This window comes from Callithrix jacchus, chromosome 17 (genome assembly GCF_049354715.1).
Source record: "Callithrix jacchus isolate 240 chromosome 17, calJac240_pri, whole genome shotgun sequence".
In the NCBI taxonomy this organism is placed as follows: domain Eukaryota; kingdom Metazoa; phylum Chordata; class Mammalia; order Primates; family Cebidae; genus Callithrix; species Callithrix jacchus.
Window position 1 is genome coordinate 62,150,955 of NC_133518.1, and position 142,991 is coordinate 62,293,945.

At 41.9% G+C, this 142,991-nt stretch overlaps 3 protein-coding genes and 1 pseudogene across 12 annotated transcripts; 2 read left to right on the forward strand and 2 right to left on the reverse strand.

Annotated features, from left to right (window-relative positions):
* Positions 1–3,051: 3,051 nt before the first annotated feature.
* On the forward strand, positions 3,052–88,156 carry UBE2E1 (ubiquitin conjugating enzyme E2 E1). The gene is made up of 6 exons (XM_035277884.3): positions 3,052–3,158; positions 4,317–4,501; positions 8,427–8,477; positions 84,439–84,571; positions 86,023–86,170; positions 87,370–88,156. The coding sequence occupies exons 2-6, from the start codon at positions 4,350–4,352 to the stop codon at positions 87,465–87,467; spliced, it is 582 nt and encodes a 193-aa protein (XP_035133775.1). The 5' UTR covers positions 3,052–3,158; positions 4,317–4,349; the 3' UTR covers positions 87,468–88,156.
* Positions 77,194–77,918, reverse strand: LOC103788891 (ADP-ribosylation factor-like protein 4A; annotated as a pseudogene).
* Positions 84,627–116,744, reverse strand: NKIRAS1 (NFKB inhibitor interacting Ras like 1). 5 transcript variants are annotated; one of them, XM_035277886.3, is made up of 5 exons: positions 116,499–116,744; positions 108,372–108,482; positions 95,725–95,966; positions 89,603–89,714; positions 84,627–88,814 (listed from the first exon to the last, which is right to left on the reverse strand). In XM_035277886.3, the coding sequence occupies exons 2-4, from the start codon at positions 108,463–108,465 to the stop codon at positions 89,610–89,612; spliced, it is 441 nt and encodes a 146-aa protein (XP_035133777.2). In that variant the 5' UTR covers positions 108,466–108,482; positions 116,499–116,744; the 3' UTR covers positions 84,627–88,814; positions 89,603–89,609. The 5 variants fall into 5 exon arrangements, with proteins under 5 accessions (XP_035133777.2, XP_078210529.1, XP_054102861.1 ...); XM_078354403.1 differs by lacking the exon at positions 89,603–89,714 and adding an exon at positions 99,213–99,328; XM_054246886.2 differs by lacking the exon at positions 89,603–89,714 and adding an exon at positions 99,668–99,781.
* A 103-nt stretch (positions 116,745–116,847) lies between these two features.
* RPL15 (ribosomal protein L15) lies at positions 116,848–120,755 on the forward strand. 6 transcript variants are annotated; one of them, XM_035277883.3, is made up of 4 exons: positions 116,848–117,377; positions 117,564–117,745; positions 118,121–118,257; positions 119,075–120,755. In XM_035277883.3, exons 2-4 carry the CDS (start codon positions 117,574–117,576, stop codon positions 119,378–119,380), a joined length of 615 nt encoding a protein of 204 aa, XP_035133774.1. In that variant the 5' UTR covers positions 116,848–117,377; positions 117,564–117,573; the 3' UTR covers positions 119,381–120,755. The 6 variants fall into 6 exon arrangements, with proteins under 6 accessions (XP_035133774.1, XP_078210528.1, XP_035133772.1 ...); XM_078354402.1 differs by having other exon boundaries at positions 116,848–117,156; XM_035277881.3 differs by having other exon boundaries at positions 116,848–117,008.
* Positions 120,756–142,991: the final 22,236 nt, after the last annotated feature.

Below are 142,991 nucleotides of genomic sequence, written 5' to 3' on the forward strand. Positions count from 1 at the left end.
GGCTTTCTTTTTTTCTTTTTTCTTTTTTTTTTTGAGACAGTCTCGCTCTGTCTCCAGGCTGGAGTGCAGTGGCGTGCTCTAGGCTCACTGCAACCTCTGACTCCCTGGTTCAAATGCTTCTTCTGCCTCATCCTCCCATGTAGCTGGGATTACAGCCATGTGCCACCATGCTCAGCTAATTTTTGTATTTTTAGTAGAGACAGGGTTTCACCATGTTAACCAGGGTGCTGTTGATCTCCTGACATTGTGATCTGCCCACTTCAGCCTCCCAAAGTGCTGGGATTACAGGCAAGAGGCACTGAGCCCAACCGACTTACCGGCTTTCAATTGCCTTCATTTCTTTATCTGCAACATGAAAAGTGTGAACTAAAAGATATCTTAAGCTCCTTCTAGGCATAAAATCCTATGATTCCTTGACTGTATGTTTCTCTTGGAAGGTTTCTTATATTTTCATCAATTCTAAATCATAAAAACCCCATATCCTCTTTTCTGCCCTGGTGACAAAAAAACAAAAAGTAAAAGCATCAAAAAGTCCCCAAACCCATGCATGTCCTAAGAAAATTCCTAAGAAATAAGACCAGAGTGGAATTATTAATAACTTACTTTGCGTAACAGTTGATAAATCACCTTAATTACATATACTCATTTGACCTCGCCAGTCAGTAGAGCACAGGTATTCCTGCTCTTTATAGATGAGGAAACTGACGCTCGGGGAGGTTAATTTAGCTCTTTAGGCCTTATAGTTAATAAAAAGGAGAGCTAGAAAGTTGTATATGAATTCTTTTTCCTAAGATGCTATATACAGGCTTTAAAAATAATTTGGCATAAAGATTAGTCTTGAGAGTACTGGATTCTTTTCTAAACATTTTGAAGTTTTTATTCCCTCTAATTAGGTCATGCCAAAACCATAACACATTACCCCAAGCTAGTGGATATTAGAGATTAGAGGGAAAGGTACACAAAAGAGGGCAAGAAGCCTTCTAGACAGGTGGTTGGGAAATTACTTTTCCTTATAGCAGGACCTGTTAGATTTCATGATTTCTTTCGTCAGTAACACAACACAAAATATCAAGTTCTATTTTAAAAGAATTATTATTATAGCTAGTGTTCAATTTATGCAAACCAATATTAAAGAAAAAATTCGTCTACTGTCCTGATCACTCCAGCAAATCAAACCTTTTATTTTCCTGTGATCTCTGCTAGTTCTCATCTTTATACACATGATTTTTTTTTTACTGATTGTATTTATAATGTAGACATATATTTTTAAGTATCAGAAATCCATAATTTTCATAAGAGGACACTTCAATTTTAATAACTATTTTTAGACTATTTTCCTCATTCTGATTTTATTTCATCTGCTTATTGTTTTCTCCTGAATTCACATCTTTTCATCAGAACAAAAAGAATACAACCTGGTTTTCAGAAGTTTAAAAAAAATTTTCAAATATACGTCAGAGAATGTCATCATTTTTATATACTCTACCAGGGACTCCTGAAACCAAACACTTAAGAAAGGTTATGTCTGGAGAATTTTTCAAAATCTATATGCATTTCAATGGTGGAGAAATAGTTGTCTGGAATCAGGAGGCTGAAATTATGACCCAGAAGATTTCTTCCAACTTTTGAACTTCTATGACAACTCCTGGTAGAGACAGGTTTCCTGGTAGGGATTGAGCAAGAAGCATGCACAATTACATTATGAGTCTTGATAAAGCTGGAGTTTCAGGTTGATGGTTAGGAGTTCGGCTGGGTCGTGGGATGCTTGTTTTCCTGGTTACTGGATATGCCATGGGCTTTATATCTTGGGTTGTCCTGTGGTAACTGAAGCCACTGTTGCGGTGGAAAATGATGGCAGTTTGAATGAGATAATTTAGAGTGACCTGTGGAAATCTGAGGCTGTGTCCTTAACGTACAAGACCTTGTATATGTGGCACTGTTGTATGGCACATATCTCTTTAGTTCCCTTCAACTGAAATGACAAATAGGTGAGAAACTAAATCGTAATTTGATGGCCTAATATTAAAAAAAATTAATTGGACAAAAATGCTACATAAGGAACAATTCAGAAGAATTGCTGATTATTTCAAAACTATTATCTGAATAGTATTTATATGTAGCTAAAGAAAGCACTGCGATCCCAGAACTTTCCATCCAATTTCCAAAAACCAAACCTTATATATAATGTAAAATGACACCCAAAATTCTAAATCCAGTCTAATTCAGTAGTATATAGCTTATTCCCAGTGATTTCTCACATTTGCAAGCCCGTTGCACGTTGGTTTCATGTGTCACCAAAACCTTTGTATTACTCTTATAAAACCACATCACTTTGTATAAAAAGTGACTGGAAGAATTTAATATTGTAAAACTGCACGTGCCTCGCGTGACCTGAGCAGAAAACTCCTGGTTTGGGATTTTCTCACAGGCGTGCCTAAACTGACCTCTACTCCTAGCAGGTAAATTGCTAGAAGAAGCAAGTGTCAGCCCAAAGAAAACCCCTGTTGTGTGCTTTTTTTTTTCTCTTTAAACTGATCGCTTTTTAGGTGGAGTTCCCGCTGCATTCTCTAGACCAAAGTCCTTGCTTGCCACCAGATTACCATCTTTTTCACCAATTTGCCACCTCCCTACCCTTCTCCTTTCCAAAAGCCCTCACTGGAAAGAACTTTCTCTCTTGACCCCCCTATTCCATCTAGTTCCAAACGCTCCCAGAGCCTCCCACCTCCGTCGGCTTCCCCTCTCCCGCCTAGAATCCAGGTTCCCAAACCACTTAAGAGGAAATTCACACCCCTCGCCCCCTTCCCGGGCGTCCGGAGGAGACGCAGGGGTGGGGGTGCGGGGGGAGCAGGGTTTTCTGGGGTCTCCTGAGTCTTTCTCGCGCACCCTCAGGAGGTGTTGCAGGGGGAGAGGAGCGCGGGTGGGTGGGACCGGGCCGGGTGGGGGAGGGGTGAGGGCGAGGAGGAGGAGGAGGCGGCGGCGGCGGAGGAGTGGTGTGTGTGCGAGCGTGTGTGGCTGGGGGAAGCCATTGCCTGTTTAATAGTTGCTGTTGCTGCACTTCCGCTTCTCTCCCAGCGAGAGAGAGACACGAGTGGCCAGGCCCAGCCGCAGCCGCAGCAGCAGCCGCCGCGGCGGCACGGAGGAGCCAGACACAAAGAGAGGTACGGGGATCCCCCCAGCGGCCCGCCGCCCCCCGGCCGCGCCGCCGGCCTCGGGGACACCCCTCGCCGCCGTCCCCGACCCGCACCGCCCCGGCCGCCGGGGCGCCGGACACGGGGCCGGGGGAGGGGTGGTGGCGGAGAGGGGCTGGGGAGCCCCAGGGGTCCCGGGCCCGCCCGCGGGGGATGGGCAGGGACCCCGGGCCGCGTGGGTTGCGGGGCCGCCCGCGTCGGGGCTGGGGGTCATTGTGGCTCGAACTGTCAGCGCTGCCCCAGGAGCCCCCCCACTGGCCGCCGAGGGGGCCGGGAGCGGGGGTGGGGGGGAGTTGGGGGAGCCCTGTTTTCCCCAGGGGCGCGGGCTCCTGGGGATTTACCCCTCCGGGGCGGAAGGGCTCATTGTTATTTCTTCGCTGCGGAGGCCGAGCCCCCCCCACCCCACGCCGCAGCCCCTATCCCCCTCCACGAGTGGCGAACGGGCGTGTGCTCCGGACCCCCGCCCGGCTGCGCAGCCCTGAGCCGGGCGGCCCAGAGGCAGGCCGCCCGGGAGGGGCGTCGGGGCGCGGCGCGGGGGGGGGGGGGCTCGGGCCTCGTCGCCCCTGCCCCCCGCCGGCCTCTCCCTTCCCCCACCCGGGCACCCGTTCCCCGCCTCCGTCCCCCTGTTTCGGCTTCCTCTCTTACTCCTTCCCGCCCCTCCTCTCTTCCCGACCTCGCCAAACTCCGTTCGTGGCCCCACAGTCTCACCCGGGCCACCGGTCCCCCACGACCCCCGGAAAGCGTACAAAAACAGCCCCGAGGCCGGCCGGCCGCCGGGACCTTCCCTCCCTGCCCCGCTGCGGCGCCCCGCGCCCCCACCCTGCCCTTCTTCGCCTCCTGGTTACTCCCTCCCTGCCCTGCGGAGAGCCCCGGGGGGTGAGGGAGGGGCTGCTCTCCGAGCTCCAGACCGTTTTCCCACCGCGTTCCCTACTTGGGGCCAAAAATAAACAAACAAGCCGCGTCCGATTTGCAAAAGCCTTAATGGGCCTGCAGACTTTGAAAAGCGAGTGGAGGGCGGTGGGCGGCCGCGTGCGCCCCTGGTCAATGCCCTCCTGACAGCACCCGAGTTCCTTATTTACACTGGCTGCATGGTTTGTGTGTTTCTGTTTTGTTTCCCTCCCCCTGCAGGGGCTGTTTGCGGGGTGGGGTGGGGGGTTCGATATGTCGGATGACGATTCGAGGGCCAGCACCAGCTCCTCCTCATCTTCATCTTCCAACCAGCAAACCGAGAAAGAAACAAACACCCCCAAGAAGAAGGAGAGTAAAGTCAGCATGAGCAAAAACTCCAAACTCCTCTCCACCAGCGCCAAGAGGTACCGTACTCTTTTTTCCACAGGCTTCCTATTTTCCGAACTGCCTCTTGCTGCATTTGGTCTGCCTCCCAACGAGGATAGCTTAAACGCTCCTCACGGTTTGTGTGTTCTTAAAAATGAAAGAAGGGCCTTGGAAACCCTAATTATTTTCTCTATTGCTGCTTCTGTTTTTTAAAATCATTGCCCACATGCAGCTGTTGCGGCTTGGCTCTCGCTTTTCTCGCCGAAGTTTGTAACAATCCTCATCTACTTTTATTAGCGAGCCCCAAATCTGATTTCAGATTCCTTGTCCCACTTAATGGTTAATCTGTGACCTTCCCCAAGGCCATCATCCTGTTTCTTAATTACTAATAACCTGCTCAGACAACTGCATCGAAATGGATTCTATGACCATTTTACCTTCTTTTCACCTGTTGCATGGATGATCTTTTTGGAATAGAGCTTTCTCCACAAATTGTAAAAGGAATAAGAAACTCATATGAGCAGGTACAAAATTTCGTAGGTGAAGACAGATATTCTCTGATGGAATTTAAAGAGATTTTTCTGAGAGTTGAGACGAATGAATCAGTAAGTGATGTAAAATGGTTATTGTAGGTTATTTTTGTGATTCTCTTTGAGAACTTCAGTTTACCAAATTTCAGGGAGACTTTTTTTTCATGCTATTTGCTGTCCTCATGCTGTAAAAATGCTACTTTGCCTTATTTTTTTCCAATTTAAGCTGTGTCTCTTTTTCTTTATTCTTTTCCTCTTACAGCTCTTGGAGGTAGCTACTTTTTACACCTGCCATTCTTCAGTAATATCCTCTGATCCCCATGACACTTAAAATAATCTTTAGTAGATTCCTAGGAACTCCGAGACACCTTTTTAGAAATCCTTCTGCTCTCAGAGTTAGACAGTTAAAAAGGTGGCAAAACGGGAACATAGTAGGGAGTCCGAATGGTGGGTTAGGTAGAGAAACCCTTAAAAATTTTTAATGTAAAGTGGAACATGAGACTTTAGATCTGTCCACTGAGTAGTGAGCCAGGAAGTCAGGGTTTGAGGGTTTGTTCTGTCATTCTGCCTGACTTGTAATTTGAAAATTTGGCAGTGTTTTGGTGACCTAACCATGGGCTGATGGAGTGACTTTTAAAAAATAGTGTGGAGGTCTTAGGTGCCTCTGCAAGATTGTTCTCATTTTTATAGGTTTGGTTTGATCGTAAATCTTCCCAGGAGGCCTAACTGACCCTCACTGATTAGCCCTGTTTGGTTCTCCTGGAACCTGGCATCCACCCTGCCCACTTGGGATGGGCCTTTTCGCAGCACTGCCCTCCACCTCAAGCCTCTAGGCTCCCTGATCCTCATTTAGCTTTTGGCCTCATGTGCTCACGCCAGGATACTTGCTTTGGGCAATTTGCATCTTTATATTTTGCTAGATATCCCTGGTGTACATGAATATATATTTGGGGGTAAAGACACAGGTATCAAATAGAAAATATTCTGCTTTTGTTATGAGTGAATTGTTTTTTTCACTAGACATACTTTGTCCATTTATTTTAAACAAGTTAAAAATTTGTTTGAAAGTGCTGGGAAAGAGATGGTAGATTTTAAAAAATGAAAGGTGGGAGGCTACAAATAGTAATTTTACATGTAAATGAACATCAAGGCTTTCGTTTTGTTTTGTTTTTGCAGCGAATTTAGCTCCCTGATACCTTGCTGAAGAGTAGTAGCCATCAGTGTTAAAGCAGACCTAAGGTTGATAGCAAAAGGTAAAAAAAACCTGAGAGGGACAGTGTATCCAGGAAAGAGAAAGGGGAAAATTGATGTTAGTGGGATCCTATAGAACCTGTTCCGTGAAATATATTGATTTGGAAGGTAGGTGTTGCCCATAAAATTGGAAGGGGCACATTTACCAGGAGAAGGAGTGAAAAAGAAGCCTGAATTGGCAGACTCACAGCCTAACTGCATGCTGGAAAGTGGTTTCTAAACCGTGGGTAGGGGAAAGCCCCCATTGAAAGTGGCCTGAACAAGAATGACTGACTCTCTGGATGTAGGTATGAGTTCCTCCTGCAGATCTCTTGCCAGGTTTTGGAAATGCACATGCTGACTGTCAAGATGAAGTTGATAAAGCTTTTTGGTATGAACACTTCTTAGGTATTAACTGCCTCTTTAGTGGATATTTTATAGTGGGAGTTGGGTGGGCAAGGAGGTCTGAAGTCAGTATGTATTTTTATATGCATTGTGCTCCGGTGAGGAAGTTTTTGCCTGTGTGTGTAGGTCTTAAAATAGTTATTCGAAAAGACGCAGGTAAAGAATCCGGAAACCAATGTTCCAAACTTTTAGTGTAATGTAGTCATGAGTCAAACAGCAGGAGTATGAATGTCTCAGAAATGAAACGATTTTTGGTAGCAGTAAATAAATACGTGTCAATTGAGACTGTGAACAAACCCCTTTCTAAAGTTGACAGATTTGTAGGGACAGGAAATGTCCTCCAGTAGGAAGGTTTGTAGAACCTCCCCCAGCCGTCGCCCTGAAAACCTATTCCTCACCGCATATAGTTAGCCTGTCCTACGCAGAAAACCTTTGGAAAGGGAAACGCATCCTTTATTAGATTGCTGTGTGTGTGTGTTTAAAATTTTTTAACTACGGTGCTGCCTTGGTGAGATTTTTAAGTTGTAACAGCCCCATTGGGCTTTATATCATGGGAGGAGGAAAGGTTATAAAATTAGGCACCGTTTAGAAGGTGGAAGAAACTTAGAGGCCCCAAACTTTGTCGTATTAATTGATGCTCTAAGTGCCTAGGTGAGCGAAAGACAAAGGCCAGGGCTTGGTGTGAACTGCCTGGTGGCTTCGGCCTAGGAGTGGGGGATGGGGCCCTTTGTGAAGTCCAGGGTTGGTGCGGAGGGAGAACACTGCAGGTCCCGGGTCTGTGCCCAGTGTGTGCTGAAGAGCGGACCACGAAGGAAGGGGCAGACCCTGGGAAGTTAAAGGTCGCCCTGGAAAAAGCAGGTCCGGGGAGGTGGGCCTAGAGTCCCGGCGAGCGTGCGAGGCGGAGGCAGGGTCCGGTGCACCTGTGCGGTCGCCGGCCGGCCACTGGGGTCCGCAGTGCCCGAGGGGCGGGCGGGGGCGTTCGCGCTCCGCGTTCGCGCGTGGCTTTGGGCCGAAGTTCTGGGCGCCGGGAGTGGCGAGCTGGGGCGGCGCGGAGCAGCCCCCGTGCGGGCACCCTGTTCTCCCCCCCCCCCCCCCCCGCAAGTTCACCGGCGCGACGGGAGCCGTCAGGGGCGCGCACGGGGTGGGGGCGGGGTGGCCCGGCGGCGGCGGCCCACCGCGAGGAAGCGACCCGCGGCCTGGACCGCACGGGCACCCCGCGACGGCTGGCAGGTCACTCGGGCCCGAGGGGCCTCGTGGGGAGCGGCCATGTTGGCTTCGTCACCGAGGACTCCGGGCGGGTCGGGTGTCGGGGGAGGCCTCGGACTTTCGGCCTGTGGGGGGCGCCCTGCCGGGGTGGGCATGGGGGCATCTGGGGGTGAAAGGGCCCCGAGGGGCAGGGGAGGCCGGAGACTGGCGTCCTTCCCACCAGCTGATGGCTGTGATCTCTCCGTCCTGAGAGGACCTGGAGGGGAGGGACCGAGGAAACCGGTCCGCAAGTGAGAAACTTTAAAATTAGGTCCTAAATGGAAAACACCGAGGAATACAACTGCCCTGGTGTGCGAGGCAAGGTTGGAAGCCAAACTTTGTAGATGAGAATAGGAGATCCCAGGCCGCCTCACTACCTTTGTGAAAAGTTTTTTCCTAAACTAGGGACCTGAAGCTCTTGATGTGTAATTTCCTCTTTGCCAGTAGAATCCCGTGATCGCGCTTAGGTTTATCTGCAGACCTGCCCGTTGCAGGGTGTGAGGTTTCCACGCCGTAATGTTTCTTGTATTTGTCTCTCTTTCCCCCACTCCAGAATTCAAAAGGAACTGGCGGACATCACTTTAGACCCTCCACCCAACTGCAGGTGAGTTGCCTTTCAGATTTTTTTTCATTTTTAAAATTCTTCTGACCTTTATCTTGGGTTTTTCTTTTTATTATATACTTTTTGATTTTATTCTTTGCTTGCTACGGCGCTAACATCCCGTAACAGCTGAAATTCATTAACCTGAGTGTAATGTTTTGATGGGCCTCTGACAAGACAAGTTCAGTACTGTTGAGGAGAAGTAATGGATTTATTTGGAGTGCATTTTTACGTGTATGAAACAAAACTAAAGTAAATTTAAAGGTGTATCCGTGCCTAATTATGGCACGGATAATAGGCCGTTAAGGATGATGTAAAACCTTTAATATGCAAAGGACATTTTGGTTTGGAAAACTGCTTTGCTATAGTAATCTCTTATTCAGTCTCTGCTAAGTCAAGAGAGCATAAACACTGGATCTTCAGCCTTGCTCCATAACATATGGATTTGTTATTGGACTTTTGGTAGAGCAATTCAGGAGACAATTTCTGGGTTTGATAAAGCGTTTCTTTAAAATTGTAGATTTAAACTCTTTCATGGGGGTGTTTTTTTCACTTGCTTTATTCAGACTGTATACATATGTGTATTTCAGTTTCAAAACAAATTGAAACCAGCTTTCTAAGGGTTTGTTGATTACAATTTTATTTAGAGTAGCCATTTTGCTACTGTTGAGTCAAGGTGGAAGACCTGATGACTTTACTAGATCAACAGTGAAGTGAGGGGTAACTTACAACTGTGTATTAGAATAGAGTCATTTATTTAAGGGAGGTCCTGTAACTCCCGCACTTTAAAAGTTAAGTATAACATTTAACCTAGTTCTCAGGATCAGCCTTGGAAAGGGATGTGAGATTTCAGAAATATTTTAAACTTATTGGTAGGAGTAGAAGTTATGTCAACAAAGTATTCAGTGGCCATAACACAGAGTTTTTAAGATGGTTGTGTGGGAATATTCAGGTTGAAAAGCTAAATGAAATATTTTGTTTATTAACAGTGGACTTTGTAAACTATGATTAGTGGACACAACTCTTGCGTTTTGGTTACATTCATTCTTAATGCTGATTAGGTGTGGGGTGCGCTTCGGTGGAAGTTTGTCCTGTTTTGTAAGAAAAGTCATTTTGAGTTTGAAATATTCTAAAATTATAGTTTATCATTGAAGCACTTAATTATTCTAGAGGATTTCTTTCATGGCTAATAAAAATCTCTTCAGATGGTTGAGAAGTGGAGAAATAAGAAGACTTAAGCCTATGATGTTTAACTCGTTATTTTAATGATGGTGGTTCAGATGGAATCCTGTAGCTTGCTTTGGTTGTTTGTGTGGAATCCATGTCCATTCCTCAAGGTCAATCTGTGCTGTCTAGCTGTGGCTCCTGTTTGGTATTGTGTCTCTCCTATGTGTGTGTTATTAATAACATTGATTAAAACATATAATGGCTTTCTTACGAATAAGCACGATCAAATCTAAAATTGTAAGCCATTTGAAGATTTTCATAGGATTGATCATTTTAAAAAACAGCATAAGTACACTTCAGTTTCACATCATTTGAACTGAGTTTCTGTGTGAGACATTTACGCTGCTGAGGCATGTGGAACTTTTTTGATTTTGGAAAACCCTCCTAATTACCCCTTTAAAGTGAAACCTTTGGCCATTACGACGCTCCAAACTGGGTGGCCATTGGGTGGTTGGTGTTGGGGAGACAAAGCCCAAAATACTAAATTTTGAGAAAAATCTCTGATTTTGGAGAAAATAGGAGGCATCTTCATTTTGCAAGAGAATGTGTATGACATCTTTTAATAATAAAGATGACTTTATTTGAGTAATGTGAATTAAAATTTTTACTTTTGGTTGGCTTACTAGTGGTGCTGTTTTAATATTACATAGTTTCAATATTCAGCTCTCTTAAATGAGTTTGGTTTTATGTTTTGTGCTGTTATCTTATGGGATTTATTTAATATTTTAATGTACTTTATTGGAGATAAAGATGGATAATTTAGTTTGAGGATACTTTTTTTTTTTTCTTTTTGAGGTGGAGTCTCGCTCTGTAACCCAGGCTGGAAAGCAGTGGCACAATCTTGGCTCACTGCAACCTCCATCTCCTGGGGCCCAGTTCTAGCTGTTCTCCTGCCTCAGCCTCCCAAGTAGCTGGGATTACAGGCGTAGCACCATGCCCAGCTAATTTTTGAATTTTTAGTAGAGAGGGAGTTTCACTGTGTCGGCCAGGCTGATCTTGAATCTTGAACCTGATCTCATGATCCACCTGCCTTGGCCTCCCAAAATGCTGGAACTATAGGTGTGAGCCACCGAACCTGGCCTTGGGGATACTTTTTGAAGTCAGCATCCAAGGAAAATCTATGAATTAAATGATATATTAAGTGCATACATGTTTAAAATTGCCCTCAGCATGAGAGGATGAGATTTGAATGAGTTAAATAATTGGTTTTCAATTAGTGTATCTTGTATTTTTACTCTTTGCTGTACTTCCTTTCTTCAGTCAGTATTCAATGTTTAGTTTTAAACATGTTATTAAAATACGGCACTTGGCACATAGTAACTTCTCAATAAACAGTTGATTATTGCAAATCAATGGAATTGCTTCTCTTAAAGGAAGGTACACTGCTTGTGCTCACTGATTCTCACACTTGGCAAAAATATTTGAAGTTATTGTATGTCAAAACCTATGTGAAATGCAGTTGCTCAGTATGTTATGTATAAAAACAGAAAATGAAATTCTTAATGTTGTATATTGTGCTGAGTAGATATTTTTTGGAACACAGTGCAGATTATGTTCACTGACCTGGTCCAAAGTAATTTTGAGTATTTTCAAACTGCTTTATGTTCACATAGAAAGGAAATTCTTAATTTTCGTATCTCTGAACTGTTTTTTTTTGTTGTTATTGTTTGGTTTTTTTGTGTGTGTGTGTGTGTGTGTGTGTGTGTGTGTGTGTGTGTAGGTACACACACAGGTTTCCCATCTCACTCTTCATTTTGGTTAGGCTTTTATTCCCCTATCATTTGGCTCTGTTCTTTTAGGGGGAAAAAATGTGTTAACTTTGTAATGATTCCTTAAAGTGTGCCAGATCTTGGATTGTAAAATTATGCCTTTTAGATAGCTGATGAACTCTGGACCACTAGAGTCAGTTTTGCAGCTGTTATTTATAGCCCAAGGCTCAAGCTTAGCTAAATTGACTAGTTATAACTAGCCTGTAGATATGAATGTCTGTAGACAGTATGTATGAACATACTAAATGGCATATTTTGCCTAAGTCCTTTAAACTTCAGATTTTATTTAATGGATACATTTGTATTATGAGTAAATGTTTCACATAATGACTTGAAACCTAAAAATTCAGATGGGGGTGCTATTTTAGACTAAAACGTATGTAAAGTGATTAAACACTTCAAGCATGGTGGAGAAAAATAATTCCTTCCTTCCTTCCTTCCTTCCTTCCTTCCTTCCTTCCTTCCTTCCTTCTGTCTGTCCGTCCTTCCGTCCGTCTTTCCTTCTGACAGGGTCTCACTTTGTCACCCAGGTTGGAGTGCAGTCGTGCTCACTGCAGCCTTGACCTCCTAGACTCAAGCTGTCCTGCCTCAGCCCCCAAGTAGCAGGGACTACAGGCGCTTACCACTACACCTGATTAATTTTTTGTAGAGACTGGGTTTCTCCATGTTGGCCAGGCTGATCTTGAACTCCTGGTCTCAAGCAGTCCACCCACTTTGGCCTCCCAAAGTGCTAGGATTACAGGTGTGAGCTAGGGTGCCTGGCCCTGATATTAGGTTTTTTTGTTTTTTTTGTATGTGACAGAATTTCCATTTAGCCTTCTTTTGATAGCTTTTTTTTTTTCTAACACTGCCTATATTTTAAATAGTTTTAAGCCATTCTGTCATTATACAAGAATGCATGTTTTTGAAAAATTCAAATACAAAAGTTTGTGGAGTAAAAAGGAAAAGATAGTCCTCATGACCTCTTCTGATCCTGCTTCTTGCACAGAGATGCCCCAAGTTAGCGCTTTGTATACTTCCAGGTGGTTTCTGTGAATTTACATGGTTGTATTTTTCTGGCATTACAATACCTCCTCAAATCGGTGGTAATGGTAATGAGATGTCAGTTCAGAAGTCCCAGGCTGCTCATCATGCTTCAGAATGAAGAGAGATCCTTTTTTTGCAACAGTGGAGTGCTACCTACCTCGTCCAGGTTCAGCATGTTTTAAATGGTTGTTTGGGTGTAAGAAATAGGTTCGGCAGAAGTCATCCTTTACAAAACTCTGTATCTATGTGCTGAAAAGATTTCTTCCTTTTAATCTCTTTCCTTCATCTGATGTTACTAAACTAAATGCATTAAGGATAGAAGTGTGACTTAAACATCTGAATGATATTTAGTTTTATCACCGTTGCAGTGTGTATACCTTTACACATGTAAAGGCAGTGTTGAAAAATTGTGACAACCAAGAGAATGAGGTTTCAGCACAGTCCATACTAGGGTCAGGCTGTTGGGAATTAGATCATCACCTGGGACCTTTCCTATTAGAGAGGAAAGAAACCTATCTGGAAATGAATTGCCTTTCAGATGAGTAGGGACTCTTGTGGCGATTGTGTTTACCAAAAGACTGTATCTGGATTGTAAAACTGTACTATTATTATTCCTCCAGAAGCTAAACAGAATTACTGTAGGACCCAATAATTTTACTCCTAGCTATGAACACTGAATAATTAAAAACAGAGGCCCAAACAGGTACTTGTGTGTCAGTATTCATAGTAGGTGAAAAGTGGAAAAAACTGAAGTGTCTGTCAGCAGATGAGTGGATGAACAAAATTTGGTCAATACATAAGATGGAATATTCAGCTATAAAGGAATGAAGTTCTGATGCGTGGTTACAACATGGATGAATCTTAAAAATGTTATACTAAGTGAAATAAACTAGACCCCAAAAGAACAAATAGTGTCTGATTTCACTTATATGGAATGCCTAGAATAGGCAAACTCCTAAGACAGACACAGACAATAGACCCAGCACGATGGCTCATGCCTGTAATCCCAGCACTTTGGGTGGCCAAGACGGGCGGACCACGAGGTTGAGAGATCGAGACCATCTTGCCGACATGGTGAAACTCTGTTTCTACTAAAAATACAAAAATTAGCTGGGCGTGGGGGTGCACACCTGTAGTGCCAGCTACTTGGGAGGCGAAGGCAAGAGAATCGCTTGAACCCGGGAGGCGGAGGTTGCAGGGAGCCGAAATCACACCACTATACTCCAGCTGGGCGACACAGCGAGATTGCATCTAAGAAAAAAAAAAAAAGGACAGATTAGAGGTTTTCAGGGACTGAGGGGAGGGGAGAATGGGGAGTTACTTCTTAATGAATACAGAGTTAATATTTGAGGCCGAAAAAATTGTGGAAATAATAGTGTTGGTTGCACAATATTGTGAGCGTAATTATGGCCACTGAATTATACAGTTAAAATGGCAAATTTCATATTATAGATGTTTTATCACAGAAACAGCTATACCACTCTTAAAATATTAATCAGTACTTTGAGAAAGATGCTTATAGCTTAGAAGGCAACACTCACAGTTTTTAGGGATTCTTATTACGAACACTGATACTAAATTCCTATCACAAATTTTGAGGGCCTGTTATAAATGAAAAGGTACTACCTTCATGGAGTTCATAATCTAGTAAGGGTGGTAAGACGTGCACACAGATTTTGAATGGTACTAAGAAATATAAATATTAGGTTCTCAGAAAAAAACCATATAAATATTATTTGGAAAATAATAAAATGCAGATCATGTTATAAAGTTTCAGAGGAGTGAGAGATTGATTTGAGTTTGGAGGATTGTAAGCACTTAGTAATCTGGGAGAGTTTCATGGAGGTGAGAAGTGGGGTGGGGAAGAATAAGGGATACCCCCGATGTTGGAAACAGTGTAAGCCAGGACAGCAGAGGGAAGACAGAAAAAGGGCACTATTGGGCAGAAGTGAGCAAAAGCTGTGACTAGAGGGTGAGAAACATTAGTGGGAGAAGAAATAGTAAGAGATAAAGCTTGTGTTCTTCAGTGTCACGCTAAGGCTTTACATTTTATTTTGTAGATGCTGGAGAATCATTGAAACCCTTTTTTGATTAGGCACTGGCAGTCAAATAGAGCTGGCTCTCTGGATAGAGACAGAGGAAGGATTGAGTAGAGCTTGGTGGGAACAGGAGCCTTGGAGACTGCTGCAGTAGTCCAGGTGGACAGTTACGAGGGCTGGGGTGTAAGCGGTGATCATCAAAGGGGAGAGGAAAGAGAGAAGACGGTAGAATCCATGGGACTATGGAGGAGGACTTGATAAGGAGTCAGGTTCTTCAGGGTGTTGGGGAAGTTGGTGGTGCATCAGCAGAAATAAATAAGGCAGGATGGTGAACGGGCTTGAGGGAGGCAGAGATGGATAGATCCTGTCCCCAGGGCTAAAAAAAAGGTTTTGTTATTTGCCTTGTTCATCACATACAGTGCTTAGCATGTTGCTGCCACTTAGTAGGTCCTCAGCAAATATTTGCAGTTTGATTATATATTTGAGTTTATGATTAAATCAGTCGTTGAACTCCCAGATCTACATGGCCTACTTTTAGATTAGATTAGACAAATTGAATAGATTGTCGACTTCCTAAAGGCAAGGACAGTGATTTCTGTCTTTGATTCTGACCCTACATGTTTTTCCCAGCTGCTTTAGTTTGAAGATTTTCACAGCTACATCAGCTGTTGAAAGAATGAGACAGCAAGTGCCCACCCTTCAGCAAAATTTCACAGTGTTTGCTTTGTCTCTGTCTTATCTCTGTATGTTAATTTTGTGGAACCGTTTGCAAGTGAGCTGTAGGCATGATGATGCTTGTGTGTTTAGCTTTGCACTAAACACACGGAATTGAATCTGAGGCGGCCTGGCAGTGGAGCTGGGGCTGGGACTGGTTTTGGTAGTCCACGTTAGATTGGAAAGTGTAGGTGATGGTAGAGCGCACCAGATTGCCGAGATTGGAAGAGGAAAGAATTGTGCTTTGAGGGGTGTCTACAGATAGAGGATGGGAAATGCAGAGGACTTGGAGAAAGGAGGAGAAGGAAATCCACAAGGTTGTGAAAGTCCCTAGAGGGACATCAAGGAAATTTCCTCTCGGGGCGCTGAAGTGTAAGAACTTAGGTGTGTGTTTTGTAGGCTGAGAGGAAGAAGCAGATGTAGAGAGGAAAAGAGTAAAAATGCTGGAGAGGCAAATGTCACATTTTATAACATAGTTGGAGAGAAGGTGATGGCCCTAGAGAACTTAGGCCGCAAGTGGGAGAGTATATGTTTAGAAAGGCTGGTAGCCTGGAACTTTGATACACAATTTTCTAGAGGATTAGAAGCACTTTTTGTGCTTGGGTAGCACTCTAGGTGCTTGTATAGAACTGAAAGGCAGCAGCAGCTCTCTGTTGTTACTTGGCTTCTGTGCTCTCCAGTAGACTTTAAGTTCCTTGAGAGCAGGGATTATTGTGTTTTTGTAACCCTGCAGTGTCCAAGAAAGGGTAGGTAAACAATATGTATTTGTTAAAACACAGAAACCTAATTTGGTCTGATGGTTTAATAGGACATCTTCATTATTCTCTTCAGAAAATCATGGAAATTGCCGGGGAAATTGCTGCCACGTTTCACAGCTGTCACAGCTGTCCATTGCGGACAGTCTTTCTGAGCTGGCACCCAAGCAGTTTTGGCAATTCTGACCTTCCTGCAATCACAGAGAAGCTCTGGATGTCAGTGTGATAAAAAGACGTGATCTCTGCTGCAGGCTCGATTGAGAAAAGGTGTATTAGAGAAAATATAACACCTTTGAATTGCTTGTTTTGATTTTATGTAGGGTTCTCAGAGTCCCTGTAATGTGGCGTGGACTCAGTCTACAGAGGTACAAATGGTAACCTGACTATAAAGTTACCATCTGTCAACAAGTGAGCAAGGGTCTAGGGGTGCTAAATAAACTGGGTTCCTAGAGATGGTCCCCCAAATCCTAAAGCTGTTCCAGATAGTCGGTTATGTTAGAGTTGCTGGCACCCGCCTGAGACATCTGACACATTCCCTGTCACCAGTGAAGTGAAACTGGGTTTCATAATAAGCCCATTCTTATTCAGCCTCTTTTATGCCGCCATGCTCTAAAGTAAAACAAAAGACCTAGTAGCTGGTGTTAGAATATGCTTCTAATCCTCTGGGAAACCTCCTCCTGTATAGGCTAAAAGCTCATCAAAGCCCCTGCTTGAGAACCGTAATCCAGGAACTCTGCTGTATGCTAATGGCTCTTTTCTTGAAACATATACCCAGTGATTATGGATTGCTTTGTGGAGTATGGCACATTACATAGATGATCAACCCTTGGACGGCCAAGTTGATGTCCCACCCCACTCAGGAAATCTTACAAAGCCAAAGGTTTTCGTGCATAGAACATATGAAAGTCATCACTGGGTTTTGCTATAGTGACAGCAAACCATTGGGGCAGTGTATTGTTCAGTAATACTTTTAACAGAGTAGTTTAAAATGGAATTATTTCTGCTTTCCAAAGTACATGCTGACCCAAATATGACAAAGTAAATGCAAACCCCAAGTAAAGAAACTTAGCTAGCTTTACATAGCATTCTAAAGCAGATTTGCAGCAGGTGTCAGTCTGACTTGTTTGTAGTGATCTGAGTCATTACTAAATTTTAAATAGTAATACTCAACGGAGAAGTCTCAATAGGATCTACTAGCATTGAAATGATGATCATTATACGTACTGCTAGGACATTAGGCATTTGTGTTTATTTAAATCGATCGATGGAAAATTGATGTGGATAGACCTCTAGTAAATTCTACAGAAAAAGGCACTGAGGCACAGTTTCAAACAGATGAGAGTAAATAGAGCAGCTTGGGATGATCTTACTTGGAGAAAAATTTTAAAAGCGATGCAGCTCATAAGTCTTCATTATTATCAGGAAGCAGTGTTATACATGTGACAGTGACATGCGTAAATCAGATCATAATTATTTAAAACATTAGAGTGTCTGCTGTGTGCTAGGTATTGTTCTGTAGGTGACTAAAACAGACCGAGCCTCTGGCTTGTGAAACCTGAATTTTAGTAGACAGTACAAACAGCAACTAAGCAAAAGGATTAGTACAAGTTGTAATGACTGGTAGGAAAGAAACTGACAGAGTGCAGTGGAGGAGAATAATTGGGGAGGGGTATGAGGGTTACCCAGAGAAGGCTTACAAAGACATGTAGTCAAAGACCTAAAAGATAGGAAAGGAAATGGCCTTGTGAAAAGTACCAGAAGACATGTGGTGGGACAGAGGGACGGTAAAAACAGGCCCTGATGGGGGAGGAGTCAGGTGATGCTGATTATGTAAACCGTGGTAAGCGAAGAGTGTGGATTTTTCTCAGTAATGCTTCAGAAGGCTTTTCCCACCATCCCGGCTGCATGGAAAAGAGCTGGGAGGGAGACAGTAGTGGAAGGCAGGGAGACCAGGAAGGAGTATATTGCTTGCTCTGTGTCAAGCTAGCTGGTGCAGTTGGCTAGGATTAAGGTGGTGGCGATGGAGATACAGTAGAACACAGGGATGGATTGCATGTGAGAGATGAGGGACAGGAACAAGAATGACTCCAGGTTTCTGCGTTACTTTTTTGCAGTTGGCTAGATGGTGGTGATGTTTTACTGATAGGTAGACTCCCAGGCCTAGAATAGGGCCACAGGGTACATGTGTGGTGGATAGGGGGAGATGAAGGAAATGACTCCTTTTTTGGACTTGTTAGATTTGAAATCTGTTCTCATGAGGCATCCAAATGAAGATGTCAAAAATAAGTTAGACATAGGTAATTGGAGCTGAGGAATATTGTGAGCTTGAGATACATGCACATTTGGGAGACCTTACCAAAAAGAGGCTCTTGAGTGTCTTGGGAATGCCCTTATGTCTCCTGAAAAGGAAAGGCGTCGTGAGAAGAGTGGCCAGGATGGAGACTCAGGCATCTAGCATTTAAAGTGTGCACTAGGAAAAGCCAGCAACGGAGACAGAAGGAACATCCAGAGTGTGGGATGAGAAAGCAGTGAGCGGAAAGTTCGAGGTGATGAAGTCTGAGTGACGCTGTGAGGTGGAAAGGATGACGGCCAGCAGGTAACCATTAGATTTTAGCTCAGGTTTGTTGGTGACCTTCACATGTCTAAGATGGTTTAGAGGAGAGACAATGGAAAAGGAGGAATGATTTTCAAGAAGGAAAATGTGTTTGTAGTACTCTTCCTAGTTAGAATATTTCATTGTATTTGTCTAAAAAAGTGATCTGGTATTATCTAATTTCTACATTTTAGGGTGGAATTTCTTAACGGCATATATAATTTTGTGGGGAGGATGGGGAAAGGGCCTACCATTTTCATGGATTCTCAAAGGATTTTTTTTTTTTTTTTTTTTCTGATTTCCTCCCCTCTTTCCTCACCAAAACAAGTTAACTTCTACTTTATGAGATTCAAGTCCTTTGCGATCTTTAGGTTAACATTGTTCCCTGGATGTTACAAGTAAATAGTGTCAGGTTCATGTATTACATCTTGATGAATCTCTTTTACAAGACTTGGTTTGAAACTACTGGAGAAATTGGAAAGTCAGTAAATTGCTGCTGCCATCCTTAAGAATGTTTTGCATGCTTTGATTTGCATCGACCTTTTGTAGTCTGTTCAAGCTGGAAAATGGATTAGAATGAGTTGGGTATATGTATTTACTTTTAACACAGCGTAAGTTATCATATTTAATTCTTTTCATTCCCCCTCCCCCAACAGAGCCTTGCTCTGTGGCCTAGGCTGGAGTGCAGTAGTGGGATCTCTACTCACTGCAACCTCAGCCTCCAGGATTCAAGTGATTCTCCTGTCACAGCCTCTTGAGTAACTGGGGTTACGGGTGCATGTCACCACGGCCGGCTAATTTTTGTATTTTTAGTAGAGATGAGGTTTCACCATGTAGGCCATGCTGGTCTCGAACTCCTGGCCTTGTGATCTGCCTGCCTCAGCCTCTCAAAGTGCAGGATTACAGGTGTCAGCCTTGGTGCCTGGCCTGTTTTTCATCCTTTTAATATTGACTGTTACATTAATGCTTTACATTGGATATACTTAGAACTCTTAAAGTGCCATCTAAGCATTATCTTTCTAATTGTCCACTGATCATGTCTTAATAATTGGTTTCAGATTATGCCAGATACTCTTGGTCCTGCTTAACTTCATAATTGAGGGTAGAATTTAAAAAGTTTCAGGATTAGGAGTCATTCTTCTAAATCAGAGAGTAATTAGTTGGAATCACAAAAGCATTAAGTACTGTACTGCCAGAGGAAAGCAAAAAATAACATGTGGAACCGCAAATGTTTTGGCTACGTGGGAATTTTGCTCCACAAGTAATTTAAATTGTTGTTCCCACCACTTAACAGCCTTTCCCCCTCAATGGGAGTACATCTCAGTTTTTAAGGTAATTTATTAGAATTGCTGTTATAAAAATTTATTTCTTAGCAGACTTTGCTGAAACACATTTATCCTAAATAAAAGGAGATAGTTGACTTAGCAGAGAAAAAGACCCTAAAAGAAAACATTTGTTTTATTACAAGCACCCAGGAGGATTTTTTATAAACATGAAAGATAACTTTCCTCTAACCTAAGTAAATATTTCAGAACAAATGTACGTTAAGTGATTATAGAAATGTGTGTGCAGAGACTGGCAGTAAGTTAGCAGCAGCATGTACTACTTGCTAGTATGCCACACTGCTTTGGCCTTTTTCTGAGGAACCCTCTCTCTGTAAGTCCTTGGAATGCGAAACTTCATCTGTCAGGGAGAGCGTTAGCCCTCAAAAGACATTTATCTTCTTAGCTTAGTATTCTGAGATGTTCTCACATCCAGAGTAAACACTGTCAAGTGATACGGACCAGTCCTAGAGTAATGATACATTAAGGGCACAGTTCTTCTTCGAACTGAGATTTGAAGTTGTTGCCATTCTTTGCGTCAACACTACTGGATTCTATGCATCCACACTACTGGATTCTATGCATCCACACTACTGGATTCTATGCGTCCACACTACTGGATTCTATGCAGATGTGGGGATTTCTGCTTCTACATTTTACTGTAATGATTTACATTTGCCTGTGTTGGGAGGAAATTCTATATTGTAGCAAGTTAAAACACATGATTTTGGCAAAAAAGTAAAGACTGTTAAGATCTCGGAGCCCAAATTTCTTTGTTGTGGAAATTTGGAGCTAGGAAGGGTGGGATGCTCCCTTCTCCGTCTCCGCGTTCTGTTTATTGTGAGGTGTACATTGATAATGCATTTGTAAAGAAAGGCATTCTTTAATGACTTAGCAGAGAAAAAAGTGATAATAATTTTAGCCATCTGTCTCCAGGTGACTGGTACTATGTTTTACTTTCTACTCTTTTCATTTATCCAGAGCCACTCGTAAAATCTTTCTGCAGTTAATGGTTCATTATAGTCCAATTTTCATTGCTTTCTAAGATTTGAACTTTGAATCTGAATGTCAGCCCCCATCTAAAAGCAGTCATCTTTCAGATCTGAAGCTCCTCTGATATCCTTCAGACCCCTCAAGGAGCACTAGGTTTGAGGATGATAGCATTTGCTCATTGTCATTTGACCTGAAGGTGCCTAGAAAGAAATGCTGTGTTGGATCTCAGTATACTAATAACAGTCCTGCAGGCTGCATTTGCAGTTTCCTTTCTGCTCGAAATCTTGTTAGTGTCCTCCTGCATTTCTGGCTCTCTCCCATTCTGGTGTGCCTCCTCCCCTTCCTGCTTTAAGAAAACAAAAATGGTTAGCCGGTTCGGTGAAGTTTTCTCAGAAATTTCTTGTGGACAGTGCTAACTTAAGCAAGAAAACAGTTTGTGACACTTGACCTTTCAAGGAGGACATAAGGTTTTGTGTATCCAGCCTGTATATATCAATTATTATGGGGCTAAACTTTGAAAGTATGATTAATTCCCCAGCTAGTATTTACCAAACCTCATAGGATTTTAATCCTATTTCTTGAATTACTTTGAAAAAGTGTCACATACTACATACACATCGTTTGCATCATGAGGATTGCCCATACTAATAAGAGATTTTTGTTTGTTCCAGTTAAATCTTACTCCTGGTTTTGCAAGTGTTTTCAGGCCTGGCATGGTTGTCAGTGACTCAGCTGGGGTGGGCAGGGCAGTCTCCTGCCTGCCCCACCTGTGTTTCGCTGCCTGTTTCCCTGTGACCTAGGCTGAGCAATACAAATCATTGACAACACTGACAGTGCTTTTTTGATCTGTGCCTGCCCTGACTGATTCCATTTTGTGGCCCTTTGATTTAAGATGCAGTTAGAACCAGTGGCTCCTCACTGTATTCAGTCATTCATTCTAATATTTATCGAGCATTTACTGTTGTGCCAGGTGCTGAAGATAGAGCAGTAAAAAAGGCCCTGTCTCTGCGCTCATGGAGCTTTTACTCATAGAGAAACAAATGTACGAAAGTAATTTCAGAAAACGGTACCAAGAAATTAAAATACAGTAAAATGGCTTAGTGAAGTGACTGGGCAGGTTGGGACATTGATTGGCGCCACATTGAGGAAATGACCCTGAATGATGACAAGGACCTAACCATGAGAAGGGCATTTTGGGCTGAAGGACGTCAAATACAAAGGTGCTGAGCGGGGCGGGCCAGTGTGACTGGACATACCGAATGAGGATCAGAGTGCTCATGAGGTAGGCGGTGGTCAGAGTTTATTTTAATTTCAGTAGAAAGCCTCCAGAGAGCCTTAAATGGAGGAGTGATATACCACCACGGTTGGCCTGTATTTGGAGAATGTCTCACATAAAATTTCCTACTCATGAATAGAGAAGGCGGGTGCAGCGGGGCATGTCTGTAGTCCCAGCTGTTTAGGAGACTGAGGCTGGAGGATCACTCGAGGCTGGGAGTGTGAAGCTGTGGTGTGTACTGTGATTGCACCTGTGAGCAGCCACTGCACTCCAGCCTGAGCAACATAGTGACATCCTCATTTTAAAAAAATTAGGATTCTGTTCAGTGTTTTGAAAAAATTATATTAAAAAATGGAGGTTATTCGGATATTCTGTAAAACTTTTTTGGCATTATAAGCAGTTTTACTGACCTTTATGTAGCAGTTCTATTAAATCTAGATATCTGTGTATCAAACACATCAAGAAATTTTGCAAAACCCGAAGACATGTTATCCTAAATTGGTGTCTCAGCCAGTGAAAGGAAGTATAGCCTACTCACCTGGTCTTGACATAACGTTGGATAAGTGTGGATGTTTGTAATGCATAGGCAGCATTTAAAGCAGACAGAAACAGCTTCTTAATTGTCCTTGTAGTGTGCTTGCCTTGGTTCCTGGCTGTCCACCTGAAGTGAAGACAGCCTGAGTCTGGCCATGGGGAAGCATCAGGGGTTTGGCTTCTCCTTCTTCAGAGCAGCAACAGCAAATGACACAGCGGGGAAGCTAGGAGAGAGTTGGGCAGCTTGGAAACTGGGAACCTCAGCAGTCTGGGAGGCAGCTTGCCAGAACTCCTCCCAGGCCTCACTTGGTTATCTCTGATATCTAAAAGACATACCTCTACAGTGTGAAGCCCCAAATCTGTCATATGACTGTGGAGGGAGAATGCTTTCTAGTTGTCTTGATTTGGTAGACGCTTTTGTGGAGTTGTAATTTTTTCATAGTTTTTTGTTATGACAGCTGGAATATTTGTCATAAAGGGGAGGTGTAAACAGGTAATAAGGCTAATGAAGAGAATGGAGTAGCAGTGTAATCATTCTTAGAAATGATTTGAAACTTTAGGTACTAAATCCCTTTTTGATATATATGCTATTAAAATGACTTATAAAATGAAATGTAATTCTAGCATATCTTAAACTGTTGCCAGGAGGCTTTTGGTTACACTGATAAGAAATTACATTATTTCTTGCAAAAGGGTCATTTGTCTTGGAAAGGACCAGTTTCTCATGACTCCCTGCCCCGCTTCCCCCAGCTGATAAACAGCTAAGAAAAGCGGCCTTAGGAATTTTTTTTCACCTACCCATTATAAAAACTTATAATTCTTAAAGGGACAAAATTTCAGTGCAGACATAACATGGCTATTTGCTCAAAGGGAAACACCATCAAATAATAATAATGATACCATAAAAATCCTGTATTTTATATTTGGCTTTGGGGTGAGTTTTGGTAATTCTAAAATGCTATGAATGAATGAATATATCCAGTATTCTGGGTGTTCATTCACTTTACACAGAATAATGGAGGAACAGTAGAAAGCCTGATTTGTGATATTCTGGACAGCTCTTTAGATTGACCATACAAATTTTAGCTTGGTTTCTTTTTGCGTCATACGGTATGCTATGGTGATTTTAAAAATAGGACAAAGCTTTAATAGTAACAGCTAACTTTATTAAGTATGTCAATATGATTGTTATTCTCATTTTACAAATGAGGAAAGAGAAGCTTAAAATGCCTAAGTAGCTTGCCCGAGGTCACTAGGCTCTTAACTGGAGAAGCTGGTATTTAGGCCCTAGCCTTCAAAGCCTAACCATTGCGCTCTACTGCCTCTCGTAGTTGCTTTATGAAGTATAGACCTTCCTTTGAGTTGTTGCATGTTGAATTTTCTCATACTCATACGCTGAGCTGTATTTAAATTTAAAAAGAGGCATATTTTGTAACTTAGCCACTGATATTTTTCACTGGAATTGCCATCTACCTCTATTTGTTCTCCAGTGTAGATTTAATTATTATATTATTTTGTTTTATTAAAAACCTAAGGTCCCAACTGCCCTTAGAATTACATGCCCAAAATCTTTATGTAATATTCAGCTCCCTTATAGCCTGATTCCAGCTTATATTCCCATTTTATTTCCTCTCTTTGTACCTCACTGTTTCATTGTACCCCCTAGAATGTTCTCTCTCCCAAATTCTTTCCTTTTATTTTTCAAAGCTCAGATAAAAATGACTCACTCCACATCAGCTCTCATCTGTGCCCCAGGGTACTCTAAATACATACCTCTTTAAAACATTTGTCACCTCCAGTTATGGTCATTCGTGTTTGTCACTCTGTCAGACTGAGTTTTTTAAAAATGTTTTTATTTCTTGTACCAAACATCTGAAGATGCCTAAAAAGTATGAATGATTACTGAAACAAACTAAAATACAGCATTTAGTAGGAGTTGTATAAATGTTACCACTTACTTCATTTAGATGTTACCGTCAGTCATAGAAATAGATAGGTCGAAGCAATGAAATCATGAATACAGTGTGTTTTAATCTTTTATTGTGTAATAAGAAGAATTTCTATATTGTATGTAAAGGTAATATCCATCCATAAAATTTAAAATACAGCTTTAATTTTGGAGAAGATACACGGTATACTTAGTGATTTAAAAGTTGGATATTTAAATCTATGAGAAAATGGGATCATTATTTGGATATTTACCAGTGCGAGTTGAAGCAGTGTCTGGTAAAGGCATTGGCGTTGATGCAATAGATAGAAGTTACTTTGCAATAAAACTTTAGAGTCACCATCAGAATAGAAGACTTGAACAATTTTATTTGACTCAGGTTACAAGCTGAGCATTTTTGTTTGTCTGTGTGTACACAGCACTGAATTAGATGATCAGGTGATAGAAAAGAATGATAGATGCTCTCAACATAAATAAACATTACATAGCTATTGAACAAGACATTATGTAAAGTTTCATTAATGACTGACCTAAGATGTAAATTTGTTTATAATTTTTATCATAATTCCATTTTATCTAAACCTTAGGTGATGGCAGTGTTTTCCTTAGATTTGTCTCACACCCTTGTCTGATGATTTCCAGGCCTGTCCCTATCCCAGCACACCTCAGGAAGAGGAAGAACAGCCATCAATAAGTAGCAGGGGTTTACTTTCAGTGGACAGGGTGGATGGAAGGACGGAGAGATCAGCAAATTTGGGGTGGAAAATAAAAGCTCTCCAGTGGTTCTGACGAGCTGAAGCTTGATGGTGGCAGTTGCAGGAGGGGCAGTTCCTTCCTGTTTTTTATTTTTTTATTTGATTCTTGAAAATAAGTTATTATTTTTGATAAGACGGAGGAACTTTTCTTTTCCTTAAAGAGACAGGGTCTTGCTTTGTTGCCTAGGCTGAAATGCAATGGCATGATCATAGCTCACTGCACCCTTGAACTCCTGGGGTCAAGTGATCCTCCCACCTCAGCCTCCTGAGTAGCTGGGACAACAGGCACACTCCACCATGTCTAGCTTTTTTTTTTCTTTTAATAGAGATGGGGGTCTCACTGTGTTGCCCAGGCTGGTCTGGAACTCCTAAGCTCAAATGATCCTCCTGCCTCAGCCACCCAAAGTGCCGTGAATACAGGTGTGAATCACCACACCCAGCCCCAGCTGTTTTCTAAATTTTTTTGAGAGGTGGAGTCTTGCCATGCTGCCTGGGTTGGTTTCAAACTCCTGGTCTCAAGCATTCCTTCTGCCTCGGCCTCCCAAAGCACTAGGTTTACCAGTAGCCTGAGTCCCCATACCTGCTCAGGACTTTTCCAGCAGCACTCTCCTGGAAAAGTGCTGAAGTGGGAGAGTTTGCAGGAGAAAGAGGAACTGAGAAAGGAAAGGGGTCTAGAAGAGAGATTAGAAATGGGGACTTCGGTTTTCCCGTCAGGCTTCGTTTGCTACTTCTATGAATAAGGGATTTCTGAAAGAGAAGCCAATAAAAGAAAAGGAGAAAGCCTTCAGCTAATTTGTAAGCTGACAGACATGGATCACTTGGCTCTGTTTTGCCTGGGTTCTTGAGGAGTTTGCTGCTGTTCGAGAATTTCCATAGAGAAGCCCTGGCGTTGTCAGGATACGGGTGCGCCACGTTTCCCTTCCTCCCCCTTCCCTCCCTTCCCTCCACTCCTTATTACCTAGGTAGCTACACCTGGAATTTTGGCTCTAGAATAATTTAAAAGATACTTTTGCCTAGAAAATATCTTTGGAAAAATCATGCATATATTATTTTTCCTTTATCATTATTATTTTAACTACTTCCTGGTTCTTCAGGATCCTCTAATTCTTACATGCACGTGCTTGACCTCTGGGCCATGCTTGCTTCTAGTTAAGCAGCCTTTCAAGATGGTGTTTAATTTATTCTGAGCCCTTTATATGAAGTCTTCCAATGTTCCCTGACAACACTGTTGGGTGGATAGAGGGAGTCTCTGTCATTATGTATTACAAATAGATTTGGGTTCTCAAAGGTCAACAGCCTGCAGCTCCTGCCCTACCCTCATCACACACACAAATAAAAATCACAAATAAAGGATTTTAAGAGTTATACCGGGGGAGTGATTTTTTTTGGCGGGAGTGAGGGGGCAAGCTGAAGTCATCTGTTGGATCTAAAGATGTGTAGAAATCCTGAGGCTTATAAAACCAACAGCATCAAAGGAAGAGCAGTGAGACTCAGTATCAGAGTAGGGGCAGGTTTGGGGTTTTGGTTGTGTAGATGCTCCTTATGAGAGAAGAGTGTGATGCTTGGAGCTGTGGAGAATCCAGCACTGCTTTTTGTCTCTCTCTCTCACCTTATTACTCTTGATTCACCTAGAAGTGGAATCTGTACCTGCTTAAGAGCGGTCTTGTCAATGCTCTCTATGTATCACGTGCAGTGGGGAATGGGTCAGGTCAGATGAGTGGTCTCACTGAAATATCAACAAATCGGTGTATCGTAGAATTTAGATCCCCCTCGGAGGTGGTGGTGATAGCTAACTTCTGTTGTGCTCTTAACTCTGGGTCAAGCTTTGTTCTAAGGACTTTGAACGTTGGAAACTTAAACCATTCCTACTGATGGTCACTTATTCCTGTTTTACAGATTATGAAATCAAGGTGTAAGGTTATATGCAGCTTAGTAAGTGGAGGAGCCAGAAGAACCCACGCAGTCTGGCTTTAGGGCCCAAACTCAACCACTGTACATTGGGGAGAATGTCATTCTGATACCACTTTTGTTATTAGCTAAGACTCTTTATGTTGTAGGTAACAGCAGTCTAATTAACTCATTTAAATAAAAAGATAATATTATAGGGATGTTTGAATATGCATCTGATAACTCAAGAACTGAAATGTTCTGGGTATCAGAAACAGCTGAAGTCAGGAATTCTTTCCAGCTCTCATCTCTGCTTCTCTCTGCAAGTGTGCTTTATTTTTTCTCACACTGCAGATTGCTGCTAGCTGCCCACAGCCAGCCTGAAGGAACATGACCACAGGCACCCAGAGAGAAACTTACTTTTGGCCAGTTGTAAAAGACTTGGGTGAGGGACCAGTTAGTCTGGCTTGATTAAATTCTGGATCAGTCAGTTATTTCCGGTGATTAAAGTGAAAGGGTCCAAATGACACTAATATTGGTAGGTAAAATGAATCCTTTTCTTCCCCCATTCTACAGATTGTGAAATCAAGCTATAAGGTTATATGCAGCTATACAGCTTAGTAAGTGTAGGAGCTAATTTAACAAAATGAAGACTTTTTTTTCCTTTTTTTTTTTCTTCGAGACAGGGTCTCACTGTCACCCAGGCTCGAGTGCAGTGGTGTGATCACGGCTCACTGCAGCCTTGACATCCCACATCAGCCTCCTGAGTAGCTAGGACTACAGGCATGTGCTGCCACACCCAGCTAAGTTTTGTATTTCTTCTTATTATTGAGATGGAGTCTCACTCTGTTGCCTGGGCTGGAATCTCAGCTCACTGCAACCTCTGCCTTCTAGGTTCAAGTGATTCTCTGGCCTCAGCCTCCCGAATAGCTGGAATTACAGGTGCCTGCCACTATGCCTGGATAGTTTTTGTATTTTTTGTAGAGACAGGGTTTTGCCATGTTGGCCAGACTGGTCTCAAACATCTGAGCTCAGGTGATTCACCCGTCTTGGCCCCACAAAAGTGCTGAGATTACAGGCGTGAGCCACCATGCCCAGCCAAATACCTTTTTCTAAAGGAAGAAAACTTAGTTATTTATTTAGCTTTAATAATTGGTTTTTTGAGTTTGTCCAGTATTCTAAGCTCTGTGCTCACAGGGATCATGTCCGCCACCTAGCACAGGGCTTACAAAACAGTAAGTGCTCAAATGTTTGCTGTGAATGAATGAAGGAGCAAATGAATAATTTTCCTGAATGAGAAATGAAAATAGAATTCAGTTCCTGATCATTGTCCAGGGAATGGCTTGGATACAAATAGTTGATCTACTGGAAGAGAACATACTGGCTTGGATACAAATAGTTGATCTATTGGAAGAGAACATAGATTTTTAATAAAGGAGAAGGGACTGTGTTTTTCCTGGAGGGTAGAGACCTGTAAAGAAAAATACAGAGGTGTGGGGGACCAGGCAGGGTGGCTCATGCTTGTAATCCCAGCACTTTGGGAGGCCAAGGCAGGCAGATCACCCGAGCTCAGGAGTTTGAGACCAGCCTGGCCACCATGGCAAAACCCTCTCTACTATAAGTACAAAAATTAGCCAAGTGTGGTGGGCGCGTGTAATCCCAGCTACTCAGGAGGCTGAGGCAGGAGAATCGTCTAAACCCAGGAGGTGGAGGTTGCAGTAAGTCGAGAGAGAATAGCTTGAGCCCCGGAGGCAAAGGTTGCGGTGAGCCAAGATCCTGCCACTGCGCTCGAGCCTGGACAACAGAGCCAGACTTTGTCTCAAAAAAAAAAAAAAGAAAAGAAAAATATAGGAATGTGGTGGCTCACCTGCAATCTCAGCACTTGGTGAGGCTGAGGCGGGTGGATTGCTTGAGCTCAGGAGTTCAAGACCAGCCTGAGGAACATGGTGAAACCCCATCTCTACAAAACAAGTTTTAAAAAATGTGCCAGGTATGGTGGTGTACCTACAGTTCCAGGTACTTGGGAGGCTGAGGCAGGAAGATTGCTTGAGCCCACGACATTGAGGCTGCAGTGAGCTGTGTTTGTGCCATTGTATTCCAGCCTGGAGGATAAAGTGAAAATCTCTCTCAACAAGAGGCAGAAAAAGAAACATATAAAGTATTCAGGTTAATTTTAACTCTACAACACCACACCTTTTAGTCAATTTTTCAGTTTTTGTCCCTTTCCTCCCATATTCCCTCAGTCTTCATATATTTGTCTCTTAGCACGTCCTTTTATTTTCCATAACTGTAGTATAAAATGGAGATTTTTTTTTAAATTTTGTATTTGTTTTTATTTCTGAGAGTGTCACTCTGTCACCCAGGCTGGAGTGCAGTGGCGGGATCTTGGCTCACTGCAGGATCTGCTTCCTTCAAGTGATCCTCCTGCCTCAGCCTCCTGAGTGGTAGCTGTGATTACAGGCGTGCACTACCACACCTGGCTAGTTTTTGTATTTTTAGTAGAGATGGGGTTTTAACCATGTTGGCCAGGCTGGTCTTGAACTGGCTGGTCTTGAACTCCTGGTCTGCCCGCCTTGGCCTCCCAAAGTGCTGGGATTACAGGTGTGAGCCATCATGCCCAGCCTATTTTGTATTTTTAAAATACGAGTTTTGTTTTGCTTGTCCCTAACCTTAAAAAAATGAGTGGTATATGGTGCGTGCCTCCTGACAGTGAACTATTTGATAGTCACATATTTAAAAGTAAGAATTTAATAGCCTCTCCCACTAAGGAAGCATTTGTTTCCTAGGCACCTTTGGAAGCTGCTACATTAATGAATTTAATTTGTTTCATTATTTTAGATAAATTGTTTTTTTCCATTTTTAGAATATTAATGCAGAGTCAGGTTAGAAGATATAAGTAAACACTGATTCAGAAAGCTACATGAGGGTCTGAAAGCCGTGTCGTGGCAGTAGTTAAACAGTATTCAATGCAGATGAACAGGATGTGGGAAAGCAATGGCAATGTTAGCAAAGCCAGAGAGAAGATAATTTCTTGTATTTTACAGTAAATTTTGTTGTCTATGTCAAGCAAATTACAGGCATGACTGTGAAGAAATGAGGTTTATTTGAGATGGCAAAAGTGGCTGGGCCTGGTGGCTTATGCCTGTAATCCCAGCGCTTTGGGAGGCCAAGGCAGGAGGATTTCTTGAGGCTCCTCCTGGAGTAGTAGTTCAAGACAAACCTAGGCAATACAGCAAAACCGTATCTCTACAGGAAATTTATGAAATTAGCTGGGCATGGTGGCGTGTGCCTGTAGTCCTAGCTGCTTGAGAGGCTGGGGTGGGAGGATCACTTGAGCCCACAAGTTGAGGCTGCAGTGAGCCGTGTTTGTACCACTGCATTCCAGCCCTGTCTCAAAAAAAAAAAAAAAATACAAAAGATAGTGAAAGTTTTGTGTCAGAAAATGTCAGCAATGCAAAAAAGCCTTATTGTCAAAGATAAATAAAACTTCACCAGGTTACCTCATGGTCCATTATTTAAAACATTTTTTGAAGTGTCTTTGGACAAGGCCTTTTCCAGCTCCTTTGTAATGGTCATACAGCTTTCTTCGCTGTAATGTAAGGTTGGTTTTGAGTCTCAAATCTTAACTCTGTCTCTTCATGGCATTACCATCTTGGGCAGATCACTTAACCTCTAGCAGCTTTATTTTCTCATCCATAAATCAGAGCTAATAACCCCTATCAAATTCTCCTTCGGAGGACAAATATTTGTCACCATTTAGGAGGATTTTTCCAAAACATGTCTAATTGTTCTACTTGCCCACTTAAAATCCCCCCATCTTTTCCACATACCTCTGTAGCAGGTCTCATTACTCTGTAGCTTTTCTGTGTTTGCCTCTAACCTGCCCTCCTCCTGTGCTTTTTTCCAAGTTCTATTCCCTGAACAGCACTGCTAACTGCTCCTGGCAGCTTTGTATTTAAAAAATGAAAAAAAGGCCAGGTGCCATGGTTCAAGCCTGCAATCTTAGCGCTTTGGGGAGCTGAGATGGGAGGGTTGCTTGACCCCAGGAGTTTGAGGCTGCATTGAAGTGCATCACGGCACTTCATCCTGGATCACAGAGCAAGACCCCGTCTCTAAAAATACAGAAGGGGGGAAAAAAAAAACTTCTGCTCTCTAGTACTAGGAAAGCTCTTTGAGATTGGGAATTGGCTAAGTTTTTTCTTACAGTTTTGTTTTATAAATGTTTTAACTTAAAATATTAGTGTAATGAGAGAAATCACTTTGGAGGAAATTTAAAACTCAAATGAATTCATACTGAATTTTGTCTTAAGACTTGTGGTATTCCCTGCAATGCGTAAAAAGCAATGTGAGGAACCATTGCTCCAATTGATAATGTTTAAAATAGAGAATAAGAGTGTAGAAAAAAATACAGGACTAGTAGTATAATATTTTAACGTTTTTAGGTTTTATATATTGAGTTAACCTGATCACCTACCTGAAGCAATCTAGCATTAACTGTTAAATGTTGAATGAAGTAGTTCTCAACCTTGGCTGCTATCTCAGTTACATGTAGTGTTTAAAAAAGATGTAGGCCAGGTTGGGTAACTCATGCTTGTAATCCCAGCACTTTGGGAGGTTGAGGCAGAGGATTGCTTGAGCCCAGAAGTTTGAGAGCAGCCTGGGCAATATAGCAAGAAATGGACAGTCTCTACAAAAAATTTTAAAATTAGCTGGATATGCCGGTGTGCACCTGTGGTCCTATTTACTCAGGAAGCTGAGGTGGGAAGATCACTTGAGCCCAGGAGTTCTAGGCTAAGTGAGCTAGAATTGCGCCAGTACACTCCAGCCTGAGCCACAGAACAAGACCTGCCTCAAAACAAAAACCAAACCAAAACAAAAAACAGTCACACCAGGGCCCCATCTTGTTGGAATCAACTCTAGGGGAAGTTCTAACATCTGCATTAAAACAAAACTTAGGCCAGGGGTTAGAACCAAGGAAGTAATGTATATTTTACATACGGTGTGAAATAATTTCTAGGTTTTTATGACATATAATCAGTAATTATTCCAAGTAAAAAGTGAATCAATTTTAGAAACTCCCTCCTCCCTCTTTTTTTAGACATTAGAAGGTAAACTTCAGGGTTTACGTGTATCAATTTGTACTTTATTGTTTGAAAAACTCTGGTGAATTGAGATTACATTAAATTTCTCTGGATAATCTACATAAATAACCGTCAAAATAAAAGGTTCATTTCAACATGTAATACAGCTTTATATTTAAAGGCATTAGGAAAGGGGGGAGGCAGGGAGGGAAGGTTAGCATCTGTTTCCTGTGAATTTTAAGCTATTTCTAATAACTTCTTTTCAACTGCTGCTTTTATGATCTAGTTTATGGCACAGATAAGATATATATTTCAGAAAATGTTTTTTGAGCTTTTGCTGTTGATGTTAAGATTACTATTTTTCTCCTAAATAGGACATTTGGAACAAGAACTGTTTAGGATATAGATGAAATACATTGAAACAGCAAGAAGTTAAAGCATTTTAAAAAGCCTTGTGAATAAATCTTTAGAACAGTTTTTATAACTAAAGTAAATAGGAATATCTAAAATGAACATGCAGCTAGTAAAATTAGCCATCCATTCATGAATTTGGGAAATAACTGATTTAGAGTGCTATATGAAAGAAGAGTTTCTCTTTTCACTTAGTACTCACAAGTTTTCACCTATAATGCATTTATTCATTACACATCAGATGTCTTCCGCATGCCATGTGCTGTAGTGGGGAAGACATATAAACAGGAGAGTCTACGTCCAGGCTCTGTTGGAGCTTTTAGTCTAGGGGAGTAAAGGATTTCAAGTAAGCAATAGAAGAGCTGTGCATGTTCCTCTGAAAACTGCAAGGTATTTCAGTGAGGCATCTCTCTTGTTCTTTTTCCAAAAGAGTGACATTGATTTTCTTGGAAATTTTTGCGCTGAAAGGGAACTTAGATCTAGTTCAGTTCCTCATTTTACAAATGAACACAGTCAGATCTAGGGAAGTGAGATGACTTTCCTAAAATGGCTCAGCTGAGGACTGACTGGTTTGGTTGGGATAGAACATCGGTCTGGTTCTTAGCCGTGTACACTCTCTACCGTGTCCCTAGGAGCATGTGAAAGTAAATGACATATGACAGGCAGAATCATGCCCAGGAATCTATTCATTCAGCAGACTTTGATCTGTTGTATGCTCTGTTTGCTAGATGGTGGGATCACTCATGATGAAAAAGATAAAGCTCTTGTTAAATAGTTTACGGTCTATCATGAAAAGATGAGCAATTTGGGAAATCCATGGAATTGTTGCTAGTTACTTGTTTGGCATATTGATAAAGATGGCAGGTTGATAAAGATGGAACCAGACTGAGTTAAAATCCAAGCTCTCACCTAATACCTATGTAATTTGAGAGGAACACAAATCTCTGCTGTTTCCTTATCTGTAAGGTAGGAATAATAATGCCTACCTCATAGAGTTTTTAGGATTTAAAAATATATGTAAAGCACTTGGAACAGTGCCCGGCTCACAGTAAGCACTGATACTAACAAAAAAGTTATAGGATCCCCTCAGTTATACAGGTGAGGAAGTTGAAACATAAAGAAGTTAAGTAATTTGCCTGTGATCATACAGCTAGAAAGTTTGGGAGCCAAAATTAAAGCACAGGAGTCTGAGTGCTCTGTTTAGATTTAGGAGCTGAGCCAGGGAGTGTGTTCCAAACCCACCACTAATACTTGAGAAGCTCTCAAAATTGTAAGTATCCCCAGGATACTGGTATCTCAAAAAGATAGTAATGTGTTAACTGTGAGCTATTTAGTGATACATTTGCTTTCTTCTGCAGGGAGGAGGGACAGAATTTTGGGACTGTTGCCTGCACCATCCCAGTCCAACTTGCTGTGTGTTTTTATTTTTAGCCATTGGCTGATTCCAATTTGAAGTTCGGAGGATTTGTGATATATTATGTGATATGTTTTAAAAATTACTAGCTTCTGGTTGCATTTCAGAAAGCATTGGAGATAGGTTTCTTTGGTTGCTTGCTTCCTTTTGGTGCTTTGTTTTTTAGAGGACTGGACTATATCTGGTTTGAATAAGAAAGGTTTGTTTGAGAAGCAGCATTTTTGCCACCTTCAATCTTTTGAATAACTTTTGGCATGTGGGAAATTAAATACTACAAACTTTGAATAGAAGATAGACAGGTAATAGGGAGAATTGAGAATTAGAAATCTTTATCATGCTATTGGGAATTTCCCTTTCTACTTGTCCACTAATCTGTGTTGCTTATTAAAACAAGTTGATACTTTTAAGGCTCTGCAAAGCAGTTCTTTTCATTGGTTAGTATCTAATAAGTGAAAGCTGGGATAGTACTTAAAAATATGTATAATAGGATTTCTTTTCTTTATTTTTATTATTTAATTTTATTTTATTTTTTGAGTCAAGGTCTTGCTCTGTTGCCCAGGCTGGAGTGCAGTGGCACAATTAAAGCTCACTGCAGCCTCAACCTCCTGGACTCAAGTAATCCTCCTACCTCAGTCTCCTAAGCAGCTGGGGCTATAGATGCGAGCCACCACACCTGGTTAAATTTTGAACTTTTGTAGAGAGTGTTTCGCCATGTGCCCCAGGCTAGTCTGGAACTCCTGGGCTCAAGTGGTCCTCCTTCCTTAGCCTTCCAAAGTGCTGGGGTTACAGGCATAAACCACCAGGCCTGGCAAGTAGCAGTTTCTTTTAAGCAGCATATAATTGGGACTTGCTTGTTTTTCACTGTGATAATCTTTGCTTTTAAATTGGAGTGGTTAGACCATTTATGTTTAATGTTATTGTTGATATTATGGATTTATTTATTTTTATATTTTGAGATGGAGTGTCACCCTGTTACCCAGGCTGGGGTGCATTGGCGTTATCTGCAGTCACTGCAGCCTCTGTACCCTGGGTTCAGGAGATTCTCCTGCCTCAGCCTCCTGAGCAGCTGGAATTACAAGCACACTCCAGCACTCCAGGCTAAATTTTGTATTTTCAGTAGAAACGAAGCTTTGCTACGTTGGCCAGGCTGGTCTCAAACTCCTGAGCTCGAGCAGTCTGCCCCCCTCAGCCTCCTGAAGTGCTGGGATTACAGGTGTGAGCCACTGCACCTGGCCTGGTATGATTGGATTTAAATAAATTTTCAGTTTGTTCTACCTGTTCTTTGTGTCATTTCCTTTTTTCATGCTTGCTTTTGGTTTTTTTCAAATGCTCCTATGTTAATTTCTCTATGGGATTACTAGCTATAACTTTTTTTTTTTTTGCTATAACTTTTTTTTTAGTGGTTGCTTTAGAATGCATCTTCATAGAATACATCTTTAGCTTATCACAGACTACCTTCAAGTGATAATTACACCCCTTCACCTATAGTGATAACTCAGCAGTCCCTTTCATTTCCTCCTCCCAGCATTAGTACTGTTATCATATATTTTATTCTGCATTTTATAAACCCCAAAATATATTGTTACTATTTTTCTTTAAACATTATCTTTTAAAGAGATTTAAAAAATAATTTAAAATCTTATATTTCCCACAAATTTATTACCATTTCTGGTGTTTTTCTTTTTTCTTTGTATAGTTTCAGATATTCACTCACTGTTATCTCTTTTTGCCTGAGAGAATTCCTTTAACATTTCTTGCAGTCCAGTCTGCTGGTGACAAATTCTTTGTTTCGTATGTCTGAAAAAAACTTTCTTTTCTTTTTTTTTTGGAAATGTTCTTGTTGGATATAGGATTTTAGGCTGACAGTTTTGTTTTGTTTTTTACTTAAAGATGCTATGGAACTGTCTTCTGACTGCATTGCTTCCAGTGAAACTTTGTAATCATCCTTAGTTTGCTTCTCCATATAATGTATTATCTTTTTGTCTGGCTACTTTTAAGAATAACTCCTTTGGGAGGCCAAGGCAGGTGGATCATGAGGTCCAGAGATTGAGACCATCCTGGTCAACATGGTAAAACCCCGTATCTACTAAAAATACAAAAAATTAGCTGGGCATGGTGGTGCCTGAGGCAGGAGAATTGCTTGAACCCAGGAGGCGGAGGTTGCGGTGAGCTGAGATCGTGCCATTGCACTCCAGCCTGGGTAACAAGAGCGAAACTCCATCTCAAAAAAAAGAATTACTCTTTATCACTGGTTTTACACAGTTGGATTATAATACACCTTTTGATGTAGTTTTTTATTTTTCCTATTTCTTGTGCTTGGTGTTCAGCTTCTTGGATCAGGTATTTATCATTTTTAACTTGTGGATATGATTACAACAACTGTTTACTGTCTTTTTGTCCACTAATTTCATTATCTGGGTCATTTCTGGATCAATTTCTACTGATTGGTTTTTTACCTTATATTTTCAAGCTCCTATACATGCCTGATAATTTTTTGTTGGATACCAGACATTGTGAATTTTGCCTTTTTGAGTTCTGGATATTTTTGTATTCTTTAAAATATTCTTGAGTTTTGTCCTAAGGTACAGTTAAGTTGGAACTTAGTCTTGGTGGTAGTCTGATCCTTTTGAGATCTGCATTTAAGGGCTCCTTTTGAAGCCTGCTTTTGAGAGTGACCAACAGCTATTAAGGCTAACTTTTACCATCCACTGAGGCATTACCGTTCTGAGTATTCTGCTGAATGCCCCATAAGTTACCAGGGTGTTTTCTTTCTACCTAGTGGCAATGCAACCCATTTTCAGCCCTGTGTGAGTTCTGAGAAATGTTCTATTCCTCTGGGTGTTTCTTTCCCTGGCATTGCATAGTATCCTCTCAGGCATGTGCTAATTCGTACTTAGGTAAATAGCTGATGGGGACCCTCTATAGGTCTCCAGAGTTCCCTCTCTGTGCAGCTCTGGTACTTGCGAACTCTAACCACTTAGGTTATCCCTTCCTGCACCACAGGCAATTGTAGGTCTCACTGTGTTTACTTTTCCTTTCTCAGACATCACTGCCTTGCACTACCTGATGTCCAGTGTATGGAAACTGTTGTTTTATATATTCTGTCAGTTTTTTTTGTTAAGTGGTAGGGCAGATTTAATGCCTGTTATTCTATCTTGGTTAGAAGCCAAAGTGACTTTACGGCCCATGATATATATCTATATCTATCTATCTATATATTATATATATAAAGTATAATATATATATATATATTTTTTTTTGGAAAGGACATCATGAAATAAGCCAGACACACACAAAAACATACTGCATGATCTTATATGTGGAATCTTAAAAAAAAAATTGTAAATATACAAAGATAGAGAACAGGGACAAGTGAGGAGGGGAAGGGAGAGAAAATGGGGAGATGCAGTTCAAAGGATACAAAGCAGCAGACATGAAGGAGAAGCACACCCAGAGATCAAAAGTACAACGTGAGGACCAGAGTTAATCAAATGGTACTGTATTGGGGACTTTTGTTACATAAGATTTTTAGCTGCTCTTATCATACACAAAAAAGTAACTATGTGAGATAATGGATATGTTAAATTTGCTTTACTGTATTATCCATCTTACTATATGCTTGTTTTTGTTGTTTCATCTGTTTTGTTTTTTGTTGTTTGTTTTTTTGTTTTTTAGAGAAAAAAAGGAAAAAAGAGAGAGAAAGAAAAAAAATTAAAAAAAAGAATGAAAGGAAGAAAGAGGAAGAGAAAGAGTGAGAGAGAACCAGGAGTGTTGCTTTATTGCCCAGGCTAGAATGCAGTCTAAAAATGGGTAATGGGCCGGGCGCGGTGGCTCAAGTCTGTAATCCCAGCACTTTGGGAGGCCGAGGTGGGTGGATCACGAGGTCCAGAGATCGAGACCATCCTGGTCAACATGGTGAAACCCCGTCTCTACTAAAAATACAAAAAATTAGCTGGGCATGGTGGCACGTGCCTGTAATCCCAGCTACTCAGGAGGCTGAGGCAGGAGAATTGCCTGAACCCAGGAGGCAGAGGTTGCAGTGAGCCGAGATTGCACCATTGCACTCCAGCCTGGGTAACGAGCGAAACTCCATCTCAGAAAAAAAAAAAAAATGGGTATTGAAAACCTCTTTTATTGCCAATAATTGTGCTTAACAATGGAGACAGGAAGGAATAAGGGAGGAAAATAAACAAGCAGCCAACCAATATTTCATTTAAACCTGTGAAATGCTGTGCAATTACTGAGGAGTGATTTACTTCCAATTATGTAGTCACTTTTAGAGTAGGTGTGATGTGGTATTGATAAGAATGTATGTTTTGTGTATTTGGGGTGGAGAGTTCTATAAATGTTTATTAAGTTTACTTGATCTGGGTCTGAGTTCAAGTCTTGGATATCCTTGTTAATTTTCTGTCTCGTTGATGTGTCTAATACTGACAATGCGATGTTAAAGTCTCCCATTATTATTGTGTGGGAGTCCAAGTCTCTTTATAAGTTACTAAGAACTTGTCTTATGTATCTGGATACTCCTGTATTGGGTGCGTATATATTTAGGATCATTAGCTCTTCTTGTTGCATTGATCCTTTTACTATTATGTAATGTCCTTCTTTGCCTCTTTTGATCTTTGTTGCTTTAAAGTCTATTTTATCAGAGGCGAGAATTGCAACTCCTGCTTTTTATTTATTTATTTTTGCTCTCCATTTGGTTGGTAAATCTTCGTCCATCCCTTTGTTTTGAGTCTTTGTGTATCCTTGCATGTGAGATGGTCTGGATGCAGCATATGGATAGGTTTTGGCTTTTTATCCAATTTGCCTGTCTGTGTCTTGATTGGGGGATTTAGTCGATTTAAATCTAGGATTAATAATTATATATGTGAGTTTAATTCTGCCATTGGATGCTAGCTGGCTGTTTTGCCCATTAGTTGCTGTAAATTTTTCATTATGTTGATGCTCTTTACTTTTTGGTATATTTTTGGAAAGGCTGATACTGGTTGTTCCTTTCTATGTGTAGTGCTTCTTTCAGAAGCTCTTGTAAAGCAGGCCTGGTGGTGATGAAATCTCTAAGTACTTGCTTGTTCACAAAAGATTTTATTTTTCCTTTGCTTGTGAAGCTTAGTTTGACTGGATATGAAATTCTGGGTTGAAAGTTCTTTTCTTCAAGGATGTTGAATATTGGCCCCCACTCTCTTCTGGCTTGTAGGGTTTCTGCTGAGAGATCCACTGTGAGTCTGATAGGCTTCCCTTTGTGGGTAACCTGACCTTTCTCTCTGGCTGCCCTTAGCATTTTTTCCTTCATTTCAACCCTGGTGAATCTGACAATTGTGTGCCTTGGGGTTGCTCTTCTTGAGGAATATCTTTGTGGTGTTCTCTGTATTACCTGGAGTTGACTATTGTCCTGCCTTGCTAGGTTGGGAAAGTTTTCCTGGATAATATCCTGAAGAGTATTTTCCAGCTTGGATTCATTCTCTTCGTCACATTCAGGTACACCTATCAAACACAGATTAGGTCTTTTCACATAACCCCATATTTCTTGGAGACTTTGCTCATTCCTTTTTATCCTTTTTTCTCTAATCTTGTCTTCTCGTTTTTATTTCATTGAGTTGGTCTTCAGCCTCTGATATCCATTCTTCTCTGCTTGATCAATTCAACTGTTAAAACTTGTGCATACTTCACAAAGTTCTTGTGTTTTTCAGCTCCATTAATTCACTTATATTACTCTCTAAATTGTTTATTCTCCTTAGCATTTTGTCCAACCTTTTTTCAAAGTTCTTAGTTTCTTTGCATTGTGTTAGAACATGTTCTTTTAACTCACAGAAGTTTCTTATTATCCACCTTCTGAAGCCTGATTCTGACAATTCATCACACTCATTCTCCATCAGGCCTTGTTCCCTTGCTGATGGGGAGCTGATCCCCTGAAGGAGGAGAGGTATTCTGATTTTGGATGTTTTCAGCCTTTTTGTGCTGGTTTCTTCCCATCTTTGTGTATATATCCATGTGTCTTCTTTGTAATTGCTGACTTTCAGATTGGGTCTCTGAGTGGACATCCAGTTTGTTGGTGATGAAGTTATTTCTGTTTCTTTGTTTTTCGGACACCCCTCCCCCACAGAGCTGTACCTTCCTGGGTTCAGCTGTGCTTGCTGTGAAACTTTCAACAGTCAGCATTTCCAATTGCTGTTTTTTTTGTGGGGGTGGGACCAGCCGAGCCCGATCTCCTGGCTCCCCGCCTTGGAGTCCCCTTTTTTTCTTTTCCTAATTGAACAGTCGATTCTCTCCCAGGTGCCCCAGTTGCCTGGTGAAAGAGGTGCTGGGATATATGCCATTTCCCGTGTGGCGACTGCGCTGGCTGAAACAGCGTCGCTGAGATTCGTGGCGCTTTTCTGCTTGGGAATCTCCCGGTCTGGCTCCCGGCTTCAGTCCCCCTCCCAATCAGCTGAATGGGTGACTCTGCCTTCTCGGAGCTCCAAACGCCAACTAAAAGGGCTCCCAGTCCCGCATACTACGTGCTGAGAACTGCCATGCCAGGACACCAGCAAAACAGCCATGCCGGCCAAAAGAGTCGCGCTGGTGACCCGTGGGGCTCCTCTGCTGGGAATCTCCTGGTCTGTAAGCAACAAAAATTAGTCTGGAGGCCAGGCGCAGTGTCTCAAGCCTGTAATCCCAGCACTTTGGGAGGCTGAGGAGGGTGGATCACGAGGTCAAGAGATCAAGACCATCCTGGTCAACATGATGAAACCCTGTCTCTAATAAAAATACAAAAAATTGAGATGAACCATCCAAGATGGCCGATCGATAACAGCTCGGGATTGCAGCTCTCTGTCAAAGCCCAGAGAACTAGAGGACACCACACTCTCAGACAAATTCTGGTCGCTCACGGAGCAGAAGATCCCCAGTGGAGGAACCACACGGGTCGCCAGCGCGACTCTTGTGGCCGGCACCTCGGCGCCGCAGCTCTCGGAGCAGAGTCAACAGGGCTGGCTCCCCTTCTGACTGAGGCTTGGAGGACCCACACGGGCCACCAGCGCTACTCTTGTGGCTGGCGCAGTGGCTTCGCCAGCACCTCGGCGCGGCAGATCTCGGAGCAGAGTAAACAGGGCCGGCTCCCCTTCTGACTGAGGTTTGGAGGACCCACACGGGTCCCCAGCACGACTTCTGAGACTGGCGCAGCGGCTGTGACTGCACCTTGGCGCGGCAGCTCTTGGCGCAGAGTAAACGAGACTGGTTCCCCTTCTGACCGAGGTTTGGAGCCTGGGGAAGGCAGAGTCGCCCATTACGGACACAAGAAGGAAGCCAGACAGGAGAATCCTGGGCAGAAAAGCACCATCAGTCTTAACGCCACTGTTCTGGCCCTGGGAACTAACAACTTGGACGTCCAATCAAGAGACCTAATCTGAAAGTTGGTAATTTCAAAGACGACAGGAGGATAAATTTACAATGATGGGAAGAAACCAGCGTAAAAAGGCTGAGAATACTCAAAATCAGAAGGCCTCTCTCTCTCTAAAGATGATCACAGTTCCACATCAACAGTGGAACAAGGCTTGATGTAGAAGGAGCGTATCCCAGTGACAGAATCACTCTTCAAGGAATGGATAATAAGAAACTTCTGTGAGTTAAAAGAACATGTTGTAGCCCAATGTAAAGAAACTAAGAACTTTGAAAAAAGGTTTGACGAAATCCTATTGAGAATAGGCAACTTAGAGAGGAATATAAGTGAATTAATGGAACTGAAGAATACAATACAGGAACTCCGAGAAGCATGCACAGGTTTAAACACTCGAATTGTTCAAGCAGAAGAAAGGATATCAGAGGTCAAAGTCCAACTTAATGAAATAAAACAAGAAGACAAGATTAGAGATAAAAGGATAAAAAGGAATGAGCAAAGTCTCCAAGAAATGTGGGACTATGTGAAAAGACCAAATTTACGTTTGATAGGTGTACCTGAATGCGACGGAGAGAATGAATCCAAGCTGGAAAATACCCTTCAGGATATTATTCAGGAAAATTTTCCTGAACTAGCAAAGCAGGTCAATATTCAACCCCAGGTAATACAGAGAACACCACAAAGATATTCCTCAAGAAGAGCAACCCCAAGGCACATAATCGTTAGATTCACCAGGTTTGAAACGAAGGAGAAAATACTAAGGGCAGCCAGAGAGAAAGGTCAGGTTACCCACAAAGGCAAGTCTCTCAGCAGAAACTCTACAAGCCAGAAGAGAGTGGGGGCCAATATTCAACATCCTCAAAGAACAGAACCTTCAGCCCAGAATTTCATGTCCAGCCAAACTAAGCTTCACAACTGAAGGAAAAATAAAATCTTTTATGAACAAGCAAGTACTCAGATTTTATTACCACCAGGCCTGCTTTACAAGAGCTTCTGAAAGAAGCATTACACACAGAAAGAAACAACCAGTATTAGCCTTTCTAAAAATATACCGAAAAGTAAAGAGCACCAACATAAAGAAGAATTTTCGTCAATGAATGGATCAAACAGCCAGTTAACATCAAATGGCAGTAACCCTAAATTTAAATTGACTAAATCCCCCAATTAAAAGACACAGCCAAAACCCAACAGCATGTTACATCCAGACCTGTTTCACATGCAAGGATACACAAAGACTCAAAACAAAGGAATGGAGAAAGATTTACCAACCAAATGGAGAGCAAAAATAAATAAATAAAAAGCAGGAGTTGCAATTCTCGTAGCAGATAAAATGATTTTAAAGCAACAAAGATATAGTGGTAAAAGGATCAATACAACAAGAGCTAACGATCCTAACACCCAGATACATAGAGACTTAGATTCAATGAGACAGAAAATTAATAAGGATATCAAGGACTCGAACTCAGATCCCGAACAAGTAAACTTAATAAATATTTATAGAGCTCTCCACTTCAAATACACAAAATATACATTCTTGTCAATACCACATCACACCTACTCATAGGTTTAAATGAAACATTGATTGGCCATTATTAATACCCATTTTTTTTTCAGAATAAAGCAATATTTCCGTTTACCCTCCCTCTCTCTCTTCCTCTTTCTTTCTCTCCTTTACTCATTTTTTTTTTTTCTTTCCTTCTCTCAAAAAAAAAGAAATCAACTTGTAAACCTCTAGATCCAGGTCGGCAAAGTCTCTCTCATTGCTTGAATTTCTTCCTTCCCTTCCCTCCCCCACTTCCTCCCTCCCTCCCCCCTTCCTCCCTTCCTCCTTTCCTTCCTTCATCCCTTCCTTCCTCCCTCCCTTCCTCCTTCCCTCCCTTCCTGCCTTCCTCCCTTCCTCCTTCCCTCCCTAAAAAAAAAAAAAAAAAATTAGCTGGGCATGGTGGCACGTGCCTATAATCCCAGCTACTCAGGAGGCTGAGGCAGGAGAATTGCCTGAACCCAGGAGGCGGAGGTTGCGGTGAGCCGAGATCGCGCCATTGCACTTCAGCCTGGGTAACAAGAGCGAAACTCCATCTCAAAAAAAAAAATTTGTCTGGAAGTCTGGTGTCCACTCTCTCCCTGCGCCTTCACTGGTAGCTGCAACCCTGAGCTGCTGCTAGACAGCCATCTTGGATCTCTCTCCAATATTTTTTATAAATAAAGATTAGTCTTTAGAAAACAGTACTTTCACGCTGTTTCAGCTTTTATACATTTATAATGATACTATTTACTTTTAGAGATGTGGGTGAACTATTTGAAAAGATATGAAGAGTTACTGGTTTCTTTCCCTAATAAGTGAGGAAAAAAATTAAACTCGTCTTAAATGGTGGCTTACATTTCAATTTTATCTACTATAAATGGGTAAGAATTAGATTTTATTTAAAATTCATCTTGGCATTTAGAGACTGATACTGTTTCTGGCTGTATCAGCTGAACTGTGTTATTAGAATTTTTAATTGTTTTAGGTTTGTTTTTTTTAAGAATAGATGATTTTTTTTCTCTCATTCACGTGGGATTAGATGTGCTTTTAGCGCATATTAATTCTAATATGATTACAGGTCAAGCCACACCACAAGAATATTTATATTATATGTGTTGAGTAGGGTTAGATTTATAATGGCCACATTGTTAGAGATTGCATTTCTACTTTCCATGAATTCTGTTGGATTTGTAGATAAAATGTTTTCAGTCTAATAGGGAGAAAATATAAATGTCAGACATTCATCTCTCATACTTTTTCATGTATCAGTGCCGTTCACAGTTCTAGGATTCTGGAGCCACGTTTGTAGCCACCATTAACCAAAACAAAAACAATCCCATGTGACTGTTACCTTTGAATTCAGCATTGTATCGTATTGTTCTGACACAGAGCTTTGAAATCCTGCGGGTTGGTGACTGAAAGAGTTGCATGCAGCTGAGAGTCACAGTTTTTATATGACTGTTTTCCATCTTTTTGTTTTGTGGACATATGTTTGAGGTGGTTTACAGTTCTATTAGGAGAGAGATGGAGGTACTCTAGGTGGGTGTTGAGTGGCTAACTGCTGTTAGAGGGCAAAATAGGATAACCTTTTACAAAAAACCTGAGGTACCTGATTTAGTACTTCGATTATTCTAGTGATTGTTACACTGGATCAGAAAATGGTTTACCTTAAAACATTTATTGTAACAAGGTGAAAGTAAATGTGCTGTAACTTTTGGGTTGACTCTAATGGGTAGAGGAATTGCAGATGTTAGGATCAGGTAAGAAGGAAGATTGAACTATTTCATGGTCCACTAAGTGAGGGGCTTTTTGGGGGGTGTTTTTTCCCCTCCCCTCTCCTCCCCTCCCCGAAGACAGGGTCTCAATTTGTCACCTAGGCTGGGATGCAGTGGTGCAGTCACAACTCACTGCAGCCTCAACCTCGTGGGCTCTGTCAGTCTCGCACCTCTCCTCCTAAGTAGCTGGGACAACGGACGCGTCACCATGCCCAGCTAATTTTTGTATTTTTTGTGGTTGGAGATGGAGTCACGCCATGTGGCCCAGCCTGTTGTTACTCCTTTTTTTTTTTGTATTTTGAGACGAAGTCTCGCTTTGTCATCCAGGCTGAAGTACCGTGGCACGATCTTGGCTCAGTGCAACCTCTGCCTCCCCGCTTCAAGCAATTCTCCTGCCTCAGCCTCCAGAGTAGCTGGGATTACAGGCGTGCGCCACCATGCCCAGCTAATTTTTTGTATTTTTAGTAGAGACAGTCTTTCACCATGTTGGTCAGGCTGGTCTCGAAATCCTGACTTCATGATCCACCTGCCTCGGCCTCCCAAAGTGCTGGGATTCCAAGTGTGAGCCACCACACCCTGCCTGTTGTTCTTTTTTCTTTGAAGAATATACCTTTATATTTTATTATCATTTGCTATGAATATCACTAAACGTTGTCATCCTAAGTGAGATACTAAGGCAAGATATTTTAAGGCCTCCTTTTGTTATGTAAGCTGAATTCATAGCTTGAGGAAATAAGTAGGAGTTTCATATACTTCTGTGTCAACACTAAACAGCATTTTTTCGTGGCATAAAATCACATTATCACAAATTACAGGTACGCTATTGGGTTTTTAAAAATTTTGATTTTGGTTCTTGAAGTCATACATAAGATTTTATACTTTTTGAGAGAATCGAGATTCCTTGTTGTACAACACTAAATGGAATAAGCAGTTATAACTTTGAATCTTCTGGAATAGATGTTCAGATGATCACATTTTCCATATCTCTGATCTAACTGTAACCTCTGAGGGCAAGGGCTTGTTTTATTTGAATAAAGAACCCTGTAGTGCATGATTATGCAGTTATGGTATAACTTTATACCATAAAATAGTCCACGTACTGTTACACTGTGACATAGCATATGTACTATCTATGTTATAATTACGGACAGAATATAAAATAATACGTATTCTAGTAGTATATAATATGATTGTTTGGCTTAAAGCTGCTTTTTTTGGCAGGAGCATATTCATGGACCACTTTTTCCGATGAAAATTCACTTTCTTTGGGAAGCCATCTGTCCTACTAGGCTAAGTTTTGTTGAAAGTAGTGAGGGGGATAGAGGGAAGGCCTTTAGGTTACCATAATACCTGGACTTAGTTTTTATATTGTGAGGTTAATTCCTGTCTTGATGACGGCACGACATATGATTCCTAACATTGCTTAGCATATAATTTGTGTTAAATATTTATTGACATTCTGAACTGTGCAGTATTTTGCTATTAATAAAAACGAGTCGGGACCATTGGGTTGCACAGCTCTGTGGCACACCATTCGCATAACAATAAAGATATTCTCGGTTCTGAGTTTGCTTGCTGCATAAATGTCTTCAGTCTTTGGTACTTACTGCTATTAGAATATAATGGTATTTGAACACAAAAGTATGTATTTAGCTTATATTACACATAATCAACTTTAAATAAATGAGATCTATAATGATTCACCTGCTCCACTCTCACCTTCCACGTCATTTCTCCCCCGCTTCCTATTGGTTATTTTGTTTGGAGTCAGCACCTTTCTAACTCCCCCATAGCATCCCACATCATTAGCTCCACAAGCATCTTCTCTACTAGGGTCACCTTTAATAACTATGTGGCGGACAATTGACAATCCAGATGACCCTCAGATATATTCTAGCCATTCTTGACTGCCTTCCGAAGTCAGTATTTTCAGCCAAACAGCGGAACTTAACAACAAACTGTGTCTAAAACTTAAAACTTAATTCTTCATTCATCCAGATGCTTTCCCTGTGTTTTTATACTTTTGTCTCTTTAATGTATGTTTTCTGGTTGCCTGAGTTACAGATATTGCCATCTTTATCCTGCAGTTGTATGGACTTAAGGTGTCTTCTTGGTATTTCTTTCACCGTGTGTAATTTTTTATGCTCTTAGGGTTCCTTTAATGATGGTGACTTATATGTAAAATTGGAGCATGTAAAAATAATTCGTGGCAGAGCCTTGTGGGGTGGGGTTTGTGGGAAGTCTCTAAGGCGCACGCTACAGCTGGCCAGGCTGGTGTTTGTGAGCTTTCCCCTCCCCCAACAGAGGTTGATTCCTTTTTCTCCTCTTTCCCACTCACTTGTTTATTTTATTCCATTTTATCCTCATTTTCCACTTCTGTTAACTCCTAAAGCACCCATTCTGATGCCTTTCACTCTGTTATTTGTGTTCTTATAAAATGTATTTAGTGTGTTTGTATTTTTAACTTACATAAATGATACTTAATTCTCTTTCTTACATTTTTCTAAGCACAGGGTTTTAAGCTCTCTTCCCTGTTGCTATGCAAGCATCTAATTCATTTCTTTGAACAGCCACAAAGTATTCCAAGGGGTATACTCATTTTGTCTTGCAGAAGCCCAGGTTGTTTCCAGCTATCCCTCCCCACTGACAGTGCTACAGTGAACATTCTGGTCCATAATCTTTTTTGGACCTCTGTAAGAATGAAGCAGAACTGCAGGGGGATCATCGGGTTTACTTAAATGTGATTTGACTTACGTTGTGCCAGATTATTCCCGAGAATGGCTGTACTCATCTCCATGCCCACCAGTAGCAGGGCATGAGAGCTCCTGTGTCCTCTTAGTGTGTTCTGATTTTCTAATTTTTTGCCAATCATACTGTACACTTACATATGGAGAATAGATTATGGACAAAAATAGGTCAGTCTTAGGTGTGATGTGCGGGAGATGGGCTATTGGTTTACCAGATACGAAGACATGCTCCAGTAATACTACACTATATTTATTACCATAGCCTTGTGATAAGATAAACAGACCAGTGAAGCTGACTTGGAGCACCTGGAGATGGACACATGTAGATGTAGGATTTTGGTATATAATCTATAATTATGGTGACACCAAACACTGAGGAAAAGATGGGACTGTTAATAGATGGTATAGGGATACTGACTCATCATGAGGAGGCAAATAAAACTGGATTCCTACTTGACACTGTGTATGAAGATAGACTAGCTGGATTAAAGGCTTCTCTGTGAAATTTTAAAACTGTTCAATGAAAAAATTGTGACCCACAGGCCAGAGGGATTTCCTAAGTGTAGCTTCAAAATCACAAATCTTAACAATAAACTAAAGCAAATTTTATATGAAATTAAAATTTTCTTCTTAATGGACAGGATATTTTCTTCTTTTTTACCACAAGATCCAAGCATCTGGCAGAATGCATTGCACACTCTTCAGGAGTGGGGAGGCTGAATTGGCTGTGCACATATGTACTGTCTTGATAGAAGGAAAAAAGCCTCTGTTTACCAAGTTGCCGCCATTTTATTTAGCAATGAAACTGTAAGCCACATGACAATTCCCTTTTTGTAAGCATATAGAGGAGAATATTGTAGATCAGCGTTTTCTGAGTATATTGTCTATATCAGAATTACATGAGGCAGTTGTTAAAAATGGAAATTCCTCTTTTCTCCATCTCTCCCACTGTTTTGGTTCTCTCTCTGTCTCTGTCTCTCTCGCCATATATATACGTATATGTATATATGTGTATATATATATATATATATATATATATATATATATGAAGTGTGTGTGTGTGTATGTATATATATAATTTTTAAAAAAAACAAAACCTCTCTAGAGTGGACGTTGGCAAAGTTATTTAGCAGAAGTCCAAGTAGTAAATATTCTAGGCATCATAGGCCATTTGGTCTCTGTTAGAACTGTTCAACTCTACCCATAGCACCAAAGCAGCCATACACAATTCATAAATGAAAAAATGTGGTTGTGTTCCAATACAACTTTCTTATGAACACTGGTTTCAATTTAATAATTCAATATAAAATTTATTCTATTGAAACTATTAAGTTTTCACGTGTCACAAAATGTTAGTTTTCTTTAGATTTTTTTAATCACTTAAAAATGTAAAAACCATTCTCAGCTGATAGATCGAACAGAGGCAAGTAGCGGGCCTGATTTGGCCCAAGTGAGTCATAGTTTGCCAACTCTTGCTCCTTACGCAACTAAGGTTTTCAAACCAGTGCTCTAGCTTATCTGATAGTTAACGGTCATTCTCTGTATTATTTGGGGAAAATTCTTGTGTCGGAAATAAGAATATTCAGTACCTGTGAGAGAAGGTAGTTCTTAATGGTCAGGAAGGCATAAGTAGATAAATGTCTTAAATATATCTAGTTTAATGTAAGTCTAATGTTGAAACATTCGGTTTTTTAAATTCCTTTGAAGCTTTTTCAAGATTGGGTAATGGAGCTGCGTGCAGTGGTGCATTCCTGTAGTCCTAGCTACTTGGGAGGCTGAGGTGGGAAGATCGCTTGAGGCCGGGAGCTGGAGTTCAGCCTGGGCAACATAGCACGACCACAGTCTCTTAAGAAAAGGGTCAGGCATGGTAGCTCACACCTGTAATCCCAGCACTTTGGGAGGCCAAGGTAGGCTTATCACTTGAGGTTAGGAATTTGAAACCAGCCTGGGCAACATGGTGATATCCTGTCTCTACTAAAAATATAAAATTTAGCCAGGTGTGGTGTCACATGCCTATAGTCCCAGCTACTTGAGAGGCTGAGGCACAACAATAGCTTGAACGCAGTGGGCAGAGGCTTAGTGAGCTGAGATCATGCCGTTGCACTCCAACCTGGGTTTTTTTCCATCTCAAGAAAAAAAAAAGGGTAATAGAGATGGAAACTGGAATGTTTAAGGCTGTACTTAATAAATCTTGGAGTATATCATTTGAGATGGAATTAGATGAGACATAGAAAAACAGTCTTTTTTACTGTCTAAAGTAATAATAGCTGGGTGTTTAGCTGCTTTTTTTTCCTTTTTAAATTGATTTATCAGGATGAATAAATAGCTGCTATCTTTAAATATTCTAAGGGCAAGGGCCAGGTAGACTGTGCCAGGTCAGTATGTTAATCATGTTATTACATATTTTAAGAAGATAATAACAAATTCTTAAAACTCACAGAAGAGGAATTTATTGTATAAAAGAATATAGTTTCTTAAATTTCATGGAATGATCTTTCTGATTGTTGTTAGAAGAATAGACTTCTGTTCCCTTTGGTCCATCAGTAGAGGGTGATCATATAATTATTAATAATTGCGTCAGGACAGTAGGCATGAACCAAGATTGTCTTGGGCAGAGCAGGACATGTAATGATCTTATATACCAGTCACATATAGTACATTTTACATAAAGGGTGGATCAGTGTTTTAACTTTCTAGATGAAAAAAAGACATCCATTAATGTCATGACATCAGTAGAACATAATGAAATGAGCGTGTTCAAAGAAAAAAGGGTGATAAACCTTAGTATGATAAATATGACTGAAATGAAGTTTATTTTTACACCCCAAGGGTAGAAATGCCCTGTGGTATCAATATTTTTGAAAATATATTTCGTATCTGTGTGTGTACATGTACTTTTAAAAATTCATTATTTGGAAATAGTGAATTAACATGATAGACAAACAGTAGAAAAGGGTATACAAGAAAAATAGGTTTTCCCACTTCCAGCCCCAGAGGCAATAGCTGTTACCAGTTTCTTGTGCATCCTGTGTGAGTTACTTAGGTATACTTACATAATACACACCTACACCCATGCACATGTGTGCACACACACACACACGCACACACCCCTTTCCTTTACCTCCTTTTTAAAATAAACACAAATGGTAATTTGCTATAAACACTTCTGTACCTTGGTTTTTTTTAACTTTAGATATCTTGGACTTTCCCCACTGTTTGCACAATAAACTTGTACAGCAATTTCTTTATTTACAAATGAAGAAAGTCAGGCTCAGAGTTTAAAGTAACTTGGTTTAAGATAACATATATTAAATATTTAGGCTGGGAGTGATGGCTCACACCTGTAATCCCAGCCCTTTGTCAGGCTGAGTTGGATGGATCCCTTGAGGTCAGGAGTTTGAGACCAGCCTGGCCAACATGATGAAACCTTGTCTCTACCAAAAATGCAAAAATTAGCCGAGTGTGGTGGCCATGTGCCTGTAATCCCACCTACTTGGGAGGCTGAGGAGGGAGAATCACTTAAACTCAGAAGATGGAGGTTGCATTGAGCTGAGATAGTGCCACTGCACTCCATCCTGGGTGGCAGAGCAAGACTCTGTCTCAAAAAAAAAAAAAATTAGGTAAGCAGGTACTTAGTAAATGTTAGTTTCCATCACGTTCTCTTACCTAAATATGCCCTTAATGCTTTATAAACTTGGAGGAGGAAAATAGGTCAATATACTTAAATGCCCACGTAATATGATACTGTCAGTGACTACCTCGACAGTTCAGATACGGGAGAAATCAAGTGGTTTGGTTGAGGAAAACTTCATGGAAGACTGTAGAGAGATTAAGTAAGAATTTAAACAGAAGGCCAAAAAGGAGGACATCTAAGAAGGGAAGAGGGGATAGCATTAGCAAGAAAGTCCTAACTGAAACCAAAGAGTGAGAGACGTTGGTAAGCCAAGGGAGCCTGATAAGCAGTGGAGAGCATGAGTTCATGTGGTCTTTAGTGAGTGGCTTCTTTCATTTGGCACAGTGTTCTCAAGGGTCATCCATGTTGTGTCATGCATCAGTACTTAATTCCTTTTTGTGACTGAATAGTAAATGTTTCATTGTAGAGATATGCCACATTTTATTTATCCAAATGGTGGACATTTGGTTGTCTCCACCTTTGGCTGTTACAAATAGTGTTGCTATGAACATTCATGTACAAGTTTTTGTATGACTATATTATATTTTATTGTGAACCTGGGAGTGGTTTTGCTAGGTCAAATGATAATGAATGTGTTTAACATTTTGAGGGGCTGCAAAACGGTTTTCCTAAGTGGCTGCAGTATTTTGCATTCCTGTTTAGCCAGTTCCCATCTTGCTGTTGTCCATGTTGGTTTAATGTAGTTAGCCTAGTGCGTGTGAAGCGTTGTTTCATTGTGTCTTTGCTTTTCTTTTTTTACGTTTTTTAAATTTTACTTTTAAGTTCTGTAATACATGTGCAGAATGTGCAGGTTTGTTACATAGGTATACGTGTGCCATGGTGGTTTGCTGCACCTGTCAACCTGTCATCTAGGTTTTAAGCCCTGCATGTATTAGGTATTGGTCCTAATACTCTCCCTCCCCTTGCGCCTCACCTCCCAACAGGCCCCGGTATGTGATGTTCCCTTCCCTGTGTCCATGTGTTCTCATTGTTCATCTTATGAGTGAGAACATGTAGTGTTTGGTTTTCTGTTTCTGTGTTAGCTTGTAGAGGATGATGGTTTCCAGCTTCATCCATGTCCCTGCAAAGGACATGTACTTACTCTTTTTATGGCTGCATAGTATTCCATAGTGTGTATGTGCCACATATTCTTTATTCAGTCTATCATTGATGGGCATTTGGGTTGATTCCAAGTCTTTGCTTGTAAATAGTGCTGCAATAAACATACACGTGCATGTGTCTTTATAGTAGAATGATTTATAATCCTTTAGGTATATACCCAGTAATGGGATTGCTGGGTCAAATGGTATTTCTGGTTCTAGATCCTTGAGAAATCACCACACTGTTGTCTACAATGGTGTGTCTTTGATTTTCATTTTTTTAAAATGACATTCAGAATTGTGTTTTGCTAATAGCAAATGATGTCAAGCATCTTTTTCATGTGATTATTGGGTATCTTCATTGAATCAAAATTGGCATATCCTCATTGGAAAAAATGTCTGTTGTAGATACTTTGCTTGTTTTATTAATAAAATTTGGACTATCTTTGGCTGAATTTTAAAAGTTCTTATTTATCTATCTAATCTAGACGAGGTTTCACTATACCTCCCAGGCTGGTATTGAACTCCTTTGGCCTCAAGTGATTCTCCTGCCTCAGTCTCCCAAAATGCTGGGATTACATGTGTGAGCCACTGTGCCTGGCCATTAAAAATTATTTTTATTCCAGATAAACATTCTTCATCAGATATATGATTGACTTACAAGTGTTTTCTACCCATTCAGTGTGTTGTCGTCTTATTTTCTTGATGGTATCGCTTGCAGCATAAAAGTTTGTGGTTTCGCTAGGCACGGTGGCTCACACCTGTAATCCCAGCACTTTGGGAGGCCGAGGTAGGTAGATCACAAGGTCCAGAGATTGAGACCATCCTGGCTAACTAACTTGGTGAAACTGTGTATTTTTAGTCTCTACTAAAAATGTAAAAAATTAGCAGGGCATGGTGGCACATGCCTGTAGTCCCAGCTACTCGAGAGGCTGAGGCAGGAGAATCACTTGAACCTGAAAGATGGAGGTTGCGGTGAGTCGAAATCGTGCCTCTACACTCCAGCCTTGGTAACAGAGCGAGATTTCGTCTCAGAAAAAAAAAGTTTGTGGTTTAAATGAAGGTCCAATTTACCTATTTTTTCTTTTGTTGCATGTGCTTTTGGAATTGTATTTAAGAAACCATTGTCTAACCCAAAGGTCTACTCTTTTTTTTTTTTTTTTTGAGACAGGGTCTTGCCAGTCCTTGCAGTGAGCAGTGGTGCAATCCTAGCTCACTGCAGCCTCGAACTCCTGGGCTCAGGTGACTCTCCTGCCTCAGCCAAGTAGCTGGGACTGCAGGCATGCACCAACACATCTGTCACACCCGGTTGTTTTTTGGTTTTTCTTATTTTTTTTTGGAGGTGGGGTGTCTTTCTGTCACCCAGGTTGGAGCTGTGGCATGATCATGGCTCACTGTAACCTCAGGTTCAAGCGAGCCTCCCACTTCAGCTTCTCCAGTAGCAGGGACTACAGATGTGCGCCAGCACATCCAGCTAAACTTTTTCTTTTCTTTTTTCTTTTTTTTTTTTTTTTGAGAGACAGGGTTTTGCCATGTTGCCCGGGTTGGTCTTGAATTCCTGGGCACAAGCAGTCTGCCTGCCCCGGTCTCCCAAAGTGCTGGGATTACAGGCGTGAGCCACCACCATGCCCAGCTTCTTCCTATGTTTTCTTCTAAGAGTTTTATACTTTTAGTTTTTCTACTTGGATCAGTAATCATTTTGAGTTAATGTTTGTATGTGGTATGAGGAAGAGGTTCAATTTCTTTTTTGTTTTGTTTTGTTTTGTTTTGCTTGTGGTTATCCTTTTGTTCCCAACACTATTTGGTAAAAAGACTCTCCTGTCTCCATTGAACTGATTTGGCATTCTTGTCAGAAATCAATTGACCCATGAATGTAAGTTTATTTCTGGGCTCTTACTGGATTCCATTGATCTTTGTTGTCTGTTCTTTTGCTGGTACTACAATGTCTTAATTTTTGTGGCTTCATAGTAAGTTTTGAAATTGAGAAGGAAGTACTCTGGCTTTGTTTTTGTTTTTGTAAAGATTGTTTGCCTATTCTATGTTTCTTGTATTTCCATATGAATTTTAGGATCAGCTTGTCAATTTCTGTTTCTTGTTTTTGTTTTTTTTTAAACAGTCCATCTGGAGTTTTTACAGGGATTGTGTTGAATCTATACACCAGTTTGAGAAATATGAAATATTCCTATGTTAATTTTAGGCTGGGTACAGTGGCCCATGCCTACTATATTCTCAGCACTTTTATAGGCCAAGGTGGAAAGATCACTTGAGGCCAGGAGTTTGAGACCAGCCTGATTAACAAAGTGAGGTCTTCTTCTCTATAAAAAGTAAAATAAGCCAGCCATGGTGGTGCACGTCTGTAGTCCCAGCCAGTCAAGAGGCTGAGGTGGGAGGATCAGTTGAGCCCAGGAGTTGGAGGCTGCAGTGATTGTACCACTGTACTTCAGCCAGGGTGATAGAGACCTTGTCTCTGAAAACTAAAAAAAATTAAACATTTCAGATCTGTTCAGTTTGGTTATTTTGTCCCCTCCAAATCCTGTGTTGAAATGTGATCCCCAGTGTTGGAGGTGAGGCCTGATGGGGGGTTTGGGTCACAGGGAGGAATCCTTCATGTATGGCTTGGTGCTGCTCTCATAGTAATGAGTTCTAACTCGCTTTGTTCATGCAGGTCTCATTGTTTAAACAATGTCTGGGACCTCCCCTAGCTCTCATGCTCCCTCTCCTGTCATGTCACATGCCTCTCTCCGTTCATCTTCTGCCATGAGTAGAAGCTTCCTGAGGCCTCACCAGAAGCAGATACTGGCACTATGCTTCTTATACAGCCAGCAGAACCATGAGCTAAATAAACGTTTCTCTTTTCTTTATAAATTACCTAGCCTCAGATATTCCTTTACAGCAATGCAAAATGGACTAATACGATTCATGAACATTAAATGTCTTTTCAGTTATTTATATTTCCCTTAATTTATTTCAATGATAAGTTTTTAGTGTGTACATATATTATTTTTGCTAAATTTATTTCTGTGTATTTTGTTCAGATACTATTGTAAATTAAATTTTTAAAAATTTTATTTGCTGATTACTCACTGGTAGTATATAGACATGGTTGGTTTTTGTATATTGATTTTGTATCCAACAGGTTTGTTCAGCTTGTTTATTGGTTCTAAGAGCTTTTTAGTGGATTTGAGTTTTCTCTGTATAAGATCATGTTGTCTGCAAATACAGATCGTGTTACTTCTTTTCCAGTCTGAATACTTTTTATTTCTCTTTTGCCTTTTTTTGAGACAGGATCTCACTTTGTCATCCAGGCTGGAGTGTAGTAGTGCGATCTTCGCTCAGTGTAGCCTTGACCTTCTGGGCTCAAGCGATCCTCCCACCTCAGCCTCCCTGGTAGCTGGGACTTATAGGCGTGTGCCACCACACCCAGCAAATTTTCTATATTTTTGTAGACTAGGGGTCTCACCGTGTTGTACAGACTAGTCTCAAACTCCTAGGTTCAAACGATCCTCCCACCTTGGCCTCCCAGAGTGCTAGGATTATAGGCATGAGCCACCATGCCCAGCCTTATTTCTTTTTCTTGTTGTAATTGACCTGGCTAGAACTTTCAGTAAAATATCAAATAGAAGTAGTAAGGGTATCACGCTCTTTTGCTGTGAAAAACCATTAAAATAGTAGTGAGGGTGGACATGCCTGTCTTGTTCCTCAACTTAGGAGGAAAGCATTTAGTTGTCACCATTAAGTATGATGTTGGCTGTGGGTTTTTATCAATAGTGTCTTTTTTTATTTTCTGAGATGGAGTCTCACTCTGTCTCCCAGGCTGGAGTGCAGTGGCATGATCTCAGCTCCCTGCAACCTCCACTTCCCTGGTTCAAGCAATCCTTCTGCCTCATCCTCCCAAGTAGCTGGCACTACAGGTGCACTCCACCATGCCTGGCTAATTTTTATATTTTTAGTAGAGATGGGGTTTCACCATATTGGCCAGGCTGGTCTTGAACTCCTGACCTTGTGATCCGCCTGCCTTGGCCTCCAAAAGTGCTGGGATTGCAGGCATGAGCCATTGCACCAGGCCCATAGTGTCTTTTTAAGAGCCAAGCATTTTAATTTTGATGAAGCCCAGTTTATCAATTTTTTCTTGTGTGATTCATGCTTTTATCTTCTCAGAAAACTTTGCCTACCCAAAGATTACAAAGATTTTTCGTGTGTGTTTAGAAGTTTTATCGTTTTAGCTTTTAAATTTAGGTCTCTTCATTTCTGTTGACAAATCAGTCTTTAAATGCATATGGGAAAGTTGGAGGGCAGAGGTATTTATCCCTCTCTTTTCTTGGTAATGAGTAAATTGGTGAAAATAACTGCATGTACCCCTGTGGTCTTGCTTTGTACCTGTTTTGCATTTGGTAGTCTGCTGGTGCTCCTCAAAAAATTCAGGTGGTGGCTTTCCAGGGATACCACCCAGTGACCATCTGTGGTAGTCATATGTCATTTGTTCATCTAACATCCCCCGGAGTACCAGTGCTCCTCATTTTATAATAATTCGTTTCATCCATGTGGTTCAAGTGGGTCTTCTTTTACTCTCCAGTGGTGATACATGACCCAAGCCCAGCCCATCAGAATGCTCTATCATGGTCGAGCTCAGTGGATCACCTGAGGTCAGGATTTGAGACCAGTCTGGCCAAAATGGTAAAAACCCCATCTCTACTAAAAATGGAAAAATGCATTGGGTATAAATCACACATGCCTGTAGTCCCAGTTACTCAGGAGGCTGAGGCAGGAGAATTGCTTGAACCCAGGAGGCAGTTCATGAGCCAGAATCACGCCACTGCACTCCAGCCTGGCCAACAGAGAGAGACTCAGTCCTAAAAAAAAAGCTTTATTCTTTTACTCACAGTGATTGGTTCAGAGAGGGCATTTGACCTAATCTGAACTGATGAGACATACAGCAAAAGTATTCGGAAGGGATGGTTTTAAAGGTTACCTCTTTTCATGAGGTATCTTTTCTTTTCCAAGCTATCCTCTGTGGAGAGCCGGTCTCAAATTGAAGTCAACCCAAAATTGAGGGGTTAGTGAGAAATTCTTAATGACACTGTCTGTCCCTTCAGGTCCATCCTTGGCCTGAAGCCCTCTCGTGGCCTTTTGATTATGTGGGCCAATCAGATTATCCTTTGGCCCAGGCTCTTTTTAGTTAGGTATCTACACTTGTAACAGAAAAAGTCCTAATTAATAAGCTATTAGTCTTCCTGAATAAAATTTTAATATGTAGGAGTTACAAGTATGTTAGACTCTGTTTTATTAATAGACAGTAAAAGGACAATAACTTTTGTTATTTGTGAAAGCTCCTTGTGGCTTTCACAAAAGCTACAAAATTCCATTAAATACCTAGGATCATTATACAGCTTTTGTGGAAAATTGAATTTAAGTCCTAAAGTTACATGAGAATTCACTGAGAAGCATGTCTTTAAATGTCTCCTTTTAATAAAGATATAGATTAATTATTTATTTGACCAACTTGTTGGTATTTTATGGGAGAATTCAGTGCATTCAGAAGGCAGATTGTGAAGGCAGATTGTCCACTGACAGGTTAGGATTCTCAAGTGTAATTTTTATTACTTTAGAGTTGTAATTATTTTTGTGAGACAGTATCTTTTAATTAAAATGAGAAATATTTTTCAACTTACAGATTCAGCTTATTTCAGGGATGTGTTCAATGCAGAAATAGAAAGTTCATTATGTAGTGGTGAAATTAAAACATTGAAAGCAATCTTTGGGTTTAAATAGGTAGATCTCAGAAGTGTCTTTTTCCTTCTTACTTGGTTAACTAAGGGATACAAATATACAGCCTTCTCTAGGAAACACTTCCACCATTCTTACTAGTTTTTAATTTTATTAAATCAGTGCATCTTGATATGTACATTTTTGTATTGTTTCATTTCATTATAATACCTTCATTAGTTATATGGGATTTTACTATGTTAATTTTAACCTTTAAAGTGAAGAGACTAACTGTTGATTATTGGAAAGCAAAAATGTAGCTGTAGATTTTTGTGACAGCTGTTGTTAATACGCAATGAAGCAGTCATTATTTCTTTGGAAGAGTTAGCAGTTGTTCCTTAAAAATAATTATATGCATAGAAATAGTGCTTTAGGGCCGGGCGCGGTGGCTCAAGCCTGTAATCCCAGCACTTTGGGAGGCTGAGGTGGGTGGATCATGTGGTCATGAGATCAAGACCATCCTGGTCAAAATGGTGAAACCCCATCTCTACTAAAGATACAAAAAACTTGGCTGGGCATGGTGGCGCGTGCCTGTAGTCCCAGCTACTCGGGAGGCTGAGGCAGAATTGCCTGAACCCAGGAGGCGGAGGTTGCGGTGAGCCGAGATCGTGCCATTGCACTCCAGCCTGGGTAACAAGAGTGAAACTCCGTCTCAAAAAAAAAAAAAAAAATAGTGCTTTAGGGCTTAAAGACACTTACATAGTTTATTTCCTCCAAGATTCAGTGTGGTGGGGTGTGGGATGTAGGATAACATGAGCTGTGTTTTCCAGATGAGGAAACTGAGGACTGAACTGGAATTTGCATGCTGTTCAGATTTTTCGAGTTCCCTATGTGGTTTCTTATATCATACTGTTAAGTGTACTTTGAAAGCTTTGAAAAGCAGTGTTGACCCTTTCTTAAAACAGATTTCAGGGGAGACAGACATTTAAAACATTAGTCTTCTCTACCTGTCTGGAGTATGGTTTGGAAGTCATTGCTTTATAGTAAGGCATTATTCTTCTAATACATTGCCAACGACCAACAGTTGTTAAATCACCAAGCTAATATTTTCTTCTAAATTTGTATCTGATTCTGACTTTGCTTTCTCCCTTCCGTCTCCCATTAATGCCCAGTAAAACTACCCTGGACCTCCTGTACCTAAAGCCTTTCCTGAAATGTGTCTCTCTTTTCATACCACTCCAATGGGAGCTCCTGTTGGGTTTGTTTCTGGAACCTGACAGATTAGCAGGGAAAGAAAGAGCTTTAGAAAAGTGAGAGGGGAGTTCAGAGGTTAGAGGGGAATCAGAAAATTAATGTTGTGATTATCAAGAGTGTTTCCAGAAGGCAGGGTTCAGTCCTTGATAAAAAGGCTGATGAAGAAAATGGGGTTGAGTGCAGTGGCTCACCCCTATAATCCTGGCATTTTGGGAAACTCAGGTTGGAGGATCACTTAAGCCCAGGGTTTTGAGGTTGCAGTGAGCTATGATCATGACACTGCACTCCAGCATGGGTGACAGAGGTAGACTCTAGCTCTTTAAATAAAAAGAAAAGAGAATAAGAAATGCCGCCGGTGTGGTGGTACATGCCTGTAATCCCAGCACTGTGGGAGGCTGAGGCGGGTGGATCACGAGGTCAGGAATTCAAGACCAGCCTGGCCAACATGGTGAAACCCCGTCTCTGTTAAAGAAAGAAAGAAAGAAAGAAAGAAAGGAAAAGAAAAGAAAAGAAAAGAAAAGAAAGAAAAGAAAGAAAGAAAATGCCATTTAATTTTGAGCCTGGCAGGTCTTTGGTGACCTTTGAGACTAGTCTACAGTGGAATGTTGAGGTAGAGTAGGACTGAATCACATGTAGAGGGGTTTGTGTGTATGTAGGAGAAGCAGCAGGAAGTTGGCACTGAAGGCAGGAGGAAGCCGGCCCAGCAGCTGGGAAGGGTGGACGTGTTCAGGAGTATGTTTTAGAGTCTGGTTGGGGTTTTTTTTTTTTTCCTTTCTGCATGGGAAAGTTTGAACTTTTTGTCATCAGGTGTTCTATTCATTGATAAAGTAAGAGAGGAATTAGATAAAGACCATATGTTTATCTTGAAAAGAAGCACACATTGTTGTGAAATGAAGAGGAAGAGAGAAGTGAAGTAGAAATTGTCATGTAGGGAGAATTGAAGTTGAGGGAGCAAGTGATACTAAGACAACTGAGAACTGCTTCTAAAAATCACACTCAGTACCTGAAGATGTCATCTTCTAAAACGTACACTCTGGGGTTGCCTGTCAGACTGGAGATGTATGCCTGTCAAGTCACATTACACTAATTTATTTAGGAAATGGTTTGACACACAGGAGTTTGATGTCTCCTGGCTCTTGTGAAGGACTCGTCTCATTGTGTGGTGTGAGCCTAGTGACAGGCTTGTGGTTTGGAAGCTGCCTGTGGGCAACTCCAAGACCTGTTTTGCTCTGCCACTTTGTGAACCTTCTGTGCTTATGGAAACGGTTCCCAGTGTATGCTCCTCAGGAATGAGTCTTGAATGACAGAAGTGCCACTAGGCTATAAGATGGTGGCAGTGACTTAGCTAGTCTTTTTGAGTCGGAGTCTCACTCTGTCGCCCAGGCTGGAGTGCAGTGGCGCCATCTCGGCTCACTGCAACCTCCGCCTCCCAGATGCAAGCAATTCTCCTGCCTCCACCCTCCCAAGTAGCTGGGACTACAGGCGTGCACCACCACGCCCGGATAATTTTTGTATTAGAGATGGGGTTTCACCATATTGGCTGGCAGACCTTAGCTAGCCTTTCTTAAGAGGCTGGAGCTTGAGGACAGTTGAGAGGTACTGGGCCAGTTAAACCCTGGCCCCTTTCCCTGCAAAGGCTCTGTGGCAGATAACCACTCGGGGCTGTAGAAGCTGTTACCTGCAGTGTAAATTCTGGATTTCAATGCAGAGAGCTGACATAGGGCTAGTAATTTTATTTTGTCTTGCAAAGACATTGGGAAAAAGTCATCATTTACTGTTGTCAGCATTTCATAAAAGGGAGGATACTTTTTAATCACAAAATATGAAGAACTGTATTATTATTATTTGAGATGGAGTCTCGCTCTGTTGTCCAGGCTGGAGTACAATGGCATGATCTCAGCTCATTAAACCTCTGCCTCCTGGGTTCAAGCATTTCTCCTGCCTCAGCCTCCTGAGTAGCTAGGATTACAGGCATGTAGCACCACACCCAGCTAACTTTTGTATTTTTCGTAGAGACAGGGTTTCGCCATGTTGACCAGGCTGGTCTCAAACTCCTGACCTCAGATGATCCACCGCCTCGCTTGGCCTCTCTAAGTGTTGGGATTACAGGTGTGAGCCACAGAGCCTGGCCAGGAACTTTATGAGAATGAAAGACAAACCTTTATATTGAATAAATTAAAATTTATGGAAAATATGTAATGCTTTCCCCTTATTCTTACCACTCGTGTAAGAACCACTGACCTATAGCACTGAAGCTCTTCATTTTGGGAAATTTGTCCTAAATACTTGTCCTCCCACCTTTCTCAGAAGTAGAAGAAAGGGAGCTTGAAAGCTGGCATGCTGTCTGCTTCCATGTGAGAGGGAGGAGGATTGCCCACAGGAGATTTTTACATTGGGCCCATTTTTAAGCCACCCTCGCTTGGGCTTGTATTCACTCCACTGTACCCATCCTCTGACAGTAGTTTACCTCATGGTAAATATCTCAGATTTTAATCATTTGTTATTAGATGCCCCCCACCCCCAACTTATAAATGGTGATAGTTTTATGAGAGAAGGCGTTATTTTTACCATTTGTGTGTATCTTACTAGAATTTAAATGGAACTGATTCCTAGTCTACACTTAGTACCAGTTACCTCACTAAACACTCTTGGCCAAACAGTATCTAGTGCCATATCTAGCTCAGCTGTCTTTGCCTGAGACCAGAGCCTTCTACTCTGTTACGGAAGCTGGTGGAGAGGAAGTGATGTTTAATCCTTCACCTACTTTTCATCTTCCCAGAGAGAAATGTGCCTGCAGCTGTCCTTTCCCTCTGGTTAAATTCTTGCTTTCTTTTCCTCCTTAAGGGAGGTATGAGGCATGGAAATTTTCCTCTATCTCCAGCGCCACTCCTCCTCACTCTCCACCTGAGCACATGTCTTCTCTCCATATTACCTGCTCCCACCCTTGTGACTGATATCCACGTGGGTGACCCGTGTCTCCCTGCTTGCTGGTGTCTGCTTACCCGGTTCTTCCTCCAGAAACATTAGCCCAAATGAAGCTCCACTCACTCGAGCAACAGTTGGGCCATGCAAATGGAATGGCCTTTGTAATACAGAGATTTGAGTCCAACCTTTGCCAGTTAGTAGCTGAATGACCATAGGTTAAGGTTAATTACTTGAAGGTCTCTGGGCCTCAGTTTCCTCTAATGCAAAATAGGGATGTTGTCTCCAGTATGGTATTCTGAAGAACCTGCTGTGGCTTTGCTATACCCAGTTCATTGAGGGTGAACTGTCCTTCCTGATTTTTAAGGACCTTAATGATTTGGCCTCAACCTGTCTGTCTATCCAGCAGGCAAAATTCTTCGGTACCAACCAAAACTTGAACAAATATTAAGTCTGAATAGGTATTTCTCTTGGTTTATTGTGTTATGATAAAGCACATTAGGATTTATTTTATTTTGTACTCTCACTGTGTCATGCTTAACAGTCCCAACTGCAGGAACCACTCAAGTGTTGATTTCCTTTGTTTCGAAGAAGCAGTTCAGAAACATGTCCTGTGTGCAGATTTTGCACACAGCAGATGCGTAAGGATGTCTCGAAGTGAGGGATGGTTCTGACGTTGCTGAAGAAAGAAAGTCATTTCGCTCTACCAGACTGGAATTCAGAGCGCAGCCCTTCGCTGCTAGCTTGCTCTCACCACTGTCTGCCCCTTGGTTTCTGGATGCTTTCACCGTGGCTGGATGAAGATGAACGTTCTGACCCGATCAGGTTTCTGTGGGGTGGAGACTCTGCTGCCACTACTGCTCCTTTAATACCGGTGACTGGCCCTCACTAAGTGAGCTGTTCGCTAGACAAATCTTTAGCACTCTGGTTGTATCTTTTTAGCAATGTGTTGGCTGGTGTGCTTCCTTGTGGCTGTGTGTGCCGCTCAGCGTTAATGTAAGGACATGTTAACAAAACACTAAAATGGCCAGACATCAACAATGATTTTAGTTAACAAAATTCTGGAAGAGGCACACTTAGTAGTCAGAAATGGACTGTATTAAAGTGGCTGTCCTACGAGTTTATCTTGATACTCAACCTACCTCGTGCTGATGTGGTGTTGAATGTGCCTCGTGTCTGAAGCTGTGGGCCCTGGCTCTGAGAAGCACAACCCCACCATGCCGTCATATGAACCGACTAAAAGTATTCAGTTTGCTTAAATGTGTTTCTTTCTCATATACTTACCCCTTTATTTGCTATAAGCCATAAACATTGAAATGGTGTTAAAGTCACATTTTATTTATTTGGTAAATGATGACTTCACCAGATGCTACATGGCCACACGTAGAGTGATGCTTGGGATGTCTGTTTAACGGTCCGCCAGGAGACGGGGCAGACCAGAAAGAGACAGGTTGCGTTCCCTTCTGCTCCTTAAGGATAGAATGTAGACATCTTACTGTGTGTGTGTTGATGCCTTCAGAGGATCTGTGGTTTATTGATAATTCTTTAGGATGGTTGCTGCGAAGTAGTTATGATCTCCCCAGAGACAATTTTGTTTCCATTGCCAGCGCTCTTGCCCAGGTTTTTAGGCCTCCGTACCCCCTTTTATTAGGCTTTCTGCTTCAGCTATTGAAAGCTGTAAGTAGCTTCTTGTTTCTGAATTGGTTGATGTGTTCAGTGTTTGGGGTTACTTATTTCTGAAGACGATGACTGTTTTTTTGTTACCTCGCTCCTGATAGAGAACGGAGACGGGGCAGTGCTGGGTGGAGAAGGGCGTATCTGTGGCAAGGGCTCCACTCCCAGACCTGTGCCCACGGACCTAGGTGAAGACAGGCACTCCTGCCTTCGCGCCCAAATGTTGAATTTCCCAAGACCACCCTCACCCACCATGCCCCCATTCTGTGCCTAGAAAAACCCCAAGACCCTAGCAGGCTGGACATGAGGGGAACACCCCAGTGTAGGTGGAATGACGCAGAGTTTGGCAGGGACAGTCAGAGAAGAGCTGGACCACCAAGTGGCCAGACTCCAGGAAAAAACCATTTCCCTTCTGGCTGCCCCATCTGCTGAGAGTTACTTCCACTCATTAAAGAAGTAATGTGTAAGAAAGAAGGACCTTGCACTCATTCACGAGGTCCACACGTAATCCGATTCTTCAGGTACACCAAGGCAAGAACCCCAGATACAGAAAGCCCTCTGCACTCATTCTCCAGGTCCACGAGTAATCCGATTCTTCAGGTACACCAAGGCAAGAACCCCAGATACAGAAAGCCCTCTCTCTGCCCTTGCGATAAGGGAGGGCTCTAATTGTGCTGGTTAACACAGGCGGCCTACGGGCTAAACTAAAAGAGCGCCCTGTGACACATGCCCACTGGAGCTTCAGCGGGAAATAATCACCCCTAGACACTGCCATGGGGTGGGAGCCTCACAGCCTGCCTGTCTGTATGCTCCCCTAGAGGTTTGAGCAGCCAGGCACTGAATCAGCGAAACACACCCCCATCATGTGCCCTGCAAGGTGGACAGGGGAACCTTTCCCATTTCACTCCTGGAGAGGAGACAGTGCAAAGCTATTAAAATCTGAATTGCTTAGTAGGCATTTAAGGTCCTCTCTGATCTGGTCTCATTTGGTCTTAAGGATAGAATGTGAAGGTGAGTTCCATCTTCACCTGCATTTCTGCAGGAGAAACACGTTGGTGTACTAGAAGTTCTCCATTTTGGTCACCCTTTCCCCTGGAAAAAACCTATTAAGCTCTGTAAGCATAATGAAGATATCATTTCATATCATATTTCTCAGTTTTCTATAGAATACGTTTCTGTGTTTGTTTCTTTAATTTTTTTTTTAGTTTGTATTGTACTCTATATGGTACAGTGTGCAATGAACTGACACATCGCTGTTCCTGAACTATATGTGGTGAATCTGGAATATTAAGCTAATTTGTTAGGCTTGATTTCTGGGAACCAAGTAGATGATCATTTGGAAAAATATACCACCACTGTGCATGGCAGAGGAACTCGAATTGGTAAAGAGCTGTGTCACATGGTTATGGGTTGTAAGATATTATCTTTTTCCTTTCCATCTTATCTTTCTTATTTACTTAACTATTTATTTTATTTTATTTTTTTGAGACAGAGTCTTGTACTGTCACCCAGGCTGGCATGCAGTGGCACCATCACGGCTTACTGCAGCCTCAAATTCCTGGGCTCAGGCAATTCTCCCACCTCTGCCTTCCAAGTAGCCGGGGCTCCAGGCACTACCACCACACTCAGCTAATTTTTAAATTTTGTGTAGGGATGCAGTCTCCCTGTGTTGCCCAGGCTGGCCTTGAACTTGTGACCTCAAGCAATCCTCCCACCTTGGCCTCCCAATAGTTTTAATTTTTATGGAAATTTACACTAATATAGTTTAAATACTTTAATATTTATTTTTTTGTTAAAAAAAAAAAAAAAAACTATCCCCAGCATTTTGCTCTCTAGTGGCTACTACTTGTACCTTGTTGTGCCAATTACTTTGTTGCTTCTCTCCCGATTTTAGGTATATACTCAGATTACTTTATGTTTCAATTTTTGCCAATAACACTTGATTCATGACAGTGGATGATGACAGTTTAGTTCTTTCCTCTCCAGTCCCACTCTTCCTTTATCCTGTTTTGCTTAGATCAATGTTGATAAAATGTTCACTGTTTATATTAAGTGAGCATTATTCACATGTAGCAAACCGTAGTTACTTTCCTTCCCTACTTGACTATCTCCTTCCCTACTTGACTATCCCCCTCCCCGAGTTAATTCTTCTCTCCCCTTTTCTCCTCTCCCTTTCTCTCTTCTTCCCTACCTACTTCATCTATATACTTGTCACACATTCATCCCCAAATGCCTTCCCAAAAACATCCTCAGAAGACATTCAGATGCATTGGGTTTTATACGAACTTTATCTTTTTTGAAGAATCTCTCCCAGAGCTATCTGACCTGTTCTGGTTTGAACAGGCTACCTGCTAATTCTCTTTGTAGCTTTCTTACTGATTCCCTTGTCGTTGTCTATTGGGGAATTTTCTCTACTATTGTACGTTGATGGAGTTTTGTTGCCTTTATCTTTCTTTTTCTTGTTTATACCCTTGTTTTGCAGAGTACATCCCACAGTCACTTCCTGAAAAAGGATTCTTGGGAGATAATTTTTTAGAGACCTCAAGTGTCTGAAAAGATCCCTATTCTTCCCTAGCACTTGACTGATAGTTTGTCTGGTGTGGAATTTGTGTTGGAAATCATTTTGAAGACATTGCTTCAATTCCAGCTTGCTCCCACTGTTGCTGTTGAAATCCAAAGACAGCTGATTTGGGTTTCTTACACATTACTTCTTTCTCCCTGGAAACTTGACGTGCCACCTTGTGTAGGTCAGTTTCCTCCAATGTACTGTACCTTTTCAATGTGGAAACTCATCATGGTAAGTTTGAAGGTTTTTTTTACCTCCTCTCTGTTTACCCTTTCTGGATCACTCCTACTGTTCAAATCTTGGACCCTCCTGTGGTCCTTTAATTGCTGTTTCTTTTCTCTCCTGTTTTCAGCCTGTCTTTCTTCGACTTTCTTGGGAGATTCCAACTTTATCTTTTATTGAGTTTTTGAAATCTTTTGTTTGCTTGCTTTTGTTTTTTATTTCCAAAAGCTACTTTTTCTCCTCTGAATGTTACTTTGTTTTGGCTTTATTCTTCTTTCACAAGTGCAGTGCATTCTGTCTGTCTGGATATTAATGATAAGTTTATTTTGAAATTCTCCCTGTAATTTCTGTTTCCTATAGTTGGCTATAATATTCTAGTTTGTTTTTTGATATTTATGTTAGAAAAGAACCATGTTCCTCAGTTATCTGTTCTTTAGTTAGGAAGGTCTTTTCTCTGAGTTGCTTGTATTCCCCAGAAGGGACAGCCTGGAGGGTGAAGGCTGGCCTGTGTTCTGGGGGCTGAGTGGACAAAGAAAAGTGGGGGTCTCACCGTCCTGAATGCATAAGCTCCTTTTCACTACCACACCTCTGCCCTCATCCATATTGATGACCCCTGGTGCAGAAACCCTCTGTTTTAACTTTTCTTCTGAAAATAAACTTCAGACTGTCAGGATTTCTCTCTCTATGTTACAAATTACTGCAACTTTAGCAACCCAAAACAATACACACATTTAGTAGTATCTGACAGTTAATGTGGGTCAGGAATCCAGGCATAGCTTAGTTGAGCCCTATGCTCAGGGTCTCCCTTGGCAGTAGTCAAGGGGTTAGCTGTCCTGTATCCTCATCTGTAGCTCGTCCAAGGTCACATAGTTGTTGGCAGAATTCAGTTCCTTGCAGCTGTAGGACTGAGGCCCAGGTAACTCCCAGAGGCCGCTCATAGTTCTCCAGCGCCCTCCTCAGGTACTTTATGTCATAGCAGCTTGCTTCTTCAGGGCTAGCAGGAGACCCTTCAGTCAGTTAAGATTTAGTCCTTTTTTTTTGAGATGGGGGTCTCGCTCCATCACTCAGGATGGAGTGCAATAGTGCAGTCTCGGCTCACTGCAGCCTCAACTTCCCCGGGCTCAGGTAGTCCTCCCGCCTTAGCCTCCCGAGTAGCTGGGACCACAGGCACGTGCCACCATGCCCGACAGATTTTGTTTTGGGTGGCTTTTTTTTTTTGTTTTTTTGTTTTTTTTTTTTTGAGACGGAGTTTTGCTCATGTTGCCCAGGCTGGAATGTAATGTGATCTTGGCTCACTGCAACCTCTGACTCCCGGGTTCAAGTGATTCTCCTGCCTCAGCCTCCTGAGTAGCTGGGACTACAGGCCTGTGCCACCACACCCGGCTAATTTTGTATTTTTGGTAGAGGCAGGGTTTTTCCCTCTTGGTCAGGCTGGTCTTAAACTCCTGACTTCAGATGATCCGCCTGCCTCGGCCTCCCAAAGTGCTGGGATTACGGGCGTGAGCCACCGTGCCTAGCTAGCCACTGTACCCAACCTGTTTTTTGTATTTTTTGTAGAGATGAGGTTTCACCATGTTGCCTTTGCTAATCTCTAACTCCTGGGTTCAAGCAGTCTGCCTGCCTCGGACTTGCAAAGTGCTGGGATTACAGGTGTGAGCCGCTGCGCTTGGCTGGAATGTGACGTGTTAGTTAGCACCCTTCTCTGTTTAAGGATAATGCTTTGGACTCCTTGAGATTAAATGACTATTTGAGTCACTTTGGAAAGCAACTGATACCAACATGAGGTAGCATATGCATTGCGGTCTGTTAACTTACGAGCCAGTTTCATGCCTGACCAGTGGCCACCAGTATTTGCTTACCAGTCATAGTAGTAGGTTTGTTACGTTTGGGTAGCTGTGAAATGTCCCACATCAGCCCTCCATCTGTGGGTCTCTTTAGCTGCTGCTGCAGCATCTCGCCTTTTGAAAGCTATTGTCTACTGCTCAGCTTAGAAGGGTGTGTGTAGACAGCAGGACCAAGGATTTGCTTGGGTGAAAGGGTTGGCGATGAGAAAGCCACCAGACCCTCCCCTCCAAGCCCAGCCCTGTATTTGACATGCAGGGCATAACCTCACTCATTGAGTCTCTCAGCCCTATGCAAATATAAACAGCCTTCCTCTTGTCTCTCCAGGCCAGCTGGGGCCAAGAAAGAAGCCAGTGATTCCCCAAGTGCAGTAAATAGCTCTCCTCACCTCCTGACCCTGTTATTTCCTGGTAGTTCTGAGTTGTGGATCCTACAGTGGAGGGGGAGGGAACAAAGAAGTTGCAGAGGCCTCGGCTTCACAGAGGACTGAGCAGTGGGTGATATTGTATCCTCAGGCAGGGGTTGACCTCACATTTCAGTGCAGGTCATTCTAATGACTGCTGGACCTCCCAGTGCCACTGTGAACTAGAATGGAATAGAGTGAAGTGGATCTGAATTCCTGGACTATGTCTGGGACCAGCCTAACATCTGAGCTGGAGAAAGTAGGTCTCCTGTTCTATACGTGCTTTTTTTAGCTCTGGGGGAGAAAGAATTGTGCATCCTTCTTGTTCTCTTCGCAGCTTAAGGGCATCACATTTGGACTGTAATTGAACTGATGCTTGGTTTCCCCAAAATGTTTTTGGTTTTTATTAAAATGGGGGATTCTCCACATCTTTGGAGTTATCAAATTATTGTCAAGGTCCATCTCCTCTGCACTAAGTACTCCGTGTGGTGTGCGTTTATTTTCACCTAAGTAATGTCTGCATAAAGTGATTTAATTTTTGGTATTAAGAAATTTTAATAACACCCTTTGGCATATCACAAGGTTTTTTTTGTTTTTGTTTAATCCCAGCTTCCATCCAAATGTGAAAGAGCAATGAAATAAGATAGGGAAGGTGACCAGTAAATGTGTTTAAACAACTTTTGTGTTGAGTCTAAAGACAGGTAACTTTATTTTAAGCTTCATAGGTGTAGTAAAAGAAAACCTTAAGAAATCCTTGATTACCATTAGCCAGAATTGACTTCCAGGCTTTCTAACTTGGTACAGACAAATCACTTAATCCTGAATCCCTCTCCCCACCTCTTTTAAGAAAATAATTTCTTTATTTTGCATTTTCTTTTTGCCTTTTTTATTTATTTTCCCCATCTTTAAAATGGGAAAATGTTACCTTTCGTGTTTCAAAGATTATGGGCAAAGATCAAAAGAAGCCAAAGTTCATGAAGGAACTTTGAAAATTACATATTCCTCTGCAAATTTTAGGGTACTTTTCTGTCTTTGATTTATGTTGGTTCTTGAAATGATATTTTAGATGTACAAATAGTAGTTCAGCACAAACCTGTCGGTAATAAATTCTGGAGAACTGAGTTCAAACTGTATTTTGCTTATTTGGATAAATTATCATCAACTTTGTTGAAGTATAATTTACACACAATTGAATTCACACATTTTAAGTCTTCTGTGTTTTGGCTTGAGATAAATTGACAGTTATCTTAGCTAACGGTATTTCCACATTAAAGAAGGGGGAAAGAGCACCCTCTTTTGGTAGAAGTGCCTCCTGTGTGGGCTGTCTGGTCCCCCTGTCATTTCAAAAGCAGATTTGCATCCTGGAGATGGAGTATCTCAGTCCCATGTCTGAGAGCATAGAAGAAAGAGGGTAGGAAGGAGCACCTGAATTGAATGGAGGAGGGAGCGGAGAAGCAAGGCAGTGAGACAGTGTCCATTTGGTCTGAGTAGTTCCAGATTTTCCAATAAAATGTCGGTGGAAGCTTTTATCATAGGGCCAAAATCTTCAGTGTGACCCCACAGCCGAAGGTGCCCTGGACCCCTTTGTAGTTACTGATGATTTTCATCGGTTTATAGTTGGGAATGGCAGCAGTCATAAATATTTCCTATGAATGAGTGTTCTAGGTATTTTTTACCCAAAGATGTAATATATCAATGGGTCACTATTGAAAACAGGTTTGGAAGGAAGCAGGAATGAATGTCACAAGATTTCTCCTCAGTTCCCAAGCAGCTTTGTATTAAAAAATAACTGTGAAAACTGGGCTTACAGGAAACACAGGTTTGAATGGCTGGAGCAAGAATATTGATAGTCCAGTCTCAGTATCACCACTGCCCCAAGGCCTTAAAGCACTGGCTTTCGAGTCAGAAACCCTGCTTACCTTAGGGCGGCCATGGTTACTTTTACTTCCTCTACACTTGACTTTCTGTATTACTAGGTGGATTAGATTCCCTCTCTTCTACCTTTATTTTGTCCTTCAGAATAGAATTTGGGAAGTAAACACGGTTTTGCTTTTATTTTAAATCTCAGTAACTGGAATCTGTTCAAAGGAGAAAATGCCCTGCATGTCACCCTGTAGGTGAAAGCACTGTTAAGTTCGGATATATTTCTATCTTACAAAGATGTTCTGCATACTGTAGCCCCGCCCGTTTCCTTCCGTCCTGCTGGATTTCTTTGCTGTTTTGGTCTGTATACCTCATCCTATTTAAGAGCTGCGCAGTACACCGTCATATGGTGCACTCCAGTCGACCGTCTCTCATCGGTAAGTTAGCTCATCCCAAATTTTTTTCATCATACCTAAGTAAGAGTCTCAAAAATATCCTTATACTATAGTCATATGCATGTCTAGTTACTTCCTTAGGGTAAGTTCCAAGAAGCATAATTTCTGTATCAAAGTGTTTACTGGAAACTTTTGCCATTCTGATGGGTGAAAGTAACAGTTTAATTTGTATTTCTTTGAGTGAAGATTGTGAATCTGTTTGCCGTAAGGGTTTCCACTTTTAAGAACTGCCATGTACTTCATCCATTGTTATTATTTAAATTATAGTCAGGATGTTAACCCCTAATCGTGAACTGAAAATGCCCCTCCCCCACTTTTCTATAAACTTTACAGTAGCCTATTTTTTTTTTAAGAATTTTCAACTTTTATGGAGTCAGATCTGTTTATCTTTTTCTTTGTGTGTGCTTTAACTTCAGTAATGTCTCAGTTTCAGTCATTCCCCGCACTCCTAGCCACCCCACCCCCCCACCCCACCCCCAAGGTGACTCTTGAGAGTTCAAATACAAGTAGTTTATTTCCAGAACAAAGGTAGAATGGGGAAGCTAAGGAAGAAAAGATAGTCAATAAAAGATGTCTTGGCTGAGTGCAGTGGCTCACACATATAATCCCAGCACTTTGGGAGACTGAGGCATGTGGGGATCGCTTGAGGTCAGGAGTTCGAGACCAGCCCGGGCAACACAGCGAAACCCTGTCTGGGAAAAAAAAAAAAAGAAAGAAAAAGATGTCTTACTAAGCCAGCTTCCACAGGGAACATTGCCTATGTGGAAACCGGGAAATTGGGCAGAACACTTGCCTCAGGATGATCCCACCCAAATTATCAGTTACTGGTTTGAGGGCTGCTCTTGGGGGAGTGTTCCAGTTATTTATTGCTACATAACAAAATACTCTCAACAACAGCCACCACTTTTTATTATTATAATCTTTCATAGATCTAGAGTTTGACTGGGGCTGGGCTGAGCCGACTGGTTCCTACTGAAGCTTTCTAATGCAGTTACAGGGGGTAGGACTGAAGGCTTCCTCACGTGTCTGGTCTTCCACCTGGGCTGGGAAGACTCACATAGCTGAGGGCTGGAACACCTTGGGCTTCTTGAGTAATTCTCATTCTTAATGTGGTCTCTCCACATGGTCTCTGCAAATAAAGGCTTTACCAAACAATAACCATAGATTCACATCACACAAAAATCACACAGTGACCAAAAAAATCACTATGCAAGATTGTTCTCACACCTCTGCTTTGTAGCAAGATACTGAAGTCCGTTTGCTGCACGTTTATACTTGTGTCGCTTCCCATGCTTCCCACTGACCTAGCAGCCCCCTGACTGCCCCACCCCGAGTTTGAGATTGGCAGCAGTTGCAGTGTGGAAGCTGCATGGGAGCTGAGTGTGAGTACAGTGGGAAACCTTCAGCTAAAATGAATTTCCTAATCAAAGATGTGTGCCAGAATCTTTTCCTAGAATTGAGTAAAACCTACTAAGTTCCTTTCGGAGCATCTTGGTGTTCTTTTACAACTTGCTTTGTGACACAACTGTTTTTGGGGGTCAGCACTAAATGAATGGAGGATAGAGCTATCAACAGCAATACTTTCTCCCCTCAAAATGTCTGAACAAGATGCTCTGCTTTTCCCCAGCTGACTCTCAGTTATCCACAATACAGTTAGTCATCCCAACAGAAGAGGTGGTTGTGCCCTGTGAACCGAAGAACCAGAGACTGATAACCCATTGGTATTTGCTCTTTTAAATAGTAGTTTTATATATGGTGGCATAAGCATTGCAACTAAAAAATCCGGACTCGACCTTGAGGCAGACAGCAGATGCCCTCGCTCTGGATTCTTGAGTGGAAGTGGAGGAGTGAGTACTCACCACACACAGCATTGGATTCTGTCCTGACTTGTTTTTTCTGTCTTCTTGAGGGAAAGGGCAGATTAGAATTGTTCCAAGTCAGGCTTGTGTAGTTCCTGCCGTTTACCTACACGTTTAATCTTACGTAGGAAAATGGCTTTCAAGATACAGGGGATACTGATCTTACTTTAATTCTAATCATTGCTGTACCCCCCAGCTCCTGCTTCTTTTGGGCCCTTGGCATTGAACTAGTTTTGTCATTTACTTGCTTGCTACCTGCCCCCACTGCTCCGTTTCTTTAGCTCACTGTACTAATAACTCCTCATTCAGCCATCCTGAGTTAAGAGTGACCCCCTAATGTCCACTTTTGTGTAGGTCTGCTCTTCTTTTGCCATCCCAACTGGAGTTATCTTAACCCTTTACTTACAAGTTACTTGGAAGTAGTTTTCTTTTAAAAAATAATGTCCTTACTCTATGTGCATGTAATTTTTGTTCAGTATTGGAATGTAAATTTCCAGATTTGCTGGCCTGTCACTGGAGCAGCAGCATACATAGATAGTAAATCCTACCATTGAGTGACTAACTCAGCCAGATTGGGCTTTTGTGATGTTTTAATTACTTTACCTAATTTGGAACCACTGTTGTGTAATCCCAAACAGTAGTACGGATTTGATCATCTAATTAATTATGGGTAACTGCCAGCATGCCACGCCCTGTAGTATGTGTGGGAAATTACTACTCTCTAGAGACTTAAACTCTGATGTACAAAAGATTGTATCCAAATGACTATAGCATTCTGTGTAAATACCCAGACAAATCTGTTCTCTTCCTGGTTTGGAACAAATTTTTTATATGAACTCTGTCGCTTCCACAGGCCACAGATCATTCTTGTGCATCACAAAAAGTTATGTCAAAAATTCCTTTGGAAGTTTATCCACTTTATGCTAGAGGAAGACAGTAGGCACTATTTCCTCAGTGTAGGTATCATAAGACTTGTGGAAGGTTTTGTTGGAAGGCTATTCAGTGGCCACACTGTTTCAGATCTTAAGTGCTTGGGATAGTCTCCTTCCCATATTTAGGAAGACCCCACTGTGTTCTCGTATAACTTCCTAGATGCAGTGTTTTTTTTTTTTTTTTTTGAGACAAGAGTCTCGTTCTGTCGCCAGGCTGGAAGGGTACAGTGGTGCAATCTCGGCTCATTGCAGTCTCCGCCTCCCAGGTTCAAGCGATTCTCCTGCCTCAGCCTCCCAAGTAGCTGGGACTACAGGTGCCCACAATGCCCAGCTATTTTTTGTATTTTTAGTAGAGACGGGGTTTTACCATGTTGGCCAGGATAGGCTCCATCTCTTGACCTTCTGATCCCCCCACCTCCGCCTTCCAAAGTTCTGGGATTATAGGCGTGTGAGCAACCGCGCCCGGCCAGCTAATGTGAATTCTTGTGTGTTGGTAACAGCTTTTCTGGGGAGCCTTTTAAGTTGGCTCTAGGTCTGCAAGTTCCTTCCAAGGAATAGTTGCCTGAATGGTATACTCCTCACAGTACCAGAGCCTCTTCCCCTCACCTTATGTGAGCAGGCCGCCTTACTTCATTATTAGGACTATGGCAATGGTGGCCTTGCTTTTTAATAGCACTTGCAAAATCATGTCACCACCCTGTAGTTTCTTTAGTGAGGCTTTCTCATTTTTCAAGTTCCTTCTGCTACTTGCTTCTAGGTTACAAATGGTTACTGTTTTATGAAGGGATGCTGACAGTGAGAATGTATGAAGCTGCTTTCACCCAGTATCTCTGGTAGATTGCTACCTTCATGGCTTATCTTCTCTATGAATTTCTTAGCAATGGAAGAGTAAATCAGGAATGGATTTTTAGTATGTGTTTGTCCTAGGGAATATAGATGTAATTGGATTTTTTTCATATAATCATTTTGTAAATTCAGTTTGGGTTTTTTGTCTTAATGGAGCTAGGCATTACCAGGGTTGATGCATGTTTGTTACTGCAAAGAGTGGTAGACAAGAGAGGAGGAAGTGAAATAGTATAAATGGTGATTTAAGTCTACAAAATCAGAACTGTGGCTCACTGCTATAATGCCAGTGCTTTTGGAGACCAAGCAGAAGTATCACTTGAGCCCAGGAGTTCAAGACCAGTCTGGGGAACCTGGCAAGACCCTGTCTCTAAAAAATTTACAGATTAGCCAGGTGTGGTAATGCACAGCTGTAATCCCAGCAACTGAGGAGGCTGAGGTGAATCATTGAGCCTGGGAGTTTAAGACTGCAGTGAGCTGTGATTGAACCTCTACACACCAGCTTGGGCAACAGAAGCAGACACTGTCTCCAAAAAAGAAGCAGCTGGTATTCACTCCTCCTTAAAGTCCTCTATAGCTGGCTTCTCAAACTTCAAGTGCGTAAGAGTCATTTGTTAACTTGCAGATTGATTGGGTGTGAGGTAGAGTCTGATGCCTGCATTTCTAACAGACTCCCAGGAGATACTGACGTTGCTTGTTCAGAGGCTACACTTGGAATATCAGTCTATAGAACACTCAGGGTATATGCAAATCTAACTTTGAATAATAATTAACCATATATATTGATTTTTGGTGTGCTAGGCACAGAAAAAGTAGGACTGGGCACTGGAGTCTAACAACTGGACTCAGATTGCAGCTCTTCCCTTCACTAGCTGAACCTGGTACACATTTTCTCTAAGGCAGGGTTTCTCAACCATGGCACTGTTGCCATTTTAGGCTGAGATCATTCTTTGTGGGGGCCGTTTGCTGCATTGTAGGATGTTTAGCAGCGTCCCTGGCCTCTACCCACCAGATGCCTTTAGCACTCTCCCTCCCATTTGTGACATTCAGAATGACTGCAGGCATCGCCAGATGCCAGGGGATGAAGTAGGAGGCAAAATTACTTCCAGTTGAGAACCACTGTTCTGAGGCTGCTGTTGAAATATGGGTGTTTGCGGGGGTTTGTGATATGAGTGATGTACTTTATGTAAGTGACATAGAAGCTTATCATGAAGCTTCTGCAGACAAAAGGAGAATAGCCGTGCAGAAGCTAATGAGCAGTCTGCGCTACAAGCTGGCTTTGCGAGGATGATGATAAAGCTTACTCCAAGTGCCAGTTCTTTATTTTTATAAAACATTAGTCATTGTACTGTGAGATAATATCAAGGATTACTTGAGATTTTCAAATAGGTGGAAGTGAGCTTCCAGTTGAGTTGATCGCAAGCCTCTGCCCTTTTTTGAAATATGCTGGCACAGTCGCTACCCTGCCACTTTCTTCATTCTTACTTCCTGCTGCTGTCCACATGTCTCTTTTCTTCCCCACTCTTTAAAGTTTTATTTCACTAACTTCAGGTCACATGTCGCAACTGTTCTGGTCAATTTACTATCCTTGCTTGGCTTCCCAAAATGGTAGGACCAAAAGATTTGTGGGGTAGGGAGAAGAGACCCCTTTAAGAAGCACTGCACTTACTCATCTTCCACGAAGCAACAGAGTTGGGCGTCTGATTATTCAACCAAACAAAGCTTTAATAGCACCCAGGAGGGCAGACAAGCAAACTAGGCTCTACACAGTCTTCATTTGTCAAGTCAGACCAGAGAAAACCTACTCCCCACAGATTAAAAGGTAGCGATATTCATCATTTCTCTTTCTGTTGCCACAACATTTTTCTTCTAATTATTATCATGTAGTTGTCTCAAGTCCTTCCTTTAGCCCAGGGTTCCCCAACGCCTGGGCCACAGACTGCGTACTGGTCCCTGACCCCATAGGAACCACGCGCATAGCAGGAGACAGCAGCCAGCGACCTAAAGCCCCTCCCCATTGCTTGCATTACTGCCTGAGCCTCTACCAGTAATGGTCTTAGGTTCTCCTAGGAGCGCAAACCCTATAGTGAACTGCTGGAGCGAGGGATCTAGGTTGCACGCTCCTTTTGAGAATCTAATGCCTGATGATCTGTTACTGTTGCACATCACCCCCACATGGGACCATCTAGTTGCAGGAAAACAAGTTCAGGGGCTCCCACTGATTGTGCATTATGGGGAGCTGTATAATTATTTCATTCTGTATCACAATGTAATACTAATTGAAATAGAGTGCACAATAAATGCAGGGCACTTGGATCATCCCAGAACTATCCCACCACCCCCTGCCACCTGTGGAAAAACTGTGTTCCACAGAAGCAGTCCCTGGTGCCTAAAAGGCCGGGGACTGCTGCTTTAGCCCATCTCCTGTGATTGCACAGGTAGGCTGCAAATGCCAAGGAGCCGAGAGCTCAGTTCTCCCCCTACCACCCATTTATCCATTTCTGAGAGAATGAGTCCCTGAAGTCTGGTTTGTTAGCAGCTGTGAGTACAGGGACTGCTTGATTTTCTATATCCCAGTTATTTCGTCAAGTTCTTCCATCCTTTCATCATCTGTAGAGTTCACAACAAATACAGTGCCATCTGTGCATCTGGCATATGACTTGCACATTGGCCTTTATTTCTCCTGAACATCTACATCCCAGAAGTGAAAAGTAACTGTCTTAGAATTTCCCAGGGTTACCTTAATTTTCTCAGTGTTAAATCTTTGGGGTAGGTACGGTATTTACAGATTCACGCACTGCAGCCTGTGTAAGACAGTTCTATCCTAGCAGCATACTACAAACCCGGAATAACAGTGTGGAAGGACTGAAATGAAGGCAGGCTGGACAGGGTAGAAGTCTGGTCTGACAGTCCGTTTCCCAATTTCCTACTGCAAATACATGTCCCAAATTGAAATGCTGTTTTCTTGCTTTAGAACTTCTCTTCATAGGTGATCCTACGAAGTTAGCTAGAAGACTAAACTGTCCTTCCTTCCTCTTCACTCAGAGTCTCTCCCAGCAGCTGGGAGGTGCTCTGCGCAGTGGTGGAGGACAGGGCACCAGGTGGGTGCTGTGTGGCTGGCTGCTCTCCGGTGCTTGCCCAGCTGCCCCATTTCTAACATGCTTATCTTCTACCTTCCCAGCCTCTCATCCTCTCACTTTTTTTCTAGGGTATGAGAGCAGATAACTAAAACTAGGCCTTCTAAAACTATGCTTAGAATAATACCTGAATTATGGTTTTTGTGTCTGTAGGCAAGGATCCTCTCTCCCAATAAAAATGTAAAGATTCATTTGATAGAAAGATACCTTTAAAAAATGGATCTGGCCAGGCACAGTGGCTCACGCCTATGAATCTCAGCACTTTGGGAAGCCCAGGTGGGAGGATCACTTGAGCCCAAGAATTTTAGACCAGCCTATGCAACCTGGTGAGAGCCTGTCTCTGCAAAACATTTAAAAATTAGGCCATGTACGGTAGCTCTCAGCACTTTGGGAGGCCGAGCCGGGCAGATCACGTGAGGTCAGGAGTTCAAGACCAGCCTGGCTAACATCGTGAAACCCCGTTTCTACTAAAAATACAAAAATTAGCTGGGCGTGATAAATGCCTATAATCCCAGCTACTCAGGCGGCTGAGGCAGGAGAGAATCGTTTGAACCTGGGAGGCTGAGGTTGCAGTGAGCCAAGATGGCACATCTGCACTCCAGCCTAGGTGACTTGAGTGAAACTCCGTCTTAAAAATAGTAATAAAAATTTTTTTAAAATTAGCTGGGTATGATGGCACATTCCTTTAGTCCCAGTGTCCCAGCTACTAGGGAGACTGAGGTGGGAGGATCACTTGAGACCAGGAAGTCAAGGCTACTGTCAGCCAAGATCACACTTTCTAAGTTTCACTTTGCTTCAGGATGTTCTTTAGAAGAAATCAGTCATGCCATTTGGAAACTGAAATGCAGATTTGGTTTCTGACCATTGAGATGGAAGAACAGTAGAGTATTCTGGAAGCAGTTTGTACTGAGAATGGGGATGGAGAAAGACTCACAACATGATTTCAAAACAAAAAGAAAACCTAAATGTTACTTTGTGGAGTAATCCTGGAAGATGTTAAGTCAATCCAGGGAACACATCAGATTCTAGGAGGACTGCGCTGACGTCTTTGACGGTTTGTTAATACCTCAAATGACCTGCAGTACATTTTATACCGTGCAAATGCTGTTCAAGACGTGTATGTGTTAAGCAGAAGGTACTGCCAGTTTACCATTTTTTACTGTGTATACTCATCAATCTAATAGTGAGGCTATAAGATGTGTAGGCACCCCGTCCAGTGGTCATTAGAGAGAAAATGTCTCCAGGATTGTAGGAAAAGCTGTCAGAAGTGAGTCTTTTGATGGCGTTCACTCAATGGAGAGTTTCCCATCAGCTAACAGACACAGCTTCCTGTAGTGACAGAAGTGTTGTGGCTCATGGCCATCCCTGCTCCTAATGTTTATGTAACTGTATAAAGTCAAAGCCTTTCTAGAAAGAGGAAAATATTGTGCTAAAGTAGAAAAAACTATCATTTTTCTTAAAATCTGTACCAAAGTATATTTATTTTGATCAGAAGAAAAAACTGTTATCGTTTTTCTTTTTGCCTTGTATGTATTCTACTTATATTTTGAAAAGTGTTTTAGTTACAGATAAACCTTAAATCTGTGTACGAAAATATGAAAAGCATAGGCACAGTCTCTTCACTTTCTCAGTTACGTTCTCTCGTGCAAAGGTTCTAATTGCAGTTAAATGTCAACGTCTTCAAACAGGGATAAGTGGGTGTTTTTAAGGAAGCACAGTCTTATTTCTATAATAATCCCAATGATACTTTGGTTGGCTGTTTTTAAAAAATTGTATTACACAAAAATGAGATGACCCAGTTTAGAGAATCCCAATTAAAATGAGTGCCCAGGTGAAGACAGGGTAGACTTAATGCCAAATTATGAATTATGAATGTATTTTTTGGTTCCCGTCTTTAATATCTTAATTTGAAAACCCCCCTTTTCCCAATTCAGGATTTTCCATACTCTGTAATCATTTGAATTAATAATTTACATGACATATCATTCTAAGGTATACTTCAACCAGTGTTTAAAGTTTCATTTCTTGTCGTGGAACCAAAAGTATCTTCTGGAGGAGATAGGAGGTTAGTAAAGGGTGTTCTTAGGTGACCTGAGGGCAAACCTGATCACTTTATCGAGCAATAGGTGGGATGCTTGAACAGACCTCTCCCTTGAACAGCCTCAAGTGAAGCTGCTCTCATTCCGTGTTGACACTGGCCTTCTGAGAGTTATTAACATTGCCCTCCACCCCTGGGGATGGGACTGCCTGCCCACTTTGTAGACCACCAGATCCTAACATTTCCAGTGAGAACTTAGGAAAGAAAGGAAATTGTAGGTCCTGTGTCAGAATTTTCCTGTTTTATTCTCTGATTAAGAAAGTACACATTGACCAAAAGCTACCTGAATTCATCCAATAGCAGCTTTAAATAACTAAAGTTTGATACTCAGGTAACAATGCTCGGTCTTTTCCAGTGGATTCTCAGACCATTCCAGTAATTCCTGAGGGCCCACAGGTTAGGGATCCCTCACTATTGAATTTTCGCCAGGGTCAACTCCATTTATACTATTTCCGTTAGCACTTAATTATTTTTCATGTGATATTGCACCTTTACTCTCCAGTTTTGAAGTTTAACACAAGTGTTAATACATTTGTCGTTATGTAGTTGTTGTGTACTTGATTCCTTAAATTTTCTCTAGTTTTTTCTGAACTTTCAAAAAAATCAACACCCAAACTGCAAGCAGATTACAGAGAGATAGCAATCTTAATTGGATTTCTGGTTATATCACAGGTGATAAGCTGTCACAGGTGACAAGCTGTAAAACGTTACAGCTTATTATGCTCCTAACTGGTGGTCCCACTAGTAACCTGTAGCATTGGTTCCCAAATGCAAACTACCTGCTTAAAGGTTATGGTTGCGGGGTCGGGCACTAAAATATATAGATCTTGGGTCCCCCTCTAGATACTCTAAACTCATTGGGCCTGGGGTGGGGTCTAGAAATCTTTAATCTTTAAAATTCCATCGATGATTCTGATGCACAGTGAAATCTGGGAGCCACCAATTTTCTGCTCAATCCATAAAACTGCATTAGTGACATATTGGTAAAGCTTTATCTTTTTTGTATACCAAGGACCAGCAGAATTGGGCCCCGCCAACTTGTCACCTTTAGGGTTAGACTGCCCTCACTTCTGTTTTTTCTAGGTTGGTTTCTCAGCATTACCAAGTTGACTGTGAACACTGACTCCTGAGCACTGGTGTTTTTTTAGGGGGCAGCTTGGAATAGTGTCAGTACTGGATTTTTGAGAGCCTAGCTTCTCTGAATGAACTCTTGGCCTTAGTTCCTCATCAAGAAAAAGATTTTAGAGTAGGCTTTTGCCTTTAAGTGTTTACCATAAACTAGATAAAAGAGCATTGGTCTGTATCTGCAACCTCTGTATTATTTACATACATAGTCCACTTTTCAGCTGGCTGCACTCTACTGAACAGTGACTCCAGGTGTCATAGCTGTATCGGCCGGTGTTTGTAGACTTCCTTACTTCAGTCTGCTATAACAAAGTACCGTAAATTGGATGGCTCAGAAGCAACAGAAGTTTATTCTGGAGGCTAAAAGTAGGAGATCAAGGTGCTGGCAGCCTCGGGTCTGGTGAGGATGCATTTGGTTTCCAGACAGCTGTCTTCTTGCTGTATCCTCATGGCAGAGAAAAGTTAGAGAGCTTCGAGGTTCTCTTTAAAAACACTAACCCTTTTCATGAGGATTTCTACCCTCCTAACCTAATACCTTCAAAGGCCCCACCTCCTCATACCATCACATTGAGGGTTAGGATTTCAACGTAAAAGTTTTGAGGGGATGCAAACATGTAGGCAGGTAGGGAAACTTACGATGACCAAGAACCGGTTCTGACCTCAGGAAAGGAAGCAGTAAGGGTAATGTTTCACTGGAGAAGTTACTGCCTGTTTCTAGAGAGAGGGCTGATTAAGAGTTCTCCCTACATTCCACCTTGTGAAAATTGCCATCACATACCATGTAAAAGTATGAAGTCTTCTTTTTTAAACACAAACATGAGTTCATGGTGTAGACAGTGTTAAAAAAAAAATCACTCGCTATATCTAATCTAAAACAAACTTTTCAGTGGCTCACACTTAAAATCCCAGTACTCTGGAGGGCCAAGGTTAGGAGGATTGCTTGAGCCCAGGAGTTCAAGACCAGCCTAGGCAACATAGTGAGATCCCAATCTATAAAAATTAAACAGAAAACACTAGCCAGGTGTGGTGGCGCACACCTGTAGTCCCAACTACTCAGGTGGCTAAGGTGGGAGGATCACTGGAGCCCAAAAGTGAAGGCTGCAGTGACCCGAGGTCACGCCACTCACTGCATTCCAGCCTGGGTAGCAGAGCAAAAGTAAAAAATAAAACAAGTTTTTAATAGTTTTTGGGAACACCCATCACAGAGATATTAAAGGATTAATAATAATGGTGATCATTGCCATTTAATTAGAATACTGGGGGCCTGTGGCTCTACAGAGGTTCCTTCTTTCTGTTGCTTTTTATTCTGAAAACATTCCTGTGAGGTAGACAGTTGGTGTCTGAGCTCTTTCTGCCTCTTAGCCAGTTTGGCCCCGTTCTTCCCATTACCCGCTATTCTGTTGCCCATATTTTCCCCCATGTCATGTTTTCTTCCCCAACTTAAATTCCCCTCTGCTTCTCTTCTCCCCTCAGCTCATTCCCCTAACCTGTTTCTGTTGGAGCTCTCACACCAAATTTCGGACTGAAAGAAAAAGCCTGTGATGGGTCTGGGGCAAAGTATAGGGCCATGGGTAGGCTTTTTATTCCCTCCCTCTTCATCTCTTAAATGAAGGCATCAGACTTTTTAACCAGTTAGCAGAGGGCATCTTGAAGGAGTTTGTCTTGTTCAGTATCAAAGCCACTGATGTTCAGCCCTCTGCCTAGTATATGGGCATTCAGTGAGGGAGCGAATAAATCCAGTTCACATAATACATTTATTTAAAAGAGTTTTGCTTGCTCTGTGGAAATGATTCTAAGTATTGACTGGATCATGCAAGTCTCTTGAGCACGGAACTTTGTTGTTTGGCTGAAACACGATTGTATCTGAAGCAGCTGTTCATAGTGAAGGTGTGAAGGAGCCTCAGATAAAATCTAAATTAACCACTCTGTATATGGCATAGCCATGCTGCGGAAAGGTATTTTAAAATTAACAACCAAGACCATTTCCCAAGTGTTTGTCTCTTCTCAGGATCAGAGTACTCCACTAAATGGTTTGGGCAGGTATATTAAGCTCTTCATAGGTTTTTAAGTTTTTAAAACTTTTCTTAATGTACTTGAATATACTATGTTGGCGTTCTAGAAGCCAACACAATTCTTTGGAATGGTATCGTGGCCAAATTACGGTGGACCCAAGTGTATGTAACAGTGATTTCTAACAACAGCTAACAGGGTTGGATGAATGTCCCAATTATTAATATTTAGAGAACCCAATGATAGAATGCATGTTAAAATGAAAATTGAATAACCTGTAACTGGATACTTACCATTCCCCTCCTCCTCCCAGCTAACATGGTTTATAATGTAAACAGTATGGCCATCTGTTAGATTCCTTTGAGGTGAGATTATGGAGATACAAGAGCAAGGAAGAGCCAGTTAGTGGATCAGAAAATGAAACTTCTGTGCTTAAAATGGTCATAAATGTAGCTCTGAGCAAAATCTTCTGTCATTTGTCACTAATGTAGCTTCTAGGTGCTAAGATGTGTTTCTCATTTTAAGTATTGTTTACACTTTCTTACATGTCAAGGACAGGTTGAGAATTGAGGAGTTTCCTGCTTATTCAAAGCTAGTTGGGCTTAGAATGGTTTTAACGTTCTTTTATCATCCAGTTTACTCGGCAGTGGCAATGGGTTTGCTGTAGTTCTACATCCGTTTTGGTACTTGTTTTATAAAGAGAATTTACACAGTAAACAAAAAGGGAGGAGAGAGATAATCTTTTTTAATACACTGTAAAAATTGGGATAGTTGGCCAGCCATGGTGGCTCACATCTGTAATACCAGCACTTTGGGGAGGCCAAGTTGGGCGGATCACCTGAGGTCAGGAGTTCGAGACCAGCCTGGCCAACATGGTGAAACCCTGTCTCTACTAAAAATAAATTAGCTGGGCGTTGTGGCAGGCACCTATAATCCCAGCTACTCAGGAGGCTGAGGCAGGAGAATCACTTGAACGTGGGAGGTGAAGGTTGCGGTGAGCTGAGATCACACCATTGCACTCCAGCCTGGGGGCTAAGAGTGAGACTTCATCTCAAAAAAAAAAAAAAAAAAAAAAAAGGCAGTGCCACCATCTGCTTATCTGTTGATGTACTGTTCACAGTGCTGGTCCCAAAGGCGATAACATCTATGAATGGAGATCAACCATTCTAGGGCCTCCAGGATCCGTGTATGAGGGTGGTGTATTCTTTCTTGATATCACTTTTACACCAGAATATCCCTTCAAGCCTCCAAAGGTAAGACATTTCCTTGATTTATGCTCAAATTTACTAATTCCCACGAGAGAGACTGTTGAGATTTTCTAAATTTAATGTTTAATCACAAAAACTACATTTATGTCTTAATGGATCTGAGTATTTTAACATACACAAAATACTTGAGGTTGATTTTTGCCTTACCTGGCAGAGACCATTCTAGGAGTAAGGGCTTTGTTTTGATTATGCTTAAAATTGTGCTATTGAAAGTAATGTCAGCAAGCTATAGTTAATCTCCTGTTTTCCAGCCCATAGAGACAGGTTTCTGAACAGTTAAAAATGGTATCAAGCCAGGTGCAGTGGTGCACATCTGTAGTCCAGCTACTTGGGAGGATTGTTTGAGCCCAGTCTGGGCAACAAAGTAAGACCCAAAAAAAGGCAGGGCAGAGCAGGTCAGACCAGAGAATCATCAACAACTAGAGAATGAGAATCTCTTACCAAAGGCTTGGGTTCTGTTCTCCTCCCTGTCATGTGTTGGTCTTGTTCACTTCCTTACCTCTAGGCCTCAATTTTCTTTCTAGGTCAGGTGGGGATTACCCAAGTCACCCGTCTCTCCTAACACTCAATCATCTCTGATTCTCATTCAGTCAGAAAGAACACCCCTTCTTGGGGATTAGACTGCCAGATGAAAGTACAATTGCAGCAACAAGAAGTAATTGAAAGTCACTTTTTAAAATAAAATTGGTAAAATTACAGGTAATTTTTACTTTGTGTTTCGGTGTATTTCACAAATAAAAATTAAGAGACCAAACAAAATAACACATGCTCACGTGGCTTGTGTTCTGCTGTGGCCCTTGCCCATTACTGGCTCTGCATCCATGGAGACTTGATTTTATAATAGTAAATTCTGTGATTTAGGTAGACAGGATGTCTACTGGACCTGGTGTAAAGGTCAGAAAAAAGCAGAAATAGATATGTCTTCAAATTTGGTAAGCTTTCTGGGTGTGTGGTCATTGTTTGCTAAGTATGTTGTTTAATTATCTTTGTGTACCCATTATGTTGCACTCCAGTTTCTAAGAGGTATTGATATTTCTCAGTATTTCTCAAAGCTTACTTTGAGGCAGTGTAGTACTGCCAGCTAACACAAGAGGTCAGCCAACAATTAGCTGTTCAGACTCAGAAACGTTAATATTTAAAACATTTAAAATGGCCAAAGATGAAATTAGGAAGTATACCTTTCAGTGGACATAACATATTAAATGAACTTGACACATTTCTTGTGAATGGTATCAATGAAGACTTTCTAATCAGCTTTATTAAACAAGTCTATTTTTTTGACAGCTTTAATTAAAACTGCTTTTATTCACCTTTTTAAAAACCTTCATATCTGGGAGTTTTTTTGGTTTCTAATTAGGGTCATTCAGTATAATACTTAGTAAAAAGTTTAATTGTTTGCTGTTTAAATATTGTTTGACACTTCCTTGTTTTTCTAGGTTACATTTCGGACAAGAATCTATCATTGTAATATTAACAGTCAAGGTGTTATTTGCTTGGACATATTGAAAGATAATTGGAGTCCAGCACTAACCATTTCTAAAGTCCTCCTTTCTATCTGCTCACTTCTCACAGACTGTAATCCTGGTAAGCTTAATAATTCTTTACCTTGTTTTACTCGTCACCTGAAACATACTTGTTTTCAAAAGCTTTAAAAACTAATTTTTCTGTACAACTTTGTGAATATAAAAATTTGCTTTTCAAAGAAAGTTTTAAGAGAAGTCTACTAGTTGAGAAACATAACTTCATTAATCGGTATATTCTAGCAGCAAGGTATTTTAAACTGAAGACTTATGTAAGTTTGCCATAGGTTTTTACAGTTTCAGTCATTCTTCCTTCTCTATTTTTCCTGTTGCTTAATTTCCCATACAGTTCTTATAAAACAAATCATATAATTCTAAATGTCGAGCCATCTGCCTCACAAGCCTCACCTGTGCCAATGGAGTTCCCCACTAAGATGGCACTCAATTTTGGAAATGGTATTTGTTAAATACTTAGTGACTGTTGTGAGTTTTTTGGGACTTCATTTCATTTAAAAGAGTTTCCTGTAGTCTCAGGTACTAAGGAGACCGAGGTAGGAGGATTGTTTGAACTCAGAAGGTTCAAGGCTGTGGTGAGCCATAAGCATGCCACTGCACTCCAGCCTGGGTGCCAAAGCAAGACCCTGTCTAAAAAAATAACCACACATTCACAATACAAATGCACATGCGTACACACATATATGTATATGTATGATTTTCTAGGTAAATCAAATATAAATTTAGTTATTAAAGATCCTAAGATTCAGAGAAACACTATACTTAATTGGAGGTCCAGGTTTTGACCTGGCAGCCTGGCTCTTTATCCAGCATAAAGGTAAATAGTGTTGCATTGCAACAGCCCCAAAGACTTCACAGTATTCACAATGCTGTAATTGGTGACATTGAACCAAAGGTGACGTGAACACAGTTGGATATTCACTGTAGTCTGGGGCTCTGACCGTTCCAGTCTGTATTGAACTCAGCCTAACACATAAGAGTGCAGACACTCCAATTGGTTGTTTGTTGGGAGAAAAATGGAATGAACTAAGATAAAGACTGACCAGTACACTGAAGCCTGAGCATTCTCTCTTCCCCCACATTTTTAAAATTTTAATAGAAAAATATCCAGCATGGTGGGGTTTCAAAGATGGGTTTGATCACACATACTTTGTTGTACATGTCTACCCAAGCTGTCACTAATTTATTTGCTAAAGTTTAAAATGTTCTTTTCCTTTCTCCAAAGTAATCTACATTCTTTTCTTCCAGCCGACCCGTTGGTGGGAAGTATTGCCACTCAGTATATGACCAACAGAGCAGAACATGACAGAATGGCCAGACAGTGGACCAAGAGATATGCTACATAAACTGGGTTTTCACAGTTCTTACATTATTTGTCTGTCACAGAAGAGAGCTGCTTATGATTTTGAAGGGGTCAGGGAGGGTGGGAGTTGGTAAAGAGTAGGGTATTTCTATAACAGATATTATTCAGTCTTATTTCCTAAGATTTTGTTGTAACTTAAGGTATCTTGCTACAGTAGACAGAATTGGTAATAGCAACTTTTTAAATTGTCATTAGTTCTGCAATATTAGCTGAAATGTAGTACAGAAAAGAATGTACATTTAGACATTTGGGTTCAGTTGCTTTTAGTCTGTAAATTTAAAACAGCTTAATTTTGTACAGGTTACACACATGGCCATTTATGTAAAGTTCCTCTAAGACTACATAATTTTTGTTTAAAACAAAATTGAATTTGTTTTCCTTTCATGGAAGGGAACATTGATAATTTAAACAGAGTTTTTAGAGACTGTCATCTCATATATATAAAGTGGACACGTGGCTGTAAAACACCATATAAGAAGTAATCTGTTTTATTTTATATGCCAATCTACTTTGTTTAAAAAGGTTTGAATCAGGACGTGAAAACCTGTAGTGAAATACCTTAAGCTGTTAAGTGTAAGGCGTGGAATAGGAGTTGCTCAGTGGATTGGTTATATGTTGTGGACTACTACAGTCTGCATTTGTTACTGTGCTAATAAACAATATTAAAAACCACCACCTAATACTGCTCTGTTCATTTACTTTAACACTTTGCATAATGTTACACAGAATGAGTGTGATGTCTTCTCAAACACCTTGGGGCTGGGGGGAAGTTACACATAGGTCATTTGCATAACTCCCCAAACTTTTTACTGTTTTTACAAGTACGACATAAATAACAAAGGTGCTCACTTCAAAGACAGGTTTCAGACAATGAGAGTAAGAATATATTATTTCATATCAAGCAATAATAAACTTAGCTCAAGTAATTGATTGTAACATCTAAAGTGCATTAAACGACTTCCTTAGGAATTTTCCTAAGGACCAAAGGTAGATACAAATGGCCTATTTTAAACGGTAATATTACTTCACGTTCACAGACACTTAAAGGCAATCACTATTCAACATACAATTGTGGAATTACTGATTTTTAGTTCTCAGAGCTAGAGTTCCCTTTGTTTTTCCTCCCAGGCAAAGGAAAGCTTGATTTGCTCTGGGGTTGGGAAAGTTTACTTGCTAATAAAGTGAATGGTTCAATCAGAGTTTTCCTATCGGTAACAGTCACCTCCCACAGTCTCACTTTCTCACTCTTTGCCCACTGCTGTGCCACTTCAGCGTCCACTTGTCTCTGCTCAGAAAGGTCAATTTTGTTTCCTAATACAACAATTGCCACCTGAAAGAAAACAGATTGAACAGATCAGACTAGTACTCTGCAGCATCAGTTCCTGGACAAAATGGAGACTCGAGGAAAACTGTCTCTCTTAACAAACTGCTTCATTAAACTGACTCAAGTGTGAATGGATATTAGGATATCACCTTACTCCTTAATGCATTTTTGTTAAAAATGTAGCTGCTCAGCTGGGCGCAGTGGCTCACGCCTCCAATCCCACACTTTGGGAGGCCCAGGTGCACAAATCTCTTGAGGTCAGGACCACCCTGGCAAACATGGTGAAACCCCATCTCTACTGTAAGTTATCTGGGCATGGTGGCGTGTGCCTGTAGTTCCCTCCTCTTGGGAGGCTGAGGCAGGAGAATCGCTTGAACCCAGGAGGGAGAGGTTGCAGTGGGCTGAGATGGTGCCACTGCACTCCAGCCTGGGTGACTGCACAAGACTGTGTCTCAAAGAAAAAATACAGATCCTCTGTAGTTTGCTAACATTCCAAAAGTAACAAGTTACTAAGCTCAGGTATGAATGGAAGATAGACTTGGGAAATTGGCATCAAGGATAAAGACAGCTTTCAATGTGTCTGCATTTCAGTTTGGCTGTAACGATATATGAGACCTGCAGTGCAGTACTTCAAAATAAGAACTCGAGCTGTGGGAATTCTATATCCATGAGAACAGGAATTTTTGTTGTGTTCAGATTATTCCCAGTACTAAAAAGGTGCCTGCTAAGTATCTGTTAAATGTATGGGGGGAAAAAAGTATGGGCCAATAGGAACATTTTACACAAATGCTTACCTATACATCAGTCAAAGCTCAGGGAGGAGAAGAGAGACCCCAACGACCACAAAGATGACACAGGATGCTGCAACAGTAGAGGGAGGGCAGCAGGAACTGTCAAAGGAGGCCCCTGTGAGGAGCAGCAGTTAACTCACCGGACCTTGGACCCACTGTCCTCTTCCTTCCTGTAAGTTGAGCTTGAGCTCCCTGTGCTCCAGGTGAGGCCAGGCCTTGCTGGCAAGATGAAAGTGAGCCCAGAGCCCCAGTTTTCTTGGTAAATCTCGTAATTTATCTCACCCTTCAAACCCTATCATTCTTCCTCACCCAGATTTTCATCTTCATGTACATCCCCTGCTATGACCTCCATCATCTCCCTCTCCTCCCAACTGCAGAAACTCATTCACTTTACCCCTCAGAATTCAGCAAGACTACCCCACTGCGTCCTCCACCTCTGCTTTGAATGTTCCCTTCACCTTCTTTCCTAGTTGCCTTGCAGCCCTGTTTCCCCTGTCACTCCCCTCCTACCACCACCACAAGGTCAGGGTAAGATGTCCTCCTTGTCCCTCACTGCTGCCTCCAATGGTGTCCTTCCCTAAAACCCCTGCAGAAGGCTGATGCTATCAGTCTTGTTATACCTACTAACCCCAGGCCCATCCCCCAGCTCCTCACAGACCTAGCTCATGGTCATCCCGCCCTCGAGGTTACTCTGGTCATAATTCTTAGTGACTTCACTAGCCATGCAGATGCTGCTTCCAGTAACCTGGAGTGCAATGGCCTGATCATAGCTGGTTGCAACCTTGAGCTGGGCTCAAGCAATCCTAATCCTCCTCCTCAGCCCACCAAGCATCTGGGACAACAGGTGTGCGCCACCATGCCCAGCTATTTCTTTAATTTTAGACATGGGGCCTTACTTTGTTGCTCGAGCTGATCTCAACCTCCTTGCTTCAAGCAGTCCTCCTGCCTCAGATCCTCAAAGTGCTGGGATTACAGGTGTGTGTGAACCACCACACCCAGCCTACACCTTGACATTGTAAGTGCTCTCTATGATTTCAATTCCAGGCATCCCACTCTGACTCTTGCCTTCCCAGTCATGCCTGATGCCCCCAGTGCAAGAATTCTAAACACCACAAGGACATACAACCCACTGGCTCTACTACCTTCATCACTGTCCTTCTCTCCTACTCACGTCCTTCATTCCTCCTTACCCAGCTTAAGCTAGTTTTATTCACTCCCTTGCCCCCGTTATCCCACCATATTCACCTGGCAAAACCCCTCCTTTGTTAACTGTTAACCAGACTTGGTGCCTACACCATTTAGCTGAATAGCTGGAGAAAAACATACAACCCTGCGGGCCCAGATCATACCACTGATCTCAAATGAACTGGTGTTCTCGGGCAAAGGTATTACATTTTATCCATTTACTCTGTAATGAGACCTCTCATACAATTTCCAGTATCTCCTCTTTCTTCCCCACTTTCCTGTCAGCTGATGACCATATTGTTTCAGTAAGATATGCAGTTAGAAGAGAATTTCCCCATGCTACCACCACATCTAAAACCTACCATCTTCCAAGGCCATTAGCTCTGCCTTGAAACCCATCCTGTACCTGGACAAGGATGTCACTCCAGCACTTAGTCCCCTCATCATCAGTTTTCCTCCACTAGCATACAAACACAGTGTTACCTAAATAAACGGTCAGGCACGGTGGCTCATGCCTGTAACCCTAGCACTTTGGGAGGCCGAGGTGGGTGGATCACCTGAGGTCAGAAGTTCAAGACCAGCCTGGCCAACATGGTGAAACCCCGTTATGTATTAAAAATACAAAAATTAGCCAGGCATTGTGGTGAGCACCTGTACTCCCAGTGACTCAGGAAGCTGAGGAAGGAGAATCGCTTGAACCCAGGAGGTGGAGGTTGCTGTGATTGGAGATTATGCCATGGCACTCCAGCCTGGGCAACAGTTGCAAGACTCCATCTCAAAAAAAAAAAAAAAGGGATGATACATCTATAGCCACACAATGAATATTATACATCAGTTACCAGGGGAAAAAAATAGGGAGTAGGTGTAGTGGCTCAAACCTGTAATCCCAACAGTGTGCGAGGCTGAGGAAGGAGGATGGTTTGAGACCAGCAGTTCTAGACCAGCCTGAACATAACAAGACGCTGTCTCTACAATTAAAAAAAAGAAAGAAGGCCAGGCACAGTGGCTCATGCCTGTAATCCCAGCACTTTGGGAAGCCGAGGTGGGCAGATCACAAGGTCAAGAGATCGAGACCATCCTGGCCAACATGGTGAAACCCCATCTCTACTAAAAATACAAAAATTAGCTGGGTGTGGTGGCACACGCCTGTAATCCCAGCTACTCGGGAGGCTGAGGCAGGAGAATTGCTTGAAACCAGGAGGCAGAGGTTGCAGTGAGTAGAGATTGTGCCACTGCACTCCAGCCTGGCACCTGGCGACAGATCAAGACTCTCAAAAAAAAAAAAAAAAAAAGAAAAATCTGGGTACTGATATGGAAATAACTCCAAGATATGTTACATGAAAAATAGAAGGTACAAGATAGTATGCTACCTCGTGTTAGAAAGGGGAAAAAGGCTAGGCACAGTGGCTCACACTCGTAATCCCAGCACTTTGGGAGGCCAAGGCAGGAGGATCACTTGAATTCAGGAGTTGGAGACCAGCCTGGGCAACATAGCAGGACCTTGTCTCTACCAAAAAAAAAAATTAGGCAAGCATGGTGATGCACGCCTGTAGTCCCAGCTACTCAGGAGACTGAGGCAGGAGGTTACCAGAGCCCAGGAGTTCTAGGCTGCAACGAGCTATGATCATGCCATAGCTCTCCAGTCTGGGCAACAGAGTGAGACTATGTCTGAAATAAGGGGGAAAAAAAAGGAGAAAAATATTTTTTAATGTATACTCCTATTCACTTGTATTTATATAAAGAAACTCTGGACAACTGCCCCAAAACTAGTAAAGGGGTGAAATATTTTAAAAAGCATGCTTGACGTACAGGATCTTGGTGGCAGAAGGAACAGTTCTTTTCATATAGGATTTTCATTTTTGAACCATGTGCAAACATTACCTGTTCAATTTTTTAAAACCAAACATGAAAATAAATAACTGAAGTCATACGTCATTCCTTTGCCCCAAACCAGTGCCTTCTGATCTCACTAAAAGTGAAAGGCAAAGTGCCCTCATCACCTACAACACCTCCTAGCCCACTCTGGCTTCACTGCAATTTCCTGAACATGGCAAGCAAATTCCAACCTCAGATCCTTGGCACCAGCTCCTCCCTCTACCTGGAGCACTCTTCCCTCCAGACATCAGCTTTGCTCCCTCCTTCTTCACTTCCTTCAATTATCTGCTGAAGTCACTCTACAGAAAATAGCACTCTCAGGCTGGGCGCGGTGGCTCACGCCTGTAATCCCAGCACTTTGGGAGGCCGAGGCGGGTGGATCATGAGGTCAAGAGATCGAGACCATCCTGGTCAACATGGTGAAACCCCGTCTCTACTAAAAATGCAAAACATTAACTGGGCATGGTGGTGCGTGCCTGTAATCCCAGCTACTCAGGAGGCTGAGGCAGGAGAATTGCCTGAACCCAGGAGGCGGAGGTTGCGGTGAGCCGAGATCGCGCCATTGCACTCCAGCCTGGGTAACAAGAGCAAAACTCCGTCTCAAAAAAAAAAAAAAAGAAAAGAAAATAGCACCCTCATTCCCCATTCTGCTTTTCCAAATAGCATCTCTCTTTGTAATGTATTAAATATATTTATTTACCGTCTCTCCCATTCCCAAAATGGAAGCTTTATGGGGATATGGACTGTTTTGTTCTCTACCGCATTCCCTGAACCTAGAACAACGCGTGGCACATAGCAGTTGCTCAACAAGCATTCACTGAAGTAATATAACTATGGGGGGATTGAAGCATGTGAGGAAGGTACTATTATTCTCATTTTAGAGATAAGGAAATTGAAGCAGAAAAGCTGAGGAGAAAAGCCAAGAGTTACGTATCTAGTACATGAGTGTTCACTGACCTTTCAATTTTTGTGGGGCAAAGAAGGGTCTCTGGAGGATACCTAGGTAAATAATTACAGCATTTGCCTTGCCTCTTTAGGTCAGAAAGATGGGAAATAGGGGGTAGAGGAGCTTTCATGCCTTCTTAGATCTTTTCTACGGCCTCCACAGGTCCACAGAAGAAAATAAATAAAGACTGAGATTTGTGAATACTGTATCTAGTCACAAAGTAAATTAATATTCTAAATATCAATAACCCAGAAGTCCTACCACAAGTAAATGGTTAAAGAGAGTTTGGTACAACCATGGAACACTACTCAGCAAGAAAAAAATCAACTACCGATACCCGTGGTGATTTGGACGACTCTCCAGAGGATCATGTGAGTGAAAAAAGCCAATCCCAAAAGATTTTTACATATTGTATGCTTTTAAATCAGGGGTCCCCAGCCCCTACGTCATGCGCTGGTACGGGTCCAGCGCCTGTTAGAAACCAGGCTGCACGGCAGGAGGTGAGCAGCAAGCAAGCGAGCATTACCGCCTGAGCTCCGCCTCCTGCCAGATCAGCAGCAGCATGACATTCTCACAGGAGCTTGAGAATCTACTTGTGAACTGTGCATGTGAGGGATCCAGGATGCATGCTCCTTTTGAGAATCTAATGCCTGATGATCTGAGGAGGAACAGTTTCATCCCCAAACCACCCCCACTCCATCTGTGGAAAAACTGTCATCCACAAAACCCGTCCCTGGTGCCAAAAATGTTGGGGACCACTGATTTCTATAACACTCTTGAAATGACACAATTATAGAAATGGAGACCAGATTAGTGGTTACCAAAGGTTAAGGTGGGGGTGAAGATGGGAGGGAAGTGGGGCAGCTATAAAAGGGTAACATGAGGGAACTTTGTGGTGATGGAAATGTTCTGTATCTTGGCTGAATCTACACAAATGCTGGTTATAATGTATCAGAATTTTCAAGATGGTAGGTCTGGGGCAAACTGGGTAAGGGATCTCTGTGCTGCTTCTTAAAATCGCATGTGACTCCATAATTGTCTCAAAATAAAAAGCTTAACAAAAATATATAAAAATCTAGGTTAAGAACATCTAGCCGGTACTTTTTGTTGTTGTTTGGTTTTTTCCTACCATCCAGCCAGTATTGTTACCCAGTATATTATCTGGTTCCCTAGACAATGAAGAGTCTGCCATGTGAGGATCTGGAGAAAGAGCTGAGATAAGAGAGTTCCAGGCATGGAAACAAGCAATTGAGAAAGCTTAATAGGAGAACAAAACTACCATGTTGAAAAAAACAGAAAGCAGACCAGTGTCAGTGTCACTGGAGTATAGTGAGAGATGGATAGATGACAAAGACAAGATGAAAAGGATAGGCATGGGCCAGGTAATCTAAATGTTTACAGACCATTGTACGGCATAAGAGTCTTATGTTTAAGGGGTATATGGGTAGAATCCAATAATTATTAGGTTTCTTTTTTTTGTGTGTAAGGCTGAAGACAAGAATCCTATGTACCCAAGGAGATAATAAAAAGCACAAGGAAATAGCAATCCCAAACATCATAAAATGAGTTATGTAGTAATTGAGATAAGAAGTCATTAAAATGCAACTTGTACATGGTAACAAGCAAAAGGCAGACAGCCAAATTCTGGTCCTGACTAAATTCAGTCAGTCCTGTATTTCTTGGATTAAGAAAAAAATTATAGACTGGGCACAGTGGCTCCTGCCTGTAATCCCAGCACTTTGGAAGGCTGAAGCCAGCAGAGCACTTGAGGTCAGGAGTTTGAAACCAGCCTGGCCAACATGGTGATACCCTGTCCTCACTAAAAATACCAAAATTAGCTGGGCATGGTTGCAAACGCCTGTAATCCCAGGTTCTTGGGAGGCTGAGGAAGGAGAATCACTTGAACCTGGGAGGCAAAGGTTGCAGTGAGCCAAGATCACACCATTGCACTCTGCACTCCTGCCTGAGCGACAGAGCAAGACTTCATCTCAAAAGAAAAAAAATTGTAAAGGTTTTACAGACATTAAGAATGTAATGATCTGAAAATAAACTACCCAAAGTCTGTGCTATAATTTACATGGTGTAATTAACATGTGGCATTTTTAACACATCCACTTGCCTCTTTTTTGTCTTTGAACTTATCGATTTCTTTCTTCAGAAGCTCCACTCTTTGAAAGGATTCAAGGTTATTCACACTGTACACAAGAACAAAGCCATCAGCAAATGAAAAATAATGTTTTGGCAGCTCCACGCCTTCCTGTAGACCTCTGGTGTCATAAAGATGTAACTGTTCTTTTACTCCTCGATCTGTTTCTACTGAAGCCATGTATACATCTTCCATTGTTTCACAATCTTCCATTCCTGGGATTAAGAAATGAAATTACTCTTTTTGGCTAAGCCGTGTCAGTTGCTCAGTATTTTCTTGTCCTTCAGAAACTGGCTTTCTAGGTTTCCTATTTACCACATATAATAATCACATCTTACTTTTTTTTTTTTTTTTTTAAACAGGGTCCTGCTCTGTTGCCCAGGCTGAAGTACAGTGGCTTGATCTTAGCTCACTGCAACCTCCAACTCCTGGGCTCAAGGGATCCTCCCACCTCAGCCTCCCAAGTAGTCCCTCCTAGCTGGAACTACAGGTGCCACCATGCCCAGCTAATTTTTGTATTTTTTGTAGAGATGGGGTTTCACCATGTTGCCCAGGCTGGTCTCAAACTCCTGGGCTCAAGCAATCCACCCACTTTGGCCTCCAAAAGTGCTGGGATCACAGGTGTGAGGCACTGCACCTGGCCTACACAAAATTATTTTTAAATATATTTATTCTGTATAAAAACAAAAATTCCCTTCTTATGATCTTTTAAAAATGCATTTATCACTTTGTTACATTTGTGCAAGTTTGTCTCTTCAACTAGTCTCTAAGTTTACTGAGTGAAAGGAACCATTCTGTGTACATAGCAAATATTCAAAAAGCCCTTTTTGATAAAGGAATTAAAGGGAAAAGGTTAACTCTCTGAATTTTAATACGCAGTAGAGAGACATCTGATAAGACAGGTAAGGTATAGTCCCAGTAACCACCTTCATATTTAAATATGAAGCCAGGCTTAAAGGCTCACACCTGTAATCCCAGTACATTGGAAGGCCTAGGTAGGTAAATCACCTGAGGTCAGGAGTTTGAGATAAGCCTGGCCAACATGGCAAAACCCCATTTCTGCTAAAAATAGAAAAGTTCGCCAGGCATGGTAGTAGGCACCTGTAATCCCAGCTACTCAGGAGGTTGAGGCAGGGAGAATTGCTTGAATTTGGGAGGTGGAGGTTGCAGTGAGCTGAGATCATGCCACCGTACTCCAGTTTGGGCAACACAGAGAGATTCATCTCAAAAAAAAAAATTATAATTAAAATGAATAAATATGAGATACATCCAGAAGTAAAATCACATGGGTAACATCCTATACCCCCAATCATACGTTATAGTTTTTAGAAAACTCTAGTTACAGTTTTCCTAAACAACCTAAATAGTGTAGAATGATTTGTTCCAGGTGCCCTACAGGAAATGGCCATGAGCATTAGATTACATAAAATCTCCATAAGTATTAGGTTACAAGGAATAATCACATGATGATACACAGATGAGATCATGAGAAACCAAAAATTTACTTTCATCAACATAACTCATAAGGAATGTATGTTTAGAAAGGTAAAATTCATAAATTTGATTATGTATATATGTGTCTGTGTCATCCTGTCATAAATTAAGCCTTAAGGTAATTAAAGGTTATCTATTAAGACACAAACTTATTGGGTTTTGATTACAAATTAATTTAAAAGCAAAAACTACCAAACGTTTTGTCATGTGATGTTTTATCTACCAAAAAACCAGTCCAGTTATCCCACCCCCACCTGCCTCTCCAAAAGGGGGTCTAAAGCTCAGACCTTTTGATATTTTGGTCCTGTAAAGATCAAATGAAGTCATGAGTCTTCCACTAGTTCTCTAGATCTCCTCTCCCATTCCATGTTGCTGGGCAACTCCCCATCTCGCACACCAAGGGAAGGCCTAAGGGTGCAATCTCTGGAGAGGGTTGAATAGAGGTTGTCTGGATGGTGGGATAAGGGTTATGAGTTCCACAGTGAAAGCAGGGCAATTAAGTGACATGCCTGCACACACACAGACTGAATGCTGAAGTCCTCCAGCTCTCCCTTTCTGCTCCCAAAACACTGGCAGCCAGGTCTTTATTCCCATCCAGAGGAATCTGGAGAATCTGGCCAATGGAAAAGGAAACAATCCTAAATATACTAACATCTAGGGTTCCCCAGCAAATGCCCCTGCCAGATCACCTTAGTGAAGATCCAAGTCATGAACCCTAACCAGATGCTTAGACCTTCCAATTGGCTTTTTTTTCCCTCCTTGAGACAGCGGTCTTGCTCTGACGTCAGGCTGGAGTGCAGTGGTGCAATCTCAGCTCACTGTAACCTCTGCCTCCTGGGTTCAAGCTATTCTTCCACCTCAGCCTCCCGAATAGCTGGGACCACAGGCGTGTGCCACCACGCCCAGCTAATTTTTGTATTTTTAGTAGAGATGGGGTTTCACCATGTTGGCCAGGATGGTCTCGATCTCTCGACCTTGTGATCTGCCCACCTCGGCCTCCCAAAGTGCTGGGATTACAGGTGTGAGCCACCGTGCCCAGCCTCTAATTGGCTTTTTAAGTCTTCACTGTTTATTTTTGAGACAGGGTCTCATTTTGTCATCTAGGTTAGAGTTCAGTGGGGCAATCTCAGCTCACTGCAGCCTCGACTTCCTGGAGTCAAGTGATCCTCCCACCTCAGTCCCCCAAGTAGGTGGGACTACGGGTGTGCACCACCAAGCCCCACTAATTCTTGTATATTTTTGTACAGAGGGGTTTCACCATGTTGCCCAAGCTGGTCTCAAACTTGTGAGCTCAAGGTATCTGCCTGCCTCAGCCTCCCAAAGTGCTGGGATTACAGGCGTAAGCCAACGCACTGGCCCTAGGTATTCATTTTTAACTATGAACAGAAAATTCAAGGACTAGTTCAGAAGGTCCAGCATCCAAAGAGAGAGTTCCAGAAAAAAAGAGCAGAGAACACAGAGGAAAGAAAACAACAACAAAATAATTCAAAACTGAAGAATATGCATTTCCATGTAGAAGGGGCCCTTTAAGTGTCCACCACAGTAAGTGAAAACAGATTGGCCAGGCGTGGTGGCTCATGCCTGTAATACCAGCACTTTGGGGGGCCAAGGCTGGCAGATCACCTGAGGTCAGGAGTTTGAGACCATCCTGGGCAACATAGTCAAACCCCATCTCTACTAAAAATACAAAAATTAGCTGGGGATGTTGACAGACGCCTGAATTGTAGCAACTCAGGAGGCTGAGGTGGGAGAATTGCCTGAACCCAGGAGGCGGAGGTTGAAGTAAGCTGAGATCGTGCCACCGTACTCCAACCTGGGCAACAGAGTAAGACTCCATCATTTAAAAAAAAAAAATCAATTACGTGACACATCATTGAAATTTCAGAACACTGGTGTCTTAGTTTATTTGTGCTCCTATAACAAAATACCACAGACTGGAACTTATAAACAGAAAATTTCTCTCTCACAGTTCTGGAGGCTGGAAGTCCAAGATAAAGGTGCCAGTTGGTCTGGTGTCTTGTTACAGCCCAGTCTCCACTGCAAGATGGAGCCTTGTTGCTGCGTCCTTGGGAGGGGTCAAATGCTGCATGGCAGGAGAGACAGAGGGCAAGAGAGCACTCCCTTCAACCTCAAGCCCTTTTATAAGGATGCTAATCTTTCATGAGAGATTAGTCGTCAGAAGGTGAAGAGTGGAGCTCTCATGACTTAATCACTTCTTATAGGCCACACTGCTTAACACTGTTGCAATGAGAATTAAGTTTCAATGTGAAGTTTGGAAGGGACTTCCTTCAAACAATAGCAACAGGGAACAAAGAAGAGAGCCTAGAAAAGCTTCCACAGACAAAGCACTGAGAATCGTAATGGCTCCCAGATTCAAAGTAGCACGAGAAGACAATAGAAGCTGGTAAAGTTAGAGACATACCTTCTATGACTCAGCAATTTCATTCCTAGATATACATCCCAGAATTTATCACGTAATAGCCAGGATACATGTACAGTAATGTTCCAGAGTAGCATTATTTCCAATGGCTCCAAACTAAAAATAACCCAAATGTTCATCAAGACAGAAGAGATAGTGGTAGTTTTATACAGTAGAATGGTACAGCAATGAAAAGTAAAACAACCAGAGCTACAGCAAAATGGATGAATCTGATTTTTTTTTTTTTTTTGCCCAAATAGAGATGGGGTCTCCTAATGCTTCCCAGGCTGGTCTCAAACTCTTGGACTCAAGTGATCTTCCCACTTCAGCCTCCCAAAGTGTTAGGATTCCAGTGGTCAGCCACTATGCCTGGCCTGATGTACCTTACAAATATAATGTTGAGTGAAAGAAGCCAGACATGGATGAATTTAATTCATATAAAACCCATAAGGCAAAAATAAACTATACCATTTAGTGATACATACATATGTGGCAATTAAAGAGAATGATTAACCAAATCAAGGGAAGGACTGAGCTACCACTAGAGAGAGGAACGCAGGGAGCCACTGGCATGTCCTCAACGCTGCACTTTTTGATCCATGTGGAGATTTTGTCAAGGTTTGTCTTATAATTATTGATTAAACCATATATGCAATGCTTTCAAAATTCTGAAAGGATATTATTTTTGACCTGGAGTTCTAAACCCATCAAAATTACAATTCAAACGTTAGTGTAAAATAAAGACAGTTTCAAACATGCAAAGCCTCAAAACATGTATCATGTATATTTTTTCATAAAAGTATTTGAGAAAAAAAAAAAAAGTATTTGAGGAGACCCTCCACAGGATCACACCTGTAATCCCAGCACTTTGGGAGGCCAAGGTGAGCGGATTACCTGAGGTCAGGAGTTCGAGACCAGTCTGGCCAACACGGTGAAACCCCATCTCTACTAAAAATGCAAAAAATTAGCTGGGCGTAGTGGCGGGCGCCTGTAGTCCCAGCTACTCGGGAGGCTGAGACAGGAAAATTGCTTGAATCTGGGAGGCAGAGGTTGCAGTGAGCCAAGATCACACCACTGCACTCCAGCCCAAGCAACAGAGTGAGACTCCATCTCAAAAAAAAAAAAAAAAAAAAAAAAAAAAAAAAAAAATTAGCAATGTAACCATAGAAAGAGGAAGAAACAGAACCTAACACAGATATGAAGTAAAGGAAATCCCAAGCACAATGACTAAATATCTCAATTTGGAAACCCCAGGGTCACAACTATGTGCCAGGCAGAGGGCATTTTGAAGGCCATCATCACTGGATGCTCTGCTCCACTCTACAACCTGCTCAACTCCAGAAAAGTACTAGAAAATGTGCTCCATCAAGAAAAAAACAAGACATAAACCAAAGGAAGGTGACAAGAGATGGAGGCAACAGGAAATCAAAACCAGGGAGAAGCTGGGAACAGTGGCTCACACCTGTAATCTCAGCACTTTGGGAGGCCGAGGTGGGCGGATCGCTGGAGGCCAGGAGCTCAAGACCAGCGTGGACAACATGGTGAAACCAATTTCTACTAAAAATAGCTGGGAGTGGTGGCGCATGCCTGTAATCCCAGCTACTTGCGAGACTGAGGCAGGAGAATTGCTTGAACCTGGGAGGCAGAGGTTGCAATGAGCTGAGATCACACCACTGCACTCCAGCCTGGGTGACACAGCAAGGCCCCATCTTGAGAAAAAAAAAAAAAAACAGGGAGGAAACAAAGGGGAGGTTCTATGATGACGGTGGCACAGTAGGTAAGAGAACACAGAGCTCCTTGAAGAACCTAGCCAAGAAAAAAATACAATTAGCAAAAGGTATAAACAAAACTAAAGAAATGACAAAGTAAACATGAGCCTCCATGAAAACAAAACAAAACAAAACAATCAGTATACTATACTGTTGAGCTGAGAACACAGCTGACCCTTAACGGAGGTTTGAACTTCACATGATATGTGAATGTTCTTCCTCCTCTGCCACCCCTGACGCAGCAAGACCAATCCTTCTCCTCCTCCTCCTCAGTCTATTCAACATAAAAACCATGAGGATGAAGACCTTTACAATGCACCACTTCCAGTTACTGAATAGTACATAGATATTCTCTTATGTGTGTGTGTGTGTGTTTTTTTTTTCTTTGAGAGCAAGTCTTGCTTTGTCTCCCAGTGTTACAATCTCAGCTCACTACAACCTCCACCTCCTGGGCTCAAGCGATTCTCCTGTCTCAGCCTCCCAAGGAGCTGGGATTACAGGCATGTGCCACGATACCCAGCTAATTTTTTTATTTTTAGTAGAGATGGGGTTTCACCATGTTGGCCAGGCTGGTCTTGAACTCCTGACTTCAAGTGTTCCATCCACTTCAGCCTCCCAAAGTGCTGGGATTATAGGTATGATTTTAATAACATTTTATCTCTTTAAGAGTATAGTAGCTGGGCATGGTGGCTCATGCCTGTAATGTTCTTCCTCCTCTGCCACCCCTGACGCAGCAAGACCAATCCTTCTCCTCCTCCTCCTTAGTCTATTCAACATAAAAACCATGAGGATGAAGACCTTTATGCACCACTTCCAGTTACTGAATAGTAACTGGAACCTCGCCCAGCTTCTTATGATTTTAATAACATTTTATCTCTTACTTTAAGAGTATAGTAGCCGGGCGTGGTGGCTCATGCCTGTAATCCCAGCACTTTGGGAGGCTGAGGCAGGTGGATCACGAGGTCCGGAGATCGAGACCATCCTGGTCAACACGGTGAAATCCCGTCTCTACTAAAAATACAAAAATTAGCTGGGCGTGGTGGCGCATGCCTGGAATCCCAGCTACTCAGGAGGCTGAGGCAGGAGAATTGCCTGAACCCAGGAGGCGGAGGTTGCAGTGAGCCGAGATCGCACCATTGTACTCCAGCCTGGGTAACAAGAGCGAAACTCAATCTCAAAAAAAAAAAAGAGTACAGTATAAATACACACAACATACAAAAACATGGTAATCAACTGTTTTTATTATCAGCTTTAAGGCTTCTGGTCAACAGTAAACTGTTAGTAAATTTCTGTGGAGTCAAAAATTATATGCAGATTTTTGACTGACTGGGGGAGGCGTTAGCACCTCTTACCCCTGCACTGTTTAAGGGTCAACTGTACTATATTTACATATGCCAGCAGCTCTCCAACTTGGTCTGAGATCTCGTGAGGTCTCCTTTCAGGGGATCCACATGGGCAAAACTGTATTCATAATAATACTAAGGCCTGTCTTTTCCACTGTGTTGACATTTGTACTGATGGTGCAAAAGTAATGACGGGTAAAACTGCCCATACCTTAGTGCAAATCAAGTCAATGGTACTAAGGATATAGTTGCCATTAGATTCTTCACCATCTTGTGCTTGTGGTTAAAAAAGAAAAAGCCAGTTTTGGCCAGGCGCGGTGGCTCACGCCTGTAATCCCAGCACTTTGGGAGGCCGAGGCGGGTGGATCACGAGGTCAAGAGATCGAGACCATCCTGGTCAACATGGTGAAACCCCGTCTCTACTAAAAATACAAAAAATTAGCTGGGCATGGTGGCGCGTGCCTGTAGTCCCAGCTACTCAGGAGGCTGAGGCAGGAGAATTGCCTGAACCCAGGAGGCGGAGGTTGCGGTGAGCTGAGATCGCGCCATTGCGCTCCAGCCTGGGTAACAAGAGTGAAACTCCGTCTCAAAAAAAAAAAAAACAAACCCAGTTTTACTTAAGAATGTCCTTAATGAAGCAACAAAAATAATGAATTTTATTAAATCTCAAGCCCTGAGTATGTATCTTTTCAATATTCTATGGGATTAAATGGGAACTATGCATAAAGCATTTCTGTATACAATTATGGCAACTGTCTCTAGGAAAATCTCGTGTGTTTTGAACTGCAAGCTGAACTAGCTGTCATTTTTAAAAAGAAGGAATGACAGGAAAACTATGTATTTATGATATTTGACAAACATTTTCTCAAAAATAAAGGAAGTCTATATCAAGGAAAATAACTATGGTAACAGTATTTGTTGTCAATAAAATTTGAGCTTTCAAGCAAAAATGAGAATTGTATCCATCATCATGAACTTGATAGCTTCCCAAATCTGATGAAATTGGTAGTGTTATTAACAGAAGCGATATGAAAGACCAAAATTTTCCAAATGACCAATTCACGATGCTAAAAAACTACGCTTGGGTAAAAGACCCATTTAAAGTGCAGGATCAATCAATGAGATTTTAATGTAGCAGAGTACAAAACGTTCATGAATACGATTACAGATTCTACACTGAAATAACTTTTATTTATTTTTGTTTTGCTTGACTTTGTTTTTATATATATATTTTTGCTTTTTTTTTTAATGCATTTTAGGTTTTGGGGTACATGTGAAGAACATGCAAGATAGTTGCATAGGTACACACGTGGCAGTGTGATTTGCTGCCTTCCTCCCCTTCGCCTATATCTGGCACTTCTCCCCAACTCCCCACCCCCCGCTGTCCCTCCCCTATTCCCCCCAACAGACCCCAGTGTGTAGTGCTCCCCTCCCTGTGTCCACGTGTTCTCATTGTCCAATACCCGCCTATAAGTGAGAACATGCGGTATTTCATTTTCTGTTCTGTGTCAGTTTGCTGAGAATGATGGTCTCCAGGTTCATCCATGTCCCTACAAAGGACACGAACTCATTGTTTTTGATGGCTGCATAGTATTCCATGGTGTATATGTGCCACATTTTCCCTGTCCAGTCTATCATTAATGGGCATTTGGGTTGGTTCCAGGTCTTTGCTATTGTAAACAGTGCTGCAATGAACATTCGTGTGCATGCGTCCTTATAGTAGAACGATTTATAATCCTCTGGATATATACCCAGTAATGGGATTGCTGGGTTAAATGGAATTTCTATTTCTAGGTCCTTGAGGAATCGCCACACTGTCTTCCAAAATGGTTGAAATAACTTTTAAATAACCATCACTTGTTGAGTGTTAAATACCAAAGAAAAATATCCATAATTATCTGAAAAGGCTATTAAAGTATTCCTCCTACCTTTTCTAACTACACATCTGTGTGAGGCTAGATTTTCTTCATATATTTCTTTTTTTTTTTTTTTTTTGAGACAGAGTTTTGCTCTTGTTGCCCAGGCTGGTATGCAATGGCTCGATCTCAGCTCACTGCAGACTCTGCCTCCCAGGTTCAAGTGATTCTCCTGCCTCAGCCTCCTGAATAGCTGAGATTACAGGTACGCGCCACCACGCCCAGCTAACTTTTTGTATTTTTAGTAGAAACGGAGTTTCTCCACGTTGTTCAGGCTGGTCTCGAATTCCCAACCTCAGATGATCTGCCCACCTCAGCCTCCTAAAGTGCTGAGATTACAGACATGAGCCACTGCTCCTGGCCTTCTTCATATATTTCAACTAAAACACCACATCACAATAGATTACAAAGGCAAGTATTAATAGATATGATAATTGCCTTATATTAAGTTGGACATCAGAAGGATTTTCTAAAATGTAAAGCACTGGCTGGGCGCAGTGGCTCATGCCTGTAATTCCACCACTTTGGGAGGCCGAAGTGGGCAGATTGTCTGAGCTCAGGAGTTTGAGACCAGCCTAGACAATATGGTGAAACAACATCTCTAGTAAAATACAAAAAAAAAATTAGCAGGGCATTGTGGCATGTGCCTGTAGTCCCAGCTACTCAGCAGGCTGAGGCAGGACAACTGCTTGAACCCCGGAGGCGGAGGTTGCAGTGAGCTGAGATGACAACACTGCACTCCAGCCTGGGCGACAGAGTGAGACTGTGTCTCAAAAAAAAAAGTAAATCAATGTCAGCCCTCCCACTATTTTGAAAACATAATTTTTTTCATAAAGTTATTTTGGAATTTGAGTTTATTAGCATCATTTAGAAAAAAATAAGTAGTTTACAAATGTCCCCATTTTCCTTTTTTTTTTTTCTGAGACAGGGAGTCTAAGCTGGAGTGCAGTGGTACGATCATGGCTCACTGCAGCCTCAACCTCCCATGTGATTCTCCACCCCAGCATTTCAAGTAACTGGGACCACAGGCACGTGCCACTATGCCCACCTGGCTAATTTCTGTCTTTTGTTTTTACTGGAAATGAGGTCTCAGGCTAGTCTCAAACTCCTGAGCCCAAGTGATCTTCCCACCTCAGCCTCCCAAACTGCTGAGATTACCAAAGTGTGAGCTACTGGCCGGGTGTGGTGACTGACGCCTGTAATCCCAGCACTGTGGGAGGCCGAGGCAGGCAGATCACAAGGTCAGGAGTTCATGACCAGACTGGCCAACATGGTGAAACCCCGTCTCTACTGAAAAATACAAAGATTAGCTAGGCATGGTGGCTCATGCCTGTAATCCCAGCTACTTGGGAGGCTGGGGTAGGAGAACTACTTGAACCGGGACCTGGGAGGCAGAGGTAGCAGTGAGCTGAGACTGCACCACTGCACTCCAGCCCGGGCTACAGAACGAGACTCCATCTCAACAAAAAAAAAAAAAAAAAAAAAAAAAAAAGTGTAAACTACCACACCTGGCCACAGTTTTAATTTCTAATACGGTAAATGTTGAAAGATATAGCCCACATAAACAAAAACTATTTGGGGTCCTCAGTAAGTTTTCACAGGGCAAAAGGATTCTGAAACCAAAAAATTTGAGAACTACTGACATAGGTATCATAATAAACACTAAATATGAATTTAACCACAATCATTAAATATTACTTTAGAAAGCTAAAAGAGAAGCAGAGCTCATCAAAATGGTTAACAAAAAACAAATGTGGGCCAGGGGTGGTGGGTTATGCCTCTAATTCCAGCACTTTGGGAGGCTGAAGCAGACGGATCACTTGAGGTCAGGGGTTCAAGACCAGCTTGGCCAACATGGTGAAACTCCCTCTCTCCTAAAAAAAAAAAAAAATCAAAAAGTAATTAGCCAGGCATGGTGGCACATACCTGTAGTCCCAGCTACTCGGGAGGCTGAGGCAGGAGAATCAGTTGAACCTGGGAGGCGGAGGTTGCAGTGAGCCGGGACTGCACCACTGTACTCAAGCCTGAGACAGAGTAAGACTCTATCTCAGAAAAACAGAAATGTGCTTTAAGTTACTTGCCAGAAATAAATGCTCTGACGATCTCTATTTACTTATCTAACACAAACATCATTTCCTTCTAACCAGAAATATCTATCTTCCTTACTGAACCATGACCTCCAGAGATGCTGTCTCACCTCCATAACCCAAGGCCTGATCACAAGCATCAAATAGCAAATATTAACTAATAATTATTTGACTCAGTGAATGAATAAATGAATGAGCTAGCCCAATTTACAAAATTAAGTCATACTCACCAAATGGCTGTTTCTTCTATTTTTAAAAACCTATATACAGCAGCACTGGAAAGTCATGTTCATTTTTTTTTTTTTTTTTTTTTTTGAGATGGAGTCTCACTCTGTCACCCAGGCTGGAGTACAATGTTGTAATCTTGGCTCACTGCAACTTCCGCCTCCCAGGTTCAAGTGATTCTCCTGCCTCAGCCTCCCAAGTAGCTGGGACTACAAGCACGCATCACCATGCCTGGCTAATTTTTCATATTTTTAGCAGAGACGGGGTTTCACCATGTCGGCCAGGATGGTCTCTATCTCTTGACCTCGTGAGCCACCAGCCTCCACCGCCCAAAGTGTCAGGATTACAGGCGTGAGCCACCGTGCCCAGGCTACAGTTTTTTGTTTTTTTTTTTTCCTGAGACGGAGTTTCGCTCTTGTTACCCAGGCTGGAGTGCAATGGCACAATCTCGGCTCACCGCAACCTCCACCTCCTGGGTTCAGGCAATTCTCCTGCCTCAGCCTCCTGAGTAGCTGGGATTACAGGCACGCACCACCATGCCCAGCTAATTTTTTGTATTTTTAGTAGAGACAGGGTTTCACCATGTTGACCAGGATGGTCTCGATCTCTTGACCTCGTGATCCACCCACCTCGGCCTCCCAAAGTGCTGGGATTACAGGCATGAGCCACCGCGCCTGACCAATTTTGTTTTTTTAATTGGAGACGGAGTCTCGCTCTATAGCCCAGGCTGGAGTGCAGTGACACTATCTTGGTTCTCTGCAACCTCGGCCTCCCAGGTTCAAGCAATTCTCTTGCCTCAGCCTCCCAAGTAGCAGAATTATAGGCACCTGCTACCATGCCTAGCTAATGTTTGTATTTTTAGTAGAGATGGGGTTTCACCATGTTGGCCAGGCTGGTCTTGAATTCCTGACCTCAGGTGATCCGCCTGCCAAGGCCTCCCAAAGTGCTGGGATTACAGGCCTGAGCCACCATGCCCAGTGGAAAGTCATGTTTTCTTAAATCAGTGATTCTATGATTCATACACCACCATTCATTATGTAAATACACAGGAAACCGCATATATACAAAGGAATATATACCCATACTGGCCATTTCTTTGCTTTTTTTATTTTCATGTTCTTCTGCCTTTTATCCAAGCCACTGACCATTTCTTTTCTTACCTGTCATAACTTACAGCAGGCACTCTTCAATTTCAATAATATCAAGACTTTTTCCCTCCTCTTTTCTTCCCTCTTAATATCTTTTGGTCCCTCTGGGGACCAAAACCATTTTGGTATACCATCAACCATTTTTAGTATACCATGACCAACAAAAGACCTCTGACAGCTCCCAGAACTTAGAGACAAACCAAAGGAACACAAGCTTACCAATAGTATGATTTCCATAAAGGAGCTGCTCCAAAATTGCAGTTTTCCCCACAGATAACAATCCACAAACCACAACCTTGCAGCCCTTTCCCATCTTCTCTCAGGATATCACTGTGGGGAGAACAGAAATCGCATACTGTTGAAATCAACCTATTCCTTTTCTTTCAATATTTCAATTTAATATGTAACACATGCACAGGGGAAATTTTCAAATATAGAAAAGGAGATATAGAATAACGTACAGCCTTCCAAATCCCATTCCCCAGTCTCCCATTTGCTCCCTTAGAGCAATAAGCATTATCAGTTTCTTATATATGTCACAGAGACAATGTAGATAAATATAATAATAAAGGCCGGGTAAACTCACACCTGTAATCCCAGCACTTTGGGAGGCCAGGCATGTGGATCATCTGAAGTCAAAAGTTCGGGACTGGCCTGGCCAACATGGTAAAACCCCTTCTCTACTAAAAATATAAAAATTAGCTGGGTGTGGTGACATGAACCTATAATCCCAGCTCCTCAATAAGCTGAGGCAGGAGAATTGCTTGAACCCAGGAGGTGGAGGTTGCAGTGAGCTGAGATTGCACTTCGCTCTAGCCAGGATGAAAGAGCAAAATGCTGTCAAAAAAAAAAAAAAGAAAGGAAGGAAAAGATTACATGGATATGAATACATCTTTGTTCAAAAAGAATAAATACATTTTATATTAAGAATATTTCAATACTGATTAAGCCTACAGGAATCCAACAGACTCTTAAATCCTCGAAAAAGACTCCCTACTCATCAATGTTTACCTAGAAAAATAAACATTTAAGTAAAAATTTAAGGAGGCATGAAGATAAAATTTTTAGAGAATGGGCATGATGTTTTAAACAAATATTAATTAGTTTATGTCAGTCTTTTCTCAGGAGAGGAAGAAACTGGATTTTGGTAGTCACGTGAGCTTTTTTTTTTTTTTTTTGAAACAGAGTCTAGCTCTGTCACTCAGGCTGAAGTGCAGTTGCAAGATCTCAGCTCACTGCAACCTCCACTTCCCGAATGCAAGCAATTCTCCTGCCTCAGTCTCCCAAGTAGCTGGGATTACAGGCACCCGACACTATGCCCAGCTAAATTTTTATATTTTTAGTGGAGACGGTGTTTCACTGTGTTGGCCAGGATGGTCTCACCCCTGACCTCAAGTGATCCACCTGCCTTGGCCTCCTAAAGCGCTGCAATCACAGGTATGACCTACTGCACCTGGCTGTCACGTGGGCTTTCTTAGTCACACTTCTTTTTGAGGAAGAACAGACAACACTAGAAAAACTGCCCACGCACTTGAAACTGGAAAGAAAAGGAAAATTAATCTCTCCTAGCCTCTCAACTTATAACTAAGAAAGAACAAGGTTAGGCGACATTTCCTTCAATTTTCCTCAAGGCTGCTTTCCAGAACGCAAGGTACCAGAAGTCAAGGCAGAAAGTAAAAAGGGATCTTTAAATACAACAGAATAATTTGACAAAGAATTCAAATTTCTACATTGCTGTTTGCCATCTCCCACTACCTCCTTATTTCTCCCAATTCTCTGCTTACTTAGAAATGAACATGTTATAAACCAGGCTAAAAGGGACACCACAACTCCTTGCAGTCAAAAACAACTCTAACGCCAAGCATGGTGGCTAACGCATGTAATCTCAGCACTTTGGGAGGCCAAGGTGGGTGGATCACCTGTGGTCAGAAGTTTGAGACCAGCCTGGCCAACATGATGAAACCCCATTTCTACTAAAAATACAAAAAATAGCAGGTGTAGTGGCAGGCGCCTCTAATCTCAGCTACTCGGGAGGCTGAGGCAAGAGAATCGCTTGAACTGGGAGGTGGAGGTTGCAGTGAGCTGAGATCATGCCAGTGCACTCCAACTTGGGGAACAAAAATGAAACTCCGTCTCAAAATAAAAAATAAAATATAATAAAAAAAGAACTCTAACAAGAAAGTTCATGGCCCAGCGTGATGGCTCATGGCTGTAATCCCAGCAGTTTGGGAGGCTGAGGTGGGCAGAATATTTGAGGTCAGGAGTTTAAGACCAGTCTGGCCAACATGGTGAAACCCTGTCTCTATTAAAAGTACAAGACATTAGCTAGTGTGGTGGTGGGCGCCTGTAATAATCTTTATTCGGGAGGCTGAGGCAGGAGAATCGCTTGAACCTGTTGAGGCAGAGGCTGCAGTGAGCTGAGATGGTACCACTGCACTCCAGCCTGGGCAACAAGTGAAACTCCATCTCAAGGAAAAAAAGGTTTTAAATAAGCATTCTGACAAAAGGAATGCTGGGTATCTTTCTGCACTCATGTGCTCACTGGACTGTGAGAACAAAAACCCAACACAGAATGCACATTTTTTTTTTTTAGAGACGAGGTTTGGCTATGTTGCCCAGGCTGGAGGCTATTCACAGGTATAATAACAATACAATACCACCTACAACTCTTGGGTTCAAGAGATCCTCTTCTGCTCACCACATCAGCTACAGAAAAAAAAAAAAAAAATATGGCCGGGCGCAGTGGCTCAAGCCTGTAATCCCAGCACTTTGGGAGGCTGAGGCAGGTGGATCACGAGGTCAAGAGATCGAGACCATCCTGGTCAACATGGTGAAACCCCGTCTCTACTAAAAATACAAAAAATTAGCTGAGCGTGGCGGCGCGTGCCTGTAATCCCAGCTACTCAGGAGGCTGAGGCAGGAGAATTGCCTGCACCCAGGAGGCGGAGGTTGCAGTGAGCTGAGATCGGGCCATTGCACTCCAGCCTGGGTAACAAAAGCAAAACTCTGTCTCAAAAAGAAGAAGAAGAAAAAAATACATATATATATATAGTTGTCCAGGCTGGAGTGCAGTGGCGCAGTCTTGGCTTACTACAACCTCCAACTCCTGAGTTCAAGCGATTCTCCTGCCTCAGCCTCCCAAGCAGCTGAGACTACAGGTGCATACCACCATACCTGGCTAATATTTGTATTTTTAGTAGAGATGGGGTTTCACCACGTTGGCCAGGCTGGTCTCAAACTCCTAACCTCAAGTGATCCACCTGCCTCAGCCTCCCAAAGTATAGAATACATCTTAATGGTGATAGTCTAATAGTGACATTTGCATGCATGTGTGTTGCACAGTAATACTGTTTTGTTTTGTTTTGTTTTTACCAACACTGGAAACATTACACCACAAATAAATTTCCTCAAGTCTTCTCTACTGTATTTTCTGTCTGTAATTTTTTAATGACCCAAATCACCCACCACACTAATCTCATAAAAAATTTCCCACTGCCATTTTTGTAGCACAGTAATACACAGCATTTATTTTCAAAGTAGTACACTGCACTTTACCAACAGACAACTAGCCATCACTTATGTGATACAACCATTATTTCATGGGTGGCATACTTCAGATTCTAAATCTTCTAAGAGTATTTTTACCACTGGCTTCCATGAGAATCACTTCTCTTAGGGGACTTTCTTTTCTTTATATATTTTCAACCTAACCACAATAGAAAAATTCTCAGCCTTTATTTATAAGTGCAGAGCATTATGTGACATTGCTCATCTATGATATGATATTTCCTACGTCTGCATCAACAGCCTATTTTAAAAGGTTTTCTACAGATACCTGTGAATTTATGATTAATTTAATGTCACTTCATTTATCAAAGGACTCTCCTCTCTGCCTACTGTGATTTCTTTATAAGTTATGATACCACTGAATCTTTCCTTAAAACGATTTTTTAAAAATAATAGTTAAAATTTAAAGGAAACTGCCATGTAGGCACATGAGAAGAGTCTGAAAAAGAAATAAATCTCCTAGAGGGTGGGAAAAATGACAGCACAGCACGATTCTGTCAGAAAAGGCTGCTGTGGAATCTAAATCCTAATTTTTATATTGTTATTTCTATTTCTCTGAAAATATCTTACCCTCAGTGGAATTTCTAAATATCAGTTTTTACTACTCTTCCTTTCCTGCTCAATTGAAAAAATGCACCTTAATCCACACATTATGCCAATCTTCAAAACACTCAAAAACAGAGGCTGGGTGCAGTGGATCACATCTGTAATCTCTACACTTTGGAAGGCCAAGGTGGGTGGACTGCTGGAGCCAGGAGTTTGAGACTGGCCCAGGCACCACATCAGGACTCTCTGTCTCTTTGAATTTTTATATATATATATATATATAAACTCAAGAGGTCAGCAACATACTGCAGCTGAGTGAAACAGGTAGCTCTAAGGAAAAAAATGCCCAATGATCAACAGCAACAGACCCTCTGTAAAAAAGAGGCAACTATGAGCGCTGGGGCCTATAGCAAACTGGAAAAATCTGACACCAATAGAAACCTGAGAAATTCAGAAATTAAGTTTTCCAAAGTACCTTTGGAAGTAATTTTACTATATCTGCTTTAAAAGTAGTACACTACAATTCTACTTTGTTCACTGGTTAATAGGATTAACAGACAAGGTTTGCTAAAAATTACATATTGTTTTGTATTGTGTGTATATGAGTTAATTGGGGAGTTCATTTTGATATCACCAAAGAAGTCTTCATCATGAGCAAACAGTAAAAGTAACTGAATAAAGGTAGCTCAAAACACTAGCTAAGGATTTCAATAATTTTTTGGAAAGAAAGGGAAGAGACAGAACAGACTTCAGTAATAATCTTTTACACTATCAAAAAGAAAACAAAGATGAAAAGATAAGTGTGATTAATCAAAGCATGGCTGAAATAGTCTAGGTTCCTGGTTGCCTTCCAAATAGGAAACAATACTACATAAAGCAGATTAGTGACTTGTTACCATCAATTACAAAGTAAGAATTCTTTAAAAAATAATAAACGGCTGGGCACAGTGGCTCACGCCTGTAATCCTAGCACTTTGGGAGGCCGAGGTGGATCACCTGAGGTCAGGAGTTCAAGACCAGCCTGGCCATCATGGTGAAACCCCATCTTAAAAAATAATAATAAACATTTTGAATGACAGACACACAAAAATACTTTATTTTCTGTATATGATAACTATGGCAGGAACTCACATTACAAATAAGTGATTCTCATGCTTATTTTCACATTTTCAAATAAAAACTACTAAAAGTGTGGGTCTTTAAGCATTTACAATTATTTTCTAATTCCCAAACACAATAAATGTGCACCACTTCCTGCGAAATATAAAAAGGTGGTCGTCTGCAGAACCCTGAATGGGTACTGAATCACGTGAACCGATCCTGGGGTAATCAAGCCTCTTAATTAAATCTAGGTTTCAAGAATTTGAAAGGCTCTGCAGTACATGGATGACCTTTAGGCTTCTTTCAACACTGTGACACTATGATATTAGAAACTGCTTATCCACAGAATACATCAACACTGAGGTGAACACAAAAAGCAGTAGTTACAGCTACTTGCCACATCCCTACCCTCAGAAACGGGGCAAAAACATTCCATCTGTGAACTATTAAACCTCATCTGATGTAAATTACTAAGAGAATGTGCTTAATAGGCAAGAGCAGTCTTAAATACATACTGCTTTACTTTCCAGGCCAATCAACAACCTTGCTAGACAATAAATACAATTTCCTCTCTCCAACTTGAGGCAAAAAAAAAAAAAAAAAAGAAAGAAAGAAAAACAGAGAATATGTGGCCTCAACCACTCCTGTGAAATGCTTTGTCAACATCCTCTCTGAACAGCCATCAGAAACAGCTCCCCAGAACTGTTAGTGCTTCTGTTCCTCTATGTAAGGGCGTCATTCTATTTTTATAAGTAAAACACAACTCTCTGATGCAACCAGAAAAACATAAATACCAAAACAGTTAACATCATAGGAGAGATGTTACAAATCTCTAAAAACACTGTCATGTGGGGAAGCCACCTACACTGTGTACTTACTTATGTCAACATTACATATGGAGTGGAATACTCTTACTTATCCATATATTCAACAGGTTTTGCACACAATATTGCACAAAATAACATGTAATACGCAGATTCTAGCTTACCATTCTTTCATTTACCAAACATTTACTGAGGGCCTACCATCATGCCAGGCATCAGGGGCAAAAACGCAAATCAACCCTTGTCCTCTGGAATCTCAAAATCCATTGGAAACACAAATCCAAATCTTGTAAAACTGCTAACTGAGCAACTACAAATTGAGAAACAAAACTGCAAACCTGATTGATAAATCAGCAATGATTATTCACACTGCCAGAATCGTTTTTCCAAATGATCCATCCAAGTTTTATTTTTCATTATATTTTATTTTGCAGGACTACCCCCATAGGCAGTGTGCCTAGAATAGCTCATTCAACTTTTTAGTGTGTCATCCTAACCTCTGAAATACATACAGGGCTGCACTGCTTACCATTTTTATCACTACTGAAGTGGGCCCAGTGAGGCACCAAGTTCTCTCACCTGGTCTCTCAAAGACGTCGTAATCTCCCAAACCTGTGAATACGTTACTTTACATACTAATGCAAAAATTTCACAGGTGTGATTAAGAACTTCCAAATGAAGAGTCTGAATTATCCAGGTGCGCCCACTGTAATCACAAGTGTCTTTACAAGAGAGACACAGGAGTGCTAGAGAGGGCAGAGGGTGTGATTTGAAGATGCTCTTCTGCTGGCTCTGAAGATGAAGGAAGCAGTCAGGAGCCAAGAAATTCAGGCAGGCTTCATAAGGTGGGAAAGCCAAGGAAATACATGTATTCTCCCCTAGTACTTCCAGAAGGAACAGAGCCCTACTACTACCTTGATTTACAGACCTAGTCTGATCTACAGACTTAGACTTATTTAGACGGTAAATTTGTGTTGTTATGAACCAACAAAGTTTCTGCAATTTCTTACAGCAGCAATGGAAGACTAACACAATCTCCTAAGCAGTTTCTCTGCTTCCATTTTTTTCTTTCCTTTTAGCATCAAAAGGAGCAATCCAAATTATCTTTTTAAAATGCAAGCCGTATGAAGTCATCCTTCTGCTCAAAATCTTCCAATGAAATCCAAAGTCCATGCAAGAAACTTCACCGCTCTGACGTAATTTCCCACTTTCCTCTACACTTCGTGTTTTCCTGCGACACAGCTTCCCTGCTGTTCCTCTTATTAATCTGCACGCTCCAGTCTTGGCACTTTTCCCTCTGCCTGAATCAGTCCCCACTCTTACTCCTAGACTCTTATCTTTTGAGGTCCTATCTTAAATGCTGCCTTCTCTAAAAGACTTCACCTGGACATTCCATCCCAAATGGCAAGCCCCCGCCCCGTAACACTCCCTCATCGCTTCCCTCCCTTTAGCGTATTTCCTTAGCATTTACCAGCAACCCCAATACACAGCTTACTTCTGCCTGGTGCCCGTTTCCAAGAAGGCCAAAATTTCTGCGTTTGCTGCTGCAGCCCTAGCAGCTATGCCTGGCACGTATTAGACACTTAATATTTCTTGAATCAATCAATGAACCAGATGGGGACTCTTAAAAAGGTAAGGCTGTGATTTAAAAATACAGAAAACTATGATGTAGGGAAAAAAGATAATCAAAACCGCTGCGACTAAGAGATACGATTCTCTTCAACCTTTGCCACATTTGAACGCATAATCTGGAAGGAAATTAAAACCACATGACTGTATCAAAAATGAAAATATTCTGGAGAAGCAAAATAAGCCAGTAACCTATTTCTCAATTTAAAAAAAAAAAAAACGCAACGCAAAATGCCAGCATTTTCTCGGCGTTTCTTCCCTAAAACATTCACAACTGCCAAGACCTGTTTAGGTCTTGGAAAATAAATATTTTGCTTTTCTGAAAAACTGTGGTTCTGATGTTAGCAAATTTGGGACGAAATCCGTATGCAGAAAAACCGCCCAGCTGCCCGCAATCCACCCACTCCGTGACCCTTTTTAGGACAAAAATCCCTGGGAGCTGGGGCCTGAGAGCGCGTCACACAGACTGGAGCTGAAGGGACGCAGTGAGCGCCCCCATCCGCGTTGCCCCCGGCTCCGCAAAGGCCTCCCTGGGGGGCTGGGAAAGCGTTGAGGGGTCTTAGCGCAGCGCTGGGGCCCAGATTTCTCCGCCTGTCATGCGGGGGCAGGAGAGGGACAGAGTAGCTTGGAGAAACCCGCAGAGACTCCGCAGGGGGAGACCGCGGTGCGCGAAACAAACCTGTTCTCTCCTCCGACCTCGAAGACACTGGCTCCACCGCGGCCCGCGGCCACCGGCTTTGGAGCCTGGAGCCCAACTTGCTTCCTCCCGCTGCGGGATCTTAGCCGACACTCGCTTGCCGGCCGAGGCCTCGCAGCCAACTCTCTCACCCTTCGAGACGCCCAGGCCGCTCAGGCTCAAATCCTGCGGAGTAGGGGACGGGACAATCGGGACGGCTGCGCGCCACTCGGCAGAACTCCGCCCACCAGGCGCGATGCCGGAACTACATGTCCCATGAGGCTCTGGGAGGCCGCAGCTTTCCACCGGAAAGAGATTGGCTGAGGTGGGGGAGGAGCCCAAAAAGGATTGTGGGAGTACAGCTCTTTCCTTTTCGTCTGGTGGCAGCCATCAGGTAGGCTGAGTTGGGAATCTGCTCTTCCATCCGCCTTTTATCGTGTTCGTCTTCAGCCATCCAGGCTCGGGGACCCTGCATCCTCGGAAATAGGTCTCCCTCCTCTCCGACAAGAGTTGGTCAGGATGCGGGACAGCGAGGGGGTGGAGAGGCGCCCCCCGGGGTGGGTTGGGCGAAGATATGATGGCGGCGCGAATTCGAGCTGGGCCCGGAGCCTGGAGGAGGCGTGAGGCTGACGGATGTGGCGCCCGGAACAAGGCAGCCTAAGTGAGGCTGCTGGTTGGATGGGGTAGATGCATTTTCCTCGAGAGTTAATCCTCCGTGGCGGCAGCAGTACCTTGCCCTGTGGTGTCAGAGACATCTCCTTGCAGGTCCGCCTTGGGGACGCCGCCTGCCGCAGCCACCCGCCCCCTCGGTGCTCAGCTCTAGTTCTATTGATTCCCCCCACCAAAACGTGCCGAGCGCCACTCCGCGTCGCAGTTGCGGAGGTGACTGAACGCGGCTCCGTGGGCGCTGCTGTGGGGGTTGGGCTAGCTGTCTCCGGCGGTTGGTGCCGAGCCGTTTTCATTCCCGCGGTGTCCTTGTGCTTGTTGGGGAACTAAGATGGACGGGAAGGGTCGTCGTCTTACTGTACTTAAAGCGGATGATATCTAATGCCCAGTCTGATTACGCAGGTAAGCCAAGATGGGTGCATACAAGTATATCCAGGAGTTATGGAGAAAGAAGCAGTCTGATGTCATGCGCTTTCTTCTGAGGGTCCGCTGCTGGCAGTACCGCCAGCTCTCTGCTCTCCACAGGGCTCCCCGCCCCACCCGGCCTGATAAAGCGCGCCGACTGGGCTACAAGGCCAAGCAAGGTACGTGATCGACTGCGTGGATGCTTGGATGAAACTATTCGAGAAAAGTTGGAAACTAACTGTTAGGAAGACACTGTCGCCCCGGTGTCTTTCTTCGGATAGGGCTTTGGCGAAAGAGGTAGCAACACTGGTCAGTTAAGGAATGCACCGTTGTCTAAAGTGGCAGGTGTGTTAAAGATTACAAATTTTAATGAGTTTAAAGCAGAATCAACAGTGTGCCTCCTGTGTGATTAATTGAAAAATACTGGAATGTGGTTTTTTTTTCCATTAATAGCAGTAGCTTACTCTTGAAGTATTTTTGGTGCAGTGTTAGTAACAAGCCATTGAGTCTTGGCTTCCTATAAAGTCCCTAATTTTGTGTGTGTTTGTGTGTAGGTTACGTTATATATAGGATTCGTGTTCGCCGTGGTGGCCGAAAACGCCCAGTTCCTAAGGGTGCAACTTATGGCAAGCCTGTCCATCATGGTGTTAACCAGCTGAAGTTTGCTCGAAGCCTTCAGTCTGTTGCAGAGGTAAATGGTTTTAAGTAGCAGTTACATTGAATACTGCTTGGAGATCGTGAGAGAGACAGATCTAAGCAGCTTTTCTGATTGTACTTAGGTGAGCTGTCTCTTGAATAAAACAGGATTTGTGATTTTTATTAATCTTGGTCAAGAGTAATTAATTGCTTGAAAGACTTGTAAATCTTTGTTACAAATGTGTGTGTATAAACTGGAAGTACTTGTGGAACCTAAGCTTTTGAGGCACAGTAAACTTTATCTTAGAACACATTTCCCCAATTGTGTAGAAGCTGCATTTATGTTGCTAATTTTATGTAGTCAGTTGCAGGTTTTCTTCCAGGTTAGTAAATTAAGCTATGTTCTGTTGTAGGCATTGGCAAACTAGGGACTGTCTCCACTAGCTAAAAAATTTTTTGTTTTGTTTCTTAAAGAGTCAGGAATATCCAGAAGAGACCAAATGTGGCCTGCACAGCCTAAAGTACATACTAAATATTGTTAAAGCTGAACATTTCTGAGCTCTCAGTTGTATTGGAAAAAGATAAGGTCCCCAAACCCTAAATTTTGTTAGCCAGATGTTAACATTCGTGCCCTAGTGCAGAATGGAGTGATAAGGGAATGAATGTGTTTCAGTGTATGTTTATGTGTGGTGTTTTAGCATGTCTACTTTATCTCATTATGCTTACTGGAGACAGTCTGGGGAGAGATGCTTAGTAAATACTTGGAACAGTAAAAGACTAGTCTGGTGGTGAACTAGAGGTGAGAAAGTTCTTTCAACTTGCTGCTATAGGCAATGTGGGAGACTGATGGTGGGCCTTTTTTCCTATTCTAGGAGCGAGCTGGACGCCACTGTGGGGCTCTGAGAGTCCTGAATTCTTACTGGGTTGGCGAAGATTCCACATACAAATTTTTTGAGGTTATTCTCATTGATCCATTCCATAAAGCTATCAGAAGAAATCCTGACACCCAATGGATCACCAAACCAGTCCACAAGCACAGGGAGATGCGTGGGCTGACATCTGCAGGCCGAAAGAGCCGTGGCCTTGGAAAGGGCCATAAGTTCCACCACACTATTGGTGGTTCTCGCCGGGCAGCTTGGAGAAGGCGTAATACTCTCCAGCTCCACCGTTACCGCTAATATAAGTAAAGTTTGTAAAATTCATGCCTAATAAACAATTTAGGACAGTCATGTCTGCTTACAGGTGTTCTTTGTTAAAATTAGTCTGCTGATTGTTTCATGAATGCTTTGTCAAATTCAAGTGCAATAATGTTTGAAGACAATACGTGATATGGTGTATGTTTCTAATAAGATAAACATTTTTGTCTTTGCTTTATCTTATTAGGGAGTTCTATGTCAGTGTATAAAACATACTGTGTGGTATAATAGGTTTAAAATAAACTCTTTAAAAGAAAAGTACTGAAACTAGCCCTGTAGATTTGTCTGGTGCATGTGATGAAACCTGCAGCTTTATTGGGGTGCTGGCAATCCTCTGCTGGTTTAAAGTGGCTGGGATTGTTTTTTAGTTTGGCAGGTACAGGCTTTTTAAGTTGGGCTTTGCTTTGGAAATTGTAGGGTGAGAGGAGGACATCTTAACTATGTCATGATTATATTTAGAAAATTAGGGGCACAAATCTGGGTTAGCCTGAAGAAAATTGCCTCAGTCTCCACAGTACCATTTTAAGTTCACATGAAAGCTCCTGATTCAGTGCCAATGGCTTCATGGCATTCGTTGATTACTGGTGATGGTATTAACACTAATGTGTTTTGAAATTGAATGTTAGATAAAATTACTAGCATCCAAGTTGGTAAGCTAGTAATCTGCTGGGGTGGGAAGCCAGCCAGCCAGTGACCATTAGATAATATCAAGTGAGAGCTTAAGAAGTCAACCCTAAAATACTTAAGCATAACACTAATTTGTGATCATGAATCCCTTCAGTCACATTGGTGGGGAAAACAGTTGGTTATAAGTTCCTCATTCTTTGTCCAGTCAGTATTAAAAATAACTTGGGTTACCCGCTCTGTCCACTCTCATAGGCTTAAGGAAAAGTCATACAAGTGTGTGGTTTCCAACCATATGTGTTTTCTGTAGTTACTTTTCTTGTTCCTGGCCAAACTACCCTAAAAATCCTTAGCATTCCACAAAGTTGGGCCATCACCTGTGCGCCCGCTTTGGCTGTAAGCAGTACCACCACGATGCATTTTTGTATCATGTCTTTCCAGAGACTAGGCTACAGTTTTCCAGGGTGAATTTGAGTGTCGAAAAAAAAAGTAGACAAGGAATTGCCCAATTCTAAATTCTGACTGCTGACTTAATTTAAGTGCTCGTTTTTCTGAACCTGTTTTCTCCTATCTTCTCTAGAGGTTTCAAAAGGCTCAGTTAATTGATTTCCAGGAGGTACTTGGCAAGTTCATGAAAGTTCTTGAGACCTAAATTTCTTCTCAAGAAAAGATCTTAATACATTTTGATTGTGTAGAGGTTCAACTAAAGGAATAAATGTCTATTAAACTAAAACCAATGGACCTTCTGTTATTTGTCAACTTCTAGTGCTAATGTATTTTAAAGCAAACCTAGCCAGCAAAAAGGGATCAAAATATGATTGTAGAAATAACAATTTGAGGTAGCATAAAACGTACTTATTCTCTCAGTCCTTTCATCATTGCATGAATTTTAAGTTTTTTATTTTTGAGACAGTCTTGCTCTAAAGGCTGGAGTGCAGTGACATAATCTTGGCTCACCGTAACCTTGCCTCCTGGGTTCAAGTGATTCTCCTGCCTCAGCCTCCCAAGTAGCTGGGACTATAGGCATGCGCCACCATGCCCAGCTAGTTTTTGTATTTTTAGTAAAGATGGGGTTTCACTGTCTTGGCAAGGCTGGTTTCGAACTCCTGACCTCATGGTCTGCCTGCCTTGGCCTCTCAAAGTGCTGGTATTACAGGCCTGAGCCACCACGCCCAGCCTAGGTTTTTATCTAAAACTGTTCAGCTGGGTGCAGTGACTCGGGCCTGTAATCCTAGCACTTTGGGAGATAAATTGGAGGATCTCTTTGAGGTCAGCCTGGGCAACATAGTGAGACCTTGTCTCTATTTAAAAAAAAAAAAAAAAAAAAACATAGCTAAACTGAGAAGGCGAGAAAGGGCTCCAGCCAAAGGTCAGCATGGTCTTACCAGAAAAGTTTGTTCCTGTCCTTACTACCCTACGGTTTTATCTCCACACAGTACACCAAGGGATCCTGTTAAATTGATCATAGCACTCCTGTGCAAAAAAAAAAAAATTCTTAAAATAGATTTTGTGATCTTCCCACTGTGTACGTGTTACCTCATGTCCTACTGCAGTCCTTACCCCAGGCTCCTTGCTGTTCTTCAGATACACCAAACACTTGCTAATGCCTTTATAATGGGAAAACTTTTTTGCGGTATTAATGGTCACTTTACTAGCTATGCCCTGACCACCTCTCAAGCGGTTCACATTTGCTTTAATCTTTTTTCTTTTTTTGAGACAGTGTCTTGCTCTTGTCACCCACACTGGAGTGCAATGGTATGATACCAGCTTACTGCAACCTCCACCTCCCAGGTTTAAGCAATTCTCCTGCCCCAGCCTCCCAAGTAGCTGGGATTACAGGCACCAGCCACCACGCCTGGCTAATTTTTTGTATTTTTAATAGAGATGGGGTTTCACCTTGTTGGTCAGGCTGGTCTTGAACTCCTGACCTCAGGTGATCCACCTGCCTCAGCCTCCCAAAGTGCTGGGATTCAGGCATGAACCACCACACCCAGCCTGCTTTAATATTTCTATATCAGCATGTAATTCACACAGCAACATTGATTATTCAGTTTTTGGTTTCTGAGATTTTTTTTTTTTTGAGACTGAGTCTCACTCTGTCACTAGGCTGCAGTACAGTGGCATGATCTTGGCTCACTGCAACCTCCGCCTCCTGGGTTCAAGTGATTTTCATGCCTCAGCCTCCCAGGTAGCTGGGATTACAGGCATGCACCACCACACCTGGCTAATTTTTGTAATTCTAGCACTTTGGAAGGCCAAGGCAGGCGGATCACTTGAGCTCAGGAGTTTGAGACCAGCTTGGGCAAGAGGACAAAACCCTATCTCTACTAAAAATACAAAAAATTAGCTGGGCATGGTGGCATGCGCCTGTGGTTCCAGCTACTCAGGAGGCTAAGATAGGACGATCACCTGAGCTTGGGAAGTTGAGGCTGCAGTGGGCCAAGACCGTGTCACTGTACCCCAGCCTGAGTGACAGAGTGAGACCCTGTCTCAAATATATATATATATTTATATATATTTAATAAATATATATAAATAAATATACTTTATTATATGATAGCTTGTTTGCTGTATACCCACAAATATTCACTGAAAACTACTTGCTGTGTGCTGTTCAATATGATAGACACTAGGCATCTGTGACTTTTAAAATTTAAGATTTAAAAGTTCTCGGCTGGGCATGGTGGCTCACACCTGTAATCTCAGCGCTTTGGGAGGATGAGGTGGGTGAATCACGAGGTCAGGAGATCGAGACCATCCTGGTTAACATGGTGAAACCCCGTTTCTACTAAAAATACAAAAATTAGCTGAGTGTGGTGGCACATACCTGTAGTCAGTTACTCGGGAGGCTGAAGCAGGAGAATCACTTGAATCCAGGAGGCGGAGGTTGCAGTGAGCCAAGATCATGTCACTGCACTCCAGCCTGGGTGACAGAGTAAGACTCCATCTCAAAAAAACAAAAACTTAGTTCTCCAGTCATATTAGCTCCATTTCAAATGCTCAATGGGCACATTGGCTACAATATTGTACAGCACAGAAAACATTTTGACCATCACAGAAATTTCTGTTATACTGTATAGTGCCAGTTTATTTATCTATGTATTTATTTATTTAGAGACATATTCTTGCTCCGTTGCCAGGTTGGAGTGCAGTGGCGCAATCTTGGTTCACTGCAACTCTGCCCCCCCAGTTCAAGCAATTGTCCCTGTCCCAGCCTCCCGAGTAGCTGGGATTACAGGCACCTACCACCATGCCTGGATAATTTTTGGATTTTTAGTAGAGACAGGGTTTCGCCATGTTGGCCAGGCTAGTCTCGAACTCCTGACCTTAGGTGAGCCGCCTGCCTCGGACTCCCAAACTGCTGGGATTAGAGGTATGAGCCACCACACCCGGCCAAAGTGCCAATTTAGACCTTTGAAATTCTTCTTTCGTCCTTTTTCTTTCTTCTTCCTCCTCTTGCGCCTTCTCCTCTTTCTCTTTTTTCTCCTTCTTTCGTCCTTTTTTCTTTCTTCTTCCACCTCCTCTTGCGCCTCCTCCTCCTCCTCTTCTTTCTCTTCTTCCTCTTCCTCTCCTTCTCTTTACCCCTTCTTCCTCTTTTTTTCAGCAGATGAAGACAAGGCATATGAAGTCTAGTTTTACTATAAAAGTTTGATGTATAGATTTCATATCAGAATAGTATTTGTTGCTGTAGATATTTTAATTGTATAATTGCCACTTCCTTTGTCAGGGCGATATTAGGTTTTTAGAAGTTTTTAATAAGAGTTTTATCCCAATGGTACAAACTGTAAAAGAATGAACTGCTACAACACCTTTTCTAAGAAAAAATATTTTGGTCTAAAAAGACTTTTAGTTTTCCATTGGCTGCATCTTTTGTCAAACTGTTGGATCTTTGAAATCAGTTTTATAATATTCATCATTCAGAGAAGAAGCAATTATTTGGATTTGTCCTAGAAGGATCAAGCTGGCCTGAAATACCAATAGGGGGTGGCATGCCCCAACAAGCTACACTTTGGCCATGAGCTGCCCCAAACAGGATGAAATCCATGTGGCAGGTTTTAACCAGCAACACTCCATGGCCCCAATATCATTCCAGTTCAGCCTTGGGAATGTTGGCTAGACATTTAGCTTGTCCATTGATTTCAGTTCTTATTAATGATGCAGTGAACATCATCACTATACATACAGTTTTCAACCTATTTTTATATAGGAAAAATAAACTGAAAATAAAGCCTTTTAATATAAAATGCTGCTCAAGTTTTCTTTAGAAAAAGAAAAATCTGCTGCAAGGCTGTGTGCAGTGGCTCACGCCTGTAATCTAGCACTTTGGGCAGCCAAGGTGGGAGGATTACTTGAGCCCAGGAGTTTGAGACCCAGTCCAGTCAACATAGTGAGGTCCCATCTCTATATTTTTTGATTGAGGAAAGAAAAAAATCTACCGCAAAGGTGCTGTAGTTGGCTTGTGCCATTAAACCTCATAATCAAAGCATTCAAACGTAACAAAATACTTAGCTGGAACACACACTTCAGCTCACTCTGAAATCCTGGCAAAGGGCAATTCACTCCTCCAAAACTGATGAAATCACTTGATTTAATTGGCATGCTGTGAACATCTAAACTCATTTGCTGGCAATTCTCATTGTCATTTAGAGAAAGTTCATTATTTGGCAGTCCTAGTTAGTTACAGACTATAACTGATGGATGATGTAATTACCGGTCATCTAATCACAAAACTTCTTTCTATGAGAGTGTAAACATACTATTTAACTTCCAGAGGTTGATAATTAACTAAGCTAGGAAGTTTTTCTTATCAAAAAGAAAGATTCAAAAAATGATCATCCAAGGCTGGGCACGGTAGCTCACACCTGTGATCCTAGCAATCTGAGAGGCTGAAGCGGGAGGATTGCTTGAGCCCAGGAATTCCAGACCAGCCTGGGCAACATGGTGAGATCCTGTCTCTACAAAAGATAAAAAAATTAGCCTGGTGTGGTGGTGCATGCCAGTAAGGAGGTCATAGTGCCACTGCACTCCAGCCTAGGCAACAAAGACTTTCTCGTCTCTCTCTCTGCATGCACACACACGCACACCCGCGCGCGCGCGCGCGCGCACACACACACACACACACACACACATACACACACATCATCGGAGCCAGGAATGGTAGCCCACAGCTATTCAAGAGGCTGAGGCAGGAGAATCACTTGAAGCTGGAAGATGGGAGTTGCAATAAGGCAAGATCGCACCACTGCACTCCAGCCTGGGCAACAGAGTGAGACCCTGCCTAAAAAAAAACAAACAAAAAACCAAGTCTCTTTTGAATACCATCAGTGCTCACTAACCCTCCAATCCCCATAACTCCTTGATGAACTGACAATGTTTATTTTTTTTTTGAGACCAACAATAAGTTTCTAAATATATAAAATGTAATTTACATTCTTAATTCTGATGTGGGTCATATTTGACTTGTACAGAAAAATAAAGATCCTGTTGCATCTTGAACATGATTTAGAAAAAAATGTTTATACTAATTTTTTTCCTAGAAACATTGTAATTTAAGATAATGCCATATGTGGAAGCTGACTCCAAGTCAAGGATTTGTGTGCTAGTTGTTTATTACTGAAGTGCTTTTAGGGGAAACTAACAAGGGCATGAAGAAGTCAGACAAAAAAAGAGAAGCCCCAAAGTATGATTTAGGCAAAAAAAGAAAAGAAAGAAAGAGAGAAACCGAGTCAGATTGTGATTTCAGTCAAAGTCCTACATGGAGTTGTCTCTTCCTGATCCCCCAAGAGAACTCTGGAGTGAAGTTATGCCTCAGAGTTTGTACCAAATCATAGCAAGAATACTGGTTTTTGCAGATCATTTGAGGTCAGGAGTTAGAGACCAGCCTGCCCAACATGATGAAACCCCGTCTCTACTAAAAATCCAAAAATTAGCCAGGCATGGTGGCAGACACCTGTAATCCCAGCTACTTGGGAGGCTGAGGCAGGAGAATGGCTTGAACCCGGGAGGCGGAGGTTCCAGTGAGCTGAGATTGGGCCATTGCACCCCAGCCTGGGTGACAGAGCGAGAGACACACACACACACACACACCCAAACAGAAAAAAAGAATGCTGTTTTTATATTCTTGCACCCATCAGTCATGGGCTAGGAGCTACCGGAGGAGAATGTAAACTCCCAGACACTTTGCTCCAGTAGCAGCCAAAGTGGCTTCAATAGCTCAAGGGCATTCCTCCCAGGAGAGTCACAGGTAAAGCCAGTAGAAACAGAGCACACAGAAGCTGTGGAGGGCAACATAAAAACAGTAGAAAGATCCAAAGGGATCTGGCTGAACATTAACACTGTCTGTCTCACAAAATCAGTGATCTCATTATTCTCGCCCTAGTTGGGATTTTTTTCCTGAAAGCATTTTTATTGTCAATAAACTACCATTTCAAGTGTGACAAAACCAATGAACAATTCTGCATTATTTATCTCACTGGATGTTTCAGAACTGTCATTAAAAGTTAACCAGATTTGCCAGCTGGGCGCAGTGGCTCAAGCCTGTAATCCCAGCACTTTGGGAGGCTGAGGCGGGGGTGGATCACGAGGTCAAGAGATCGAGACCATCCTGGTCAACATGGTGAAACCCCGTCTCTACTAAAAATACAAAAAATTAGCTGGGCATGGTGGCGCGTGCCTGTAATCCCAGCTACTCAGGAGGCTGAGGCGGGAGAATTGCCTGAACCCTGGAGGCGGAGGTTGCGGTGAGCCGAGATCACGCCATTGTACTCCAGCCTGGGTAACAAGAGCGAAACTCTTGTCTCAAAAAAAAAAAAAAAAAAAAAGTTAACCAGATTTAGGTAAATATTTAAATTTGGTGTTCAAAATCCATTTGTGCCTGTACCGGAGGCATAATTATTTAATTACATATAGTCTCTCTTACAGATAAGGATTTTCTAATAAGCAACTAAATATTGTGACTTTTAGGCCAGGATGTTCCAAAAAAAATCTTCTCACATATCTTAAAATACATGAGAGTGTTTTTAACAAAGCTTGCCCTAAATCAGTTTAATTTTCAATACATAGTAAACATATGTTTGACTCACTTGCTAATGAAGTATGGAGAGTATTCCAAGGAATGGTAAGTTCCTCTAAATTTTTTACATTATTATTATTATTATTATTATTATTGAGACAGAGTCACTCTGTCACCCAGGCTGGGTTCAAGCAATTCTCCTGCCTCAGCCTTCCAAGTAGCTGGGATTCCAGGTGCGTGCCACCATGCCCAGCTAAGTATTTGTATTTTTAGTAGAGATGGGATTTCGCCGTATTGCCCAGGCTGGTCTCAAACTCCTCACTAGATGATCCACCTGCCTCGGTCTCCCAAAATGCTGGGGTTACAGGCATGAGCCACCTCGCCCGGCCCACAACATTATTTAAGAGAATATTTAGGCTGGGTGTGGTGGCTCATTCCTGTAATTCCAATATTTTGGGAGGCTAAAGGAGAAGCATCACTTGAGCCCAGCAGTTCAAGACCAGCCTGGGCAACATGGCGAGACCCTGTTTCTTGAAGAAAAAAAAAAAATTAGCTGGACTTGGTAGTATGTGCCTGTAGTCTCAGCTACTCAGGAGGCTAAGGTGCGAGGTTTGCTTGAGCCCAGGAGGTTGAGGATGTGAGGATGCAATGAGCTGTGATGATGCCACTGCATTCCAGCCTGGGCAAAGTGCACCCTATCTAAAAAAAAAAAAAAAAAAAAAAACTAAAACTCGGGGCACGGTGGCTCATATCTGTAATCTTAGCACTTCGGGAGGCCAAGGCAGGTGGACTGCCTGAGCTCAGGAGTTTGAGACCAGCCTGGGCAACATGGTGAAACCCCGTCTCTACTAAAATACAACAAAAATTAGCCAGGTAGTTCTGTAGTCCCAGCCACGCTGGAGGCTGAGGCAGGAGAATTGCTAGAACCAGGAGGCAGAGGTTGAGTGAGCTGAGATCGCACCACTGACCACCAGATTGGATGATAGAGAGAGACTCCATCTCTAAAAAAGAAAAAAAAATAAATTTGAAACAAAAATTAAAATTAACTCTAAAAACCACGTTGTGTGCCAGGTGTGGTGGCTCACACCTGTAATCCCAGGCACTTTGGGAGACCGAGGCAGGCAGATCACCTGAGGTCAGAAGTTCGAGACCAGCCCAGCCATCATGGTGAAACTTCGTCTCTATTAAAAATACAAAAAAATTAGCAGGGCATGGTGGTGGGTACCTGTAATCCCAGCTACTCGGGAAGCCAAGACAGGAAAATGGCCTGAATCTGGAAGGCGGAGGTTGTAGTGAGCCAAGATCACATCATTGCACTCTACCTTGGGCCACAGAGCAAGATTCCATCCCAAAAAAATAAATAAAACAAAAATTAAAAAAAAAACATTTTAGACTACCTGAAAAAATTTGTTTGTTTGTTTATTTTTGAGACAGGGTCTAACTCTGTCACCCAGGCTGGAGAGCAGTGGCATGATCATAGCTCACTGCAACTTCTACATCTCGGACTCAAGCCATCCTCCCACCTCAGCCTCCTAAGTAGCAGGGACTAGAGATGCATGCCACCACACCAGGCTATTTTTTTTTTTCATAGAGACAGGATCCCCCCAAGTTGCCCAGGTTGCTATCAAACTCCTGGGCTCAAGTGATCCTCCTGCCTTAGCCCCGCAAAATGCTGGGATTACAGTCATGAGCCCCTGCACCCAGCCTCTATGCTTCAGTGTACTTAAAATTTGTGGGATGCTCAGACTTCTTAAACATAATGCCAGCACATAAGAGATCAGGAAATTTGGAAAATGTAGACAATAAAAAATTACCCAAAACCCATTTATTTAGAGAGAACGATGCTATCATTTTGGTTTATTTTCTTCCAGTCTTTCTTTTTAATTAGAAAAAAAAATGATAGGATTTCTAGTTTTCATCATGATGGAATAAGTAATTGGTGGAATGGATAATCTGGACAATCACTCCAAAGACAACTAGAAAGGCAGGTCAAATTACAAGTACATATAATACGTCATATATATTGAGTCTACTTAAAGGCGTTGGAGAGCTAACAAGCAATGAAAAATTACAGAACCCAGATCTGGAAGCGCATGGGGAATCCAGAGACGGTGTCACATTCAGAGCTGCTTCATCCTTGGGGGCATTTGCTGATTCTGAAGCGGGTAGCTGAGTGTATGAGAGGCTGATCAACACCCAGACAGCCTTGGTGGGCTAAAGGGATAAAATGGAGTAGAACAAGCTGTGCAGGGGGAAGGTCCTGCTAAACCCTCCACACTTTGGGTTGGAGTCTCTGCAATTTGTTCTCCAAATGCAGCAAGAGTGATGTTTCTGAAGCTAGTCAGATCATGGCAGTCTTTTGCTTGAAACCCTTTATTGATTTTGAATCTCAGAATAAAAGATAAATAAGACCCAAAAAAGGACAAAATGTCTATACTATACAAAGAGTTTTCTTTCTTTTTTTTTTGACAGAGTTTCGCTCTTGTTGCTCAGACTAGAGTGCAATGGCAGGATCTTGGCTCACCACAACCTCCGTAGCCCAGGTTCAAGAGATTCTCCTGCCTCAGCCATCCAAGTATCTGGGATTACAGGCATGTACCACCATGCCCGGATAATTTTTTGTATTTTTAGTAGAGGTGTGGTTTCACCATGTTGGTCAGGCTGGTCTTGAACTCCTGACCTCATGATCTACCCACCTCCGCCTACCAAAGTGCTGGGGTTACAGGTGTAAGCCACTGCACCCAGCCTACAAACAGTTTTCAACCTTATTTTGGGGTTGAACGGACTCAACATTCCCTTTTTATAATAGGAATTTATAGTGCCCTCTTTACTATTATGAAATTAAATTTATAGACAATAACTAATCTACAAATATAAATTCATAATGATAATAAAAGTCAATATGATGCCCAAATTGTAATATGAAGAAAAAAATAAAAGTACTCTTTTTAATTTTTTTCATTTTTTGAGACAGGGTCTTACTCTGTCACCGAGGCACAATTGTGCAGTGGCACAATCATGGTTCATTATGGCCTTGACCTCCTGGGCTTAGGTGATCCTCCCACCCCTGCCACCTCTACCTCAAAATTCTGTCTCTACAAATACAAAAACAAATAGCTGGGACTATAGGCACATGCCATCATGTCCAGCTATTTTTTTTTTTTTTTCATTTGTAGAGACAGAATTTTGCCATGTTGCCCAGCTGGTCTTGAACTCTTGGACTCAAGTGATCCTCCTGCCTTGGCCTTCCAAAGTGCTGGGATTATGGGCATGAGCCACAACACCTGGCCAAAATAAAGGTAATCTATAATAAAACAATGTATTTCAATATGTAAACATCTGGATACAATTAGATCGGAGGATGTAATGAAGTTGTAAGATGGTGTTTATTCCTGTGTTTAGAATCTTTGTGCATGCAGCCGGATGCAGTTCTGTACACTATCAGTGACTCTAATACCATAAACAGTGTTTCCATCATTGACCTGGTTTCCAAAGTGATTTGAAACTCTTGGTAAAGTTCAAACAAAACAACCGATCTTCCCTTCAATCACAAGACATGTCTCTGATTTTATTTCCTACTACATTTCTCTTTGCTTTTGACTCTGCAGCCACCTGGCCTCCCCTCTCTCAAATTCCTTTAAGTAAGTACGTTCAGCTTTGGGCTTTTTGCAATACCTGTTCTACCTGGAACGTTCTTCCCCCAGATAGAGTCGTGGCTTACTCACTCGCCTACTTTGGGTCTTTCCTCAAACACCCATTTCTCAGTAAAACCTTCCCGGATTCTTTACTCAAATTCTAAAATTCCTCATCCTCACCCTTGGTACTTCCCTGTCCTCCTCCCTGCTTTATTTGTCTCCTTAGCATCACCATCTGACATGCTCTTGTGTTTAACTTATTTATTTATTGTTTATCTAGCCACCTTCCCAAACAAGAAATGCATCCATTCTCTTGTTTGTTTTGTCCACCAATAGGCTCAATAAATATCAGTGGAAGGGAGGAAAAAGAAATGGAAAGGAAAGAGACAGACAGAAAGAGAGAAAAGAAAGGTGGAGAAGAAGGGCAGGTTTCAGGAAGTAGCAGAGGGTCATGAGATCCAAATTTGGTTTCTTGTCTTCAACCACCCAGTAAGTTCAGAAACTTGGCATTGGCTGTCTGTTCCTTGCCCCAAAGGCCGTCACCTTTCTGTGGGCACTGAGCAGAGACAGAGTGTTCTATTGTCTGGAGCAGTGATGCTTATTATTAGTAGGGCTTGCCTCTGGTTTTTAAAGTTGTTGTGAATGGAGAGGTTAATTTTGAGGGGAGAAATAGGGAAGAACTTCTGTAAGGCAACTGACTACAGGTGATTAGAAAGGAGCGTGGCTTGAAGGTTTTGATTCTCTTTTTCAATGAGATGTATATAACTATGAAACTGAAAACTCACAACTAAATGGAAGTCAGAAGTGATTACAGATATGACAGAGTTTGCAGGGGTGTTTAGAGTCAGTCCCAGGAGGCAGCTTTAAACATCTGTTATTGTGAGAGCGCCTAGAAAACAGGGCTCAATTAAAGCGGACTCAACAGAGAAAGAAATTACATAATGAAATTCCAGTCATTTGCATAAATTGCTACACATTAAATGATATGAAGTTGTCCCTTACTTAACCTGTGATTTCATGACCTGAAGTGTACCTTTCTAACAATTTAGTCTCACATAAGGACTGTTTATGATTATTTGCTACAAAATAACTTCTATAGTTTTAGAAAGAAAACTGACAGAGAAGATCGCTGGTGCCTCTCATAGGAAAGAGCAGGAACTAGCAGTGTGTTCCACTTTTACTTCCTCTTCCTCCAAAGTTGGGGTGATTTCTCTACACTGGGAATCAGTAATGTTAACATTAATAGAATCACTCCTTATGTATTTGTGGGAGGCAGAATAATGGCCCCTCCAATGATATGCACTCCTAATACTGGATGTCTGCCCATATGTTACATTATAAAACAAAAAGGAATTAAGGTTGCAAATCAGCTGACTTTAAGATGGGGTGAGATATGGAAGAGGGAGGCAGAAGAACATGAGAGCCAGAGAGAGATGGAAGGTGAGATGGTCTCAATCTGACATTACTGACATTACTTTCAAGATGAGAGGCAGACAGAAGCCAAGGAATGTGGGCAGCCTCTAGAAGCTGCAAAGAATATGAAAACAGCTTCTCCCCTAGAGCCTCAAAAAAGAAATGTAGCTCTGTTCAGACCTTGATTTTAGTTTATTAGACTCTGACCTACAGAACTGTTAAGATCGTACCCCCGTATCGTGTTAAGCTGCTAAGTGTGTGGTAATTTGTTAGAGCAGTAGTAGAAAACAAATACAATATTGTTCTGCTGTCTGCTTTTGTCATTTACTCTCACACACAGAAGTTATTTTTTCTCCTGCCTCACGCCTCCAGAATTCTTCCTTACTGTTGCTGGTTTCTTGTAAATTACTCTATCCCAGTAGTTCTTAATGAGGCAGGGGAACAATTTTGTCCCCCAGGGACATTTGACAATGTGTAGACATTTTTGGTTGTCACAACTGGGCAGTGGGTGGTATTGCTACTGGCATCCAGTGGGTAGAGGCCAGGGATGCTGCTAAACATCCTGCAGTACACAGGACAGCAAGGAATTGTCCAGCCCAAAATGTCAACAGCACCACTGTTGAGAAAACCCTGTTGTACGAATATATCGGTTTATATAACATATGGGGTCTGGGATAAGTGTCTACATGCAAATAATTCCTGTGCCTATCTCCCCCACTCCCACTCTCCACCTGCTTTTTGTTTTGTTTAAGAGAGACGGGCTTTTACCATGTTGGCCGGGCTGGTCTTGGAGTCCTGACCTCATGTGATCCACCCGCCTTAGCCTCCCAAAGTGCTGGGAGTACAGGCATGAGCCACCTCGCCTGGCCAGGTCCTGCTTTTTTACACATGCATTCTCAGGGGGGTAATATCACCCCTAAGGGGATAAACATTGGTTTTTTAGGGATGTCTTAGTCACTTCGCGATGCGATAGCAAATTACTGTGGACTGCGTGGCTTAAAGAACATTTATTTGTTACACTTTTGGAGGCTAGAAAGTCCAACACCAAGGCACCCACAAGTTGGGTGGCTGGTGAGAGGGCCCAGTCTCTGCTTCCAACATGGTGCCTTGACCACTGCATTCTCACGTGGCAGAATGTTGGAAACAGATGCTCGGTGCCATAAAGAAAAATTAGCACTGAGACAAAGGATCCAACACAGAAGAACAAACTGGGCCAGGATGCTTCAACATCTTCTACAACTTGGCTAACATCATTCAGGAGTGTTCTGCCCACCTAACTTAATTAACTTCTAAAGGCCCACCTTTTAATAGTATCCCATGATGATTAAGTTTCAACATATTAATTTGGGGGAACACATTCAGACCATAGCAAGAGGTTTCTAAATTTAGTTCAAAGAATGGTAAAGTAATGAACTGAACTTTATATTAGTTCAAAAGAAATGGGGAAGCTTTGTCTGTACGTGTTTACCAACCCTTCCTTCCTTCCTTTGTTCCATCACATATAGGCGGAAACTTTTTTTCCCATAAAGAAAAACTAAACGTCATCTCACCTTTCCTCACCCCCAAACAAACCACTCCAATAAATGAAAACCAAAGCCAAAAGTAATTGTATCCTTATGCCTTGCCATGGGTATAAAGTAAGAAAGCACACATTTTAGGCAGCTGTGGGCCATGCTGTCATAATGATATGTTTCTTGTGATATTGGGAATTTGAATGATTAAACTGATTATTCAGTTATTTGAATGATGTCATTTTGTTGAAGTTCCTCTGGCTATTTTGCCTTCGTTCTGCAAATGTGTTAAAAATTTAAGTCCCAGCTTGAACTTTTCTTTATGCTGAGATCAGCCCTGTGGATTGTCTCATTATACAGTGCCTGCAGGGGTGGCACTTCTGGGCATGCTGGCAGCACTCTCCAGTCAGCAGGAGCTATTTTAACTCAATTTATAAAGCAAAAGAAAGGGATCTGGTTGACCTACAAGGACAGACTCTGCAAGAGTTAGTGCTAACCACAACGGTGATTATTCACAACTTGCCCATCTTCTGAGAAAATAAAGCCTTTTTCAGGGGCTATTTCCCCTCCTTTAAATGAAAGCATCCATCCTTGCTCTCTTGTAAAAAAAAAACTTTCAGAGAATATCAGAAGACTTATTAGCTCTGAGGTTTTTTTTTAAATCTATAGAAGACTGCTTAAGAGATCCATGCAATCAATGATTTCTAAATCCTGAAAGAATGACAAAGTAAGGCTGTGAGGACTGCTCAGCAGGACTGCTCCAATCCAATCCACCCTCTATTTCCCTTTGTACCTTGAAGGTGATCTTAAAGCTTTCTCAGTTCTTTTTATTTTTGAAACAGGGCCTTACTATGCTGCCTAGGCTTGTCTCAAACTTCTGGGCTCAATGGATCCTTCCACCTCATGAATTAGATTAAAAAAAGAAGCAGAAACCATCAGGCTTTAAAAGGATGTCAATTTCATAATAAATATTATTGTTACAAAACCCTGACAATGGCTAAAACTAAACATGGTAAAATTTATTGCCAACTCAAAAATAATAAAATTAAATCTTAGGAAAGGGAATATCTGCAAAATTTGATAAGGCAGAACGAAGAAATTAGCTCATGAAAGGTGTTAATGGTTGAGGCTCTGATTAGCCAAAAAAAAAAAAATTGATCAATTAATTTTATTTTCTTTTTATTTTTGTTGTCGAGATGGGGGTCTCATTCTGTCCAGTGGTGTGATCAGGGCTCCCTGGAGCCTCTACCACTACCACCTAGGCTCAAGCAATCCTCCTCCAGCTTCAGCCTCCCAAGTAACTGGGACCACAGGCATGTGTCATTATCCCCAGCTAATTTTTAAAAAATTATTCACAGAGACGAGGTCTCGCTAATGTTACCCGGACTGGTCTGGAACTCCTCGGCTCAAGTGATCCTCTCTCACCTTGGCTTCCCAAAATGCCGGGATTACAGGTGTGAGCCATCACACCTACCAAGAAATACATTTGTTTTCTAGAATGGAGATAAATATATCTATAGTTAGATAATTCGTAAGGGCTCATGGTCAGGCACAGTGGCTCATGCCTGGAATCTCAGCACTGTGGGAGGCCAAGGCGGGAGGATTGCTTGAGCTCAGGAGTTCAAGACCAGCTGAGGCAACATAGCAAGACCTCATCTCTAGAAATAATTAAAAAAAAAAAAAAATAGCCCGGTGTGCTAGTGCACACCTGCAGTTCCAGCTTCTTGAGAGGTTCAAGTGGGAGAATTGCTTAAGTCCAGGAATTCGAGGCTGCAGTGAGCTATAATCACACTACCCTAGACAGGGCGACAGAGAGAGACCCTGTCTTAAAAAAAAAAAAAAGGGGGGGTGGGGTCGGGGGCTCATTGAATAAGCATAATAGGAGAGTTTATTATGAGAATAGCAGGTTTGTCCCAGAGTCTAGAGTCTACAGGCAGAAATCCATCCAGGCCTGGAGGAAGTTCTGGGATCATAAAGCCAAGCAATGTGCGGTCTCTTTGCATTTAAAATTCTATCTTATCATATTACAGGGCAGAAATCTTGGTCACTTGGAGGTGTAATGCAGAAATTCTGAAGGGAGGCAGCCACTAACCTTATATGCTTAGTCCCTTTGGCCCGTGAGCCCTGGAATACAGGGCTGATTCATTTTCTGGCTACTGGCTTTCTAAGCTGGGGGTTCTCAAACCTGAGAGTGCCTCAGAATCGCCTGGAGGGCTTGTTAAAATACCAATTGCTGGCCCCGCCCCTAGAGTTTCTGAATCATTACATCTGAGGTAGAGCCTGAAAAATTTCGTCTTTTTTTTTTTTCTATTTTAAATGTCTTTTAATTAGTTACTCTGGATATGGAGAAAAACTGCATTTCTAACCAGTGACCACTCTGAGAATTACTGGTCTAGGTGACTTTCCCAGTGAGGGAAAAGTGCAATGCACTGAAGCATTCACTAGTGGAGGACAGCTGCTGATGAACTGAAGCTGAGCAAAGAGTTGATTGCTGAAAACGGAACCACCTGGGTCTCTTAAGTCTCCTATGAGTATTGGTGACAATGTGGGGTAGAAAATTTAGGAGAGGCCTGGGGCGGTGTAATCCAAGCACTTTGGGAGGCTGAGGTGGGCAGATTACTTGAGGTCAGAGTTCGAGACCAGCCTGGCCAACATGGCGAAACCCCATCTCCACAAAAAATACAAAAATTTGCCAGGCGTGTGCCTGTAGTCCCAGCTACTTGGGAGGCTGAGGAATGAGAAGTGCTTGAACCCAGGAGGAGGAGGTTGCAGCGAGTGGAGAGCCAGAGACTCTGTCTGAAAAATAAAAAAAATAGAAAACTTAGGAGAATGGTGAGTTAATAAACTCATACTAGAACAGTTTGCACTGCTGGGAGGAATTCTCATTGAAGTGGGTTTTCAAAAGAATAAACAGGAAGATTGAATGGGAAAATTTGCAAGTCAGCAATATATATTGTGCCTTTACATAGCGTGCCCTGTTGTTAGAGCAAGTTTTGTGTTTGATGTTTTTTTGTTTTTTTCCCTTACCTCAGGAAAAAAGTAGGATTTCTTTTTAACTGTAACTGAGAGTATTGAAAATAATCAGGCATATCATATAGCACTTTTTATTTATTGAACTGTCATGCAACTTTTATGTTCTTTCTTACTTTTTTTTAAAAAAATATCTGTTTAGTATGTTATTAAATCAATAGAGCACTTACAAAAATTCAACTAGGGTTTCCGATGGCATTAGATATTTTTTCCACTCTATTCAATGAAGCATCTTGGCCAAATGGTTTCTGATGTTGCTTGCCTTGGACGTTTAAATATACATGGTTGTGTAGATTGCACTGATTACAATGTAGACGTAACCCTTTTTCCTACCAGATTTCTCTCTGAATGAACAAAAAGATATTAGGTATTATTGAGACTGGACAATAAGAGACTCAGAAAGGCAAGAGATTGGGTATCTGAAATATTGTTTTTCTGACCTTCAGCTCCATAGAGAATAGGCTCCTCAAAAATAGAGTGGAACTATTATGTGGAGTGGGGCTCTTCTGTATCCACTTCTTATATAACTTTCATTCCTTTCTTTGGAGCATCCGTTCTCCTTATCCTAACACTTAGGAAAATACTTCCAGGTGGAGGAGATAAAACGCTCTCATTGAGAAGTAGAGTATCTTAATTTTTTTTTTTAAGAGACAGGGTCTCATTTTGTGCCCAGGCTGGAGTGCAGTAGTGCAATCACCACTCACTGCAGCCTCTACCTCCCAGGCTCAAACGATCCTCCCATCTCAGCCTCCTGAGTAGTTGGGACCTTGAGTGGGAGCCACCACACCCAACTAATTTTTAAAGTTTTTATAGAGACAGGGGTCTCCCTATGTTCCCCAGGATGGTCTTGAACTCCTGGGCTTAAGCCATCCTTCCACCTTGGCCTCCCAAAGTGCTGTGATTACAGGTGTGAGCCACCATGCCCAGCCACCTTAAAATTGTAACAAAATAATGTGGTCCTCAAGTCAGGGAGCACTGTGTATATGTGTGATTCTTTAAAATTGTTTCCTGTTGAACAATGATAGTTGCAAGAATATATTCCATCTCTTATTCAAGATATGACCTTGTTGCTACCATTATAAAGAGATGAAGTCTATGTCTCCTACCTTTGGATCTGGGTGTGCTTAGGACTCCTTTTTAACCAATAATGCAGCAAAATTCAGGCCGCATGACTTCTGAGGTATGATCAGAAAAGGTGATGCAACTTCTGCCTTATCCCATGGAACACTTGGATTGGAGCCCCGTGCTGTTCTGCAAGCGATCTGACTGCCCTGAGGCTGCCATGTTGTGAGGAAGTCCAAAGTAGCCCACATGTAGAGATCCTGTGGAGAAGCCCTGAAACTACCCAAAGAGTGAAATGCCCAGCTAGCCCCTAGCAGCTCCATCCCTGTGCTGTTCCAGCTCCACCCACTGTCTGATTGCCAAAAGACCCTGAGCCAACAATGCCCAGCCAAGAGCTTCCCAGTTGCCTGACCAACAGATGTCATCAGAGATAAGAAAATAATGCTGTTATTTTAAACCACTAAGTTATGGGGTGATTTGTTATACTGCAGTAGTTGACTGGAATGTTCCCTAAAACAGGTGAGAGTGATTCAAAACAATTCTATCAGTGAGGTTTCCTTAGTTACAAACAAGAGAAACTGACTCTGGCTAATTGAACAAATATACATGATAAATGTCCAAATCAAGAAATGAGAAAAATAAGATTAAAATAAAATAGAAGGATAGAGATCAAGATAAAGAGCAGAAATCAGTGAAACTAAAAACAAATGTAGTGAATCAATAAGGCAAAAAATTAGGCCACTGAAAAAGTTGACAAAGTAGATAAAAGTTTAGTAGCACCGATCAAGAAAGAAAAAAGCACAAATAAACAGAATTAAGAATGATAAACTAGAGTTGATATTGATCAAAGAGGTAAGAGGATACGAACAACTTTATCCCATTAAATGTGAAAGTTTATACAACATGGACAAACTCCTAGAATAATAATTTATCAAACTGACTCTGGAATATGAAGAAACCTCTAAATCTGTAATGACGACTCTGGTTGCCACTAGTCACATGTGGCTATTGACACTTGGAATGTGGGTGTAACTAAGTAATTAAATTTTGAATTTTATTCATTTTAACTAACTTAAATTTAAAACTGCCTGGGTGGGTAGTCTCACATCTGTAATCCCAGCACTCTGAGAGGCTGAGGTGGGAGGACTGCTTGAGGACATGAATTCAAGACTAGCCTGTGCAACATAGTGAGACTCCCACCTCTACAAAATATTTTTAAAAATTATTAGGGTGTGGTGGCACCCACCTGGGTGCTAGCTAATTGAGAGGCTGAGGTGGGAGCATCTCTTGAGGCCATGAGTTTGAAGCTGCAGTGAGTTATGATTGCACCACTGTTCTGAAGATTGGGTGATAAAGCCAGACCTGTTTCTAAAAAAAAAAATACAAAAAAAACCCTGCAACAGTGTGAAGCATTTTTTTTTTTCATTAAACACAACTTGACTGTTTTGGTCGGACTGTGTTTAACTTTAACCCCAGCATCTCATAAGCTATTATCATTGCATCGCAGTGCGTGTGCTGGAGTGGTGCACGGTTTCCAGTATTGCCCATAAACACTGATCTTGTTGGTGTCAATGGACTGATTCAGTTTAAATGAGTTTATTCTATGCACAGATGTAATAGTGGAATGTGTTTATTTGAATATTTTATGAAGACATCAAATGAGAAGACAATTTACATAGTGATACATAAATCATAAGTAGAAATTTTTATTATGTCGTTAAAACAAAATCATTTTTCCTAGTTAAAAATTAAGTAGAGACAAAGTTTTAAATTTAAAATAAAGACATATTATTGTTGCAGAATTGCAGAGCAATATTAGAAGCTAATACCATGAATGGAACAGTAAAGAGAAACATAGCCTGGAAGAAGGTAAATCACAAATGCTGTGATGAATGGCAATTGCAATTTGCTGTGGCAGAGCAAACTGCCTGAGCTATTTGTTGCTATGTGATGATGTCACTGCTCTGAGACAAATATGCTTGAAATTTTTTTGTGTTTTAAATGTCTCTGTTTTCATTTCTAATAAGTAGATCTTGATATAAACCACACACAAAAAAGCACTTTGTGGTCCTCAATAATTTTAAGACTGCAGAGGAGTTCTGAGATTGAAAGTTTGAGAACCGCCGATCTAGGGCATAGAAAAGGCAGTTTGGGCCGGGCGCGGTGGCTCACGCCTATAATCCCAGCACTTTGGGAGGCCGAGGCGGGTAGATCACGAGGTCAAGAGATTGAGACCATCCTGGTCAACATGGTGAAACCCCGTCTCTATTAAAAATACAAAAAAATTAGCTGGGCATGGTGGCACGTGCCTGTAATCCCAGCTACTCGGGAGGCTGAGGCAGGAGAATTGCCTGAACCCAGGAGGAGGATGTTGCGGTGAGCCAAGATTGCACTCCAGCCTGGGTAACAAGAGTGAAACTCCATCTCAAAAAAAAAAAAAAAGAAAAGGCAGTTTAAGTGGCATGCTGTTTTGGTATTAGGAGCTAGCAGGATTCATTGGAATATTTTAAAATGAGGAATGACCTTAAATGTTTTTAATTGGCCTTATCTTTAACAGACTCCATCTTTCTTTCTTCTTTTTTTTTTCCTAATGTGCCTCCTTGATCTAGGTCCTCATACTGCAGTGCACCACTTGGCCTATCTTATTCAAGTTTGGGATAAGAGGACTCTAATATTGAGGCCCCTTTTTTCCTTTTTTCACATCTAGATGACCCTATCTTGAGTTGTTTTGCAGGTTCTGTTAATTGTATGCAAGGGCTAATGAGGCAGCTTTCCCAGGAAGTAATTTGCATTTTTAACACATAACTTTTGAAGACATAGCACTTCATTCAACAGAGTTATTTTGTTCAGAATGAGGAAGGTTGAGTAGGCAGAAATCCACTATGAATATTCTGAGAATCCCAACAGACTGAGCCATAGATACCACAGGATTAATAAATGAGGCTCCCTGGAATGACAGCAGCAAAAGGTAATTTCCACTGCAGCATGCTGGGTACTACCCAACCCAGATGCTGCTGAGCATCTTCTGGCACTGAGGAGCCCAGCAAATTTCCAGTGGCCAGTGGTGTGGCTGGGGATTGACTTGGGTTATAGCTCTACAGCCTCTGATAGTTATTTCCAAAGTCTCATAGGAAGTAGGTAGTCTGTAAAAAATCCTGAGGCTCACACACACCAATTTTATTTTCTAGGCATTATCATCGAAGAGAGGGTCTTACATCCTTTGCAATGGCTATTTTTCACTTACATTCTTTTTTTCAAATTTAAGTAGTGGTAACCTCTTACACATTTTTAAATAGCATTATTTATTTATTTATTTATTTTGAGACAGAGTTTTGCTCTGTTGCCCAGGCCATAGTACAGTGGTGATCTCGGCTCATGATAAACTCCACCTCCCGGGTTCAAGGGATTCTCGTGACTCAGCCTCCCTAGTGGCTGGGATTAGAGGCCTGTGTTACCATGTCCGGTTAATTTTTGTATTTTTAGTAGAGACAGGTTTCACCATGATGGCCAGGTTGGTCTTGAACTCTTGGTCTCAAGTGATCTGCCTGCCTTGGCCTCTCAAAGTGCTGGGATTACAGGCATGAACCACCACGCCTGGCCTGGGGCAGTTTGAAGATCACAGCAAATCTGTGAACTCCAGAGTTCCCAAGCACCTCCCACTATCAAACATCCTGCACCACAGTGGTACATCTCTCATCACTGATGAACCTACACTGATCTATCATTCAAAGTCATAGTTTACATTAGGATACACTTTTTTTTTTTTTTTTTTTGAGATGGGATCTCCTTGCTCTGTCACCTAGGCTGGAGTGCATTGGGGAGATCATGACTCACTGCAGCTTCTACTTTCCAGCTCAAGAGAGCTTTCTGCATCATCAGCCTCTTGAGTAGCTGGGAATACAGGTGCACACCACCAAACTCGGCTAATTTTTGTATTTTTTGTAGAGACGAAGTTTTGCCAAGTTGCCTAGGCTAGTCTCCAACACCTGGGCTCAATGATCCTCCCACCTCGGCCTCACAAAGTGCTGGGATTACAGGTGTGAGCCACTGTACCCAGCCAGGTCTCACCCTTGACGTTGTAGGTTCTATGGTTATTGACAAACATATAAAAACATGTATTCACCATTATAGTATCATCGAGAATAGTTTCCCTGCCCTAAAAATCCTCTGTGCTCTATTCATCCCTCCCTCTTCTCTAACCTCTAGTAACCACTGCTCTTTTTAGTGTCTCCACAGTTTTGCCTTTTCTAGAATGTCGAATATATACTTGGAATCATATAGTACATAGCCTTTTTAGAGTGGCATCCTCTTTTATGATTTCGTTTCCGCCTTCTAGACCGTTCATATTAACCTCATTTCACCTGTGTAGAAGTAGATGGTAGTTGATACATAAAAATTAAAAAGCAAGCAAGCTACAAAGTGTGGCCTGGGGAACTCCTGCATCAGCATCACAGGGGGGCGATAAAGCCCTGAGGTAGCGGAGAAAAGAGGGCTCCTGTGGTTAGGGAACTGTGTTTAGACCGGTTTGGGCATCAAGAGAGCCTTGGAAAGAGAAGCAGAACCCACATCCATGCACGGCAAAGCAGGTCAGGGTAAGTCGCTGAATTTTCTCAAAGTGTAATATGAAACCACTGGAGGTGAGCAAAGTAATCAGATCTTATTTACGTTTTAAAAATAACACGATGACTGTTGGGGAGAAGTGACTGTAGGAGGACCCAAAGAGCAGTCTTCTAGGAGGGAACCATACCAGTAACTGAGACAAGAGACAATGGTTTGCTTTAGCAATGCCAACGGTGAGAAATAGGTGTTGGACATATTTTGAAGGTAGAATAGCTCAGACTTGCTAATGGATTGAATGGATATTGAAAGGCACTAAGAGTGAGTGTTAGGAGAGAAACATAATTTTGCTGGCTTCAGCAACTTGGAGATTTACCAAAATAGTAAAGATCGATATGGTGAAGAAAGCTGGGGTTGGGGAAACAGGGTGTTGCACATGTAAATATGTTTTGCACGTGACATTCCCCCCACATTCTATACTGAAAAATTTCAAAGAGCAAACTGCGAAGATTTTTTTTCAAGGAATGTCATATCCCCATCGCCTAAGTGTAACATCTTCATTATATGCATCTGTTCATGTCTCTATCAACCCATCTTACTTTAGTAATGCGTTTAAATTGCGGGAGTCAATGCACTTTCCTTCAGAATTCACCTCAGCACGCATAGTTTGTTTATAGCTTTTTCTTTTGATCTAAGATTTACACTCAAAGTGAAATACCCAGATCTTGAATGCACGTTAGCTGAGTTCG

Bases quoted from the DNA above. Each gene is read 5' to 3' on its own strand.
- RPL15 (XM_035277883.3), top strand. From the start codon at position 117,574: ATGGGTGCATACAAGTATATCCAGGAGTTATGGAGAAAGAAGCAGTCT. The intron at 117,746-118,120 runs GTACGTGATCGA...GTTTGTGTGTAG, and splicing joins GGGCTACAAGGCCAAGCAAG to GTTACGTTATATATAGGATT. The intron at 118,258-119,074 runs GTAAATGGTTTT...TTCCTATTCTAG, and splicing joins GCCTTCAGTCTGTTGCAGAG to GAGCGAGCTGGACGCCACTG.
- UBE2E1 (XM_035277884.3), top strand. From the start codon at position 4,350: ATGTCGGATGACGATTCGAGGGCCAGCACCAGCTCCTCCTCATCTTCA. The intron at 8,478-84,438 runs GTGAGTTGCCTT...TACTGTTCACAG, and splicing joins GACCCTCCACCCAACTGCAG to TGCTGGTCCCAAAGGCGATA. The intron at 86,171-87,369 runs GTAAGCTTAATA...CTTTTCTTCCAG, and splicing joins TCTCACAGACTGTAATCCTG to CCGACCCGTTGGTGGGAAGT.
- NKIRAS1 (XM_002759656.7), bottom strand. From the start codon at position 108,465: ATGGGAAAGGGCTGCAAGGTTGTGGTTTGTGGATTGTTATCTGTGGGG. The intron at 95,967-108,371 runs GTAAGCTTGTGT...TCTTAATCCCAG, and splicing joins TTATGGAAATCATACTATTG to GAATGGAAGATTGTGAAACA. The intron at 88,815-95,724 runs GCAAGTGGATGT...GTTTTCTTTCAG, and splicing joins AGTTCAAAGACAAAAAAGAG to GTGGCAATTGTTGTATTAGG.